The 119,265-nt window shown below is 31.4% G+C and overlaps 4 protein-coding genes across 5 annotated transcripts; all 4 read left to right on the forward strand.

The window, feature by feature from the left end:
* Positions 1-1,202: 1,202 nt before the first annotated feature.
* Positions 1,203-4,014, forward strand: LOC111704531 (uncharacterized). The gene is made up of 6 exons (XM_023476788.1): positions 1,203-1,347; positions 1,449-1,526; positions 1,981-2,072; positions 2,306-2,374; positions 3,028-3,143; positions 3,450-4,014. The coding sequence occupies exons 1-6, from the start codon at positions 1,281-1,283 to the stop codon at positions 3,862-3,864; spliced, it is 837 nt and encodes a 278-aa protein (XP_023332556.1). The 5' UTR covers positions 1,203-1,280; the 3' UTR covers positions 3,865-4,014.
* An 18,570-nt stretch (positions 4,015-22,584) lies between these two features.
* On the forward strand, positions 22,585-48,618 carry LOC111704530 (protein white). The gene is made up of 23 exons (XM_023476787.1): positions 22,585-22,602; positions 23,205-23,268; positions 24,197-24,244; positions 25,928-25,977; positions 26,473-26,546; positions 27,902-28,011; positions 30,475-30,543; positions 31,516-31,587; positions 32,762-32,824; positions 32,895-32,974; positions 33,953-34,091; positions 34,306-34,439; positions 36,053-36,123; positions 36,481-36,566; positions 37,046-37,114; positions 38,907-39,005; positions 39,507-39,561; positions 40,109-40,217; positions 41,068-41,119; positions 42,100-42,244; positions 45,633-45,738; positions 47,375-47,546; positions 48,437-48,618. Exons 2-23 carry the CDS (start codon positions 23,215-23,217, stop codon positions 48,533-48,535), a joined length of 1,956 nt encoding a protein of 651 aa, XP_023332555.1. The 5' UTR covers positions 22,585-22,602; positions 23,205-23,214; the 3' UTR covers positions 48,536-48,618.
* Positions 48,619-57,223: 8,605 nt separating this feature from the next.
* On the forward strand, positions 57,224-63,030 carry LOC111704529 (dihydropyrimidine dehydrogenase [NADP(+)]). 2 transcript variants are annotated; one of them, XM_023476784.1, is made up of 6 exons: positions 57,224-57,253; positions 58,843-58,933; positions 59,519-59,563; positions 60,418-60,510; positions 61,382-61,425; positions 62,859-63,030. In XM_023476784.1, the coding sequence occupies exons 2-6, from the start codon at positions 58,856-58,858 to the stop codon at positions 63,013-63,015; spliced, it is 417 nt and encodes a 138-aa protein (XP_023332552.1). In that variant the 5' UTR covers positions 57,224-57,253; positions 58,843-58,855; the 3' UTR covers positions 63,016-63,030. The 2 variants fall into 2 exon arrangements, with proteins under 2 accessions (XP_023332552.1, XP_023332553.1); XM_023476785.1 differs by having other exon boundaries at positions 58,855-58,933.
* A 515-nt stretch (positions 63,031-63,545) lies between these two features.
* LOC111704528 (dihydropyrimidine dehydrogenase [NADP(+)]) lies at positions 63,546-115,411 on the forward strand. The gene is made up of 35 exons (XM_023476783.1): positions 63,546-63,680; positions 64,029-64,131; positions 67,026-67,110; positions 67,915-67,972; positions 69,482-69,563; positions 70,156-70,247; positions 71,140-71,254; positions 74,494-74,588; positions 75,509-75,601; positions 75,924-76,022; positions 78,547-78,623; positions 82,324-82,450; positions 85,305-85,363; positions 85,787-85,867; positions 86,725-86,782; positions 87,405-87,453; positions 89,223-89,302; positions 89,775-89,842; positions 90,428-90,471; positions 92,349-92,437; positions 93,545-93,630; positions 93,841-93,902; positions 96,682-96,791; positions 97,094-97,145; positions 97,344-97,405; positions 98,720-98,774; positions 101,803-101,846; positions 102,656-102,698; positions 104,015-104,082; positions 104,942-105,046; positions 108,370-108,402; positions 108,922-108,997; positions 110,713-110,785; positions 114,427-114,496; positions 115,319-115,411. The coding sequence occupies exons 1-35, from the start codon at positions 63,654-63,656 to the stop codon at positions 115,409-115,411; spliced, it is 2,613 nt and encodes an 870-aa protein (XP_023332551.1). The 5' UTR covers positions 63,546-63,653.
* Positions 115,412-119,265: the final 3,854 nt, after the last annotated feature.

Below are 119,265 nucleotides of genomic sequence, written 5' to 3' on the forward strand. Positions count from 1 at the left end.
TTTTTGAGGGTTGATGATTGGTGTGTTCTTTGTGTGAAGAGTTAAAAACTAAGCGTAAAGAATCATGGACACTTCACTCGAAGAAAAAAAACCAAGTTCGGACCTTATAAAAGCATTTGACCATTGTCTTATTTCGGAGAAATGTTTGTTTCTGAACTGCTAGTGTTGTACATTATTATTATATGAGTCGTCGTGTTACATGGCTACCCACAAAAGGATGCGACTTTTGTACGGAATTTGTTTAGTCCGTTTTCTTGCATTCATGATTCCTTATAGTCCATATTTCTTCTGTGCCTAATCATTTTTACAGTCCTTTTACACTTTCAATCACATGTTTCATAAATAATGAAAAAAAACGTAATTAGGTCCTTCTATTCTTTCCCTCGACCGATGACGTGAGAAAAAATAGGTGGAAATAATTTTCTTAGAAGTTTCATTTTTATATCTTAGATATCTTTCATTATCTAAAAAGATTACTTTTCCGTANAGAAATATAAAAAACATTCAACCTTAAAAAGTTTAAAAGGGGGGGGGGAGGATGGAATCCTAGAATAGCCTAAAACTTAAAAAAAAATTAGTTGCGAGGATACGTTTCAAAATTTAGATACAACTTTGCAAGAGTGGAATAAAAAAATTTTACAATTACTCAAAAAATTTTATTTTTTCATTATCTTAAACTTCTTACTGTTCACTAATCTTTCTATGAGAGACAATTATTTACTTAATTCGATATCTACATAAAAAGTATAAAACAGTGGGAACCTGAAAATGTAAGCAGTTTCATATAATTTATAGCTGAGAGACCGATATCTTTTATTTTTAAAAACTATCAACTTACGAGAAAATACAAACAACATACGTACATCAAAATATACTTTGAAATACATTTTTTATCAATTGAGATCCGAGTCTAAAATTTTCACATTTGAAAAGTTGTTTGATAGAGTGGATATTTATATAGTTATTTTTCTGAAGATTAAGAACTTGAAATTAAAGTCGGATCGTCAAATGTTTTGTTGTTTTGTTCGTAATTTTCATAACTCCAAGAATGTGCCCTTAAAATGTTATTAATTACAAATTTGTGGCTTAAACCATGGTAAATCTATAGAACATATCTTTCAACGTTCTCTACTTTCTCCGGCAATATCTATCTATCTATCTTACTCGGACATAAAAAGCGCGGAAACTCCGAACGGAGTCAGTATACCCTCTACTCTCAACACTACCGGAGTCGAGCAAAAAAACTTCAACAATTAAGAAAGAAATTCTCAAAAAAAATCATGATCTGCGCAGAAAGTTTCAATGATTTTTCTTCAGGCGAAATTACTTCTAGAAGCATGATGAAAGGTAAATAGCTTGATAAAAATAAAAATGCAATAATTTTTATCAATTCGATAAAAATTCACCCGTGACATGAACGAAAATTAAAAACAAGATTTTTAATTTAGATGTTGGTCGACTTGAATCCGACATATCGGAGTTATCAAGACTGGTTGACGCTGATGAAAACCTAGAAGATATCGAAGGTAAGATAAAAAAAACGAAATATTGAACACTAGCTCGGGAACCACGCTTTTGCCCAGGTTACTTATAGTTACTTCCGCCATTTACCCGCACTTTGTCGATATTTACCGGGAAACTAAATTTTCGCTATAAAAGTCGATCAACTCAATTTAGAATCTCAAAACCCAAGCTACGAACATTCCCGTGGCTCTCCTGATCGAAATTTGAGGCAAAACGGTTTAGGGGTTCCTGAGTTATGATCGGACAAACAAACAGACTGACAGGCAGGCAAACAGAGATTTTAACTTTTTATATATATATCTATTGATATATAGATACTTTTAGTTAAGTAAATCAGTGCTGTTTATTTAAGAAGTTTAGTTTGAAGATTTTTTTTAATCAATGGGAAAACTTTAAGTAGATTCAATCTAAAAGAATATATATTAAAAAACACTATTTGAATAAAATTGTATTTAGGTCTGATAGGAGAGTGCTCCGGACTACTAAGAGCAATAAAAGATACGGACCTAAGATGTGTCAAAGATGCCGTCTTTGAAACACTTAATAAGGTAAAAATTCCTTCATATGTTGATATTGTAATCATGATAAATATAATTTAAAAATTTAAAATCATTTATTGAAAAAAAATCTTTTAATGATCTGATCAAAATTTTATTTAAAAAGATATTTGAAAATGTGTTAATAGTAATAATATATCACAACTATTTGCATAGTAAAATTATATATTTTACAAGTGTATAAAAGTTTGTCATGAACATATTATTGATGACGTCATATTTAGGTTGAGATGGGACTAGACCTAATCCGTCAGAGACTCCTCACATGTGCATACTTTAAACTTTCAGCTCAGGTAAATTTAATCTTTTAGATATGATACCGGCCCCTTTAAATCCCCCCCCCCACACCCACACACACACGTATAACCCTTTAATCGTATTTGATAAGTTGGCAACTGTTGATGTAGTTTTTGACTTTCCCCTTTGACGCATGAAAACAGACACATGTTTATAGTATGTAATGGGTATTTCCTGTTTTTTTTATTTCTGGAAACATAAGACTGACCACTGTTCATAGAATTAGAAAGGTGTATCTTGTGACTATAGGGGTTCTGAAACATCTGAACAACTCTAAAAACTCTCAACATCTTAATTAGGGCCCTGAAACTTTTTAACATCTTTCCCAGGGCACAGAAACCTAAAAAATCTCTCATAGGGCCCTGCAAACTCCTAAATTATTCTTCGTTCGGGCCCTGAAACCTCTAAATTTTTCTTTAGGGTCCTTAAACATTAAACCATCTTCCTTTGGGCCCACGTCACAATGTGTGCTTCAGAATCACGTTCTCATTTTGTGAAAAACATCTAAACATCATTTGTTATTGTTGGAAACCATAAAAATCATGTTTTTCACTAAAATCTAGTTCAAACAGAAAGACAATTTCCTGCATGCATTGTTGATAAAATATACAATGTTTAAATCCATAAATTTTAATAAAATTGTTTTCAGGAGTTGACTGAACTGCGGGATGATAGTGTGCGTCCAGCAGACCCTAGTGTGGAATTTTTTGGACTTGAGTGGAGCAGTGTCTTCTCCAGATGCTACAGCTTGGGAGTTGAACTTAGGTACAGATCACTTATCATTAAAGTATAGTTTGAAAAATAAAAAGTTTTACAATCCGTGACAAATTGAGTTGATGCACAAATATACTTTCTTTCTCTTTACCCTTAATTAAAAACAAATTTAAACTTTTTAAATTCAATTTATTTTTGTTGGTTAGGAATAAATCATACTAATTATAAACCCCTAATCTAATCTTACAATCTAATTTAGAAATCGATGAGCTCTAAGAATTTTCTTTAAAAAAATATGTTAAATTTTTTTTATTATATCCAAAATTTGCACGACTAATAATTATTTTATTTTTACAGGTTGCTAAAGGCTGGAATTAAACAGGACAGATTCAGTACTGTGCGCCTGACCGCGTGTCTCTCCCTGGTAAATCAGCTGATCGCAGAAACTCAAATGCACGCTGCCGCGCTCAACTCTGGACGTCTGAGCTCGAACCATCTTTCCCTCCAGCTACGACAACAGCAAATATATACCAATATTGGGCGGGCTTCAAGCTTCAGGAACATGGACAACAGCGCCTGTGAGAAGGCCGGCATGAACAAGAGGAAGCAGCAGAAGTATACCGGAAGTAAAACTGATTCCGCTCTAGCCACACGCGAACACAGGCAGAAATCTGAGTCTAAGAAGGTTTCTGTAAATGAAAAGCAGAAATGCAGAAAATCTTCAATTCTCAACAGCTTTTCAAACATTTTCAAGGCAGGACTTAAATTGTAAAATTGTGATAGTAATATTGAAAAGCTCAAATATAACAAGTATGTATACATGTTACTATTTAGAAAAATGAAAATATTTTTGTAATTTGTTTAGAATAATTGTGAATTGTACTGATAACATTTTCAAATAAATATGGTTTAATTGTTAAAAGAAATAATCTGATTGTCGAAGATAAATAAATAATGATTTTAATAAATATATGTTAATAACTCATGCATTAGTCAATTGTACACATTGACGGTGAATAAAATGGTTTTAGGTAAAGTAACATTGAAAAACTGATATATATATCTTATTATTAAGTTTTTTTGTTTTATGCCGATTTAGAAGATAGGCTTGCAGATAAAGCTACAATCTAATTTGAATTCTAAAAAAATTGGCGTGAAGTGTTTTTAAAGCCTTTTATTTTGTTATTTCTATCTATTGTACTTTTGCCTCATATTTACCACACAAAGCCTGCATTTATTTTTGTTCATCTAAAAATATACACAATGGTTCACACAATGCTTTAATATCCAGTTTACGTCACACCACCATTTATAGATATATTTATTTTATACATTGGATGGATACAGGAAACTAGAACTAACCAGAGAGAGAGAGATAATAGAAACAAGAGAAAGAGTAATCGAATTACTTGTGACGTCATACAGCTTAATACTTTGTTTGATTAGATGATCGTAAGAAAAGTTTTTTAACATTATTTTTTTAACTTACGCTTTGATTAAATTTTGTTTTATATTTTTCACTCTTCAAAACTATCCCTGTATGGAGTCTAATTCAGTTAGTTATAAAGTTTTCACCAAATCAAATTATAGGAGAGCAAAGCCATTATTTCTTCTTACATGTACAGGGTGGGACACATAGCTAATAAAATACGACTTGAAAATAATCTCTGATTTCCAATAGTTGTAAAATGACAAAAAGTGTAAAAAAAAAGTTTTTGAAAATGTGGTCTGCCTTCTTTTATCTTTAAAATTATTGACGAAGATATGAAACATTTAAAAGATTTTACGTAAGCGGAAAAAAGCAGATATAAAAGTAAAAAAGGAGATATAAAAGTAAAAAAGCAGATATAAAAGTAAAAAAGCAGATATAAAAGTAAAAAAGGGAATAAATCTGAAATGAGGGGGGGGGGCACAGTTTGATATAAGGGGGACAGCCAAGTGAGATTATTCCATAAACCTCTTCTTATGTCAAGTAAGGCCTGGCCGCTTAAAAATTATTTAGAGAGGAGTCTCTAAGTTATTCATGATGTTATGTTTTAGTTAAGAATTTCGACTGCTATTTCAGTCAAAACTCTTAAAATAGGATTTTCCAACAGCTACTCTGACTAAATCAAGGTTTTGGCGTGCTGCCGACGCCCCTAAATCTTTTCTCTATGGATGTTAGAATCTTTTTTTACATTTAGATTGTCCCGAATCTGCTATGCTTTCTTGAATTTTTGCTAAAAATATGTTTTTTTTCCGAAATACCTCGCAGTGACAAAAAGGACATTTAAATATATTGCGGGATTACAGGATCAAATCAAGCATTTTATGATCTGGAAAAGTAATTTTAAATTGAAATCATTATAAAATAAATCAATTGATACAATGTTTTAAATGAAAAGATTATTAGAATATAATCATTTTGTCCATTCTCACTATTAAACACAAGACAAATGCATTTAATGAGGAATATTGTGCCAAAAAACAGTCTCCCCCCGGCCCCATACCCCCTAAAATACTCGGCCATGGGGGGGGGGGGCACAAGGGCTGGTCAGAAAAAAATGCATGATTAATTAGTGTTTTCTTTTAGAAAGCTATTTTCCCCTCCACATAATTTTTTTGGGGGAATTATTTTTTTTTTCATTTAAATTTTTTACCTTAAGAGTTGAAAAAAAATCCGCGACATTTTTTTCCATTATTTAAAAACAGAAAAGTGTAATACATACACTATTTCTATCAACTCAAACCAGAACTGAAATTGCAAATTTACTACAAACAATTTCGCAGATTTTTTCCACTTAAATCTTTAAGGACTAGATAGATATAATTTATTCAATCACTTTTCATAACTTTTGGTTTTGAGATGAAAAAAAACACTGTCTCAAATATTTGAAAAATTCATCTAAATTTTTCTTGAATTAGAAAATGAATAAATACAATAATTAATAACAGCATGAGGATCTATTTAATCCCATCAAATATGTATTAAAATAGTAAAAACTATTTTTATTCCAAACAAATATATTATTTGATCTGTGCACCGAGGGGAGGAAGGCCAACCACAACAATTTCTCGTCGAAGCCACATTCTCCTCATTTTCTCGTCCGAGCCATCTCGCAATCCTCATCCTTTCAATATTTATTTTTTTAAGTGTCTAATCCTTCCAGATAAAACTATTTTTTAAGAATAAAGCCACGTTAGGGCATAAATGAAATATCAAATTTTTGTAAATCGGAAAAAATAGTTTCAATTGAAATAAAGGTTTCAAGTTTAATGTCTTTAAAAATGTTCACCTTTTTTACGCGCATTTTCAGATATTCCTGGTGTAGAATGCCGCAAATAATTCCAAGTTTGTAAAACTTCAATCTTTTTTTGTGAAAACCATAGAATTTTTCCGGGTGGTTCCATGGGGAAAGTTTTAGGCAGAGGTATGCCGAATATTTTGCTATTTATTTTATATCACGAAGGTTAGCCATTACGGAGGCAGAAGAGATTCAAAATTTACCTTAATAAAGTTTCACATCATTCTCATGCGTTTGAAGATTTAAACATGATATAATCATTGCAATATGCAATATGCGACATTTTATACCCTAACGTGGCCAGATTTAAAAAAAATAGTTTTATCTTGAAGAATTGGAAACTTTTTAACACAAAATAATCAAAGGACGAGGATTCCGAGGTGGTTCGGACGAGAAAATGAGGAGAATGTGGCTCGGACAAGAAATTGATGTGGCTGGCCTTCCTCCCCTCGTGCACCTCTCTAACAAATATATTATTTGATCTATGCACCTCTCTAACAAATATATTATTTGATCTATGCACCTCTCTGACAAATATATTATTTGATCTATGCACCTCTCTGACAAATATATTATTTGATCTATGCACCTCTCTAACAAATATATTATTTGATCTATGCACCTCTCTAACAAATGATTTTTTTCTGAAGGGGGGAGAGGGGCCTCCACCAACGCTAAGTTTTCCAACTAAATCTTTTCAGAAGTATTAACAAGAAAATTATTTCTTAAAATGCTTAAATATTTACCCAGAAATAATTGATCAAAATATGAGACTAATTTTTAATCTAATTAGATAATACCTTAATTAAAACTATTATATGGATTAAGATTAATTAATTGATGGTTTCTCTTTGTTTATATTGATTATAATATGGAGAACAGAGGCGGAATTTAAAGAATTTGAGCCGTGGTTTAAATTTAAGCTGCGGCTTAATTATGGTTGGTTTCACTTAAAATTGTATCAAATGTTTCAAGATTTAAGCCCGCGCTTAATTTAAAAAGGGTTTTGACGGATTTTAGCCGCGACTTAAATTCTTTAAATTCGGCCTTTGAAACATCAAGGAGTTCAAAAGGACTGAAAACACAATGTAAAAATGGCCAATATATTCAACAATACCGACCATAGAAATGTTTCTATAAATGGCAATCTATTGCCTTGAATTTAGAGTGTATAGTGTATTTACACTGCTCAGTGTGACTTTGCAAGGATAACGATGGTACCCAATTTTAAGCTAGAAAAATAATGATATCTTCGTCATACTTGATACGACTTAGTGTAAAATTTTGAATTCAATAAATGTAGGGTCAGTTGAAATTACATGTGTAGTCCCTTTCACATGATAAATAATATTGAATTTAAATCTTATCACATTAATAATGAATGAGAATGAAACATTTGGCGGACTGACCCATTATCTATAGCATAGCTTCCTACATTTTAGCAATCTTATGAGCTGATTGAAAATTAACTTTCTTGGTGAAATGGGTCTACGTGTTAACGATGGCAACTTCCCAATAGCTGTACTTCATGTATGTACTGGACTTGAGTCTAACAGTCTTCTTCCTGTGTCATAGTTTGATAAATCTCAATGTATTCAATCTTCTGCAAGATATTGTTTAAAACCATAGATTAATAAAAATACAGATAGAAAACTAGATATGTTGTCTTTTCAAGATTTAAGGGGTTTTCGTTCACATTAACCCTGAGGTACATTAACCCTGAGGTAGAAGCCCAAAGGAGTTCCGTGCAGGCAGCGTTGAATTACAAAACAGAGAGAAGAGAGCATGCGCATTACGCGTAACTCCTTTGGCTTTTCCTGAGGGTTACTGCAAACAAAAACCCCTAAACCTTGAAAAGACGACAGCTAGTGTTCTATCTGTATTGTTAATTAATCTATGTTTAAAACTATGAATGTAGACTCAAAAAGGGAAGTAAAGCATTTGTTATTATTTAATTGCGGCGTATTTGAACTTTATTTATTCAACATGGGAATCCCAAGAAACGTGACAGTAGCAAGACGATATAAAAGTCGTCTTTGATCGCTGTTTTAACATTAAAAATATTCAGACCTAATGAAATTTTTAACTTCCAGCAACAATTTTCCAATTATTTTGTTTTTGTTTTGATGCTTTTTAAATTTTCTAAAATTAAATTAAATTGAACTAATGAAGTATTAAGAACTGTAAATAAAAACTCGGGAAATAAAAATATAAAGATGAAATTTAATATTGCGTGTATCTATTTAATAATATGGAAATCTTGGTTGTTTTCCTAGGTTAAAAATTTAACTAATAATTTGATATTGATTATACCATTATCGTAGGGTAGATTTTTCCTTGTAATACATTCATTCTTTCATTTTTTTCCAATTGGATTCATAGTATTCAAGGGATTCATAGTAAGCGATTACCAAAGTGAAAGTAAAAGTACAAAAAATAATGATAAAATTGATCATTTAATATTCATTTTTAATATGGCTTTAAACCTATTCAGGCGGACGTCTCATTTACCAAAAACATTTTGCTACAAACCTATAAAATATGATTTATTTTTGCAAAAACTCTTCAATAATCTGCAAACAAAAGGAAATTTGGAAAAGTTTAAATTTGAACTGCGAAATCAAGTTGAAATTAACAGTATGTGCAAAAACATAAACAAATTATACACCTATAAGAAACGTTTTGAATGGGGTCGACGGTTTAAAAACAAATTTTGGAGACATTTTACAATATTTTTTTTTGATAATTGTATTAAGAAAAATGTCAATTTGGCAAGCATGCTTAAAATTTATAATCGTTAAAAAGAAATTGCCGTTGAAAAACCTTTTTCATTTTACAATGGAGACGAATTTTCGATCTTAGATAGCTTTCTAATGAAAAAAGTAAATCCTGGTGTTTCAGAAGGCAGAGTACATGAAGATCGTTCACATTTTGACAAAAGCCATGTTTAGTAGGAAATGCATTTTTATCATTAATTTTGTGTTCATACCACATTTTGTACTGTAAAGACCACGACCCTACGGCTTAGTTACATTTGCCATAATGTTTTTGCCATAAATATATTTGCTATAATTACGCTTGCCATAATTACACTTCCCATAAATACTTTTGCTATTAGTATCACTTGTCAAAAGTGACACTTGACATAATTACTTTTGCCATAAATTTCTAACTTTTACAAAGTTATAAATCTATCTATTTTTTCTACTTTAATTTTATAAATTTCCAACTTTAGTTTTCTAACAACGCTAATGGAAGAGATATGAACAAACAGACAGACAATTAAACAGACAAGCAGATTGAAAATAACTGTCACCTTGAGATAAGTGTGGTAAAGAATAATAACTAATCCCCTTTAAAAAAAACGTGAGAGAAAGATTTGATTTTGCACGTTTCCCTCCAGTCTTTTCAAACGTTATTGTTTTTTTTCTAATTATTAGGTTTTCAGTATATTTTAAAGAAAATGCAAAAGGCGTAGTAATACTCTGTAGGGTCGGCTCAGTTTTGTCATAATACTTTTGCCATAAATACATTTGTCATAACTACACTTGCCATAATACGTTTGCCATCAAACACTTGCCATAAGTTACATTTGCCATAATTACAATTGATCATGTTATAATTAACATACATACATTTTTGATTGAACTACAATTTTAATTTTTGTGACTGCAATAAAAAATCTAAATGAGGGACAAGTCAAGAGCTCATAAATTATGGGCGCGAAGCACCCAAAAAGCTTCTAATGATATAAAACCCCCATACATCATTATTTAATTTGGAAAAGCGGGTAGCAATGTTTGTGAAATCACCAAGAAACAATTAAAAAATAAGATCTGAGGATAGATCTTTTGTGTGGAGTATCGTTATTTCTGAGCGCTTGATCTCGATATCCGATATGGACACTTATAAAATTAAGGAAAAATTCTTGTTCTGGCTTTATTTCAGTTTTTATTTATCCTTTAAACCAATGGATAATTTTATTTCAATAATTCAAATGATAGTTTGAAACTGTACAATATTTATTGTTGTGTAGTTTTTATGAATCTAGTATTAAATTTTTAACTTGAGTTCCCAATGTGAGATTTTTTCCCCGGTGCTAATTTCTCCAATGCAAGTTCCCCAGTCCCAACTTCCTAATCAACAATTTCCCATGCAGTAAAATTCTTTAATAAAACGAACTAAAGCAGTTATTAGAAAATATTGAAATAATCTTTAATAAAATCAAATGTAGGGGAAGTTGTGACCGGGGAAATTAAGCGGTTGTGGCAGTTGTTGTTGGAGAAATAAGCAGTCAGGGAAAATTGCTGTTAGGAAAATTGCCTTTGGGAGATTACCTTTCAAAGTTTTCCACATGGATCACTTATAATTCTCAAAGATACTTAATTGAAAGTATTTCACAAGGTTTACATGTGAAAGCTACAGTAACAACCAGAAAACTCTGTAATATGAAGACGACCTACAGACTCCAGTAGAGGAGAGCCAGCAACTGTGCAGTTTGCACAGATCATTTTACAATGTAATTGATTTTAAAATTGCATTAAAACACACTTTAAATATTGATTCGATGTCCTTTCCTACACCGCAGTTTTCTGGTTCTTAATCTTTTATTTTAATTGTTATGTAAATGAATTTAGTCTTGAACGCTATCTCTGATTTTCTTTTCCCTATATTTTTGCAATTCAATGCGTCGTAGGCCCAAGATATTTCAAACTATGAATTATGCTAGATTAAACAATCTAAGTTTGAAGTATCAAAAGTTTACACCATTAGGTTGCAAAGATATCAGGATCAGAAAATTTGAGTTCGTGGCAAAGACTCAATTTCTTTGTCTAAACTAAATAAAACTTTTGAAACAATTGAAATATTATTAAGTTCCTCTCAAGGATACATAGAAAGTTCTCATTTTACAGAAACTGTTTTAAATCCAAGAATGAATTATTTTTATGTTAAAGGATTTGATACTGTTGAAATTACTAAAATCACAAACATGCTATGTAATAAAAACTCACCTATTTTTACATTTTTTTTGGTATTACTTTATATTAAAATATTTTCAAAAACAAATTACACTAATGTATATCTGTGTGTGAAATTAATCTTTAAATCAAATTCATTATTCAACTTTAATTCTGGAGTATAAGATCTTACCGTTACTTCGCCTTATAACTGAAAGAAGGGGGGTTTCTCCCTTTGACCGGAATACATTGATATATAAGTTTCCAATCATAATCATTAGACCATAAAGCAAGAAATCGGATACTTGTCTAAATTGGACAAAACACGTTTCTAAGTACATTTGATTTCATAAGAGCTTAATTATGAAAACCTTGACAATGTTTTTTTACATTTAGAAGAAACACGTTTTTTGTTTATAGATATACATTTCATACAAATATACAGGGTAGCCCACAAAGGATGAGAATGTTGAGAAGACTTGAAACTCATCAAATATGACGATCCTTTAAGTTAAATGTTAAAGTCATCTTAAATGGTGGCATATCAAATAAATTTTCAAAAGAAGAAAGAAGTATATTATAGTTGCAGGAAATCAAGAATATAAGACAAAATCAATTCCGTACAGTCGTCTGTATAGTCTCCTGACGGACTGTATTTATACAGTGTAAGCAAAAAACACGATTTTGTACAAAATTTTTAAATCATGGTTTATTTTGAACTATTGGTTTTAAAACTTTAAAATGTGACAAAGAAATAATTCAAACATATTTTTGGAACATTAAAACAATTCGAGTAATCGATATGTTTAAGAAAATTAAATTTCTTTAAAATTTGATGGGATAAACAGATAGTTAACTGTTTTCAAAAAGTTTATAAAAAATTATAAATAATTAAAAGCGATAGAACAAAAAATCAGCAAAACATGTTAAATTTAAATCTTCAAGGATGACGTCTTTACTGAAAAGCATATTAACATAGCTGCTCAGCTTTCAACAGATCCCCAGAACTTTTTAAAAACAGGTTTTTTAGATTCAATTAAGTGTGCGCAGATTTAGTAGATTGTAGGACAATTATTACTTACAGCAGCAGTAGGCCTATAGAGGCCTAAGCTCGTGCGTCGACAACCTATATCCTTTCCATTACCAAAAAAAGGTTTTATAAATATCCTTCACCTTTTTTTCTCAACATTTTTTTGGGGGCCAAAGTTAAAGGAAAAATCTTCTAAAAATATTTGAATTTTTTCTCCTGGAATTATTCTTCCAAAGAACGTCACCAGCAAATATTTCTTTTCCAGGACAATTTAATTTTACTGCTGAATAATTTTAAAATAGGTTTCAAAGAGGAAAATATTTTTTTGTATAACAAAAAGAGACCAAAATGACGCTTATGACTTTAGAAAAATGGACATGATTTCAATTTTAATTTTTTTACTAGATATAACGCAGTCTCTCACAAATAACTTGACAAAAAGGATGGACAAACAAATAGGTGCTGAAAGGAAAGCGCACTGCCGCAAATCTATTTTAGGAAAGCGCACTGCCGCAAATCTATTTTAGGAAAGCGCACTGCCGCAAATCTATTTTGAAACGTAAATTACGGAAAGGAAGACCCCCCCCTCTCCTCCTTTAGATTGACGTTCTTCAAAATCTTCATATTCTTTATTTGTAGAAAAAAAAGAAACTTAACCTAAAAACTGCGTAGTTCCATGATTACTAATAAGCCTCAGTGTTATGAGAAAAATATCGAACATTCTCTGAATTTTTCCTGAGCCATGTTTACTTACATAAGTTTCTATCTACAGGGTTATCTACAAAAGATGAGAATTCAGAGACGACAGTACGGACTTTATTCTATTTGTTTACGTATATTGACAATTCTCTGCACAACCAGAAACTCGATTATTTTCGAGGCAGAAAACTTAAGTCAACCTTGGGAATGTCATATTTTATAAGAGTTTTAGATTGTTCGTAAAGTCGCATTAATTGTGGGGTAACTACAGTCATAACCAGAAAACTCTAGAATGGGAAGACGACATTAAAGCAATAATGCAGTGCATTTGATGTTGTTACAAAGAAAATATCTTTACTCATAAGTTATTAAATCACTTTTTAAGGGAAACGGGTCTGTTTATAACTCCACAATTGCTATGTCTTATGTTCATTGAACGATATAAAGTCATAATTTGATTTTAAAAGTTATCTTTCCAGAGTTTTACGTATTTGTTTCATCAAAATGCTTGTGTAGTAAATCTTTATCAAAGATATTCATTGTACTTGAATATACATATTGAACCCCCAAAACTAAAATTTTTTTCTCAGTGGTTTTAACCTATATATGAAATGGCGTGGGGTCTATTATCAATGTACGATGGATAATCGGAAGGGGGGGGGGGCTTCCGGCGCCAAACCCCTAGAAAAAGTCAAAATATGAATTGTGTTTTTTGATATATTATTGTTGACGGAAAACAGCAACACGCTAGACAAATCAGGATAATAGGCCGGTTAGGATTCTGGTGGGGGATGTTTATTATCCCCAGACAATTCTTTCCCGATAGGCCGCACAAATACACACACAACAGAGTAACCCCGTCTCAGAAATTCGATAACAAAATCTTTATTATAGGTCATGGTTACTTGTACAATGTTATAATGAATGTTAATAGTAGAAAAAATCTTACGAATTATTTAAGGATGGTCGGGGGTGACTTATTGTTGATCAGTATTGAAATACGTTTTTTAACTTCTGAAAAATTACAGTTGAATATTTAACGAAATTCACTAATGCTTCTTATGAAAATATTTTGCTTAACTTTAATGATTTCACAACAACGAAAATATTTTAAGTTCCGTCGGAGGAGGACAAAGGGAATTGCGGGCTGAAAATTTGGTTTGGCTGTCTCCGACAGGAGATTCAAGTTGAAGACGACATTTTATAGAAGTTTTAAAATTAATGGTTAACAATTATATTTATCATCACAGCTTTTTTTTCAAAAATTTAGACCTCTTACTTTTTGAAAAACTAACAATCTTCTACTCTACCTATGCGCTTTTGCCGGCCTTGAAATGTGCAATTCCGTGCTATTCTGTACGAAATAAGAGAACAGATGCACGCAATTCTGCGCAACAGAATTCTAATTGGAAACACTGATTCTACCCAATTGTTTTTACAAAAAATAATTTTGTTTTGTCTTAAAAGTTTCCAAGTTTTTGAGGGTTTCACAGTGTCTACAATACACATTAAAGCATCAAACATAACAACAAAAATTCCAAAGTAAAATTAGAAATAATTTTTTAAAATATAAAATGTAGAGCACACACTTGGATTCTCCGATCTCATCACTCTTGCAAGCATTTTTTCCGCAGTACAAATGACGTCGCAATTCACAATTATATATTATGTATATTTTATGTCCTATAAAACTTCTTTTTTTAAATTTTAGCAACATCAATATGATCTGACTTTGTATAAAAATTCATTTGGTTGAACAATAAGACGATAAGCTCAATTTAGCAGCACAACAGAAAATACCTATTTTTCGTCTGGACCACACCCCACTTCTCTGTTACTTTCTTATTTTACTCCTAAACTGCAACTTTTAGATGAAAGTCGCTGGGATTTTTAGTTTTAGAATCTACAATTAAAACTTAACATATTTTTGGTCAGGAGCATAGCAAGTGGTTTTCATTTGCTCGAGGTACGTATTATAAAATAAATATTGTTTAAGCCTATTGTATCTAATTATGGGATGTTCTTCTTGTTTTTTAACCATTATAAACAACATGAGTTGGATCAAAATTCAAATAAAATAATGTAAAGTACTTTAAAAAAGAATGTAAACAATGCCGGACAAAAAAAAGTGTGGTCGGACAAAATAATAATGAATTGTGACGTCACTTGTGTCCGGACGAAGAAAATGTGTGGTGTGCCTTCCCGCCCTCATTGAGGTTATGTTTTTTTCACTTCTCCTTCCCCTCAATAAAAAATATCAACAAAGGATGGATTCATGAAATTAAAGGGGAAAAGGGAAGTTGATGGTCTCCTTTTTTTCCAAGAAAAAAATTATGATGGAAAAAATCAGTTGTTTGATTTCTTTAAACAAAAATAATTGAAAAACAAACAAACGAACAAACGCAAAAGAATCAGACTTCAAAGGCTATTTAGAGAATTTATATTTTGTTATATATTCATGATTCTTGTTGTCAGCAAAATACCTCTTTTCTTTCCTTCATTAAATCAAATATTTCAATATTTTTAGGTCGTCTTTACAGTCTCATCCGTTGAGGGTAACTTTTCATTAATTTTATATTTCAATTGGCAAAATACTCCTTGATTTTTGTGTGAAACTATAAATATCATGGTTCGCAGTGAAATAATACGTGTCAAGTAAAACTATTTGCTGTGAAACAACATCATCAAAAAACATGTGAGCATTTCTACAAGCTCGTTTCTGCTTTGTCATTACTGAAATAACCATTCCGTTCATTTTTTTCAATCATTAAAAAGATTTATTTTATTAATTATTTTATTCATTTTCAATCTATGTTGCACATCATCTCACATTCATTAAAATTGTTCGTTCTGTAAAATCGTTCATTGAATACAATAATTTTTTTTCAGAAAAAAAAACTATTGCTATTTCAAAATTTTGTTCGAAAAAACGTAAAAACGTTCGTTCAGTTAAAAAACTTGTGCTTTTAAAAAAGTTTATTTGAAAAAATCGCCAAGAGAGTAAAAACTATAGTTTGTTTAAACAAATCCTACGGAAATTCGTTTGTTCAGTGAAAAAAACTATTTAAATCGTTCTTTTTCATTTCTTTTTAAAACCTATAGTTTTTCAGTTCTCTGAACTATAGTCCATGTGGTCCATTGTTAGTTTTTATCTGAACGACCATATCGCTAATGAAAAAAAGGTTGCAATCTCGAACACAAAAATCAATAAGAATTTTGAAAATTACTTTTTTAAAACTACAGTTCAAGTGATTAATTGATCTGAAATGCACATGTCTAGGCCTACACAAAAGAAAATGATGTAAAAGTAAAGGCTAATTCGTTCAGACACTGCTAAATCGGTCCCGTCTTTAAAATAGATCCAAATTTTCATAGCATTGATTTTGTAAACAATGGACTAATCTGACAGTTTTCAGACACCTTTAAATATTTTGAATATTTTCGTTTGAATTGAAAAAACTGGAGATTTGTGTCATTGCCTAAATATCTTTAATAACATAAATTCTGTTAGATCAAATAATCTAAGTTTGAAATATTAAAGTTTTACGCCATCAGGTTGCTCAGATATAGTTATTAAACAAATTTGAGTTTGTGGCAAAGATTCCATTCTTCTGGAAAATGTTTTCCTATGCTTTAATAAAGTATTTTATTATTGAAATAGAAAGATTGAGAAAGCCAAAGAAGCGAAGACGATTATAAATGTAGTGTGAAAAGATTTTTTTCCCTTGGTCAAATTTCTATCGTACAGGGTGTCCCAAAAAAACATGGGAATTCAGTGACGAAATCGATATCGTCTCTGTTATGAATTAGCATTGTAATTTGTAATACCTAATTTCAAAAGTCATAATATTATTATGTCTGCTTCGAGTTTATTCTATGAAAAGGGTAAAAGACTGATGTGTCTAATGTCTGCGCAAGATGAACAGTGAAGACGGACAAGTTTACTCTGTTTGTATACAGCAATTTTCTTGTTTTACTAAGTACAACCGTTTGCAGTCAAAACATAAACAAAATGTGAACATAGCAGACGAAACTCTTACAGATTACAGCTTTCTCAGTAGGTATCACTATACTAAATCAAAGAATTATTTTAAAAGACGATATCGAATTCGTCACTGAATTCCCATGTTTATATGGACAACCTGTAGTTAATGATTTAAACTTCTTTATTTTCAGTCTCAGAAGTTCAGAAATCAGGCGAATTTAACAGTCAGCTGTTCATATCCCATCAAAATGTGTCCTTTGATATGTTTTCCGACTTTTCTATTTTAGCCAATCGGTGATTTAAATGCGAACATTGCGGCGTTAGTTATTTCAAATTTACTAAACCATTTTCAATTAGATCTCGGTTATTTATTCGACTAGCAAAGAAATCCGGCTTTGCCTGAAAATATATACTTTCACCATACAAACCAATCAATTCGATTTAGATTTTTAAAACCAGGTTCTACAAGGGCTCAATCCAATTTTAAGGCAATTTCGGTTAAGGGGTTTGGGAGTTATGATAGGACATAAAAACACCCTGACGTTTTATGCAGACTGCATTTTAATCTGTAGGCTGTACGGAGTTTAATCAGTAATTTTGATTAATTATAATAGAAATTAACTCCATTGTAAGATCAATTAGAGAAAATTGACCGTTGTCTGTTAACACTGTCGAATCAGCCCATTTCAAATCCCTTTTTTACAAAAATATTACAGTACAGTATACTTTACTGTACTCCTGTAATTCTAAAATCTTTTTATGCTTTTTCATTTAAAAAGAGAAAAGTTGAAAAAATTATGATCAATATAAGGTCAGACGGAAGTTAGGGCTGAGTTTAAGTCAATCAACCATGATAGAAATTTGATCATGGGAAAAAATCTTTTGTGTTTTGTTCTCTGGTAATTTACTTCTATCCCTACATTTAAAATCGTCTTTACTTAAGTAGCTTCCTCTTTCTCTTTTCATTTTTAGAATAAAATAGTTTGATATAAAGTATAGGAAAATAGTCAAAATTTGGAATTGAGTTTGTCACAAACTCTTCTTTTATAATCTTTAAATCTTTGATACCCATTAATGTCGTAGACCTTTGATATTTCAAACTATGAATTCTGTTAGACTAAATAATCTAAGTTTAAAATATCAAAGGTTTACATAATCAGATTGTCAAGATAAAGGGATTAGACAATTTGAGTTTGTGACAACTTTGGAAGAAAAATATTAATTCAAAAAGAAATATATGAATGTGAGTAAATTTTAATTGAAGAACATATGTCATAATCTGATATAGTTAGCTGTCGAATCAGCCCATTTTAACCCCTTTTTATTCTTAACCCCATCACCTTCTAGATATATAATTAGACTCGATAGTTTATGTTGTCTTCACCATATACCGGAGTGTTTCACTGTATATTAAATTTTGTTAAAAAATCGTAGGTTTAAACAGATCATATTCACCAAATAAACAATTAATCTCAAAACAACGATATCCCAGAGGAGCCTAAGAAACTTAGGGTTGCTTCTATTATTATTTGAATTTGATAATTTTTCATTTATAATAAATTGATAATATAATAAATACGTCCGTATCATGAGACCAGTGCTCCCTCCAATGGCAGTTTCATTACCACGTGTCTCTGTCTGAATCATGTGACCAGTATAGTTGCACTGCCATTGGTTGGACGTCTGGTCACGTGATACGGACGTATAAATAATATTATCAATTATATCTTTATGGTCTCGATCAACTTCTAAAATGCTTAGGTTTCAACCTATACCCCCTTTAATTTTTCCTTTACAGTCCATCTAACATAAGTGATTTATTAACAATTGCTTTAATATCGTTATTTTTTGATCATCAAGCAATATGAATTGAACAAAACTCGACAGCACTAGGATTGTTAACATTGCTCCCAAAAATTCAAATTCGGATATAAACTTTTAAAACAAAGCAAATAAATCCTTTTGAATACTTTCATGACACTCCCAAAAATGATCAAATTACAATTGATCTATTTACAAGAATATAAAAAAAACATATTTCTATAAAACCATAAAACAGTAAATTGGTATAAATATAGATTCCTTTTGTCTGAATATCCCATTAGTGACGAGACCATTAACTATTAGTTGTTTTAAGAGGATCTTGTCATAACAATACTTGATTGTGCTCATGAAAAAACGATATTCAATTAAATTTTAAAATTTTTTTTGTACAGGATGACCCGTAAAACATGAAAATTAAAAAATTTTGGTAATTCATAATTATCTAAACTTATCAAAACTTTACTTTTCATGTTTTAGTTATTTAGATCTTTAAAAGAAGTTTCCAAAATGTCTTTAAATTTTTTCTAGCAAAAAAATTGATAATTTTAAAGATTCAAAACCAAATTACAAGGTGTTCTTTTGGTTTTCTTCCGAATTCAAAATCTTATTTTTTTGGGTTTTTTAAAATTGAAAATTTGAAAAAAAAAACAATTTTGAAGTTACGTCAAATATAACATATGTTTTGAAAACAGGGAACCCTAAGGAAAGCTCAGGAGACGAGAGGACGACATTTAGTTTTAGAATAAAGGCACTTAAATAAAAAACCTCGCCCGGTCAAAATTGACCTTCTGGACACTAATGGGATATCTAACAATTTTGGAAAAAAAAATCACAACCGGATCCTTAATATTTTTTATATTGAATTTATCAGCTCCAGGTTTTCAGGGTGCTCCGCACAACGTAGGTTTTACAGATTTTTCCGTTTGCAATTGGTGGATTTATGGGACAAACCGGTTCAGCCGTTTAGATTTCTGTAAAATAAAAATAGAAAATTTATTATCATATAAAGATTTAGTATAAAAAATTAAAGAAATTTATTAATTGTAAAACTTAGTATATTTTATTCTGTGAATGAAGAGAATTAAAAGAAAAAATTTGGATAAAATAAATATTTAAAGTGTTAACAAAGAACTAAATTTTCAACAATAATATTATCATATTTGGTATAAACCATTTAATAACAAGTATTTGCAGTTTTGCATTCATACAAAGTAAGTATAGGCGCAGTTCGCATACTTGATTGTGCATCACTTTAGATTATTTAATCTTGAAATTTATGTAATTTATATTTATCACAATTCAGCGCGCATAATGTGTTTGACCCTGGCAGTAAGGGAGTCAAATAGGGCTAAAGGAAATCAAGACTTTTTTGTTTTGCAACCTGGGGACTATTTTTTGTACTGCAACCTAGGGACTATTTTTTGTACTGCAACCTGGGGACTATTTTTTGTACTGCAACCTGGGGACTATTTTTTGCACTGCAACCTGGGGACTATTTTTTGTTTTGCAACCTGGGGACTATTTTTTTCTGAAACTACATGGCTTTCCGAACCTATTGAGCTATAAACAAATTAAAATAAATTGATCTTTAAAATGTCACCAATATCAACTGAAATTTGTCCAAATTTTACAGATTTCCAAAATAACCAGGGTACCCCTGTACGTTGCGTTGGACAATGTAAATATAAATTTAGCTTGTCTGTCTGGGTGTTTGTTTGTTTGTTTGTTTTATCCAATAAACGTCAAAACGGCTGAACCGATCGGCCCAAATTTTGTGTAGGACCTCACGTGACCCCAGGGAAGAAGGTTTATGAATGATCAAAATTTTCAAAATTTGTATCAAAATTTTTTTTATTTTTTAAAATGTGCAAAAAATATTATGAAATCCGCAAACTTTTTGTTTGTTTTTGTTTTATACTGTATAAGGAGAAGAAGCTTCCAGATAAAGATACAATTAAAAGTTGAAATAGAAGATGGGCGCGAAGCGCCCTAAAAGTCTAGTACTTTCTAAATCGGCTGTTTCATCTTCACAGTCTTTCTCATTTTCTGCCTTTTTAAAAAATGAAATTAAACATTCTTAATACAGAATTCATTTGTGAAAAAAATAGTTAGTTGTTAAGAAATAAAACTCTATCAACACCACCATTAAAAAAACTGATGAAAATATAAAATTATATGGAAATTATTTCCAACCTCGAGTTTTTCTATTTGCAAGATATTTGCCGATATTGAAGATTTACAATGAAAAAAGTTGTCAAAGAAAAGTAGCTCATGCAGAACAAATCGTAAACTTTATTTGATCCAGGGAATAGGATAAAGGGAAAGGAAATGGCGCTGGTCTGGCATGAGAAAGCCAGTCACACTGTTTTGCAGACCAGTACGGTAACATTTACACACACTCTTTTGGTACAGACACACAACATGATTACAGTCAAGGAAATTGCAGAACAATGTTGTCAATTATAATTAAGCTTGAATAACGACTATATTTATTGTAAATTTTAATCAAGTTATATTCTTTGCATGAAAATTTGGCTCATAGAGTTGACTTAAATATGTAAATAATATACTACATGTATATTAAACTTATTTTTAAGGAAACAATTAACAATAAACAAATGTACTCTCCTAGACTGTAAAAATACCGAGATTTGTATGTACTGTATACCTACAGTATACACACCTTCGGTACGGTAAACTTTACACACAATCTTTTAGTACAGACACACACATGACGTTTCCGCCCCTGATTTGATCTTGTACATCCCTGAAAATATCTGTATTCTTTAATCCTCTTGTTGCCCTGTCTCCAGGCAGCCATTATCTCCACTCCTCAGAAAGATGCTTTTTCAATGAAATCCGATCTATGTAGAAAACGAACCAACTTCGATTCTTATAATTATTCGTTTTTATGTGCTATCCATAGACATTTCATGCTTTCTTTTTCATACAAAGTTTTCAAGCATTGTGAATCGGACCGAACCAACACCTTTTTATAGATCGGAGTTATCTTTAATTACGGAGTTGTCTTTAATTACGGAGTTATCTTTAATTACGGAGTTGTCTTTAAGTATTTTTTTGCTTTAAACGCGCATGCCAACAAAATAGTATAAAAGAGAAAAACCAAAAAATTTATGTTTCATAGGTCAAATTTTGTTTAAAAGTCATACATCGTACCGTTAAATCCGCGGGATGGGAGTCTCTCAAAATAGAATCGATAACGAGAAATGATTTTTTTACCAACTCTTATATTTGTTTGTATATTTCAAGACCCATAGGTTGAAAACCCCTAAGATCATTTCTTCTATGACCGGTTAAGATGGTTCCCCAAAGTACAAAACGATCAATCTTTTGTTTTTAAGAGGGTTTAATAGTATATATAAAAACAAAATTGTTTGATTTATTAAATACTAAGGATTCAGAGACGGAGAAATTCCTATAAATTTTACACGAAATATATTCAACCGGGATAAAACGCAGATTCTCGATCTCCCATACAATCCAGGCCGTAAGCCCTGAACCCGCTGCAGGCTAAACCGTGGTTCACATAACCTGCTTTCCTTACGTAAAACATAACCTTACACGCATCTCTGGTTTTAAAAGATCTGAATTCTAAACAGTTCAAGAGAAAAGCCCGTTGAAGACTTATTAAGACGGTTTTAAACATATAAAAACACCGATAAATATCAAAAACCCTCTAGTTGTAAAGGGAAATGTCCAATTTACCATGGTACCTTTAATTTTTTTGTCTGATTGACGATGAATGAGATATCGTTATTTGTCTAGATAAAAGATGATAATTTGCAGCCAATTGTGGTTTCTCTATTAATTTGACTTGCCCAGATATTCTTATGACAATGAAGGATTTTGAGAGAATTTGACACTTGATTTAAATAAACGACTTATTTCTGTGTTAAAGGGAGCTTTAGTAAATCGGAAACGTCAAGCTTAAAATGGAGGGTCAATTAAAATGTTGTCCACACGTCCTTTTAATTATATTAATTATATCATTGAACGTCTCTACTGTTAAAATAAATAAAAATAAGAAACTTAAATTTTCAAATCTCTAAATGTTTGCAATCTGAGGCCGAATTTAAATAATTTGAGCTACGGCTTAAATTTGAGATGCGTAGAGATTTATAAATTTTGATTTGAAAAATAATGTCAACTATTAAACCATAGATATATATTTACTATCTATCTTACAATTTCAAATTTGTTTTTGTTCCCATGATGTGTACTCGAATTGGTGTTTTTGAAATTTAGTTATTTGTAAATATTTAACATTAAATGGAGACAATATTTGAATTTTAAGAAAATTATAATTTTTAGAAGTTTCAAGATGGAGAACCCTGGGTTTCATAACTCAGAAAAAGATATAACAAAAAATGGGATAGTAAGTATTTCTTTTTCCCTTTAAAAGCTTGTATTTCTGCACTATTTGGACGGATAAAATCTTGTATTTCTGTACCATTTGGACGGATAAAATCATGTATATTAAACTTATTTGGACGGATAAAATCATGTATTTCTGTACTATATGGACGGAAAAAATCTTGTATTTCTGTACTATTTGGACGGATAAAATCATGTATTTCTGTACAATATGGACGGATAAAATCATGTATTTCTGTACTATATGGACGGATAAAATCTTGTATTTCTGTACTATTTGGACGGTCAAAACCATGTATGTCTGTACTATTTGGACGGCTAAAAATACTGTATTCCTTCACTACTTGGACGGCCAAAATCATGTATTTATGTACTATTTAGACGGCTAAAAATACTGTATTCCTTTACTACTTGGACGGCCAAAATCATGTATTTATGCACTATATTAGACAGCTAAAAATACTGTATTCCTATTCTACTTGGACGGCCAAAATCATATATTTCTGTACTATTTGGACGGTCAAAACCATGTATTTCTGTACTATTTAGACGGCTAAAAATACTGTATACCTTTACTACTTGGACGGCAAAGATCATGTATTTGTGTATACTATTTGGATGGATAAATTTTGTAAAAAAGCAGTTAGGTTTTCTGGAAATAATTTTGTGAAACAGGTCTGTTAACACTTCATAATTTCTGTGTCTGTATGCTCAATGCTCATTAGACATTTTTAAGATATACCTTTACACTAAAAGTCATTTACCTATTTTAAAGTTTTCTAGTTATCACTGTAACCTGGCAAATTAAAATCATTAACTTTATGTTATGTTTGTTTTGGGAAAGAAGAGAAAAAGATTTATCAAGAAGTTTCTGAACTTGTGATAACTTTAATTCTTGAGAGCTGGTGGCTCATCCATTCTTGTTTTAGTCAAAAATTGGAGATCCGAGTAAAGAGGATCAATCCTGTAAGCTCAAGGTTAGAAGATATAAATAATTTAAAATCAAAGAAGTTGAGTCTTCGCCTCAAACTCTGATAATCTCTGTATCTTTGTAACCCAATGTTGGAGGCGTTACATTTTCCAAACTATGATTATTCAGTTACATCAAATAATCTTAATTTGAAATATTCAAGGTATACTCACCATGTATCATGTCGTAAAGATATAGGGATTAGAAAATTTGAGTTTGTGGCAAAGTCTTAAGTCCAGAAACATTAGTTTTATTAAATAATATAACCAAGGTACGATGTTTTTAGAGTTTGTTATTTGTTAATTTAATACAATTTTCCTTTTTCCCAAGTCAAAATACAATGGGGTTGGCGCTTTTATCTCTTTCTTTAGTAAAGAGAAATTTTTAAACTTTTGATATAAAAACTATAGTAAATTTAGGATTTAAGATGATCTTTTAAAGGGAGTGTTCGCAAAAAATGAAAGGGGGTAAAGGCTTACGGCGAAAAATAAGCTCTTTTGATCGCTACTAATCTTATTTCTATCTGTTGCGGCTATAATGAGAAAATTGTTAAAACTAGTCATACCGAAGAACGTAGAGTCCATACAAATTCAGAAAGTTGCTACAGGGTGTCCCACGAAACATGACAATAGCAAGACGACTTGAAAGTCGTCTTTGGTATTTGAATTTATTTGTAACATTTAGTCTTCTATCTACTTTAACATGTATGATTCTTGAAACAATTATCACATAATTCTCCTAGCCCTGGCATTTCCAAAAAGTGGTCTGCGTTTTTTGTGCTTTCAATATTACCGGAGATATAAAGAGTTTGGTTCAGATTTCAATTTTGTTAAATAAAAGCAAAATTGTCGAAATCTGAACGAAATTCTTCATATCTCGGGCAATATGGAAAGCACAAAAATGGCAGACCACATTTTAGAAATGGCAGGACAAGGGAAATTTTGGGATTATTATCTCTAGAAATTTACTTCTAAGATTAGGTTGACAAATAAACGCAGCAAATTATATCAAAAATCAAGACGACATTCAAGTTGTCCTGCATACTGTCATGTTTCGTGGGACACCCTGTACATTCAACTCGGATTGTAAAAACAAATTATTCATATATTAGAACCAATAATAATCGGTAATTTTTCGACGCATTCGTATTTAGTTGATATTTCATAATATTTTTTATTTTTTACGATCTGATAGTTACATTTTAAATTATTTATTCCTGTTTCGAGGATTTTTGATAATGAGGACGACATTTTCCAGGAATTATCCAAAATCCAGCGCGCGCCAGCAAAATATTATTTAAAAAAACAGAATCAAAACTATTATGAAATATTAACAATATACGAATGGGTGGAAAAATAATCGTTTACCATTGTAATATCTGAATTATTTGATTAGAATTAAATTGATTATTTTACAACCCGAGTTGAATGTGGCAACTTTCTGAATTTGTACGAGTCGTTCTTAAAAAGCTTCTCCTTATAGTCACAACAAATAGAAGTAAGATTAGTGGCAATCAAAAAGCGCTTATTTTTCGCCATAAACGTATACCCCTTTTCATTTTTCGTGAACACTCTGTTTAAAGCCGACATTAGTTATCCTCCATTTTATGAAAAAGAATATCAGAATTTTAACTAGGATTTCGACAAAAATAAACGAAGTTTTGTTTTTATAATTCTAATTCTAATTTAAGGTAGAGGAGGGAATAACATTCTCTTGGAGTAATCTCAGTGTTTCAACAAGGTTGGATTTTTTTATTTTTAAAGTCTTGTTTTTATGTGGTTTTGGCAGTGATGCAAAACTTGTTTTATATCTTTTTAAAGGTAAATGCAAAAGTTATGATTCTGTTGTTGCTTTTTATCAGAAAACTTTAAGTGATAAGGGAGTGATCGCGAAAATTGAAAGGGGTTATAGGTCGGTAATTAAACTTAACTATGATATCTAAACTATTTACAAATTCACCGAATTGAATCCGACATTTATAGCTTGCAATAACTGAATGGTTAGTTTAACATTTAATCTAATTATTTACAGTTTGGGTGAAATATTGCAGCTCCGTGAAGTTATGTGGGTTCTACGCTATTCGATATGAGTCGTTTTAAACCATTTTCTCCTGATTGATAAAACAGATAAATGTGAAATTAGTAGCGATCAAACACAGATTCAATTTAATTCAATTATCACTTAAACTTTCATTCTAACATTTAGTTTTAAAAATTAAAAGATTTTTTGCTGCAGGCCTAGGAAAGGTGGAAGCTGTTTTGGACTTATCAAATCAGATGATATCCCTTCAAAACCTATTCTCAGAGATGGTAAATCCTTTTTCAACTTATTACAATGAGAATTGAACTCTCCTAATCCTAATCCTAATCCTAATCCTAATCCTAATCCTAATCCTAATCCTAATCCTAATCCTAATCCTAATCCTAATCCTAATCCTAATCCTAATCCGAATCCTAATCCTAATCCTAATCCTTATCATAATTCTTACCAAAGAAATTTTTAACCGGGGTTTTCCCGTTTCTATAATGAGTTGAAGGTTTGTCTGATCTAATTGTCTGCCTAAGTTTTGTTTTGTTTGGTAAAAACTAATATTTACTTCATTTTCCTTTCCCCTTCCAATAAAAGACATTTTTCGCTTTAAAAAATAAAGACTTTTAATAGTTTCATTAACGATGTTTAAAAGAAATAAAAACGGTCGTTATTAAAATGAAAAAAAGAATAAGGTAAAGGTTTTAAAAATTACAGACAAAACAATTTTTTTTTAAATGACCGTTTCTTATGTTTATGTCTGGTGAGTGGTATTGTAACTTTAAAGTCCTGTTAAATTATTGGCAACTATCTGAGGCGCTTAGCGTTGCCAGTGGAATTTTAGAAACACTTGAAAAAAAATTAGAAAATTACAAATTTTTAGCTTCATTTTTTCCACAGGGTACTTAACAGTTCCCTCAAAAACTGTCAGCCAGTTATAGGTCCAAATATAAAAATATATATTGCAGCGAAGAGCTTTTTTATGTAGATAATGGGGGGCTATGTAGTGAACAATATATGCCTAATTAGTGGTATTGTACGTCCTGGTGAATTATTGGCTATAATGGGAGCTATAAAGTGTACAGTATATGTCTAGTGAGTGGTATTGTACGTCCTGGTGAATTATTTTAAATTGTACCATTATTTGTGTACGAATAAATAGAATATATATTGACTATAATGAGAGCTATATAGTGTACAATATATGTCTATTGAGTGGTATTGTACGTCCTGGAGAATCATTGACTATAATGGGAGCTATATAGTGTACAATATATGTCTAGTGAGTGGTATTGTACGTCCTGGTGAATTATTGACTATAATGGGAGCTATATAGTGAACAATATATGTCTAGTGAGTGGTATTGTACGTCCTGGTGAATTATTGACTATAATGGAGGTATATAGCGTACAATATATGTCTAGTGAGTAGTATTGTACATCCTGGTGAATTATTGACTATAATGGAGCTATATAGTGTACAATATATGTCTAGTGAGTGGTATTGTACGTCCTGGAGAATCATTGACTATAATGGGAGCTATATAGTGTACAATATATGTCCAGTGAGTGGTATTGTACATCCTGGTGAATTATTGACTATAATGGGAGCTATATAGTGAACAATATATGTCTAGTGAGTGGTATTGTACGTCCTGGTGAATTATTGGCTATAATGGGAGCTAGTGGAGCTGGTAAATCAACTCTACTAAATACACTTCTATTCAGAAATCTAGGAGATCTCAAGGTAATTAAAACTTTTAAGTTCTTTGAATTTGTCCTTGCTAAAGCTTCCAGTAAAAAATAGAGTTTCTTCATAATTCCGATTAAGAGAAAATAAATAGAAAGTTCTTTAGATTTCTTTAGAAATAGGAGTCTTTAAGTTTGGTATCTTTCGTACTTTTTGACCTTACGACGTAAACTAACTCCCAACACACAGTATCATGTAAAGAAAGTATTTAACAAGAGCCTTTATTTTCGGATAGAATTTAGTTTTGAGCAATAATTGCTTTTTAAAAATGATGTTAATTGACTTTCAGTCCTAGATAACCCTAAATTTTGAAGAAAAGAAACATTTATTTAAATCCGATGAAATTTTCTTTAAATTGATGCGCAATGGGTTTTACATTTCATATTTTTCTAATATTTCTCCAGCTTGTTCAAAATTAGATTTTTTTTTGCTGTTTTTAACAATTTTCTCCTTATAGACGCAACAGATAGAAGTAAGATTAGAAGCGATCAAAAACGCTTTTTTATCGCATTAAGCCTATACCCCCTTTTATTTTTCGCGAACACTCCCTTTAATTGTGGTTTTGTTACAAAGTTGACTTCAACATTTCTTCTGCAGAGAAACATCTTCAACATCCTAGATAAAATAAATATTTCAGTGGAACCCTTGTGAATCTTTGCCTTTAGGGTCACTTAAAACTAGGTGTACAGTCCCTTTAAATGGAAGTGTTTACGAAAAAAAATGTATTGGATCACATTAAAATTTCTACCTAATGTTTCGGTGTACACAGCGTCCCATATCATATTAGATTATCTTCAATCTTTAATGCCAAAATAAACCCTTATTACTCGGAAAACTTATCATTTTTACGCAAGAAAATTCTTATCTAAGCCTTATGTTATTTTTCAAGATGATTCATTCTAATGAAATTTTATAATTAGTCCCGAAAATCGTGATTTAGACCCGTTCTCGGTCTAATATGATGTGGGACACCCTGTAGATAAATGGCTATAAATTACATTTTTTGTTTAAAATGTAAGACATAACCGTAATGTCGTAATATTTAATCATTCTCTTGTTTATATAATTTAAACTTGTTTTTCTAGTTTTATTTTGATTTTATGTATATTTTATAACATTATTTCTGGTATTTTTCATATCATATTTTTAAATCCCTATAGCATTAATCCTTTTACCCTCTAAAACACACAAATATGAAATTTGGTGAATTACTACCAAATATTGAATTTGAAAGTAGTACACTATATATTTTGGTAAATTTTAGTAAAACTTAAAGGGACTGTAAAAAATGAAAGGGGGTATAGGTTGAAACCTGAAAATCTCAGGAGTTGAACGATACCTATAAGACATCTATCTGATGTTCTTGTCTCAAGAAATTGACATAAAACTGTTTAAAAATTATACCACAAAACGTATATATGTAAGACATACGTCCGTATCACGTGACCAGAACTTCCTCCAATAGCAGTGCAGTATACTGGTCACGTGATACATACGGAGACACTTGACAATAATACTACACTGCCATTGGTTGGAGTTCTGGTGACATGTTTCGGATGCAAAGATAATATTATCAATTATATCTCTTAAAATTAAATATTATTAAATTCAAATAATAAAAGTAGCAAACTTGAGTTTCTCAGGCTTCTGTGGGATTTCGTTTTTTTTTCAGATTGGTTGCGTATTTGTTGAAGATGATCTGTTTAATACTGCGAATCTTACATATATACGTTTTGGTATATTTTTGACATAGTTTTATACCAATTTCTCAAGACAGGAACATAAGTTCTCACTGTCTCAGGTTTCAGCCCCTTTCATTTTTCCCTTTTCAGTCCTTTTAAATATGACGCGAACTAATGAACAAAACATTATATTTTTATATTCTTTAACTTTTTTACGATATATGCACACTACAGTAGCACTTTACGATATATGCATATGTTTTTAGGATTTCTTATGTCAAGCTTTGTAAAATATGTTTAAGTTCCAATATTTTGTCAGGGGGTAAAAATTGAAAAAAATGGAGAAATATGTGTAAAGTTACATTGTAATGGGTATTTTTAAGTGTAAACTAGTTTATTTCTAGATATTTTTACTTTCTCTAGTTTGTTTTTGATAAAATGAAAGTATTTTTACATAAAACGTACACAAATGATACCTATTTCAAAGAGATATATAGTTTTACATCGAACGTGTACTATTCCTATTACAATTAAATCTGCAGTTTTATTCAATTTAACTCGACTTGTTTAAGAGCAGGTCGATAAAGTTACTTTATCCCCCCCCCTCAGTGAAATATTAGTCGTGAAATTTGAAATTACAATTAAATGGCGTTACATAATTGCCCTACAGCAAGAAATAAAAGCTGGGATAAATTCCTCAAAATTGAATACTCTATTTTTATAAAATTACCAAATGAACACATAATATTTAATTTTATTTAAATATATTTTGATATTATTAGGATATGTTCAACAGGATGATTTATTCTTTGGAACTTTAACAGTTCAAGAACATCTTACTTTCCAGGTTAATTCTTTTTGCCAAAATAGTCAATTTTAGAAAAAAATAACAATTTTATTTTGCATGTACAAATGCAAATTATAATTTACAATACTATCTTTAAACATTGAAGAAATGCAACCAATTTATATCAATGTTTTCAGAATTTGATCTGTTTTAAGCTTCAAAATTTTGAAAACCGAAAAATGTTTTATGTTGTTAGGAGACAAATAATGACATAAGGGAACTAAAATAGTCCCAAATTAACTACTTATAACTTAATTTGGTTTTCAGAGCTATGAAGTTTTTGGACAGACATGTTCTCATTTTCAAGAAGGTTCAAACCTTAACTGATAATATTAAGTCCCAAGCTTTAAATACAGAGCAAATTTCTATCCAAAAACTTTATTACACGTCGTGGCCAAATAAAAGTATTAAAGGTAAGTTTAGGAAACCAGGCTAATAGGGCGCTTCGCATCCATCTTCTATTTCAACTTTTAACTGTTGCTCAATATATCAGCATTTTCTCTTCGATGCAATAATATAATAAAACAAATTGCGGATTTACAATTTAGTTGTTCTTGGATTTACAAAATTTTAGAAAAATCTATTTAAAAATTTTGGAATCAACTTTTTCAAATTATATGCGTCCATAAATCTTCCCTAGGGTCATGGTAGGTCCCACAAGCAAAGTATATGGAGAGATGTTTGTGTTATTTGTTTTAATGTATCTATTGATTGTTTCTAAATATTGAAAGTTTTTTAACAAAGCAGATCCAATGATTTAAAGTTAAGTTATTTTTAATTTTCATTTAAATTGAAAAAAAATATTCTAGAAATATTCTAAATTTTTGGGTTATTAGCAAGGTGATATAATATACAGCTAATTTAACTTTATAGTCCGATGATTTCTTTATAGCATAGTAATAATGAAATTTCCCAGTAATAGAGTATTAATGATAAAGTACACAGTAGTTTCCAAAAATGTGTTTACCGTAGGCAATGGTGAGGATGGACAAGGAGATACCAATGTGGAAAAGAATGGAAAGAGTCGAAGAAGTCATGAAAGAGGTAATGTTAATGTGTATTAATGAGGCTGGGCAGAAATCATAATCTTTGAAGTAATATCGGATAAACCGTTCCGTCCTTATCCCAGAGAACTGTGACTTTCGATCACTATTTGAATTTTTATAAAACATAATTTTTTCGCCTTTTTCATTTGATACTTGAAACGAAAAAGTAAAAACAACAGTAATAGACAACTCAGAAAGTTTTCATCGGAGACTCCCCTGACCAGCTCATTTTAGATATTTTTGATGTAAATATAGGGGTTTCCGATGAAAATCTGGGGGTCTTCGATGAAAATATTAGGGTCTTCAATGAACATCTTAGGGTCTTCGATGAAAATCTTGGGGTCTTCTATTTATCAGAAGACACAAAAAATCTGATTTCGGCCAATATGAGAAATTTCTAAATTTCTAAATTGGACATCTAGCTGAGATAAAATAACTTTTTTCAAGTCTTAGAAAGAAACTTATCCCTTTGATTTCAATAAGATGTGAAATTTCAATAAATTTAAGGTTCAAAAAGAATTAGATTAAACCTGAAGAAATTTAATTAAGGAACTTTTTTCAAATTCAATATTGAAATAATCATTTATTCCTTTTTACAAAGGAATTAAGTCTTCGTCACAGCATCGGATTTTCTAATCCCTATATTTTGCAACCTAATGTCGCAGATCTTATACATTTAAAACGAATATTTCTGTGATTTTAGAATGATAAGGTTGGAAAGATATGATGGTTTTAAAAATTTTAGTTAAAGATGTTTAAATAAAAAAATGGTAGATTGGGGCTGTACAAGTCTAAGAACACTGTGATTGGTATACCTGGTAGAATAAATAAATATATCGTAGGTCGGGTTGTACAAGTCTAAGGACACTGTGATTGGTATATCTGGTAGAATAAATAAATATATTGTAGGTCGGGTTTTACAAGTCTAAGGACACTGTGATTGGTATATCTGATAGAATAAATAAATCGTAGGTCGGGTTGTACAAGTCTAAGGACACTGTATTGGTATACCTGGTAGAATAAATAAATAAATCGTAGGTCGGATTGTGCAAGTCTAAGGACACTGTTATTGGTATACCTGGTAGAATAAATAAATATATCGTAGGTCAGGTTGTACAAGACTAAGGATACTGTGATTGGTATACCTGGTAGAATAAATAGATATATCGTAGGTCGGGTTGTACAAGTCTAAGGACACTGTGATTGGTATACCTGGTAGAATAAATAAATATATCGTAGGTCGGGTTGTACAAGTCTAAGGACACTGTGATTGGTNATTCTGTAATAAACCAACTATATGTTTAGGTTCTAACCAACCCTCCTCTACTATTCTGTAATAAACCAACTATATGTTTAGGTTCTAACCAACCCTCCTCTACTATTCTGTAATAAACCAACTATATGTTTAGGTTCTAACCAACCCTCCTCTACTATTCTGTAATAAACCAACTATATGTTTAGGTTCTAACCAACCCTCCTCTACTATTCTGTAATAAACCAACTATATGTTTAGGTTCTAACCAACCCTCCTCTACTATTCTGTAATAAACCAACTATATGTTTAGGTTCTAACCAACCCTCCTCTACTATTCTGTAATAAACCAACTATATGTTTAGGTTCTAACCAACCCTCCTCTACTATTCTGTAATAAACCAACTATATGTTTAGGTTCTAACCAACCCTCCTCTACTATTCTGTAATAAACCAACTATATGTTTAGGTTCTAACCAACCCTCCTCTACTATTCTGTAATAAACCAACTATATGTTTAGGTTCTAACCAACCCTCCTCTACTATTCTGTAATAAACCAACTATATGTTTAGGTTCTAACCAACCCTCCTCTACTATTCTGTAATAAACCAACTATATGTTTAGGTTCTAACCAACCCTCCTCTACTATTCTGTAATAAACCAACTATATGTTTAGGTTCTAACCAACCCTCCTCTACTATTCTGTAATAAACCAACTATATGTTTAGGTTCTAACCAACCCTCCTCTACTATTCTGTAATAAACCAACTATATGTTTAGGTTCTAACCAACCCTCCTCTACTATTCTGTAATAAACCAACTATATGTTTAGGTTCTAACCAACCCTCCTCTACTATTCTGTAATAAACCAACTATATGTTTAGGTTCTAACCAACCCTCCTCTACTATTCTGTAATAAACCAACTATATGTTCAGGTTCTAACCAACCCTTCTCTACTATTCTGTAATAGACCAACTATATGTTTAGGCTCTAACCAATCCTTCTCTACTATTCTGTAATAAACCAACTATATGTTCAGGTTCTAACCAACCCTCCTCTACTATTCTGTGATAAACCAATTATATGTTCAGGTTCTAACCAACCCTCCTCTACTATTCTGTGATAAACCAACTATATGTTCAGGTTCTAACCAACCCTCCTCTACTATTCTGTGATGAACCAACGAGTGGACTTGACTCATTTATGGCGGCTAGTGTAATGGACATGATGATGAAACTGGCAAAACAGGAATTTAACAAATCCTTCATTTATTGCCATTTTTTTTGTATTTTCTTGTTTTTTTTCAGTTTTTAGTAAGATAAAATTTACAAATGTGAATTCAAATATCAAAAAACTAGTAAACTTTTAATTCAAAATCTTGCTTACATAAATTAACGTTTTCTTAGCTTTTTATATTTCTAAATTTGATAAATTTGGTGGATTTTATCAAATGTTATCTCAGGGTAGAACTGTTATCTGTACAATTCATCAACCAGCTTCACAGCTGTTCAATAAGTTTGATCGTCTTCTTCTCCTGGCTGAGGGTAGAACAGCGTATCTAGGAGATGCTAAGGATGCTTCTAGATTTTTTAACAAGTCCGTGATACATTTCATAGAATTAATCCATTTTAAGTTTTATAAGAGAAACCCTTAATAAAGAATACATCGAAAGAATTTATCAAATGTCGTCTTGACAATTTTTCAATGAGTCTTATACTATATTACGTAAATTTCAGTATTTTCGAAAGTAAATAAAAAGCCGTGAATATGCGGGAACAGTTTTAAAGAATTCCATATAATCATTTAATTAAAAAACTAAATATCTGCAACATTACATTATCAGAAAGTAAAGAATACGACATTTGATGAATTCTTTCGATGTATTCGTTATTAAGGGTTTCACTGTAAGAGAACATTTTTTCATTTTATTTACTTGAGACTTTACAATACATTCACCAAAAATATCCAGGAATTCACATTTGAATTGTTATAATGTTTTGAAGTCTGTTTAAATGTGAAATCATTGGTATAAATAATATATATGTATTTTCTAGTTTACCTCAGCATTTTAAGAGTTAAATTCTATCTAAATGTTAAATAGTTTGTGTGTACAGAGTGAAATGTAGTTGCATTGTACCTCTTTAAACTTTCAAGTTGCTAAACCCATCACTGCCCCCTTGATAGAGTGAATGTCACAACATCCAATATTGGAATCTTGTCCAATATTTTAACCTTTACCAGATCTTTGAAAATACCGTTAATCTTACAAAAAAATCTGTATTCTTCTAAACAATTTAAATTGCTTTAAACTCATTTTGATTCTATTTTACAGTACTGTTATATGCTTGAAATTGTACAGAGCTGTATTTCATTTCTATTTTACAGTACTGTACATCTTGAAATTGTACAGATCTGAATTTTATTTCTATTTGACAGTACTGTTACATACTTGAAATTGTACCAAATTGAATTTTATTTCTATTTTACAGTACTCTACAACTTTAAATTGTACAGAACTGAATTTTATTTCTATTCTACAGTAGTGTACATACTTGAAATTGTACAGAACTGAATTTTATTTCTATTCTACAGTAGGGTACATACTTGAAATTGTACAGAACTGAATTTTATTTCTATTTTACAGAACTGTACATCTTGAAAGTGTACAGAGCTGAATTTCATTTCTATTTTACAGTACTGTACATCTTGAAAGTGTACAGAACTGAATTTTATTTCTATTTTACAGTACTGTACATCTTGAAATTGTACAGAACTAAATTCTATTTTTTTATCATTGCCTGAATGAATTAGTCCTTAATATAGTTAGTTTAAAGCGTAAGTATAATTTCAAGTGACCCTCTATGTAAAGAGGTCAATGCCCTCTATGTAAAGAGGTCAATGCCCGATTTACAACGTTGTCCTTAAAACCTTTATGTGTCCGTCGAGTATATAGATATGTGTGTGTAAACTTATCGAACACTGCTTAAGTATTCAGCTTCAATGTCCATTGTGCAACACCACAAATGCATCACATTACACACTAAAACTTGCAGCTGAATACAAGCAGGTTTTAATAGGTTTTAATAAATTTACACACACATATCTCAGTAGTAAACGTACACAAAGGAACCGTTTTTAAAGCGAGCATTGACCTTTATCCATGGAGGGTTGCTTAGAGTGCATTTAATGTGAAATAAATATTTGCTTAGTTGCAACTTTCCGTGTCCATTGACCTACAATCCTGCAGATCATTTTATAGAAGTTCTCGCTATTCAGCCAGGTAATTCTTGGTACTCCATACTTGTAGAATCAGGGATATCATTTCAAGGCATTTGAGACTTAGCCACAAACTCTAACCTTATAATCACAATATCTTTACAACCCGATATCGTGTACCTAAGATATTTTAAACTATGAATTCTGTTGATGAAATAATCTTAGGTTCACATGCACTTTCAGCTTTTGAAGGTAAAGGGATTAGACAATTTGAGTTTGTCGCAAAGACTCAATTCCTTTGTCCCGATTAATCTTGCCAAAAATATTTTCCAATAGAGGAACTCTGAACACTTGCCAAAAACTTATATAACTAAAATAACTAAAATAATGAATTCACTGTCGGAAACATGTATTATTAAAGGGCATGAGATTGCATGCAGGGAGACTGTTGCAAACATTTGTCATGCATTTGATCAGTCTGAAGAGGGAAAACAGCTGATGCTTGAGGTACTAATTTATGGTTAATAATAAAAAAATTAGGAATAAAAAATTATGTTTTTTTCAACCGTGATTCAGTAGGTCTCTAAATGTCATACTCTTTTCAATATATACCTTTTATTTCAAAATTCACAAAGTATTAAAAATAATGCAACCGGTTCAAATTTATATCATCGATTCAAATCCTTCTGTAATCTTCAACTTTAAATCGGTGGTTCAAAGGAATTTAAGTCTTACCACTAGGCTTGTCACAAATAAATGTTAGACCTATACACTATATAGTACAGTGAGACTCATATCCTGTACAATAGATTATTACATTCAACCAATGTTATGTGTATATTTGATATTGTAAAATGTAAATAATTTTACCAGTAGAGAAGAAAAATCAAGTTATTTAGTGAAACGGGTCCACTGCAATAACTCATGTATCTCTAGTTCCACAGTATTATGGGTTTTACAATTTTTTAAATATTGATTTATTAAAGGTGAATAAGGAGGATCAAGTCGTGAATGACACGGAAAATATGAGAGTAAATGATCGCTCACCGTACAAGGTAAATAGTTTAGGTTTACGTGCTTTAGATGTTTGTCAGTTTTTAATGTATCATTGTAGTTGGTCAGATTATAGAGGGAGTGTAAATGTATTATTGCTGTTGGTCAGAATATAAAGGGACTGTAAATGTATCATTGCTGTTGGTCAGATTAAAGGAACTGTAAATGTATCATTGCTGTTGATCAGATTATAAAGAAACTGTAAATGTATCATTGCTGTTGGTCAGATTAAAGGAACTATAAATGTATTATTGCTGTTGATCAGATTATAAAGGGACTGAAATATATCATTGCTGTTGGTCAGATTAAAGAGACTGTAAATGTATCATTGCTGTTGGTCAGATTAAAGGAACTGTAAATGTATCATTGCTGTTGGTCAGATTATAAAGGGACTGTAAATGTATTATTGCTGTTGGTCAGATTATAAAGGGACTGTAAATGTATCATTGCTGTTGATCAGATTAAAGGAACTGTAAATGTATCATTGCTGTTGGTCAGATTATAAGGAACTATAAATGTATCATAGCTGTTGATCAGATTATAAAGGGACTGTAAATGTATCATTGCTGTTGGTCAGATTATAAAGGGAGTGTAAATGTATCATTGCTGTTGGTCATATTATAAAGGAACTGTAAATGTATCATTGCTGTTGATCAGATTATAAAGGGACTGTAAATGTATCATTGCTGTTGGTCAGCTTATAAAGGGACTGTAAATGTATCATTGCTGTTGGTCAGATTAATGGAACTGTAAATGTATCATTGCTGTTGATCAGATTATAAAGGAACTGTAAATGTATCATTGCTGTTGGTCAGATTAAAGGAACTGTAAATGTATCATTGCTGTTGATCAGATTATAAAGGGACTGTAAATGTATCATTGCTGTTGGTCAGATTAAAGGGACTGTAAATGTATCATTGCTGTTGGTCAGATTATAAAGGGACTGTAAATGTATCATTGCTGTTGGTCAGATTAAAAAGACTGTAAATGTATCATTGCTGTTGATGAGATTATAAAGAGACTGTAAATGTATCATTGCTGTTGGTCAGATTAAAGGAACTGTAAATGTATCATTGCTGTTGGACAGATTATAAAGGGACTGTAAATGTATCATTTCTGTTGGACAGATTATAAAAGGACTGTAAATGTATCATTGCTGTTGATCAGATTATAAAGGGACTGTAAATGTATCATTGCTGTTGGTCAGATTATAAAGGGAGTGTAAATGTTTCATTGCTGTTGGACAGGTTAAAGGGACTGTAAATGTATCATTGCTGTTGATCAGATTATAAAGGGACTGTAAATGTATCATTGCTGTTGGTCAGATTAAAGGAACTGTAAATGTATCATTGCTGTTGGTCAGATTATAAAGGGACTGTAAATGTAGCATTGCTGTTGCTCAGATTAAAGAGACTGTAAATGTATCATTGCTGTTGATCAGATTATAAAGTAACTGTAAATGTATCATTGCTGTTGATCAGATTATAAAGGGACTGTAATTGTATCATTGCTGTTGGTCAGAAAAAAGGAACTGTAAATGTATCATTGCTGTTGGTCAGGTTAAAGACACTGAAAATGTGTCATTGCTGTTGGTCAGATTAAAGAGACTGTAAATGTATCATTGCTGTTGGTCAGATTATAAAGAGACTGTAAATGTATCATTGCTGTTGGACAGGTTAAAGGAACTGTAATTGTCATCCTACATTCGTCACTAGCAACAATCAACAAGATATAAAAGAAAATATTACATTATCAAATGCATTAAAAAGGTTCATTTTAATTTTTATCATTTAGGCATCCTGGACTGCACAGTTCTCTGCTCTTAGCTGGAGAACATACAGGGCACTTATCAAAGAACCTCTTATCATCAAGATTAGAATCACTCAGGCGATTGTAAGTAATTTATCAACAGGAATTAAACTAAATTAAATTAATTTGTTCATGAAAATATATTCTTTAATGTTTATTATACATGAAAGAAAAATTGTATGAGATTTGCTCTGTTAAGAATTTTTCTACGCAATATATTTTACGTGAACCTTCGGGCGGCGGTTCGGGTTCACAGGAATTAAGTCTTTCCAACAATTTTAAAACTTTAAATCCCGAGATCTTTGGCACCTGATACTGTAACCTTTGATAATTTAAGCTTAAATTATTTGATCTGACAGAATTCATAGTTTGTAATATCAAATGTATACCACATTGGGTTGCAAAGATATAAGGATTGAAAAATCTGATTTTATGGCATGGACTAAAGTCCTTTTAATGGGCAGTACAGCGACGCTGTCCAAATTGATTGAATTAGGTTTAGATATGTATCCATGATCTTTTTATGTTTTTACAAATTATGTTCTATATTAATTTGTCAAATTTATAAAACTATTGTTATTTTAGTTCATATCAATCCTCTTGGGAGTTATTTACTACGGACAGGAGCATGACCAATCAGGTTAAATATATTTTATTGATATACTTGAACCCTTATTTCACGTCAAACTAAAGTATATTACATGTAAGATTGGCATCTTAAGTGTGTTTAATCATAACACCTCCTTTTGAAGAGCTATTGAGAAGAAAAAAGTTTTGAATTCTTATTATGTGACTAGATAAAAACTAGATAAAACTAGATAAAACTAGATAAAACTAGATAAAAACTAGATAAAAACTAGATAAAACTAGATAAAACTAGATAAAATTAGATAAAAACTAGATAAAAACTAGATAAAACTAGATAAAAACTAGATAAAACTAGATAAAAACTAGATAAAAACTAGATAAAAACTAGATAAAAACTAGTTAAAAACTAGATAAATTTTTTATCTCATATTTGCGCGTAAAATAAAACTAGAGAAGCTACGAGGTCACAAAGTGGTAGCAGTAATATCTCTTTGAAAATATAAATTTAATATAGTCAATAGTCACAAATATTTTATGAGAAATCAATATAAGAATTATAATTAGTTAAACTTTTAATGCAATTACATTTTCCCCTTCAGGAGTAAAGAATATCACTGGAGCTTTGTTCATTTTGCTAACAAACATGTCTTTTGGAAATATTTTCGCGGTCGTCAATGTCTTCTGCGCAGAGCTGCCAATATTTTTAAGGTAAGTTTAAAACAAGATTTTGCTGGTTTGAATTTTCAAAAAACTACATAAGGAGCAGTCGATCAAATTGACCCACTATATAAAAAATAGCCTAAAGTCCGATTAACAACGATACCCTTTAATTCACTTCAATAAAGTTATTTGAAGTTAACAGAGTTTTTAAATTTTTGGTTTTTAAAACGATTTTTAAAGATTTTCAGTTGTCCATATTACTATAATTGTTCAATGATTTTAATAAAAACATTCATTTAAACATTCAGATAAAAATCTTTACTTTCTGTAAATCCCGAAAGAAAAACTATATTTGTAATGCAACAAATGCAATTGCCATACGTCTTTGTAAGCAATTAAGTTTTTATGTACGGTGGTAAGGCGATAAAACATTATAATGAAGACGACTAGTTTTTTAAGTTTTAATTGTTAACAAGCTTTTTTCTAATTACAAGTTTACTTCAAGTAATTATAGAGAAGCTTTTAAATCGACAGCTTCTCTTTGTTTCCATGTTTTAGTGAATTCATTTTTACAAAAAATCCTTACATTTCTATTCATTAAAAGTTACACAAGTTCACAAAGATAGTGGCAAAAATAACAACAAAATATAGGGCCCCCCCCCCAGCCTGCTTAGGGTTAACATATTTTAAAAGTTATTACAAAACAGCGAGAAAAAAAAGTTAAGGCTTTCATAGTCCTATTTACTAGGTTCTTAGTAAATTATTGATCAAGCATGATATTTATATTACTAGACAGAAAGAAAGAACACAACAAATTACTATTATAAAGTCTCTGAGCGCTTCAGGATCAAATATGCGCAAACCAAAAATTCATTAATTTTTTTTTATAAATTATTAGGGAACATTTCAACGGCATGTATCGGATTGACACATATTTTCTCACGAAACAGGTAAAGCTTAAAAAGATAAAAACATTAAAAAATTCTAATTATCAAATTTAACCCTTTTTGTAAAATTGGGGCAGGGGTATTTCATCCAAATTGACTGCATCCTCACCCACAAATGTTTCAGTGTTGTCCGTGAAAATTGCATCAAATATCTTTTTTCAATGCAAAACTAAATTACTGCGTATAACCGCTTTCGGATTTTAAGAAGAATTGTTTAGTAAATTTTCATTTTTTTATTAAACACTCAGAGAGCTGAAAATAAAATAATAAAATAAAATAAAATATTATCGTGTTTTGATCAACATTTTTCGGAAAAATAGTTTTTTCTTTTATTTTACAAAAATGTACAATGGACAGCTATTAATATATTTAGAGGCGGGGCTGGGAGAAGGGAGAAGAGTAATGCATTAAAGGGACTGTAAGCGTAATTTTAATTATCCCTCACACACTGGACTAACCAGAGTTAGAGGCATTCGGTTTCTTCTATTTGAAATCATACGCGTTTTGGTTCATATTTTGACAATCTATAAACTTACGGATTTGTTTGTTCTATAACTTTTATTCAAGATGTATATGCCGACAAAAAAGTGTTGAAGAAAAAAGGCTAAAAAATAATGTTTATTAGGACAAATTGTGATCGAAAGTAACAGAAAGTGGAATATTGACAGAATATTGCTCGATTTACAAAGGTACCGTTGAAACCTTCATCTGAACACTTTAAAGAAAAAAAACATTGATATTTAATTAATACTTGATTAGGCAAGGCTTTCAAGGGTACCGTTGTAAATCTTCGAACGGAGGGCCACTTGAAATTACACTTACAGTCCCTTTAAACAGGGGTTTACTGAGATATAATGCATATTGATGACATTTTTGAGAAGGGGGCAGGCGTGTTTCAAATAGGAGGGTGGAGAGGGGGGGGGTAATGTAGGATACAAAAAACAGCAAAAGATTGTATCTTCTAAATTCTTATCCTACCATAGTTGGTTGATCTTCCCCTGTTTATTGTTGAACCAACGATATTCCTGACAATCCTCTACTTCATGGTTGGGTTGGAGAGAACTCCTGAGCAGTTCTTTTTTGCACTTGGAATCGTACTTCTTGTTGTTCAAGTTGTTATTTCTCTTGGTGAGTGGATAATTTTACTCACTCTCCACCAAAACCCTCTATTTTGTCGGTCAAATAATGCAAACCGATGCAGTACATACACAGCAAAACAACTTAGTGGAGGGTGAACTGTTTCTATATCTATATTATCTATATGTATAGAGTGATAATTGTTTGTTTGGATATAACAGGTGTTCGAACCTTGACCGATTTGCCTCATATTTTGACTGGGGAATTCGGTGCACCAAGGGAATGTTCTTAGCTTGGGTATAGCATTCTAAGTTGAGTGCAGGTTGACTTTAATGGGAGAAAATCCAGACCAATGTCGGTTCCCATGATAGTATATATTTAATTACTAATAATCTCTGTTTGTTTGTATGTTTGATCATAACTCATGAATCCCTGACCCAATTATCTCAAATTTGTATTGGCAACCTCGGTGGAACCACGGGAATGTTCTTAGCTTAATTGAAAATTTTAAATGGAGTGGGTTGACTTTTATATGGAAATTTTAATTCCAGACATTCCCAAGCTATTTATATCTATCAAGTATAGTAATTTAGTTGTCTGTTTTGCTTTGTGGGTTCCCAAGCTATTTATATCTATCAAGTATAGTAATTTAGTTGTCTATTTACTTTGTGGATTCCCAAGCTATTTATATCTAACAAGTATAGAAATTTAGTTGTCTGTTTCACTTTGTGGATTCCCAAGCTATTTATATCTATCAAGTATAGTAATTTAGTTGTCTATTTACTTTGTGGGTTCCCAAGCTATTTATATCTATTAGTATAGAAATTTAGTTGTTTGTTTTACTTTGTGGGTTCCCAAGCTATTTATATCTATCAAGTATAGTAATTTAGTTGTCTGTTTCACTTTGTGGGTTCCCAAGCTATTTATATCTATCAAGTATAGTAATTTAGTTGTCTGTTTCACTTTGTGGATTCCCAAGCTATTTCAATGTTTTCGAAAAGCACACTTAATGCAAGACTGATTGATAGATTTATTTTCACAATTGAAATAGAAGATGGGCAAGAAGCGGTCTAAAACCATAGAGAATAGAATGTATATTAGAGGGGAATTTACTAGAAAAAAGTGTAAAACGGCCATTGTGTTGTACTGTTTCCATACTGCAGGTTTACTTCACATATTTATGCTATATAACCTTTTGGGCCCTGGAATATCATTTTATAGAAAATCTAAAATTATTGTTAAAAGAAAACCAAATTATGAAATAGACTGGTTTCATAATTGACCAATGATCATTTCACATAGACTCTATGCCTTCCACTTTACAAACGAGGATTTTCCGTTATAACTATAAATCAAGTGATGTTTTTTATTCACCTAATTTATTATAAAGTTTATTTAACAGTTTAAAAAATTCGAAATTGAAATGAATAGTCCAGGGAACATACTGTATTAATGTTCTCTACTGCATAAAATTTGTGAACATTTACGTGATTTGTACACTTTGAATTCCCTTTCAGGCTGAAAGGGACTGAAAAAATTCATACCGAGAGATTCTTTGAATTCCCCTCTAATATATATTCTATTCTCTATGTCTAAAACCCTAGTACGTAATATTTGCATAACATAATGGAAATAAGGATCAGAGGTGTCTTAGATTACAAAGTAATAAATAGTCCTATAGGTATCATGTTATCTGATTACTTTTATAGTAAACACAATAAATATACAAAAAAACATTATTCTTATAAACCCAAACCCGTTCTTGTTTGAAAATTGTTTGCCCGTTGGGAAATGGATTTTTTTTTCTGAAATATTTTTATTAAGTTTTCCGGAAATTAAATTCAATCTTACTCCTAGTACTTTTTCCTACCACAATCTTCTCCGTTTAGAGGGTGAACCTCTCTAAGAAAAATGTAATTGTTTTTAGAAAAAATTTATCTAAAGTAAAAAGTATTTTATGATCAAATTTTCTAATTAGCATTCTTCAGTCTAGACACAAAAAATCTTTTTAGGTTGATAAATAATCTAACAATTTGAATTTTTTTTTAAATTTAGATAATTAGAATAAAGTTTTAATTTGTACGCCAAAAAAAAATTATCGGCATTCGAAAGCATTGACTTGTTCTGTTTTTAATTTAAATTTTGAAGTTTTAATTTCTTTTTTTATACATACTAGCTTTAGAAACCCAGCTTTGTATGGAGTTTTCCTTTAAAAGTCAACCCACTTAATTTGGAATTTTTAAACTTTTTGTGATTCTCCCAAGTTTCCTAATCAAAATTTGAAGGAAATTAGGACAGGGATTCATGAGTTATATATATTTACTATTTAGCTTTAACAACTTTTAAATTCTCAAAACTCTTAATCGCGTATTAATTTGTTGAAACTTTAAATTACTATAAAAACCTGTATTTCAAGAAGTTGAGATTATTTTCTTCAAAATTTGATATTTACAAATGTCAAATTCAAAGTACTTCTGAACCAATTGCCACTATCCACACATTTTTGTGATCTTAAAAAATGTATATACACTGCAGTTACATTTTATAAGTACCTAAACAATGAATAGAGTTTTGCCTAAAAATTGAAAGCGTAATTTCAAGTGACCCTCCATGCAAAGATGGAAATACCCAATTTATACAATTTTGCTAGCTGTTAATATATGTAAATCTATATATATATATTTGGCTTGTCTGTCTGTTTGTTTGTTTGTTTGTCTGTCTGTTTGTATCCAATAAACGTCAAAACGGCTGAACCGATCGGGTCCAAATTTTTTGTGGGACATCTAGGGACCCCAGGGACGGTTTATGAATGATCAAAATTTCAAAAATTTGTCTCCATCAAAATTCGATCTTCATTAAATTTTTGAAAATTTTGAAAATCCACGAAATTTTTTGTGAAAATCCGCGAATTATTTTTGTTTTGTTTTACGATGTACACAAAGAGAACATGTTCACAATTAATTTAGAAGATGGGGGCGAAGCGCCCTCTAAGGCTAGTCTGTAATATATGTAAAACTCAATACAGCTGACGTCATGTGCGTCTTGCGAAATTAGCAATATATTTTATTCCCAAAGTGGGTTTAAAGAATTCGGAAGTAATAAATATTTAGTTTAGAGATTTTTAAAAGTAAATATAGATATTTTGTATGATAATTATAAAGTAGCTCAGAAGCAAAGTGTTTAACATTTACAAATGTTTTTAAATTAATAAGAAAAAGTCCGACATCCTAGAAAAGTCCAAAGTTTAAAGTATACTTTATAGTAAACCCAACCACTGCATGACTGCAGGGTGACTTAAAATAACGACTACAGTCCCTTTAATAAGGATATTATCCAGGTTACTTCTTGTCTTCTGTTGTACAGACCCTTTAATAATGATATTATCCAGGTTACTTCTTGTCTTGTGTTGTACAGTCCCTTTAATAATGATATTATCCAGGTTACTTCTTGTCTTGTGTTGCTCCTAATGTGAATATAGCTCTTGCCATCGGTCCAGTCATAATTATCCCAGTTATGCTCTTCGGAGGATTCTTTCTTGATACAAGGTATGTTTTAATACAGGGCCCGTTCTCTCCATAATAATGTTTAAACAGTGGCCGTGTTGTTCACGTACTTTGGGGGACGATAGTTTGGCCGCTAGATGTCTCTCGTAAGAACTATCTATCTATCAGATAAGAATTTTGCGTGAGACACATAGCGGCCAAACTATCGTCCCCCAAAGTACGTGAACAACACGGCCACTGTTTAAACATTATTATGGAGAGAACGGACTCAGTGGTTGGTCGACGTTTATATCAAAAAATAAAGACGACTTTTCTATTTCAGTTTTGATTTCCAACAAACTTTTTTCAAATGACAAGTTTTAAATTTATGCTTTTCATGTTTGATAAACTGTTTAAGTCATAACTTGGATTAAAAGTCCTCTTTCTCGGTTCTCGAGTTTTTTGGTTCAAACTGTACTATAGCAATTATTTGGAGATTAAAGTATTCGTTGTTTTAGTATTATCCTAACCTACTTTATATCAGAACGTTTACAATTTGAGGAATAATATATACTACGGGGTTAGGCGATTACGTCACTATAACAAAGACGACTTTTGATTTCACTTTTGATTTATTTCAAGCTTCGAAACAGCATGGATTTACAAAAACATGGAAACAAAGAGAATCTGTAAATTTAAAAAGCTTCTCTTAATTGCTTGTAATCTGTAATTCGAAATAAGTGTATTTTCAATTAAAACTTAAATAGAAAATTGTCATCAATATATTGATAAGATAAGATAAGATAACGTTTATTGCTAAAATAAATGTATCTGTATACAGATAGAGTTTACAATCACAAAATTGATGATTATATTAACAGTACAAGTATAAAGCAATTAGGTGGAAAATAGCTCTTGGCTGTTTTGATTATTTTTTCCACCTAATTTTAGTAATAATNGTTTTGATCAACTGACAAGCATAAGTGGTTGTAGTAACTTTCTCCTGTTTAAGTTGCTCCTGAGGTTTTATCAAGCTAGGTTTATTTTTTCCTGCAACCCCTGAGAGTATGAGGTTTCCCTTCATGGAGCGTTGTTGAATCTCATCAAGAAGGTCACCTTGTGCTCTACTCTGCTTCTCTAGATCATTAATTCTATCTTTGTGTTCCCTTAATATATCCTGCTGGTCAACTAAGACGGTGATAGCCTGAACAATGAGAGAAAGAACAGAGTTTAGATCTGTTGGATCTATCTTTGCATCAACAATCCCTCCCTTAACTTTCATCTTTGCTTTTCTATCCTTTCCTTGCACTTTACTCCATTCAGACCCTTCGCTTTCTTTCGAATTCTCCAACTTCTCCAATTTTTTTACTAAATCGCTTATAAGACCCATGTCTATTTTTGTGTCAGTCATTTTGAGTCTAGTAGAAATATTTTTTACTGGAAATAAATGCACTAAACAAGTTATCTGAGTGTTTGTGTTTTCACATAATATGGAGCATGTGAATAAGTTAACCCGGTGTTGGGTTGTCGGTCAGTTTAATCCGGGAGCTCACAAAGACACGTCCGGTCAGCTCGGATAACTACACTACACTATAATCGCACACCACCATAGGATTTGTTTTGATTAATTTTACCATATAGAAAGCTTATTGATTCTATAAATGGAGCAATGTTTGAAAATTACATATTTGTAATTTAGTAATGTTGGTTGGTTGGTCTGGATGAAATATTTATCTTGGTTTAATTACGCCTATTCAACCTTGATAATAAACCAATGGAGTGGAGTAACCAATATCACCTGTGAACTCCCACCTAAACCATGTGGCTTTACTACCGGAGAAGAGATTATCGGTTTCTACGGGTTCGACGAGGTAAAAATATTTATAAATTAAAAATTTGAATGATTTCAAGAATTTCTTTCAAAACTTACGAAATTTAAAGAATTCTAAATTCGAAATAATTAAATAGAATTATGCAAAGTTCATAAAGAGAAATAATTTGTACATTTGAGGGGATATAGGCTATAGAAAGTTGCAATATACGACTCAGATCGTGAAAAAAATCAATTCAATTTCAAACAAATCATTTAGAAATGGTATACTTAACATTGTAATGTTCATTTGTGTATTGTATCTGGTCCCCATTAAACAGATTATTTTAATTATTAGACTAATCACCCCCAGAAAAAGTTTTATTTCACATTGGATCAACTCAAACCAATAATAAACAATAAAAGAAATCTGATGAAAAATCTAATTGAATTATTAACTATGAAACCAGATAAATATAAAGCTTATAAACATAATTTCAAGTTTACCCTTCAAAACTATGTTTATTTGAACATTGATTGTTTTCAAATAGTGGATTCTCTTTTAAAGTGACGTATGCTGACGCATTAACGGAATATATCATTATAATATATTAAGAAAGAGGTTACAAGGGCACCGTTGTGAATCGGACGTGCCATTCTTTCATCTAAAGTCCTATTTTAATAAGGAACAGTGATAACCAGAAAACTCTGAAAAAGGAAAAGGAATTAAGTGTTTTTGATGTTGTTATAAAGCAAGTAGTTTTACTAGACACATATAATTAATCACTGATGAAGTAAAATGGTTGTGTTTACACAACAGAATTGATGTCAATTGCTTGTTTTTTTTTATTGAAGTTCATAACTTGGGTCTAAAAGTCGTCTTTCTATTTCAGAGTTTTCTAGATATCACTGTATAGTGTATACTACATATTTTCATTTATTGTTATTTAGGTAGATACTTTATTCAACATTCTGATGTTAGTTACTCTCTCCGTAGGACTCCGCATCTTAGCTTTTATATCTTTATATATTAGATCAAGGAAGAAGTAAATTCTCTTTGTATCTTGAGTCTATTAAGTTAGGGAAATTGCTCTTGTTACAAAATCAAAAAATAAATAATCAGAAAACAGGAATAGTTTCATTTATCAGTTCTTTTATTGATGAAATCTGACAGAATTCAAGGTTTTGAAATATCTAAGTTCTATGACATTGGGTCGCAAAGATATAGGGATTAGAAAATCAGAGTTTGTAGCAAAACTTAGTTCCTTTTCTAGATCTTAGCTTTTTTACCAATTTACCAAGACGACTTTCTTTCTGCTTTATACTATAGTTATTTCTGCATGATAACAACAAATTTGTAGATTTTGAGAAAGGGAGAATTCATGAATTTAATTATGCAAATCATATGAATCCAAGTAAAGGAATTGAGTCTTTGTCACAAACATTAAATATCTAATTCTAATATCTTTGCAACCTGAGAGTGCAAACCTTTTATATTTAAGACTTAGATTATTTGATCTGACAGAATTCATTAGTTGCAAAGGTTTAAAGATTCGAAAATCTTGTTGCCAAATCCTTGTTTTTTTTCTTCAAATTAAACAAAGACGACTTTTTTTCCGCCTTATACTAGTTATATCTGCATGATACAAATTATAATTTGTAAATTTAGAGATGAAAAGAATTCATAAATTTAATTTATTCAAATTTACCGAATCCTTTTAGATTTTCAATGGAAATTGAAAGATTTCGTTGTAAACCTTCAATCATTAATAAAATTTAAAACTTAATAGTCACAGGGTTAAAAATATCTACCTATATATATATAAAGTAGCAGTCCCTGTTTGTCTGTGTGTCCGTGTGTCTGTTAAAAATATATACCTAAATATATCTAAAGTAGCAGTCCCTGTTTGTCTGTGTGTCCGTGTGATATCTATCTATATATATTTACTTGTTATAGCAAAGTTTAGTAGGTTTACTTGTTATAGTAAAGTTTAGTAGGTTTACTTGTTATAGTAAAGTTTAGTAGGTTTACTTGTTATAGTAAAGTTTAATAGGTTTACTTGTTATAGTAAAGTTTAGTATGTTTACTTGTTATAGTAAAGTTTAGTAGGTTTATTTGTTATAGTAAAGTTTAGTAGGTTTACTTGTTATAGTAAAGTTTAATAGGTTTACTTGTTATAGTAAAGTTTAGTAGGTTTACTTTTTATAGTAAAGTTTAATAGGTTTACTTGTTATAGTAAAGTTTAGTAGGTTAACTTGTTATAGTAAAGTTTAGTAGGTTTACTTGTTATAGTAAAGTTCAGTTTTAAGGCAAATCTGGGTCTCCATGAGCAATCTTTTTATTTCTGGACAATGTTTAATAACACTGTAAATAAGATTTTAATAACTATTATAATAAGCTTTGAAACAAAGCAAAAGTAAAAAAATAAAGTTGATTTCAATTTCATTTTCATTTTCAATTGAAAAAAAATTGGAAATATTCCAAATTTTTTGGAGAAAATCCGGCAGCCAATAAAAACACTATAGCACACGTGCTATAATATACAGCTGATTTAACATTATAACAAGATGATTACTTTATAGCACGGTGTTATAACATACAGCTGATTTAACATTATAGCAAGATGATTACTTCATAGCACGGTGCTATAATATACAGCTGATTTAACATTATAGCAAGATGATTACTTTATAGCACGGTGCTATAATATACAGCTGATTTAACATTATAGCAAGATGATTACTTCATAGCACGGTGCTATAATATACAGCTGATTTAACATTATAGCAAGATGATTACTTCATAGCACGGTGCTATATTATACAGCTTATTTAACATGATGGCATGATGATTACTTTTTATAAATAGCATGTTTATTATGAAATTCACGATGAAGTGAGTAAGAATAGTTTCATAAAAGCTCTAATTAAATTCGTATTTAAACCAACTAATCAAACTTGCAAAATTAGTGGAAATCTCAAAGTTCTTTAGAACCAGAAAGGTTATGAATAAAATTATAAATTTTATAATGTTCACAACAAAACTACGTTATGCTCTTCCAAACTTTCAGAAGAAAACTTTCTGTAATCATTGAGGTGCCATGTAAAAACTGAACACAAAACATCGCCCCTTTTATTTATTAATATTAACCCTATGTTTCCTCTCCTGTGGTTTTTTTCTAAATAACTTATAAATGCTTACATTAGAACGCTTAAACTTTTTTAATTTTTGAACATCATAGTTGTGCAGAACAATTTTTCCAAGAAAGCAAACATTTTTCTTATGCATGTAAAAAATACAATGAGCTACAAAACAAGATGCATTGTGATTAGATTAACTACGTTTATATCTAATTATGTTAATCCTTTAAATATGTACATTCAAGTTAAACTATGCTGTAAACATGTGTGGAGATAGCTTAACTATGTTATATCTATCCTTGCTAATCTTATGAATACGTACATTAAACTTAAACTACGCTGTATATATATATATATANCGTGTTTGATAGCTACGCTTGTGTCCCTGTGTGATATTTAGAGCCAATGAGATTGTGCTTTGAAATTTGGCATTGATCGTCTAAGAGCGTGTTTGATAGCTACGCTTGTGTCCCTGTGTGATATTTAGAGCCGATGAGATTGTGCTTTGAGATTTGGCATTGATTGTCTAAGAGCATGTTTGATAGCTATGCTTGTGTCCGTATTGACATTCAGAGCCGGTGAGATTGTGTCCTTTGGTTTGACATTGGTTGCTGAATAGTTTGTGTCATAGTTGACATTTATAGCTGATGGGTTGTACCTGGACTGATACAGTTCTAGACAAAATTTTAAGATTAATTACTGAATTTAGTACAGTCAAAAGTTGGGTCGGTGTTTCCAAAAAAATCAGAAATGCTAAATAATATTTATATCGATTAGGCTACAAGGCTAAAATTCATATATTTGAAAAGTCCATGAAAATATGGATTTAATAACATGAGTCTCTTGTTAATATTTGTCAGAATTTAAAATAATTATTTTAAAACATTTTTCCATTGTACTTCTTGAACTTTTTTAAAATTCTCCCTTGCACTCTTACCATTCAAGTTAGAGGTCTAATTTTTATCTTTTTTACATTTTTAATGACCAGGCATTCAGTTGGTCTTAGGACATATATTACACCTCCCTATCTCAACTCTATAGGACAAAATCATGGGGGGGGGGGGGTTGCCTACTAGGCAAAAATAGCCAAGCAGGGCTAGGGTTAAAACAACCTCAACCCTGAAACTGCTGATCTATACATAATAAATATTAATGCCTAAACTTTGGGAAAAGTTTAAAGAAAAATAAAGCAAACTTTGAACTAGAGAAAACAGACAACTCATTTTTTGTTTCTCCTGTTTGATCTTATCTAATTTTATTATTGGGAAGATGAAATATAGTTATTTGAAATTCCAAAGACCTACTTTTTGTACTTTTAGAAAGGTATTTTACTAAAGGCAATGTCCCAAACGGCAATATCCAAATCGTGCAATTTTCCAAGAAGCAACTTCCAAATCTTTATTATCCAAAATGGTATTTTTTATTAACCCTATTACCCCCTCCCCCCCCCCTGTTGGTTTTCTTTACATAACTCAAAGAGTGTCGGACTGAATTTTCCTAAATACCCATAGCCCTTTAGGCCTAAAACTAACTAAATGCCTGAGTTCTCAGGCACAGTGCCTGAATGACTACTTTTTCCTGGTGGTACAAACTAAGTCTTAATGTTTGACCTACTTTCAGTTGTCAGATTTTGATAACTTTTAGCTTTTTGGAAAGTGTATGACTTCAGAGAACGGATTGTACAAGTTTTGCGCAGAAATTTTTGCTAATTATTTGCATACAACCCGTTTTGTACTTGATGCTTCTCTACATTAGAATGATCAGTGGTTAATTGATATTAACATGTTTCCCATGGGTTGTAGGTTGAGGTTTTCCATAGCAAGCCTAGACCCAGAGAGGTAAAAAACCTCTGTTCTCCAGGTCAATATACAGCGTTGATAGACGAATGCATGCATTCCTTGTTGATTATCTTTTTTTCCTCTTCAATGTTTTTTTCATACCTTAAGTTTCTTACGTTTAACTTGGATTTGATATTTTTCTCTGTCTCCCTGTACTCCTGATAACCGTTAGAAGCGCCTCTGCAAAGACATAGGAAACCTAGAGTTGAATTGACTTTTTGCATATTTAAAATGGCATGGTCAAGGTCTTTTTAAAAATGTATATCATATCATTTTTTGGACATTTATTTTGCAAACATTTTTAATTTATAACTGGATTTGGAACTTTTTAGCAGATTCTAAAAGTAGAGCATAAGAGCTTTCCAATATTGTATTATTTTTCATATTAAATTTGGACATCAAACATGGGATTTAACCCTCAGCGTATCCCTGGTTTTCAAGTACCCCAGCAGGGATAGGGTTGATACACAACTTTTAAATTTACATTTAGTCATATTTTTTCATTGGTCCACACTTTCTATACATTATAGATGGTTACAATGTTATCCACATCAAATTCACAACATCAGGTTTAAAAGAAGAAACAAACCAGAGATGGAATTTAAAGAATTTGAGCCGCAGTTTAAATCCGCCAAAACCCGGTTTAAATTAAGCGCCGGCATTAATCTTGAAACATTTGATACAATTTTTAAGTGGAACTAACCATATTTAAACCGCGGCTTAAATTTAAACCGCCGCTCAAATTCTTTAAATTCGGCCACAGGATAATTTTACTTGGTTTAAATGTGGTCAGCAGATGTATGGATTTGAACAGTTAAGATTTGTTTCATTCTCTACTGCAGTTTTACGGCAAAATATGCAATATGCATACAAACCTGTTTCTGCAGGAACAAAATTTCAACAAGCAAAGAAAATAAATCTAAAATTTATTGATTTGTAACAAAGCAAATGGATCATTTAAATCCAAACGATTTACTCCGATTTAGAATTGAAAAAAAAAACACTGAATGACTGGACTGGTCCATATGCATTAGACTTTTAATAAATAGTGAACACGTTGACGTGTGATTGCCATAGATAAAGATAGATTGCGCATAAGACGACATTTTTCATCTTGAAAGATATAAGTGTACAGAGATGTTTTAAAGATATTCCTATTACATAGATTACCTAGGTCGGTTGTTAACATTGGCTGTTCTTATGTCATTGAGTACTTGAGGTGTACATGAGTTCTGTAGAGAGAAATTTAAGTTAGTATAGTCCTTTTCATGTCCTTCTTCAGTTCTCGTCAATATGATATATTGCTCAGTGAAATATTGTTGTTCAAATAGTTCCATTCCCGGAGTTATTTATGAAATCCATTAAAACACCAATTCACCCCGCTTATCATTGAAGTACACTTTGACTCCTAGAAGTATGAGTTCGCGGACTGTACAATTCTTGGTGATTTTGCGCACATAAGCTATCTATGTTTTTTATATTTATCTATGGTGATTGCACTTCACTAATGTTTAGACCTCAATGGATCAGATGTTTATTATTCTTCTTAAATGGACAGACCGGATATATAAGGTAGTTAAACTGAATATGCAGTGTTGTGGACAAATTCTTTAGGAATCATTTGAGACATTTAAACCTTTTTAAAGATCTGTAAATTCTGAGTTTGAGCGCAAAGTCGACGGTCAAAATCGTACTTTTTCGAAAATAAGTAATCATATTCAATTATTGATTCTGAAAACTTAACCACCCATATTAATAATTTTGAACGTCGACTTCGCGCTCAAACTCAGTAATTATACATCGTGGAAAGGTTTTATGTCTCAAATGAATCCTAAAGAATTTGTCCACAATACTGCATACTCAGTTTAAATACCTTACATACAGAGCCGGTCTGTCCCTTTAACAACATTTGCACAGTCTTGTATTTAAATTATATTAGTTAGAGAGACAGCCTATATTAGACAAAAATAGCCCAAAAGGGATCGATAGGGTTAATTATTAAATTGTGTGTTTTGAGAAAAACTCTCAGAGAGTAAATGACATTCCTTTGTAAAAAATAACAAATTATTTTTATTATTTATTATTATTTTTAAAAGGGGCGGGATTAAATGAAAATTGATGCATACCAAAAAACCAGCTTTTTATAAAGGAATAGTAATTTTTTTAATCATAGAAATTTTCTAATTGATTACATTTATTGTTTCGTTATTATAATTAATCTCTATATATATTTTATAACTAATCTCTATATATATTTTATATGTAAATCAAACTTATTTTTAAGTAACCAATTAACAATAAACAAATGTACTCTCCCAGACTGTTCAAATACAGAGATCCGTATGTACTGAGCTGGGAACTTTTGAATTGTCGATATCGGGATTAAGGTTTGATCCACTCTTTAAATATTAAAGAATGCTTGTTCTCCTCTTGTTAATAACCTCCAGATTAATTAAGCGATCGGGATTAAGGATATCCCATTCTTTGGTTCGTTATTACTTACACATACTCTTTTGGTACAGACACACATACATGGCGTTTCCGCCCTCTGAATTTGGCAGGTTGTCCATTTAAACAAATAAAAAATATTACGTAGTTTCTAGATTCCCTTAATACATGTTGTACACAATAGATTCAGCGTCAACCCTCCCCCTCCCCCCCCTGTATCTCACCCATTCTGTCCTATCTTCTTCTTAAATACAGGTTTTCAGAACCAGATCTGAGCTGCACTTTGCAGCCTTGTTTAATAACACATTCGATATTCTTCACAATATTTATCTTAATTTAATCTCAAAACATATTAAAGCAAATTCTAAATTTGAATTTAGCGCTAATCTCAGAATAAGAGACAGAGGTGTTAAAGTGTAAAGAATATTAAATATATACATTACATATATCGCAGTTACATATTGTATACGCTTCGGGTGAGTCCTCCTTAAAATAGAGCTTTAAATATTTTAAATTTTTTAATACGGTTAAATATTGCAAAATATGTTGGTAAAACTTGTATATTAATAATATTGTTGTTTTCCCGTTTCATCCAACTGGTGTGTAAAAAAGCGCTGCTATTGGGATTTAAAGCGATTTACGCCTTTACAACTGTTAAAAGGAAAATAGTTTCGTTCCCCTATTCGAAGTAAACATTTGCGATTAGAAATTACGGTACATTACAAACTAAATCTAGATTCAGGGGAGTGGGCTTCAGCTGGGGTTCCTTCTTAACCAACTAAATATTTGGTTTATGGAGTTTTCAGGTCCCGACGGGTGCTGAGCCCCGATTTTATGATGTCCCAGGAAAAAAAGTTTCTGGAAAAAAATAAACAAAAAAGCTTTGGGAACAAGTCCCAATTTTTTAAAGTCTTACGACAAAATGTAACTAAAAATAAAGTCCTTTGTTTTAGCTAGATTCCATGGGACTTTTTCCACAGGACTTTTTTAGTGCTACTTTTTGGCGGTTACCCTGAGCCCCCCCCCCCTCCTCTGAAAAGAAACAAAAGTTAAGCTCCCCCCACCCTGACAAATTCTTGAATTAGCCCATTACTAAATTTAAAAAATTGAAGTAAATTGTTAATTTTTGACTGAAATGTAATCAGAGCTGAAAACTTTAGAATGGTGGATATCGAGATTAATGCTCTTGATATTCTCTTTTCCTTAATCTCCAGATTAAATAATGCTTGTTCTCCCTTTGTTATTAATCTCCAGATTAATTAACTAATCGGGATTAAGGATATCCCATTCTAAAGTTTTCAGCTCAGAATAATTATTCAAACGTACGGCAAAGAAATCCTGGTAGAAAATGTGTACAAAATAAAAAAAGTATTTTTTGCTGAAGAATCTGTAAAATAGCTATTTGATTAAAAGGTTGGGGTTAGTTGGCTCTGACAGGTCAATTATTTTTAATTTTTATTCTGGTTTCGGCCTTGGATCTCAGCTTAAATAATGGTACAGGAACTTATGAGCTTTCAAAAAAATAACACGTTTAGAATACAGAAAGCTAAAAATGTTGACAATATGAAATGGGATAGTTTCTTATAAAATGTGCCATTCAAACACCCGCCACCTCCTTTAGAAAGATTAAAAAATATTAATCCTAACCAAAGCATTTTCGAATTTTTTAAGAACCGCGTTGGAGAATATTCGGCGTTTTTTAAGATACGGTGGTAGGCGATTATATCAATAATATTTACAAGCTTTATTCGTTCAACAAGTTTACAAGTAGTTAAAGGGAAGCTTTTCAAATTTACAGCTTCTCTTTTTTTCCATGTTTTTGTCTATCCATGCTGTTAAAAAGCTTGTTATAAATCAAAATTGAAATCGAAAGTCGTCTTCATTATACTGATTAAATCGCCTTATAACTCCGTATAATATACATGAAAGGTTGGGTTGAGTTCATACTGTACACTAGTACAGTGGTATTCTCGTTTTCGGCAATTCAAACACTATTTAAGAGATAAACACCAAGGGTTCGCTGGCCTCGATAATTAGTCAAAGTTTTATAGATTACAATCGTAAATTGAGGGTCACTTGAAATTATGTTTTCGAACAGTCCCTTTCAATTACACCTGTTATTCTTAGTTGTTTGGCAAAAATTCTAGTATTAGTCATAATTATGTTTATCAAAAGGTTGAGGAGTTTAAAAAGATAAAATCAAAATATGTTTTCAAAGATTATCACTGTTAGTGTTTAATCATGCATTTATAAAAAAAACTAAACTTTAAGTAGAAAACTTGATCAAACAATAATTTACGGTTAATTTCAGAGTATTTTGAGAATACCAATTTACGTTAAGGTAAGATGGTTTAATTTTTTTAAAACGTTACATTTTTAATTTTGAACATTTTAAACGTAAACATATCTTAAATTTTAATTGTTTTCCCTATAAAATGTTCAAAAATAAATTAGATGTTTACGTTGAAAGAACGCCAGAAATCTCTTACAAATGATACCATTTTATTTATTAAAACACTTTTGTGTAATTGTATTACTCTTGCGCTGAAAACTTTATTACTCTGCTGGGGTACTTGAAAACCAGGATATGCTGGGGGGGGGGGTCAATTTGACCCCCTCCCTCTAAATCCCATGTTTGATGTCCAAATATGACAAATAATACATTATTGGAAAGTTTTTGTGCTCTACTTTTAGAATCTGCAAAAAAATTTGCAAATTTGCAAAAATTGAATTTTTTATCGCAAAATTCAGTTATATAGTAAAAATGTTTGCAAAAAAAAATTTGTCCAAAAAATGATAAATTATACATTTTTGAAAAGCCCTTGACCATGCCATTTCAAATATCCAAAAATTTTTGCAAAATTTTAAATAACCTTATTTCTAATCAAGAAAAACTAAAAATGTGCAAATTTCCTTTGACAGGTTGTTTGCAAAAAATGTGCAATTTTTTGTTCGCAAAACTTGTGCAATTCGTTTCCTTATGTCAAAGGCTTTCCAAAAAGCTAAATTTTATCAAAATCTGACAAGTGGAAGTGGGTCAAAACAAAGATTTAGTTTGTTACAGGAAAAAGCAGTCATTCAGGCAGTGTGCCTGAGGACTCAGGCATTTAGTATTAAAGCCCGGTTTTAGGCCTAAAGGGAGGGCTTTGGGTATGTAGGAAAAGTCAGAAAATTTCAACAGCCTCAGACCAATACTTTTTGAGTTATGTAAAAAAAACAGGGGGGGTCAAATTGCCCCCCCCCCCAGCAGGAATATGGTTAATCCCGATCGCTTAATCTGAATATCATGTGCACACTGGACAATTTTGATTTTTCTTCATAATCCTCTTTTTTTTTATATCCCTACTGTATAAAAGTTACGTTTGATAACAATTACAGATACGATGCTATATCGATTGGACTAATATCCGATTGAACTAAAGTCAGCTGTTCACAAGCCGACTTTAGGAGCATTTAAACAAATATAAATTAAATCATGTTAATATGAACTTATTAACAACTATCTTAGTTTTATCACATTTGAGGACCAAAAGCAATTTTGAACGTTAGTCTTAATAAACATTAATCCAAAACTTACGTTAGTTCAATCGATCATTAGTTCTATTGATATGACACCATCAACACCAGAAATGTGCAAAAATTAAAAACCGGTTTTTCAAAAGTTAAAGAATGCATCTCTAATAATCTCTAGAAATTAATCTAAAGACTAAATTAATCTTGATATTAGCAAAAGAGAGGATCAAGCATTGATCTCGATAGCAACCATTCTAAAGTTTTCGGACTCTGGTTACTTCTTGGTTTCAATCATAATATTTAACAGTTTTTTATTCTTCTCAATAGCTCTTAAACAAGAGAAGTTATTAATGAAAGCATAATGATTTCAATCTTATGTACAATTTACTTCAGTTTGAAGAAATTATTAAATTCTAGGTTATTATCCAGGATGGCTCCAGTATCTAATGAGGGTATGGTTAGCAGAGAACCACCAGATATTGAAAACCTCCTTCATCTAAACCCAAAGGAACAAAATTCAATTAAAACATAACTTTTAAACATGATGTTGATATTTCAAACCATTAACTCTACTTTATATCAACGTTCAGGTTGCAAAGATTTACGGATTAAGAATCTTCAGTTTGCGGTGGTTAATTCAGAACATTAACCCTACAAAGGCTGGGAGTCTGAATCTATGTATAGCCTTGGGGGGCCTTAGAGAATAGCTAATAGAAAAAAATTAGACTTTAGTAGTTTGGGTGCCAGGGAGGGTTGAATAAAATGTCTAAAAAAGGGTCAACATTTTTTTTTGGTTTAAACAAATATGTAAGTGTGACACATGTTTTTACATGCATTTTTAAAGGGATTTTTAAATATATAGTTTTTAGATCTGTAGCTTTAGTCATAAAAAAAATTATGGGCTATTTTAGATTTTTTTTTCACAAACCAGACTTTTTACGCTGGGACAAACTACAGGGGGGGGGGGGGGGCAAACGCTCCCCAGTCAGCCCGTTTAGGGTTAAGTTAAAACTTGCTATTTTCTTCTCATTGTTTTCCAAATTTCTTGCGCAGAAAAGTCCACATTGTTTTACCATCTATTTTGTTTTAAAAGATTAAACCCTACGCAAACGCTGTTCCTTCTGCAGTAACAAAAAAGGTAAGAATCTATTTTTGATACAGTCGACGTCGTATATATCAATACAATGAAAACGACTTCTATTAAAATTTTGATTTCTACCAAGCTTTTCAAACAGCACTAGAAACTCATTGACATGTAAACAAAGAGAAGTTGCAAATCAACAGCTTCTTCTGGTTTACTTTTAAACTTAAAATTAACAAATAATTGTTATTTGGAATCAAAGCATTAATAAAAGTCGTCCTCATTGTATTGATATAATCGCCGACCATTATAAAAAGAACTTATCACCTACTTCAAACTTTAACTTATAACTCCTATATCTTTGCAAACTGATAGTTTTTTTTTTATATTCAAGACTTTGACTGGAAGCTTTATGAGAAGTTCAAAGTTTGAAATATCGAATGTATTTAAGATCAAATTGAAAATTTTACGGACTTAATAAAATTGACGAGTTCTTCAGTTTCTTTATCAAACAACTATTTATTCAACTTATTACAATCATTATCATTTCTCCACTCTCGAATTACAGAAGGTAAATAAAAAATATTAACACCAATTATTACTTTTTTAGCCATGGTTGACACAAGGTAATAGAAAAAAAATTATATCAGCAAAAAATACATCCATTCAGATTAACCATTTTTTTATAAATACATAATCATATAAATAATAATTTATCTAAAAACATACAAATAAATAAAAATATAAATTTAAATTGATGCATCATACAGATATACAGTTTATCAATACTGTTCCCTTTTTGACTTGGTCAAGACAAGTGTATTTTTGAAATGAATGATCTCGTTTCTCTTTTTCTTATATTTGCTGACATATTTTTACCTTTGCTCAAAAGGAAAAAAATCTTTATCCAGGCTAAGAAGCACTGGAAGCGTAATGAGGATAAAGCAGAAAACTTGTCTTGTTCGTCGTGTGACCCTCTTTACAAAAACTTTGAAGATATCAAGGTAGATATTCATTATTTGGTTTACGAAAGACCCATAAAACTCTAGAATTTAACTGGTTCAATGAAAACGACACAAAGCAATTGTGCATTTTACACAGGATATAGATCAATTTTACACAGGATACAGATCAATTTTACACAGGATACACATCAATTTTACACAGGATACAGATCAATTTTACACAGGATACAGATCAATTTTACACAGGATACAGATCAATTTTACACAGAATACAGATAAATTTTACACAGGATACACATCAATTTTACACAGGATACACATCAATTTTACACAGGATACAGATCAATTTTACACAGGATACAGATCAATTTTACTAAAGAGTTGATTTTTAAGCTACTGATACAACTATTTGATTGTTAAAACATCGATCAAATACATAAAAGATTGATCAAATGTCGTCTTCTTTTTCAAGCCGAGTTTCATGGGTAACCTTGTACAATCTTAATAAATTTTTAATTTCATAGGTAACACCAAGGTTATAATGCAAGGAAAGTATAAATGCAGTTGCGTATACTCTGCGTACATATTGAAACCAGTTCTGTAATTTGTAAACAAGAATAGATGCATCAGCGTTCGTTTAGTATCCGAGGAGGTTAAAAGCATCAAATTTTGATAATTTTGATAATTTACATAATAGTTTCCTATGACCAGAATATGTCATTGCTTTTTTATGTGAAAGATTAATCCCATGTCATTCTTCGACATCCGTCTTGTGTTTATTATCGCCCAGAGACAGTACACTGCAGTATAAAAGATGCGTACACCTCTGAGATAACTTTCCCTGCATTATATTCTTGGGTTACACTTTACAAATACAAGTTGAAATATAAAAAATAAAAAATATTTTTAGCACACTACTCTAAGCGAGAGAGGAGCACTGAGGGAGGCGGCCAGGTAAAACCAGGAATACAATTTTATAAGTACTTGAGTTAAACATTTTAGTGGGGATTTTTATGCCTTTATTTTCTCACAGGGTGAATAATTTTCATGGAGTAAGAAAAGCATTTTATTTCAAATTGTTTAGTTTAAGCATTTTCATTTATTACACTATGCCAAATTTTGATCCTGAAATGTGCAAATATATGCAAAAACACCAACCAAAAACGACCTAAAATGAACCGAAAACGAACTTAAAACGAACCAAAAACGAACCAAAAACGAACCGAAAACGAACCATAAACGAACCAAAAACGAACTAAAAACGAACAAAAAACGAACAAAAAACGAACCAAAAACAAACCAAAAACGAACAAAAAACGAACAAAAACCCAACCAAAACCGATCCAAAAACGATCTAAAAACAGAAACTGTCAATGTCATAATGATTGTTTTTTTCCTTTTTTAGGATTGGCATATTGCAAAGATTAAAATTTAGCAAACTTTTACAGAATGCAGTTTTGAAATCTAGAAAGTTTAATCAAATTTTAAAAAACGAAACAAAACTAAAAAAAGAGTATGTATAGTGAGATAGGAAAATTGAAAAGTTTAGAGAAAACAATTTGAAATTAACTCCTTTTCTTATACTATGCAAAATGTTCACCCTGCGAGAAAATAAAAGCTGAAAAAGACCAAAAACAAACCAACTAAATTGCTTAGCTTGTAGCAGGCTCTACATGTGCTTTGTACTAACAAAAGTTGGTCTTAAATTCAGTTGTACAGAAATTTAATGTTTTTAAACAATTTTTACCGACAACCATTATTTATTATTCAGCCTTCCAGCTATTTTGTAAAGTCGTGTTATTGTTGTTTTTGTCTCTAAATTTTGTCTGGTTCAGAAAGAATGTTTTGCATACACAATAATATTATCTTCAGCAGTTATATCAGGATTTTTTATTTCTATTTTCATTACTATGTATATGTACTTTTTATTAGAATATCCCAGATAGATTATACAAGTACAATAGTGTGAAACACAACAAAGAAATGGACCAATTATACATGACGAAGACAACATTTTCTTCCATTAGTTGGCATGTTTTCTTAGATTAAATAAAAAGTGTAAGATCAGAAAATAAAGGATTAAGATTTCCACCCCTATGCATGGTTTTTAAATTAATCAAAAAATCAATCGTTTAGTTTTGTTTAGTTTTAAAAACGATGAAAAAATAACGAAATAATCGTTATGAAAACTATCGTTTAAAAAAAACGAAAAACGATAGAATTTCTAAAGACGGCCATTTTTAAATGTCAATATTTAAAAAAAATATCGTTTTTAAAAACGATTATTTAGTTTTTCGTTTTTTTTTCTATGTCGTTTCTAAAACGAAGACCTCATTTATCAAAAAAGTGGAAACGATCCATCCCTTTGTAACCGGATTTACACCTAGGTGCTTGAAGTGCGCGGATGCCCCGTGTCAGAAGAGCTGTCCAACCCAGCTTGATGTAAAGAGCTTTATTGGTTCTATTGCAACCAAAAACTATTATGGAGCGGCTAAGGTAAAAGTATTCATCAATATCAAATCAGAAATCGAATTTTCTGGCTGAACTGTCTACCACCGGTGGTTCAAATTTGAACCTCCAACGGTTCGGATCCTTCCCTAAAAATCAAACCAACATTAGGTGTTTCAGCGACTCAGTTCAAATTCTTTAAATTCGGTCTCAAGGACATTGGATTTAGATATGCCATTGCACAGACGAATCAAACTGAGAAGATTATTCTCCCCTCTGGATTTCCCGGGAATATTTAGTCCATTTTCAAGATTTAAGCCGGCGGTCAATTAAAACCGGACCAGCGCGGTGGGTGCAATGATTTCGAATAAATGAGACACTGGTAGAAGATATAGATCGAAAGCAGAGAGCAGAGGAAAGATATTTGCAATGAGGAAATTTAGAAAAAATGGGTTAAGGAAATGGGAAGTGATTGAAAAGTGAAAGTAAAATAGAAAATAAACAACTTGTAAACGGTGATAATGGCCAATATTTCAATATCAATGGAAAAATGTTGTGTTCAAGTTTTTTGTAACAGTCATTAAATGTAGTTGGATAATGGGCAACTTATAAATTGACGAACTAAATGTATCATTATATGGGGTTGTTTAGACTTGTGTGTGGGAGGTTGCAACCTTGCAGCTGCAGAGGAGGGTGCAATTAATATTGGAGGATTGCAACACTTTGCTGTTGATATGTTCAAGCAAATGAAAATTTCCCAGGTAAAACATATTTTGCCTTGAAATAAAATACAAAAATCAATCTTCTATCTATCTATCTGTCTATCTATTTATCTATCTATCTATCTATCTATCTATCTATCTATCTATCTATCTATCTATCTATCTATCTATCTATATATCTATCTATCTATCGATCTATCTATCTATCTATCTATCTATCTATCTATCTATTTATCTATCTACCTATCTATATAATCTTCCAATTAGAGGTGAATCCTGAAATCAGTGCATAAACAGTAAAGAGTACAGGGAAATTTGTACCTCTACTCAAGCAATGATAAAGTAAAACCTGAAATCTGAAGTCTGATATATTTTGTTTTATTGTAGGTTCTGCCTCCTGATGTTCCTGCCGATGTTGGTGAAAGCTACCGCTGTAAGATTGCTCTACTTGGCTGTGGACCTGCTTCAATATCTGCAGCAACTTTTCTAGGTAAAGCCTTTCACTATGCCATTGGTCGGCCCTCGTACTGTACCCACCTTCTTGGATTAATTCTGTACCGGCCTGAAATTTCTAAAATTGGTAGATTGGTACACTGAAGCAATATTTGAGTAACATTTTTTTAAAGACTTAAAACAAATTAATCCATTTAAATTTTCAAAACTGGATAAACTCCAGGGCTTGGTCACATTTTTTCCAATCCATAGTTCATAGTTATTCAGCCAATCCACTCATAAAAAAATTAATACATATTTTGTTTATATTAGCTTTACAACCCAGTTTTCCCTGGAAACAGAATTTTCTAGAACAAACCCGTTGTTCTAAAGAGTTTCCCATTTAAATCTGAGGTGAATCTACAGGATCATAAATGATGATCAGTCATACGAACAATCACCAAAACAGAGATTATAACTTATATATATATATATTTTAGCATTTCAGAATAGACATATATAGATAAAGAGCATACCTATATACAAGGTTAAGAACTCCTCACTACTAGATTGCAGATTTTAAACTTTCTTGTTCCCGCATTTCTTCTTTCTGTGGAAGACAAAATTTGGTCACCACCCACAATATATAATATATACGTTTGGATTATATCTCTGCATCCAAAAAACGTCGAAACTGATGAAACGATCAGGCCCAAAGGCATTTTTACTGCTATTACCTTTAAACATTCAGAGAATTGTAAGATTCTCTCAAGGATTGTTGGAAACTATTCTAGCATAACAGAAGCATACTCTCTCCATTTCAAAAGCAATTCCTTTTTAGCGGGTTTGAGGAAAAATATCTTTGAATAAAAATGTCTGACAGGTTTTCCATTCTCTAAATTCAATTTATCTTAATATGATCTACAAACTTTTAAAACCAAATTGAAATATAAGATAGGGTTCTATTTAAACTGTATGTTTATGTTCATAAATCATGATATATATTTGTTTAGTTTTTTAAATCCTGAGGCATTAAACTTCAAAATGGTTTAACTACACTCTAATTACTTCCATGTTCCTTTCGAAGATTTAGTTTTCTAAACATTTCTGATCATTTGTTATTAAAACAATAATAAAATGAAATGTTGAAGGTTTCCATCATCACATTTCAAAGATATTGGATTAGAAAATTTAGATATTGTGCAGGCTAATATGTATTTTATTAATTAACGTTTTAGAACGTGTTTGAATATTTCACTGCACAAAGTGTTCTTAGCCCAGATTTAACGAACTACCTACAGCTGCGCCAGTTCAAATTTGAATCACTGATTCAAATCCTTTCTTAATTATTAACTCTAAATCGGCGGTTCAAATAGACCCGGCAGTAGATAACTCTAATTCACTTAATTCAATTCTAGCCACCCAACCAGAGGCCGAATTTAAAGAATTTAAGCCGCGGTTTAAATTTAAGCCGCCGCTCAAATATGGTTGGTTCCACTTAAATTTGTATTAAATTTTTCAAGATTTAAGCCGGCGGTCAATTAAAACCGCATTTTTGGGGGAGTTAAGACGTGGCTTAAATTCATTAAATTCGGACACAGGATTAAACTACTTTTAATACAGAGAAAAATCAATCAATGACACTTAATTTTAATATTTGGCCTTTTTATAGTTTTTTTTTATGTTTTACTTGATTTTTAAATGATTTTTGTAATTCCGATTCTTATCCAGTCTGCCAATGTTAAGGATTTAACACTGAGGTTTAAAACTCTAATAATCGAAGAACATTTTATCATTTTCCGCCAAATAATTTTGTACTCAGATAGATTTTCCTCCCAGTTTAAATTTTCAGAATTTCAAATATTGCATTTTACAAATTTTATTATTATTTTCATAATTGTAATTATATTAAACTTATTATGATTTTTAACTATCTAAACTTAAAATCGTTGAGGAAATTTTATTTTAAGGATGCTTTTAACTACAATTAAATTCTTATATAAGACACCGACAGAATTTATATAAATTGAATTTGAAGCTGTCTTGTATTTACGCTCTCAGTTCAGAGGGATATGTGTAATTAACATAAACATAATCAATATTTCGGTGTTGAAACGTTTTGGTCGGTAATGAAAAATCTTTAAATTTATTTTTTGTCGGATCGAGGAAATGACTAGCCCTGAAAGGCTGAAATACATGAAACAAATATAGCTCTTAACTGTATAATATTTTTAAGACAAGCTTTAAAAAAATAGTAAGTAATTATTTCCTAATTAAATGTTGTATAACTTAATATAATTGCATTTTTTTCAATGTATTGGCTAAGTACTTCTCATTAGAAGCTAACTGCTAATTAATAATTAACTAGTAAATAGGGGGGATGCATTGCGCAATTATCAACCCTAATGGCTGGGGGGTCTGAATCCGGGGGGGGGCGTTTGGCGCTTCCCCCCCTCAAGAAAAAGGCCCTATAGAATAGTTATAGGGTTGAAATGCATGTTCATTGCCCAATTTTTCAAGGCCAGCTCAAAGTAAAAAAAATTGGGTGCTAGGGAGGGTTGAAAAAATGCATAAAAAAGATTAAAAAATGAGAAAAAAAATATTTTTTGTTTTAAACAAATATCAAAATTAAAAATATAGTTTTTAGATCTATATTACAGCTATTTTAGATTTTTTTCCACAGACCGGACCCTACCCTATAAATAAAAAAAAATCCTTTAAATTACTATTCATTAAAAGTCACAAAATTTCTTGGTGATAGTGTCAAAAATAAGAGTACTAGGACAAAAAGAACTACAGGGGGGACGCCAAACGCACCCCTTCCCCAGCCTGTTTAGGGTTAAGTCTGTGTATGATGGATTTGCACGAAAAGCTCACGAAAAAATACAAAATATACTTTTGCTAACTTATTGTAATTTTGTATATTTGTGAATATCAATATGAATGATGTAGGAAGACTGGGATATCAAAATATTACAATATTTGAGAAAGAAGATTATTTCGGAGGACTCAATACATCAGAGCTACCAGCATATAGGTAATATACGGCAAATTCATATTAATTGTTTAATTAATTCTTTTATTCTAGGCTTCTGTTTTTTAACTTTTATTGTGGCTTTATAAGTGTGAATGCATTGTCTTTTCGTACATTATAAAACAATAAAAAATGTCTAGGATTCATTATTTTTTTCGTGGATTTTCAAAACTTTGGCGTTTATTGGATACGGAAACAATTTCAATAAATTAGAAATTTAACCAGATTCTTCAATGGTATCTCTGGCATTTTTGAAAAAAAAAACATTTGAAAAATGGTAGGACCAATTTTGTTATGTTTTAAAAAAGACATTGCTAAACTTAGGTGTTAGGTACTTTCCTAAAGGATTTTTCTTAAGTGGCAACTTCCCAAGTGACAATTTCCCAAATTGCAACTTTCCAAATGAGCTATTTCCCAACCGGTAACTTTCCAAAGGTTAATTAAGGCCCTTTGAGGCGCCGCTGGCTGCAATGGTGGCTGAGCGCTGCGGCTAGGATGAGCTAGGAGGTCAAGCGCCTCGGCCAGAACATGCCGGGGCCGAACGCTTCGGCGAGGACAGACTTGGGAAGTTGCCGCTTGGGAAATTGCACATTTGGGAAGTTACTTCTTAGGAATAATCCTTTGGGAAAGTACCTATAAACATCTAAAATTAGGTTACCTATAATGAATGCCCCAAGATACACTTAATACTTTAAGTATTTCAAATGTTAGAAGATTTTTAACCTTTTATAAAGAAATTAATTGTTCTATCAATAAACTTTTACGCTTTTGATGTAAATCAAATTATCCTGAATAAATATTGTTCAGGCTACCCTACGATGTTGTCAACTTTGAGATAGATTTGATGAAAGATGTCGGAGTCAAGGTGAGCGTGGAATTAAAGATTTTGCATGGTTAGGGGAATAAAGTGAACTTAGGATATAACTAGATTAATTATCAAGATTAATTTGTATCCCTCTCAAAAATTTAATATTTTAGCTAAGCCGGAGTGATTAAGGAGTGGGTGCAGGGACGCCATGAGCCTCGCCAAATCGTCTCCGAGCCTCTGGATTCGCATTTGAATATTTAAAATGACCTGAGGCCAAATTTAACGATTTTGAGTCGCGCGGCTGAAATTTAAGCCGGGGCTCAAATATGGTTGGTTTCACTTAAAATTGTATTAAATTTTTCAAGATTTAAGCCGGCGCTCAATTGAAACCGGTTTATGGGGATTTGAGACGCACTAAAAATAGATATTAGAATAGATATTATAGAATTTATGCATAAATGTTTTAGAAAAAAAAAATGTTTTCTTGGATAATAAAGTTAACACTGCATAACTATTTAGATTAAATATTTTCTTTGAATAATGTTATTTATTGCTTTTATCTATATCTATTCTAACCTTTAGGGTGTAGCGCTTGGTTCTTTAAAATACTAATCTGTGGATACAGAGGCTTGTAGCGGCCCTGCACCCTGATAGCGCCGAATGAAGGATTTATATCTCTAATTGGATAATGAGATAGATAGAATGATATATGTTACCGCCATACTATCTTTATTGGTTCAGAATAGACAACAAACACATGACTGAACCATGCTTGGATCAGGCGCTAATGGACTCGGCATATAGGAGAGCTCCATCGTGTGATGTAATGCTATTCTTCAAATAATGCCAAGTACCTTGGTTCATAAGAATTTAATTTTGATATTTTGATAATAATGCCAAGTACCTTGGTTCATAAGAATCATTTTGATATTTTCAATAACTTGTGTTTAGAACTGTTGGTCCATAAGCCATGTTATTTAATAGTTTTTAAAGGGACTGAAAGCGTAATTTCATGCGACTTTCCATGCAAAGATGACAATGCCCGATTTACAACGATACCCTGAAAAGCTTTGTCATATAAAACATAAATTATAAATTCATGTTTTTGTTTCTTAAAATTTTTCATTTCATTTTCGGTTTCTCTGCATAAGGGATTTGCACATGCATTTCTTGCTTATAAGAAGCAATTAAGTTTAGATTAAGGTTTTAATAGTAATGTTGTGAATCGGACATTGCCATCCTTGCATAAAGGGTCCCTTTAAGTCACGCTTACACTCCCTTAAAGATGAAGATAACGACAGATAACTTCTTTTCGTGAAAAAAGTGGAGACTGTGAATTTGCAGCTTTGAGGAACCAAAATTTCAACTTTTCTATTTATTGAATTGCGTGTATAGAAAAATATTTTCGATAAATTTAAAAAACAAAATCCCATATATAAAACAAAAGAATCTGCAAAATCTTAGATTAATTATTAAACTGTACAAATAAAATTATTGAATCTGTACTTTTTCTTAATCTCTATATTTAAGCATAATACATAAATAATCTTTTTTTCTTGTTTGAAGATTGAGACTGGAAGAATGCTCCATAATTCAGATCTTACTTTGCTTAAACTCAAGAATGACGGATTTGCTGCAGTCTTTATTGGTAACTAAACAAGAAATTGATTATAGTGCTTACATATCTACATAGAATAAATGCATAGTTAGATCTGGGCACGTTTTGCCTTTTTTCTAGTCGTTTGTTGAGGAAGCCGTTCGATTTTTAGCAAATAACGGAACGTTTATTTCGTTAACGGTATTTTCCGTTTTTTTAACGAAAGCTACCGTTTATTAACTGTCTCAATATAATTAACGACGTAAAAGGCAGATATTTCAGAAATCGTTGCCTAAAACTATATGATTCAAAGCATTTGGCACACACCCTGTAACACTCACTGTTCTAGCTGTACATAATTCTATACACTACACTTTTTGTTCTCAAATTCTCTTACTTGTTATGCAATATCCCTCATGTTCTTGGTTAAATTTTGAAATCAAAGTTTTGTTTGACGCCCAATTAACCACTAATATATTATCGATTACCAGAATTTTGTATAGACAGTAGAAACCGTGTTCGTAGACTCTATATGTGTGTTCTTTGTTTTGCACACATGGCTTCGTTCCGTATTACTCTTGCATGTGCTCTTGTAATTGCTTAATTAATTTCAGACATAAGGTATTTGATTATAATGTTCTAGGTATTGGAAACCCTGAACCTAAAACTATTCCTATATTTACTGGTTTAACTGAGAATATGGGATACTATACATCGAAATCCTTCCTGCCTCAGGTATCGTACTAAGGGAGAAAACCATAAAAATAATTTTGAAAACCTAGGAAATCTGAGCAATGTTGAAATATTCTGAGGAATCATGGTTTTCTTCTAAATTAAACAGTTTATGAACCTTTATTATCTATATTATTTAATAATTACTCATTTAAGTTGATATTTTAATCATTCCTATAAGGGTGGTAGGGTGTCAAAAATGTTTAATTCGAAATGAAATTCTTTTCACTTAATGTGCAACTTTTCTTGTCTTTGAACTCATGTCACAGGACGCATTTGGGCATTAATGTTATGTTAATTCAGTAAATAAAAATTAAGATAAAATGATATAAAAAAGTTTTTAAAGTATTCAAAGTCGTTTTTTAAATACCTTGTTGTGCAAAAGGCTTTTTTTACAAGATTGTTTACCAAGAATTTAAAAATGTTGAAACTGAAAAACAATGCTTTATTAAAAACAACAGAACAGAACAACAGAAGGAAATTATATTTTCTTAATCAATTTTGAGAAGCATGTTTTTATCAGAAAATAGGGGGGAAAAGCCAGTAAGTGACTGCTGTTGTTGTTGTTGTATCCATAAAATCATATTAGCGTATATAAACAAGGAAAATAAAGAAGATTTGAATTGGCCACATAATGAATGGATTTGCTCAGTTATTACATCACCCTGGCCGATTTGAGTGTTGGTAGGTGCATGTTATGTCATTCAGCATCCGATAACGACTGTTATTTATACCATCGGACTTAATGCTGGGAGCAAGCAAGGTGTTTATTGCTAAATTGCGATTTTATTAGCAATCTTGGAAGGAGGGTTTGAACCACCGCCCTACATACTGTTATCAAAATGACGCTACTCACTAAGCTACGAAGCTGCTATTTCACTACATTACTGTCTAGGTATCCCGTGCCTCCAAGCCTGGAATGTGTGCCTGTAAGAGCCAGCTGCCTGAAATATGGGGGAATGTTATTGTGCTAGGTGCTGGAGATACTGCATTCGACTGTGCAACTTCGGGTACTGTTGAAGGGACAGTGTATAATTTCAATTGACTCTCCGTGAAGCAAAAATAGCATTGCCCGATTCACAACGTTAGACTTGAACTATAATCTGATAAAAATTGTGGAATATGATGTCGTTTTCCCAACTTGAAAAGTGTTTATTTCTGTGAATTTCCCCATTATAATGCGTAAGCAACTGTACCTATAGAAACGTGAAATGAAATAGACATTTTTAATTTAGCAAAAACATACAAGGGTACATCGGGGATCAGGCATTGCCATTTTTGCATGAAGGGTCACATGAACTTAAGCTTACAGCCCCTTTAATTAAATGGCTCAATTGATTTCACGCATAATATTAGTGACAACGTACTCTTGGCTCTTTTATGGTAATGCTCAGAACCAACGTTTTTTTAAATGTTAATTCTTCGTAGCGACGGTTGTAAAATTACATAAAACATTAGTTTGATATAAATTGCAGACTTTATAAATGATTAGTTTGCCTACAAAACATATTTTATTTGTTTTTAAAAATTACACTATTTCTTCTGTTGCAGTGCAGAAAGTTGCAACATTTAGCATTTGTATTTAGAATGAAATCTAGGGATTCACAATACCAGCTTGCAGGACTAGTGGTTCTTGGGATTCATTATACCAGCTTGCAGGACTAGTGGTTCTTGGGATTCACAATACCAGCTTGCAGGACTAGTGGTTCTTGGGATTCATTATACCAGCTTGCAGGACTAGTGGTTCTTGGGATTCACAATACCAGCTTGCAGGACTAGTGGTTCTAGGGATTCACTATACCGGCTTGCAGGACTAGTGGTGCTAGGGATTCATTATACCGGCTTGCGGGACTAGAGGTTCTAGGGATTCACTATACCAGCTTGCAGGACTAGTGGTTCTAGGGACTCACAATACCGGCTTGCAGGACCAGTGGTTCTAGGGATTCATTATACCAGCTTGCAGGACTAGTGGTTCTAGGGATTCACAATACCGGCTTGCAGGACTAGTGGTTCTTGGGATTCATTATACCAGCTTGCAGGACTAGTGGTTCTAGGGATTCACAATACCGGCTTGCAGGACTAGTGGTTCTAGGGATTCATTATACCAGCTTGCGGGACTAGTGGTTTTAGGGATTCACTATACCAGCTTGCGGGACTAATGGTTCTAGGGATTCACTATATCGGCTTGCAAGACTAGTTGTTCTAGGGATTCACTATATCGGCTTGCAAGACTAGTTGTTCTAGGGATTCACTATACCAGCTTGCAGGACTAGTGGTTCTAGGGATTCATTATACCAGCTTGCAGGACTAGTGGTTCTAGGGATTCACAATACCGGCTTGCAGGACTAGTGGTTCTAGGGATTCACAATACCGGCTTGCAGGACTAGTGGATCTAGGGATTCATTATACCAGCTTGCAGGGCTAGTGGTTCTAGGGATTCATTATTCCAGCTTGCAGGACTAGTGGTTCTAGGGATTCATTATACCAGCTTGCAAGACTAGTGGTTCTAGGGATTCACTATATCGGCTTGCAGGACTAGTGGTTCTAGGGATTCATTATACCAGCTTGCGGGACTAGTGGTTCTAGGGATTCATTATACCAGCTTGCAAGACTAGTGGTTCTAGGGATTTACTATACTGCGACCGGCTTGCGGGACTAGTGGTTCTAGGGATTCACTATACCGGCTTGCAGGACTAGTGGTTCTAGGGAATCATTATACCAGCTTGCAGGATTAGTGGTTCTAGGGATTCACAATACTGGCTTGCAGGACTAGTGGTTCTAGGGATTCATTATACCAGCTTGCGGGACTAGTGGTTCTAGGGATTCACTATACCGGCTTGCAGGACTAGTGGTTCTAGGGATTCATTATACCAGCTTGCTGGACTATGGTTCTAGGTATTCACTATACCGGCTTGCTGGACTATGGTTCTAGGTATTCACTATACTGGCTTGCGTGACTAGTGGTTCTATGGATTCACTATACCGCGACCGGTTTGCGGGACTAGTGGATCTAGAGATTCACTATGCTGGCTTGCAGGACTAGTGGTTCTAGGGATTCATTATACCAGCTTGCGGGACTAGTGGTTTTAGAGATTCACTATACCGGCTTGCGTTACTAATGGTTTTAGGGATTTACTATACCTGCTTGCGGATCCTGTACATGATCCTGTACACGAACCTGTACATGATCCTGTACATGAACCTGTACGTGATCCTGTACATGAACCTGTACATGAACCTGTACATGATCCTGTACACGTACCTTACATGATCCTGTACATGATCCTATACACGAACCTGTACATGATCCTGTACATGATCCTGTACATGAACCTGTACACGAACCTGTACATGATCCTGTACATCATCCTGTACATCATCCTGTACATGAACCTGTACATGAACCTGTCCATGAACCTGTCCATTAACCTGTACATAAACCTGTACATGAACCTGTACATGAACCTGTACATGAACCTGTACATGAACCTCTTCATGAACCTGTACATGAACCTGTACATGAACCTGTACATGAACCTGTACATGAACCTGTACATGAATCTGTACATGAACCTGTACATGAACCTGTACATGAACCAGTACATTAACATGTACATGAACCTGTACATGAACCTGTACATGAACCTGTACATGAACCTGGACATGAACCTGGACATGAACCTGTACTAGAACACTTGTCCCACAAGCCGGTATAGTGAATTCCTAGAACCACTAGTCTTGCAAAGCGAATCCCTAGAACCATTAGTCCCTGTACAGGTTCGTGTAAAGGTCCATGTAAGGTTTAGATTAAAGTTTTTTTAAATTTAGGATTGTATTATCTAGAATACTGAATTATGGAACTAATTTACATACCCTTGTTTTCCAAATCGACCCAAAATACAGACCAATTGCGTGACCTGAAAAATTTCTTTGCCATGACATGTATAATGGTTTAGGGGGTCAGAAATTCGAATCCGATTTTACATAAATCTGAACACACATGGGGGACCCAGAGAAGGCCCCCAAAAATGGCCCAATGGCTCGACCGAATAAGCTGACATTTTTTTAGGTAACCCTTGAGTACCCCGGGGGTTACATAGACTAAAAAAATTGATTTTTCTTTTTCAAAGATCGAAATTTAGATTTTTTTACATCGATTTTTTTCAAAATTTGATTTTTGAAAAATTCTACGGGCAACGCCAGTCAATTCAAATACTTAATAAATTAAGAAAACTTAATTTTTTTTCAGCTCTGAGGTGTGGTGCTAAGAGGGTGTTTGTTGTCTTCAGAAAAGGTTTTATTAATATTAGGGCTGTTCCTGAAGAAGCTGAACTTGCAAAACAGGTTTGTTCAATTCACTGCACTATTTAATGTCATAACTTGAGTCTAAGAGTCGTCTTCCCATTCCAGAGTATTATGGTTCTTACTGAATGCAAGAGCACAACCTTTTTAAACTTTAATCTTTTTCCATTGAAAATGAATAGAAAAAAAGACAACAAAATTCTGATCTTAAAAATTGTTTTTATGGAAACCTTCAATTTTTGAATTTTGATTTTTTTCAATTTTAAGAAAAAACGTTGTTTGATTTTGATATTGAAATTTAAAGCATAAAAGAGCAACTGGAGCAAAACTTTCAAAACGTAATGCCAGTAAGCATAAAAAAATAAAGAAAGTTTAATATATTTAATTTTTTCATATAACTTATTTATAGCTTCACAAAATCTAAAAAAAAACTACAAGTGAATAAAGGTTGTATATTGTTTTCCATTACAGAATGATTCCAATAACCAGAAAGCTGTAGAATACGAAGACGTATTTACAGCAATACTAACGTGCATTTGAAGTTGTTACCAAGCAAATAGCTTTAATATAGCAAGCTCTTAAATCACTTATCATGTGAAATGGGTCTGTTCACACTGCACAATTGATGTGACTTATGTTCATCATGGACTGTTACTTCCTATTCTAGATTTTTCTGGGTATGCATTGTATCAGTGTATATCGTAGCGATGGCCACTGAAACTTTTGATATTTTTAGACTGAAAGGTTTTAAAACCATCGTTTTTGCCTTATATTTTTTCTAGCGTAACAAATTTGCATGTTTGATAAAAGCAAACTTCTGCAGAATGAAAAGTTTTAAAATGTTAGAACCTTCTAATATTGTGGTAAAATCCTTTAAACGTCTAAAAACATTAAAATTTTCTGTAAAATGAATCTGGTGAATGCTTCTTCCCTATGTATATCTAATAATAATTCTTATGTAGGAAAAATGTGAGTTTATCCCATTTCTGTCTCCCCAGAAAGTGATCATGAAGAACGGCAGGGTGGGCGGTATAGAGTTCTACAGAACAGAACAGGTTTAATAATAGTCATTATAGTTTCAGGTTTATGCAATAATATTCTTTAGTTTCAACGCTCATTTTTTCCCATTTAAGTAACGTAAGGTTAAGCCACTATTTAATTAAAATTTCCTTTAAGTATTAAGATATTCATGTTTCTTAAATATTTATATGGTTTTAATATTTATGTACCTTTGAATATTTATGTCTGTATGTCCGATCATACTCAGGAACCCCTTGAACGATTTGCCTCAAATTTTGATTGGGTAACGCGGGAGAGCCACAAGATCTATTGGTTTTAAAATTAATGAGTAACAATTCTGATAAGAATTTATTTAAGGATGATGCGGGTAAGTGGATAGAAGATGAAGAACAGACAACTAGACTTAAATGTGATTTTATCATATCAGCATTTGGTTCTGGATTATATGATCCTCAGGTACGTATCTATAAAATCTCTGTCATAAATATTAGTAATAACCCTATATCTTTGAAACCTGACCCTATAAATATATATATATATATATTATGTTATAATAACCTGACTGTATTATCGGTCAGTTTATTCTTTATCTGTACCTTATACTCAAATATAGTTAGTTGAATATAGACTCTGGTTACGGACGGTTAGAGATACCATTGCTCGGTAGAGAGTATAGAGTTCTATAGCTTTGTGTGTCGATAAATACATCCTTGAGAATACTGAGAGAGTTGTATCATACATACTTAAGAATACAGAGAGATTTGTATCTGGATTGATACATGCTTAAGAATAATACAGAGAGAGTTGTATCTGGATTGATAAATACTTAAGAATACAAAGAGAGTTGTATCTGGATTGATACATACTTAAGAATATTACAGAGAGAGTTGTATCTGGATTGATACATACTTAAGAATAATACAGAGAGTTGTATCTGGTTTGATACATGCTTAAGAATAATATGGAGATAGTTGGATCTGGATTGATACATACTTAAAGAACTATAGGAGTAAGGCATTAGTTACAAGTTTGTCTGTTTATATGTCCGATCATAAATTGCTTCCAGTCAATCCATGTCGTATTTTCAAAATCAGTTCTGCAGTTTAAAAAAATTCTGTAAAAATACGTTGTTGTTGAGTTTTTTAAAAAGGATTTTTTACTTTAAAGACTAATTGAATTATGTCAAAACGGGTTTAATACTTTTGTCGATTATTGGCAATCTAAATTAATTATAGCTGAATAATACACGAAAAACAGGAAAACCGTTCGTACATTTTCGCTTCTTAAATCTGTTTTTTAAGGTACCATGCATGTTGGAGGGANATCTAAAAATGTTGGTCATTAAAGTAAAAAAGGTTTACTTTTGGAGGTGACATTTTCATAAATGTTTAAATGGTTTACACTCCTAAAAAAGCTGCATCAGGGTCGTCAGGGTTAGAGTCAAGGTCTTCCAATTCTTGCCTAGAAAGATAAGGATGAGTGGAACACCTGGAAGAATGCTAGGACACAAGTATGTTAAAATCAAAAGCATATTCAATACATTCAAGAGGGGGGGGGGGGCTCTAAGGCTAGAAAGTCAAAAAAGGTTCAGCTAAAAATACAAAATAAAACCTAGAATCTTGAGATGAAGTGTTTAATTGTGATAATTCCTATTGGTGTTCCATTCGCAAGTCACTTTTGTAAAGAAGCCCCAATTAAAAACGATCAGTTTTCAAAATTAAAAACATTGATATCTAATTCATATTTTATCAGAAAAAGCTTTTAAGGGTACCATTGTGAATCGGGCATTGCTATCTTTGTATGGGATTTGGAGGGTCACTTGAAATTACGCTTACAGTCCCTTTAATTAAATAAATTATAGAAAGATAAAGATTTAAAAATTAAAGTAATAGATAAGTGAAATATATTGAACCTTAGTTTTTTAGCTGGGGTAAGCTGAACATGGTTGGAAGAAAAAAAGTCTAATATTGACTTTTGAGACTGTGTGGACGTGGTGTTACTACTACTAGGGTTGTTTCGTTTCATGTTATCTGAAAATGCAAAGATAAAAATTTTGTCTCAGTTCATGGTCATGATGTCAGTAAATTAAAAGTAAAACATATAAATTTTGATTTTCCATATAGTGTTGACGTTCATATAAAAAAAATATCAAAGATATTTCACATTATAAACTGCCAAACTGGTGACTAGTGAGAGCACTGCATTGAGCGAGCAGTATTTGAATCACAAAGTTTTGGTTTTAATTGCGCATAATTCTGAGTTATGCCGCGTACTCGGAAAAGTACGGATGTATTTAATGGAGGAGGCTGGATAGATATAATATGTAGGAACATGATAATTGATATCATTTCATAAAGTTTATTTTCATTGTCACTTTCAAGTAAACTTTATTATTTATACAGAATAAATAAAAACTATACTTTAAATGAGAAATGATTTGTAAAAATCCAGGGGGGGGTACACCCCCCCCTAATTTCACTCAGGGGGGGGTAATGGACTGCCACCCCCCCCTTGAAACCGCCTATGCTCACACATCTACATAAATTGGTTGAAAGTGTACTTTTACTTTAAAAAATGGTTTTCTATTACTTTTGAATGGGAAGTTTCTTCCATGTTTTACGGAATTAGCAACAGAACACTTAAACATATAATTATAAACATTTAAAAAAATGTTCAAATACAAATTGAACCCTGTTACCAGTATTGGGATTTGTATATTAAATGTCTCTCATCTCAGAGATAAATATTTGCACACTAACTACAGTGGTCGGTGTTTATATCAATACAATGAAGACGACTTTTCTATTTCAGTTTTGGTTACTAACAAGCTTTTTTTTAATTGTAAACATAAAGAAGCTGTTAATTGACAACTTCTCTCTGTTTCCATGTTATTTGTGTATTCAAACAGTTTAAAAGCTTTGTATAAATCAAAATTTGTAAGTCGTCTTCATGTCATGAATATGTACGACTGTATTTTAAGGTGAAAGAAGCTATGGCACCTTTGAAACTGAATAGATGGGGAACCCCAGAGGTCAACACTAATACTATGGAAACAAGGTAGAATGCATATTGCACAATTGCACAATTGCACATTGCACAATTGCACATTGTACAGAACACACGTATGCTTAAAAACGGGGTTTGGTCATTACAAAAATTATTCTGATTACTACGGGCGCTTTTAAGTGACTTGCGCATTTCTACACCAAGAATATATATATTAATTATCTAAAGAAATCGCGTTAAAACGACAATATCTTCCACATTATTTATCAGAGAAATGGTTCAAAGGTAACAATTGTGAATCGGGCATTATCATCTGTTCTTGGAGGTTCACTAGAAATTAAGCTTTAAGTACAAAGTTTTTAGATACACAATGCAAAGGCTAAAATTTATTCATACATTTTGTTGCAAATCTTTTGAATATTTGAAATTTCTTGAATAAAAGCAGGAATAACTTGGATTGGTTGGATTGGTTAACAGTTGATGTTTTATCACCAACATTTATAGAGGCTCTTTCCTACTTTATTATCCTAGTGCACTTCTTTATATACTTCCTATATCAAATATACATTCTGGGAACTTTAAGCATATATTATTCATAATATGTCCTTAATTTCAACATATACAAATGTTGAAGTTTTTTACATGAATATTACATTGGGGTGTATGCATGTCTTTTAAATACTTTGATTATTAATTTATACAAGAATCAGGGGCGTATACAGGAATTTGCCCAGGGGGCTAAAATAATAAAAACTATTCAGGGGGACACAGTTTGGGGCTATATACCCCTTATCAATTGTGTTCACTTGTCTGCACGTTTTTCGCTCGTTTTTGCAATTTTTTGCTCGGTTTTACCCGTTTTTGCACGTTTTCCCCTAGTTTTTGCACGTTTTTCTCTCGTTTTAGCACGTTTTTCTCTCGTTTTAGCACGTTTTTCCTCGTTTTTGCACGTTTTCCTCGTTTTTGCACGTTTTCCTCGTTTTTTCAAGTTTTTGCCCTTTATTTTCTTTCAGAGTTAACATTTTTAATATTCAAAGAGAAGCAAACGTTTTTTAATCTTTGTTCTGAACATTTTTTTTCTTTCAGCATGTCAAATTTGGACCCAGGCCGAAGATATGTGCCAAAAATGGTTTAAAACGATCCAAAAACGTTGCAATTTTCCAATTTTTATAAAAGATATTGCAAAGTTTAATAAAAGCAAACTTAAACAAATGTTGGAAGCAATATTGAATTACTTCTAAAAACGATCCAAAATTAAACCAAAAATATTGCAATAAAAAAAAATCAAAATCGTCCATAGGATTGCGAGTTGACGATTTAATATCGGAGAATTAACCGTAAGGCCGCAAAAAAAAATTAGTTTTTTATTTTCATGTTATACATAATTTTCTTGTAAATTTAATGCTGAATTTAAATCTGAAAAGTGTTTTAAAAAAATTGAAAATTGAGTGAGTTAGAGCTAAAAAATTCATCAAATACATTAACAAGTTAAAAAACCGGAATTTAGTACCCTTATTTGGACATAACATCCTAAGATTTTAACATCTTTACAAATGTTTTCGAATCTGAATTCAGCATGAAATTTCCAAGAAAATGACGTATCACATTTATTTTTTTGAAATATTTTTTTATGCCCTACGGCGATTTCTCCAATATTAAATCGTCAATTCGCAACCCTATGGACGATTTTAAAATATTTATATTACAATATTTTTTTTAAAGTAAAAACGCAGCGACCTCAGGTGGGCGGCTGGCTGATTTCTAAAAAAGTTACAAATCAATCACCCTTACACTCATGATAGTCCGGCCCAGTATGCACCTTTGATAACAATGCATTAATGAAAATCATTTCTACATAGTAACGGACGCCGGAAAATGATGTAAATACTGTAGATTAAAAGCTATCTGACTTTTCTCTAAAAAAGAAACATTTATACTGCCTCCTCTTTATGCACTGTTTATCTTGATAAACATATCTGAAGCCCGCATAAACTCTAATCTAATTAATTTCTCGTATTGCTACCCTAGATAACTTACAAGTTTGTCCCGTCAAATTTCTAGAATTTTTCAAATGTAGAAATTAATTTTTTACTTTAGGGAATCAAAGCTCCATGCTTTTGCATGTAATTACTTTTTGCTTAGTGCCATATTTGGGCAACAGACATAATAAAACAAAAAAGTGTCAAGAAAAAAATAAATCACGAATTCGAACCTTGTACCCAGCCTTTTTGTAATATAATTAAATTTGCAAACAGGACCAATAGATTAACAACTCCTTCCAAAGCACAATATTATAATTTATCATGGAAGATTAATCCTAATATAATTGCAAGAACATTTCTAAACAATGTATGTCAGTAAATCGTCCGGATTAAGAAAAAAAATAAGAAATGAACAAAAACATTTTTTATTCTTTGGTGTTTAAATTGCAATTTTTTTTACTTTTACATTTTATTTATTTATGATGTTTGAAAAGTAAATCTCAAGTTACAGAATGAAATCAAGAATATTTATTACTCTTTTCTATGCAAATATAAATTTGTTTTAAAAAGTAACCTTTTTAGGTGAAAATATGCAGCGGATTGTTTTTAGGACTGGGCCTGAACTGAAATATACATCATTACATAGAAACTAAATTAAAAAGCATTAAGTTGTAATTATACATCCATGTAAATAATACAGATGATTGGGACTAACTGAAGATATTTACTGTGAGAATTCTACAGACAAGTAACATTAGATCAAAACTGAGAACTGTTGTTTCAAGTAGCGCTAATTCACAGCACTTGAGCTCGATATCCACTGTGGAACTTTTTAAATATGAGTTATCTCCTCCGGCCCGTCTGGAACCCGGGATTGACAACACAAAACTTCAAGCTTAGTTTTAAATAACCCTCCATGCAAAGAAGGTCCTATTTTTATCAGTACCAGTTAGAATTTTGATTATTCCTTCAGTACAGTGATCTCTGTGTGTAAATGTATCAAAAACCGATTAAATGCCTTTAAAGCTCGGTATATGTTGTGTACAGTTTTTACTCAACACAACTAATCGTAAATTGTGTCCCTTGAAAATACTGAATATTTTACGCTAATGGGATTTAACAGAATTTGAAAGAAAATATGTATTTTCTACCATATGTCTAGAAAGTGCATATACATTTTTTAATATAAAATAGTTTACCAACAAAGTATTCAACATTTCTAAGTGTTTCTGTAGATTAATGAGGATAAGTAGAAAGTAGATTAATCTGTAGATTAATGAGGATAAGTAGAAAGTAGATTAATCTGTAGATTAATAAGGATAAGTAGAAAGTAGATTAATCTGTAGATTAATGAGGATAAGTAGAAAGTAGATTAATCTGTAGATTAATGAGGATAAGTAGAAAGTAGATTAATCTGTAGATTAATGAGGATAAGTAGAAAGTAGATTAATCTGTAGATTAATGAGGATAAGTCCGACAACGTGATCAGTTAAAGGTTTAAAGAGTGGTTCTAATGGGCAGAAGGTTTTAATCGTTTTTTAAAAACAATCGGTAAAACGATCGTTTTTATTTCTTTTTTGTTTATACTAAAAACGATCGTTTCGTTTTCAGAAAATTAAAAACCCGATCGCGTTTGAAAACGAACTACTTGTTTTAAACTTTCATAAAACGAAAAACGATCGTTTTTTAAAACAATCGTTTTAGTTTCTATCTAATCTGTCTCTTTAACCTTTTCAGTTTCTGTTTGATCTGTTTTGTTTCTTGTTTAGTGAACCCTGGGTATTCTGTGGAGGTGACCTGGCAGGTGTTGCAGAGACTGCTGTAGAAGCTGTAAATGATGGAAAAATTGGAGCTTGGAGTATTCATCGTTATCTTCAGAGTATTCATAATATTCAGGTAACAGAACAAACTTCATTTGAGTCTTTTTTCACAAATTTTTATCATAGCAACATAAAGTCGCAAACCTTTGATACTTCTGAGGTTTAAGAGCATAGGGATAAGAATTTAAGTTGAAAATTGTAATTGAAATTTTAGAATCTTAAAAAATCTCTTTGTGTTCACACGGCAGTTAAAAGTTTTTAATTTTCAGCTGTAAATTTCCCACGTGTAATGGGCGGCAAATATGTTCAATTTTACTGTTATAAAAATTCAAAATTTTGGAATTAAATGATTTTTATTTGGCAATCTTTCACTTTAACCTTAGTGAAATGAAAATTAAAAATTCAAACTTGCCAGAAAACTTTTTCTAATTAGATTTTTATTTCTTCGAAACTTGAGTTTTCCACAAAAATGTTCTAGATTAGATTTAAATTATTCCCTCTTCTCTTCAGTTGTCGGGTTCATTTTTCTTTTCCAGAACTTCTTCAGATAAATAAATTTATATAAAGGGATTCAACACTTTCCCGCAGTTCTAGTTTTCTAATCCCAATAATTGATTAAGCAGAATTCATAGTTTGAAATAGCAAAGGTCTTATAGATATAATTTAGGTAAGTTTTTAAGCTGGGTCTATTCATTGGGAGTTGAACAGAAGGGAGATCAAGCCTAAAATCTTAGATTGAAGGATTGATAGTGATTATTATTTATAAGTATCACGCACCTCTGCCCCTTCAGTAAAAGTAAATTCAACCTATATGAAGCATAAAGTCTGACCGCGTCAACCTTGTTGCACTGCACTGGCTAGTCCTGTCCATAGAGCTAGGTACAGTACAAACTGGGACCGGAAAAGTTGACCCGGTTCGGAATTTCAAATGTACTACGGCTGCCCGTGATACTAAACATTATGTCAGTGTAAGTTAGGCTAAAGAAACCTGCATTATACACATTATGCACAAAGTTTTTTATCATTTATTAACCTTAAGTCTCTTTTCTGGACCGAACTTTATCCAACTTTAAATAAAACGTAAATTTTAATGTTGAAAATATATGCATTTATCAAAAGCAAACCAAAATGATAACTAAAATGTTCCTGATTTTCAACTATCTTTAGACATTTTTGTGTTTAATCAATACTTCAGAGTCGGTAATATATGCTCTGTAGGTGGTAAAATATGGGGTAATATATGCTCTGTAGGTGGTAAAATATGGAGTAATATATGCTCTGTAGGAGGTAAAATATGGAGTAATATATGCTCTGTAGGAGGTAAAATATGGGGTAATATATGCTCTGTAGGAGGTAAAATATGGAGTAATATATGCTCTGTAGGTGGTAAAATATGGAGTAATATATGCTCTGTAGGAGGTAAAATATGGAGTAATATATGCTCTGTAGGAGGTAAAATATGGAGTAATATATGCTCTGCAGGTGGTAAAATATGTTGTGTTGTCAGCAAAGTTTCTAGTATTCTAATTATAACTTTTTAAAACTTTAAACTTTCCTCAAAAATTATTCAGAGAGGTAAAATTATTTAGAAGGTGTTTATTTCCGGGCAGTGCTACACCACGATCTTCCAACTGACAAATAAGCAATTTATATCAATATTAAAATACTAAGCTACCTCTATTTTAAATTTTAAACGTTTCTTAATCTTTCTGCATTTTTTCTTCAATAAAACAATAATAGATTTTTTTGCGGATTTACAATTTTTTTCGTTGATTTTCAAAATTTTACGAAAACAAAAATGGTTGGAAACAACTTTTTGAAATTCTGAGCATCTATAAACCTTCCTCGGAATCATGTAATTTCTCATACAAAATGTTGGATATAAACAAACAAACAAACAGACACCCATGGTCAAGCAAAGTAAATATATATAGATATTACTGTATAAATCAACCGTGGCCTGTGTCTGAAAAAGAGTTCCCTCTAAAATGAATAAATATAGATTAAAAAACAAAGTTTTCCATAATATCTTTACATAACAATATTTGTTGACCATAAATCTACCTTCTAATCAGCATCCCATCATAATGTCGTCTTTACCAACCCTACATCTTAGAGAATTCCAAACCAAAGCAATACTCCAGCAATTTCTCTGTACTCCGTTAAAAGGAAAACATCAAAAAGTGAAAGGGATTAACATAAGTGAATCCAAAAATAACTTTGCAATCCATAGTAATTCCACTCAAAACAACCGGGTTTATATTTTCATAAGTATTTCCTAATGTTTTAAACTACTAACATCAAATCCTCTACACCTTAATCACTCCGTAATGATCCTGACACAACTAAATAGTAAGCTATCTAATTAAGCATTCAAAATCATTAATACATCAATATTTATTTTACTTTATCTGTATTTTTTTAAAGATTTGAAAATATCCGGTTAAAAACCAACTAGCCAAAATAACCAACAAACCAACGAACCAACAATCCAACTAGCTAATTAGCTAACTAGCCAACCTAAAACATAGCTATCGACGCCCCGCCTAAGTTTCAAGATGAATGATAAATGTTTATATAAAATTGAGATAAAAAAATTAAATTTCTGACATTTAATTCTGGTCTGTAAAACATTACATGTATTAATCAAATTTAAATGCTTAATGATACTGTGAATTTTATATTATAGATAATGTTTTTTTAGAATAGATTCTATAGAATTCATTTTCAAACAACGTGATGCAACAACGCGCGTCATATATTAGAAATTTTACTTTAGCTTTACTTGCGTAGTTATAACGCAAACACCTCAAAACTCACGCACAAAAAAACAAGCAAAATAAAATTTGAAAGTGTTAAAAGTGAGCAAAGTCAGAAAAGTTTTGATAGTTTTCTTTATTTTAGTTTTTACTGAACTTTGATCCTTTTAGATTCCGGAGAAGCCACAGCTTCCAAAGTTCTATACAGAAATCGACAAAGTTGATATTAGGCAAGTAATGTGGTATTTAAGGTATATAAACTATATATTAGTTAATCTAATATTTGATATGGAAAAAAAATTTCCTTTTTAAAATTCTCTATTTTTTTCTTTGTTTTTCTTTTTAGACATGTTAGGTAAATTTTGGCACAATCTTCATAAGATCAAGAACTATTCGATATTTACCAAAAATGTCTGATATTTTTTTTATAAAAGTTAAAATACCGTATACCGACCAAGGAATTCCTGTAATTTTCATACAAAATTATACCTATATTTTTGGTCTCGAAAAAATCATTGTTTAATGCTGATATTAAAATAAGAAACAAACATTAAACGGAGTTGTGTCTTTCCCACAAATTCCCAATTTCTAATCCCTAAATCTATGCAACCTGAAGGTGTGAACCTAGTAAAATTTAATTCCTTTTCTGTTAGTGTTGAGATGTGCGGGATAAAGTTTATGAATCCATTTGGTTTGGCGTCAGCTCCCCCAGCAACTACCTGTGCAATGATCAGGTAAATGAGATCTAGTAATAACCAACATTAAAGGAACTTTCGCCGCAATCCTATAACCCCTTTCATTTTTCGCGAACACTCCCTTTAATCTCCAAAATGAAGTGCCAACTATGCAAGGTAAATTGAATTTAATCTCCAAAATGGAGGGCAGACAACTATGCAGGGTAAATTGAATTACGTTCGGTTTAAAGGACCACGCCAACCTGTAACGGGGATATTGCCTGTATATATTCTGGGATCCAATTTTAACAATATTCTTAGCAGTTAATAGCAGGGTTCACCGGTAAGAGGTCTAAAATCTCTGGAGTAAGAATAATTTTAAAACGTCTGCCGAACAAAAATAGTCGCTTCGCAGAACCGTTGATTTCGCAATTTTATGTAGGGTTTCCAGCGAAAAACAAGTTTTCGCGAAAATGGTATTTTTTCCTGGTACATTTTGTCTTATGACGGAATGCAAAAAATCCTGATTTTATGAACAAAAATCGCTCACGCAATTAATTCTTCTTTCCTTTTCTTTAATTCTATTTAGTTGTGAAGTCTGCGTGAAAAAAATCTATTTTTGTAGAGAGAAAAAGCTCAAAAAGGAATTAAAGAAAGTTCTGAAATTGTTGAGTAGCAGAGAGAGGGGTTTTCTCGATAACATTAAAACTACTTACACTATACACTATAGAGCGATCAAACTTCTTCATTTTCCAACTTTATGATTAACTCTAAGGGGGAAAAAAAGAGAGGGGGGAGAAGAATCCCACCCATATGACAATCTGTTGTGACAACGTTTATTTCATTATTATTGTGATAGGAATGCCCTGAAAATTTATTTTTTTACTGTATTTTTTTGGTATTATTTCATATTTCAGGCGTGGGTTTGAGGCCGGCTGGGGATTTTGTGTAACAAAAACATTTGCACTGGACAAGGTAAAGATAATCTGAATTATAATTTTAAAGCTCATTGCTCAAAATCATATATATATTGAATGTTGCAATAAAGACACTACGTTCTTCAGCTTAAGTAGTTTTTAACAAATTTCTCCTTACAGATGCAACAGATAGAAGTAAGAATAGAAGCGATCTAGAGCGCTTATTTTTCGCCGTAATCCTATTACCCCTTTAATTTTTCGTGAAGACTCCCTTTAAATTTTTTGAAATTTTTTTTGTTTTTGTAAAATAAATGAGTTCTTGTAACACTCAGAAAACTAAAAGTTTCTAATCCTTTACATAAAGTAATTAAAACTAACTACGTAAAGCCTAAGCTTGAATTTTTAGATGTGTTGTCTTAAGATTTGGTTTATTATACCTTTATGAAAAATAAAATATACAAATTAATATTGAGGAAACAGCAATTGACGTTTAAACTATCTGATAGACGAAATTTGTTTTTTACACAAACTCAGATTTTCTAACCCCCTATATATTTCAAATTATAACTTCTCAAAAATCAACTAACCTATGCTTTGAATATCAAAGGTTTACACTATCTGCTAGCAAAGATATAGGGATTAGAAAATTAGAATTTGTTGCAAAAACTCCTTTATTGCAGGATATTGTTACCAACGTGTCTCCTAGAATAGTACGAGGTACAACTGCAGGTAATACAAATAATCTATTTATAAATAAAATATTACTCTCTGTTTGTCTGACTGTCTGTTTGTTTGTCCGATCATAACTCAGGAACCGGCTTGGACCGATTGGCATTGGATTTTTAATTGGGATAAAAGCTACTACGCGCGTGTATACGGCTAGACAATTCAGCTAGTATTATATAAAGGAATTGAGTCTTTGCCAAAAACTCAAACTTTCTTATACTTGTATCTTTGCTACCTAATGGTGTAATATTTCATACTTACATTATTTTATCCAACAGAATTCATAGTCTGATTATAGTTCAAAATTCGTCCTAACGTTGTTGTATTCCGGATTGTTTGATATTCCGGATTGTTTGATATATGAGTGAACAGTCCCTTGAATCCAACAGGAAGCCAGATGGATCAGTACATCCCGGACCGCTGCAGAGTAGACACAAGTCTCCCTGCACATAGCCGTCCTGGGACCTGTGCTATATACAGTGCACAGAAAGCTTACAGAGAGTATCCTTGTGGACGATCTACATTGAAGAAGATGAACCAGGTTCCTAACATAGTAAGGAACCCTGCCGTTGTTGGAGAGCTGGAACTAGATGGAGATGAAGTTGATCCAGCAGACGTCACCCCCTTCGTGAGCGGGAACGCCCCCATCATCACTGTCCCTGCTTCAGAAGATGAAGAAGCAGATGTAGAGGTTGTGGCAGGTGGAGCTGAAGGAGGACGAGATGAGACGGAGAACATGTACAACTTCCTAGGCGAGATTGTGGAGAAGATACAAGCATTCAACTCCACCATGCAGGGAAGTAGTAACTCTGGTCGGCCACCAGTGGTCCCCGATGATAAACTGTGGGACACAGAGGCGGCCTGGGATAGAGAGTTTAGTCTCTATCCAGATGCAAGCAGGAGTGACATTATCTCTCGCTTGTATAACCAGGTATGGGACCTGCTCCAGAAGATGAAGGAGCGTGTAACCCAGCAAACCTGGAAAAGAGAAGATCAAGATATTGTAGAAGGTTTGATCAACATACTGATCTTATCTGTACGCAATAATATCATCTCTAATAAGATCATAACAGAACAACCTAGGAGACCTTAACATTACCAAGGGACCTAAGGCTTATGTTCAGCTATTATTATTATGTATCTGATTTATATATGCATTTATAAATGTAAGATTAAATGTATCAATAAATATACGTATACATGTGAATGACTTTATTATTAGGGTGTTATTTATGTACGTGCATTTAAACATATAAGGCTATCTCGATATATGGAGATAGCTGAAGTATTGTAATGCCAGGTTACAAAAATATGACAGCGCATGAGGAGTTAGGCCCGCGGAGTAGGACTAACCCGATCTGCAATGTCAACAGGTTACACAAATGATAGATGAAAACAGGTTTAAGTACTTGTACAAATCTCATTAAGTGTAGATTTTTAGATACCAGTTTATTGCACGTTTTTGTGGTTCCCAGATACCACAACGTCTTAACCAAATAATGAATACACAACTTTTCTTTGTGTGTTTTAAAGATCGCGACCAAGTTATAATCTAAAATTCTCAAAAGAAATTGAATCTTGATGGATTTCGTTTGTTAAACCTTGAAAGGAATATACGAAGGAATTGAGTCTTTGCCACAAACTCTGATTTTCTAATCCTTATATCTTTGCTATAGTCTTATATTTTAGTGTGTTAAGACAAAAATTCAATAAATAATGTATATTTAAGAGTCTTCTTGAGATTCCACTTTATTTTAAAAGATCATATTTAGGGCATAGCTATGGGCCCGGTCAAGGTGCTTTTCTGAATATTGAGCTCATTTCGGAGAAAACTGCCGCTTACTGGTGTCAGGTAGAATCAGATTTAAGACATTTTTCAGGGTTTTTCAAATATCTAAATATTGATATTTTCTCTGTAGTTTCAAGTTGTCGGTAAAAATTACAAACAAAGTCATGCCGAGAAATTTATAAATAACTTGTTTTTGTAGGAATAGAATGTCTTATAAAATTATACATGCAAAAGAAGGGACGTTTTTTTTTAAATTTTCTTTAGTTTTTTTCTCATACTTGAAACTTCTTTAGATAAAGTATTCAAAAGATATTCTCCGAAGTATTCAACAAGAAAGTTATGAAAGGATTTTTTTACGATATTATCAATTTTATTAATCCCAAGTCAGGTGTAAAAAGTTGAAACTCTTTCTTCTTCACATCTTATGATAATAAGATTTTTATAGCAGTTTGTTACTTTTCAGTATAACAGCGTCGGCCAGTGAATCCGATTATCCTTTTTAATCTTTTTTTTTGTACTTTCATTTCCTGATCAGGGTGTAACAGAGCTGAAAAAAGATTTTCCTGAACATGTCATAATTTCTAGCATCATGTGCTCTTACAAGTAAGTAAAAGTAGGAATTAAATAAGCAAAAATAATATTAAAAAAATAAGCAAAATGATAAAATTAAAATCAAATTATAATTAGATCTGATGACATTTCCTGAAGTCGGATATACAAAATTTAATTGATTTTTGATTAAATGTTTCTTTTTTATTTTTAGTTTAAATTGTATTGAAAGGAAAGTTACTTTTCAATTACTTTCGTTTTTAAAGTTTTTTCATTCGAAAACTTCTGAACTCTACCAAAAAAAAGAAACGTTTTGTAAGACTTGCAAAAAAAACTTTGTGTGAATTTTTCTCCCAGTTTTAATATAAAAATGATCTGTGCTTTTTCTATTGTTATAGATTTTCAGACATTTTGTAAATCTAAAACACTAAAGGAATTAAGCCTTTGCCACAAACTCTGCTGTTCTAATCTTATATATTTGCAACCCAACGTCGTTTATCCTAGATATTTCAAACTATAAATTCTGTTATATCGAATAATCTAAGTTTAAAATATCAAAGGTTACACCATCAGGTTGCAAAGATACATTAGAACATTTGAGTTTGTTGCAAGCAACTAAATTTCTTTGCTTTTGTGTAGCAAAGCAGACTGGCAAGAATTGGCTATTATGGCAGAAAAGTCAGGTATTAATACTCATAACAGGTATTTACTAAAACTTGGAATTGGAATTTAATCGTAAATTTTATCTCTAAACTTACAGATTGGTTAATTACAGAGCTGAAAACTTTAGAATGCGATATCCTTAATCCCAATCGGTTAATTAATCTGGAGATTAATAACAAGAGGAGATCAAGCAATATTTAATTTCCAGATAAAGAAAAAGATTGGATCAAGCATTAATCCCGATATCCACCATTCAAAAGTTCCCAGCTCTGGTTCTTAAAAAAAAATTAAATTGGAAATTGGAATTTAATTGCGTTTTGGTTTTGGTATTTTAACGATATTTTAACTTAGAGAGTTGCTTTTTTGTACTATTCCATTAACCCTATCCCGATTGGGTAATTTGTTTAATATAGGGGGGGGGGGGGTGTTTTCCACCCTTCCCCTTTATGATTTTGCCCTTAGAGTTGAGATAGGGAGTGTGATACATGTCCCTAGTCCAACTTTTCAAAACCTGCTTATTAATTAGATCTCTAACTTAAATGGTTAGGGTGTAAGGGAGGATTTTTAAAAGTTTAAAAGGAATATTGAAAAATTTTCAAAAATAGTTATTTTTACTTTTAATAAATATTAAATTATGACACATGTTATTATATCCATTTTTCAAGGTTTTTTTTAAAGTCTTAGCAGCTTAGTAAAAAGTTATTAAAGATTTCTGATTGTTTTGAAACACCGACCCACCGTTTAACTGTCCTTAATTTTTTTTGCAACTTTTATGTTGAAAAGGTTAAGAAGTTGTATGGTTCTAATGTAAGCCGTTTTTAAGTTATTCAGAAGAAACCACGGGGGGGGGGTGGAAAACACCCCCCCTTCCCTTCCAATTGTGTTAGGTTGAAAATAAAATTGGAAATTGGAATTTAATCGCTTTTTGGTCTATAATTTAACAATATTTTAATTTACAGGCAGTTTTATTGTACTGTTTCTTTCAACAATTCAAATTTTGAATTGGAATTTGATTGCGTTTTGGTCTGATCATTTAACAATATTTAAACTCACAGGTTGCTGAATTGTACGATTTCTTTAAAAAATTTAACTTGGTCGAAAGTTACAGCTGTTAAATCTACGTGACAAAATCCTATTGATGCAATTCACTTTTTTCTTGTAAATTTTTTAATCACCAATATTGTTCTTTGGAACTTAATTAACGGAAAGAACATCTTTGAACGGTTTACTAAATACAGTTTTTTTCAACATTTATCTTCATTAAATGCCTAAATTATCATATCAATTTACTTAATTAACTTAATTAACAGGGAAAACATCTTTGAACGGTTTACTAAATACAGTTTTTTCAACATTTATCTTCATTAAATGCCTAAATTATCATATCAATTAACTTAATTAACTTAATTAACAGGGAAAACATCTTTGAACGGTTTACTAAATACAGTTTTTTTCAACATTTATCTTCATTAATGCTTAAATTACCATTAACAATATCAACATTTTTAACAATATTTTGAACAATCTTAAATAAGATTTTGGCAGTCTGATAAATTGGTCGACAAATCCTGAAATAGGTTAATAAAAAATCAATCCTGAAATTGTAAAACATTTTTACTTTATCGATCATAAGATCTTTAAAGAAACTGAGTTTTTGCCGCAAACTCTGATTTTCTGTCCCTATATCTTTGCAACACAATGTCGTAAATCTTTGATATTTCAAACTATGAATTCTGTAAGATCAAATAATTTAGGTTTGAAAAATAAAGGTTTACTCCGTCAGATTGAAAAGAGATAGGAATTAGAAAATTCGATTTGTGGCATCAAATTTTTCCAGTTAAGAAAACTGGTTTTTTTTTGCATCAAAACAGAATTTTGCTTTATTAATTTATCCCAGGACCTGAGGCCTTGGAGTTGAACTTGTCTTGTCCTCATGGAATGGGGGAACGGGGAATGGGATTAGCTTGTGGACAGAGCCCTGACATGGTAAATTTAAACTATTCAATATTTTTAAGCTTGTCACAAATTTTAGTTTTCTAATTCTTAGATCTTAGCAGTTTGATGTCATAGATGTGTCCAGTAATGCATTATATGAAATATAGGTTTGATGTCATAGATGTGTCCAGTAATGCATTATATGAAATATAGGTTTGAAATGTCAAAAGGTTAAACAATCAGGTTTCAAATATGTAGGACTTACGAAATTGTGGCAAAGTGTTAAATTTTTCTGTAAATATTATCTTTAAAATATTTGCTTCTGTTTGATTAGTTAATAAGTTGTTTAGAATTTGCTTGTTCTTGGTTAGCTTAATTTGAATGTATATGGTTAATCTTAACTTAGTCTAACTGTTGGGAATATGATGCAAATTAGTTCTTTGTTAAATATTTGAATCCACATCGAAATCCAGGCTCACCCTAACAGGACTGGTTAAATGTGATTTTTTTTTAAATGTCCGATTTACAACGGTACCCTTAAAACCTTTGTCTAATCAAGAATGAATAAGATCTACATTATTATTCAATTATGGGGTTTCTATTTAAGTGACAGGCATAGAAACAATGGAGGACCATGTCAGAATTAAACACTCTTTCAGCTATAGAAACAACGATATAATTCCACATTATTGATCAGACTAAGTTATAAATCGTACAGTTATGAATCGGGTATGGCACTCTTTAAAGGGAGTGTTCGCTAAAAAATAAAATGGGTGCAGGCTTATGTCGAAAAATATTTGATGGGGATCGCTACTAATCTTACTTCAATCTGCTTTCTCCTTAAAGATGCAACAGATAAAAGTAAGATTAGTAGCGATCACCATCGAATATTTTTCGACGTAGGCCTGCACCCTCTTTTATTTTTCACAAACACTCACTTTAATTGAAGGTCAATTAGAGTCCCTTCAATCTTATTAGAAACGTATTCTTAAGAAAATATTTGATTAAATCTGTTGGCAACTTTTTCTTTAAAATTTTATTCATTTTTTTCTGAGATTTCTTTTTTTCTCACCATATTATTAAACAAACTTTTTTATTACAATTGCTATTATTCTTTTCTAGATTTTTTATTATTATTTTAATTTGTAAATTATGAAGGTTCGGGATATCTGTGGATGGGTGAAAGAGGTCACCACTATACCTGTGTTCGCCAAGATGACCCCAAATGTAACAGATATTGTCAAGTAAGATAATAAAAAATATATCTTTTTACTGAACAACCATAACAAATTTTGCACGAGCACTAAAATGTTTTACACAATTTATTTGTACTTACAAGAAATAGTAATTTAAATGATTTTTTTCAACTTTTTTTTTAAAAATGCGGAGTACAGGAGGGTGGAAGGCCGGTCTGATTAAAATTATTTATAAAATTCTATTTCTTGTCTGTATAGGATTGCTAGGGCAGCCCGTGAGGGTGGTGCTGATGGTGTAACTGCTATCAACACTGTTTCAGGTGACATAATACTGTAGTCACAACTCTATCTTTTTTCGGTAATGTTTTATGTTTCTTTCTTGATAGATCAAGCGTAATAAATATGGATCAAGTTGTAAAATCTAGTCATAGACTGTAGAACATGGCTATTTTAAGAACCCTTTTTTAATTGAGATTTAGGGCAGAAAATTAGACGCAGATTTCATTTATTTACTCAAATCTGGTTTAATCTAAATAAATTACAAAAAAGATAAATTTAGTTGAAAATAAATAATAAATAGATTCAGAGTTAGAATTAAGAAAACAAAATTAAACACTTAAACTGCATTAACTCGATGTTCTAAAGCCGAGCCTCCTCCAATTGAACTGAGATTACATCCAGTGGACTTCACTCCTTCTTATTGGACCATATCCAGTGGACTTCGGTCCTCTCCTGGGACCATATACTGGACTCATCTTTGTTCCATGGTTACTTGGAGATTGATGATTGTGTACATTTGGAGGTGTGACATGCTCCAACCGTACACAGTGTATAAGTTCAGTTTCCTGTGTGTGTGGGTGGGGGGGTGTCGAATTCTGTAGATTTTTCCATTTATGTCCGATGTTGGCATAGAAGACTCTTACATGGTTCACATTGGTTTTACACAAGTTAATTTTTCTTAGAAGTGTTTTTCCTTTCTTGAGCAATGAGCAGTACAATTAAAATAAAACCATAATACTCGAAAAACTAGTATTTTCCGCAAGAAAATTCTTGTATTAGCCTTGTTAAATTTTTCAAAATGATAAGTCCCGAAAATCGTAATTTAGACCGATTGACGATCTAATATAATTTGGGACACCCTGTAAATCCCCTTTTGTTATCTTTAATTTCCAATTCCTTGAAATAATCTAAAAATTATAAATTCATATTTTGGAAAATATTTGTTCTAACTTTAAGTGAAAGAGGAGGAAGAAACAAGTTCTTTAAATCCCTCAATATTCTCGCATTGAGAATGATAATCAGTGTTTTTCTAAACGCATTTTTCAATTGATTGAAACAAAAGCAGCATTTTAAATAAACATATTTTTTTTTACATCTTAGAAAATATGTAAGAGAAACTTCAGATTTTGAAGAAAAAGAACGCCTTAAAGCTTTTGTTTACCGGAAACATGATTATGCAATTAAATATTCAGAAATCATGTTTTACAATGTTAATAAAGCCTGAATTTGATGAGACAAACATCATGCACACTTGAAATATTCGAAAATAAAATATATGAATAAAAATCAGAAATTTTGTAGTTATTGCCAAATATGAAATTTTGAGACATTTTAAAATTATATAGGCAATACGCAAAAAGCATTAAAAGGAGTGACCGGCAATGTATGGTATTTGAACTGAGAATGTAGAATTGTGGTGAAATTCTTTTTGGAATCATTTGAGATTGAGACATACGAGACGTTTTCTCGGCGCATATTATTTAAGCAAGAGAAATTCAATCTTTAAAACCTTCTTTGATAATTATTCAATAACGACGACGAAAAATGTAGTTAAAAATTTTACAGTAAACTAATTAGTTGTTTAAAAACAGGTTGAGGAGAATATGAAAATTAAATATTATTATCAAAAATAAGTAATCTTATTCAGTTGTTGGTTTCTATAATTTTGTATTGATTCTAACTTAATTTATTGAGAAAATTTCATTTAAAAAATATGTTCTTAAACATGTATTTAGTTTACTGAAAGAATTTTTTTAACATTTTTGGTTGTCACTATTTGATTATTTAAAAAAATTGATTCTCACCCAGATGGATGATTTTAAAAGTCGACTTTGCGCCCAAACTCACGTTTCACGTTTTATATGTCTCAAATAAAATTTCCACAATACTGCATTCTCAGTTCAACTACCATACATTGGCGGTCACTCCCTTTACTACACATCCAACCAATTTAAGATTAAAATTCAAAAAGGAGAAATTGGTTTCTGTAGATGCACCAATTAGGCCGCTGAAGGTAGAAAGAAACCACAACTAATCTGTAAATCTACAGAACCAAATTGATTAAGTTAATCCCGTGAAAAGCTTTTTTATTAGTTTATCAATAAGTTTTTTTTTATAAATACAGAGTTATATAAAGTAATTTTTAAGATTTATATTAAATTTGTCGACCACCATGTTACACGGGCGGTTACATAAAAAAATATTTTATCCCAAATTCAGGAAGGAAAATATTGAAAACTAAGATAACGAGAAAATATTTGAAAATATTTGAAAATAATTAATTTGATATTTTTTTAAATAATTTTTCTTAATTGCTTTCAGATATATATATATACATATATATACATGTTTATATATATCTATTTCAGATAAATCACACTTACATCTAATATGTTAGATTAAATCTACAATTATTGTAGAAATTAAGACTATAATTTACAATAGTATTAGGATTTATATTTAAGTAACGGGTAAGCGTGATTTCTATTGACCCTCCATGCAAAGATGACAACCCTATTTACAAACATACCCTTGAAAGTCTGGTCGCTGGTCAAGTATGAATTAGATATCAATGTTTTTTTTCTTTCTTTAAACTGTTTATTTTCATTTGCAGTTTCTCTGTGACAGTGACTTGTGCATTCCTTGTTTATTAGAAGCCATGGAAAACTCTTAGAAATACAGTGTTGATAAGATTAAGGTTTTAAGGGTACCGTTGTGAATCGGCATTGCTATCTTTGCATGGAGGGTCACATGACATTACGCAGACAGTCTAATAAACAACATCAATAATATAATTTAAGACTAAACGATCATGTTCAGGATTAATGGGATTGAGTATGAAGGGAGTTGCTTGGCCAGCTGTTGGTTCAGAGAAAAAGACGACCTATGGTGGGGTTAGCGGAAATGCAGTCAAACCAATGGCTCTCAAGGTAAATACTTTTTGTGATTGCTATTTTTTAAAATTAATTTGGGTGCATACAAAATATTTGGAGTATCAAATAATCTTGTTTTTATAAAACAATATCTTTAAACAATAAAAAAAACTCTCTATATTTTCATGTCCTTCAAATGCAGAATTACAAAAGTGAATTTGTTCATGTTGACATTCATTTAAAATTCAAATTTATGGTTCCTGAGCCAACAGAATTATAACATTCAACTAATCACTTTCCAACTTTTTAAACTTTTAGAAGTTTTCAGAGAATTTATGAATTTCAATTAATATTTTCAGGCGGTGTCAGCTATTGCTAAAGCAATGCCAGGCTTTCCTATCCTTGCCACAGGTAACACATTTAGGAGGAGAGATTTTCAAATTTTACAATTAGGAATTATATTATTAAAATATCATTAAATATAGTGTGTTTGAAAAAATCTAGGTAGCAAAGCTAAAACATCAGAAAATTTGAGTTTGTGGAAAGGGCTCAATTCAGTAGCTAATCCATGCTAATTCCATTAAAAACTGTATGTTGTATGTTGTGTAGGTGGAATTGACAGTGCTGATGTGACAATGCAATTTCTTCTAGCTGGGGCTTCAGTTATGCAGGTACATTTGATAAGCATTATACAGTGATAACCAGAAAATTTTAGAATAAGAAGACGACTTTTAGAATCAATTTTTAACTTTTGAAAAGTCCAGTGAGCATGAGACACAGCAATTGTGCACTGTGCAGTGTAGACTGTAGAGTGTAGATAGACCCATCAGTGATTATATAATTGTGTATAGTAAAACTATTTGTTACGTAGCAATATCAAATACATCACTTAGGTATTTATATATTGTAGTCTTCATATTCCTATTTGTGTTTAAATAGCAATACATAAATTACATACTATTTCTGTAAGTTTCTTTATTTTCTATTAGTAAACTTTGATTTTCTTGGCTTGGATATTAACCATTTTTCAAAGTAATATCATTATTCACTAATTTAAAATTTTAAATCTGAAAATGTAGAAATTATTTACCTCGCCACCTTGCGTATACCTTTGTGTAGCCTTGGATATGCACAATTCAAAACTGCAACTTTCTATTTTATAGTTTTATTTTAAAATAAGTTATTGGCAAAATTCTGTTGGATTTTTGCTTGAGAGATTGTTTTTGTTTGGTTTGCGGTATCCGCCATTCTAATCTTTTAAAGCTTTTCAAAAATTTCATTTAAAATACTTTCCCTTTAGTAAATGGCAATGTGTTTATTTATAAAATGAGAGGTGTTGCTGTAGCCCACCATTTTTGATGTCAATCTTTTCCAGAATCGAATGAAAAACTATATAAGAGTTGTTTGATTATTTATATACAATTATTAAAAAATGAAAAACAGTAAAATATTTAAATGTAAGATTATAGAGGACGTGAGTCAGACTCTAATAAAACGCATAAATAACTTCCAGTATATATATTTCTTATAACTTATTACTAGAGGGATCAGAACTAGAGTCAATATCGATATCGCACGTGTAGACTGTAGAGATGATATCAGTACTATACCCCGTATCCGTTCTATCTCATTCTGTTGAATCTTGTGGAACTAGTTTAACGCGGCCAGGCATCGTCTTCCACAAGATTTCAAATAAAAATATAAAATATAAAAAAGCATAAACAAACTTATATAATATGAAAATCACAAAACACTGTGTCTAGCAAAGAAATGAAAAGTAAAACCGGATATTGTAAATCTTGCATATTTCAAGTATTATTCATGTTTTAAATTATAACATGTCTGAAACATCAGGTTGTAAAGATATAAGGGTTAGAAAGTTAGAGTTCGTGGCAAATAATCAGTTCCTTGGTTTAAATTAATAAATAAAGGTGGATGTACTCAGCTAACGAAGTTTATAATATCTAAAGAGATTATTTTTGCAGGTTTCCTCTGCTATTCAGAATCAAGATTTTACAGTAGTTGATGATTATATAACAGGTTGGGCATATTGTTAATTAAATTATTATAGACATGGTTGGATAGATTGTTAATCAATAAGTTAATGAAAATTTTACAAGGAATCAATCAAGGAGAAGATTTTTAAAATTGACAGCTTCTCTTGAAATCGAAAGCAGTCTTCATTGTATTAATTTATGTGACAACTACTGTAAGACAACCTCCTGAAGGACTAAATTCCTTAAAAGAAAATCTATAAAAAGTGAAACTCCGAAATATTCTAAATCTTCAGTTTGGTCCTCAACCGAAGAAAAGAATGCTAATATGAATATGTACAGGGAAATTGTACAGTCCCCTCAAAATTCGACAAAAAGGTCAACATGTACATATAAAGACGAGGGGGGTTTTTGTAGACGTTATTTTGATAATAAATCAAAATTTAGAATAAAAAAATTAAGCCTTTGTCTATGGTCCCTAAAGGAACTGTAGACGTTTAATATTTAGTTCATTGTAATATTAAATAAAATGAGTAAGATATCCATATTTTAAACTTTAAAAGTAAAAGGGACTGGCAAAAATGGAAGTTTACTGATGATCGTATAACTTCTCAATTTGCAGTTTTATACAGCAAATATTTCATGCTATTGTATAGAAATTGTCTTCTGTTCAGGGTGACCAACTCTAAAAAATGAAAAATCCCCTAAAACTTCAAGAAAAATCCTCTTCATCCCTAAAATGAAAATTGAAAATCCCCAAAAATTCCCAAAATTATGAAATAATTTTCAGGTCAATATTTTCAGGTAGAATAAAAAGACAACACTCAATGACCTTTAATCATTCATTTTAATCTGAAAATAAACAAATTAGATAACAAACTTTTAAAAAACTTAAAAAACACTGGTTGTTAAGTATATAAGATAAGATTAGTTATAGTATTAGTTTGGACCAAGATTATTATTTGTTTGTCCAAACGAGGGGTAAATATTTTCTTAAATTCCTAAATCAACTTAAATATGATGGTAAAAATGAGAATTATTTCATTGAGAGGAGGATTGTACAAAAAGAAAATATATACCCCAGTTTTTCATACTCTACAGAGAAGGAACTTAACTAAGAAGATCAGACTCAGTAGAGTCTTGATCATGAAATGATTTAAAATCATACATGGAGGTGTTGAACCTCTCGATCATCTCTTTAGAGATCTTAAAGTTGTTACAACACGTTTTATGTGTCTGCAGGCAAATATTATTACTTTTTAAAAGTTAATTATTAAAAATACAGGGTCAAAAAACGTAATTTAACTGATTCACAAATTTCCCAAAATTTTCCAAATCCCCAAAGACTTTCAAAATCCCCAAATCTGCACTTTTAGAGAATGAAATCCCCAAGGTTGGTCAGCCTGCTTCTGTTTACATACCCCAGATCTGTGTACACAGAATATACACAGATGCCTCAACTCTCATTTATCCGATGTACGGTATGGCACTACATGATACCTATAACACCGATTCCCTTTGGTCCCTGGTCTCTGCCCTTATTACAACGGATTACATCCCTTGTAATTAACAGATCCTTGTCTTAGTCCTTGTCCTTGTCATTATCCCAGTACTCCTAATTTGTCCTATTCGTAAGCTGACGCAGCGTTCTACCCGTTTCAATCACTGCACGCAATTTAGATCTTAGATAGACTTCTTTATTTGATAAATTGTTTTTATAGTTGTTGTTAGGATTCATAATGAAATAATACACTAGATGAATCATTTTGGGACATCCTTCTTTACCCCCCCCCCCACAATCTCTAGCTATTACAAATTTATTCCATGTTTAAACTTGTTCAAAGATACCGCTGGCCTAACTTCCTTCCTGGCATATCCCATCCTGGAATGAATTTCAATATTGTAGAATATATGTGGTCTATCCATCTTGAATTTATCTGGAATCTAGAATTCATCTAGAATTCAAATGTATGTTTAGCAAACTCCTTATTAATTCTAAAATTTTAGATGCAGGATGAATCATCGATTTTAATTTTTATTTATATCAAGCTGTTAAACAGCATGGAGCTGAAAACTTTAGAATGGTGGACATCAAAATTAATGCTTGATCCTCTCTTTTTCCTTTTATCGAGACTAACCTACTTGTTTTAGGAAAAGGGTAAAAATTCAACCATTCAGAATCGCAAATATGAAGCCGATAAATTTAAAATTTTGCGCGCCATTTAAGATTGTATACAGAAACGGGAGGGACTCTCTAATTTTAAAAACAGGCTTTTGATATATTCTCTACTATATCCAAGAAAGAACGGTTTAAGAAGAAAATCATTGGATACTCAGATTAAGTAATCCAGATTAAAGATATCTCGATCTAAAGTTTTCAGCTATGGATACACACAAACATAGAAATCAAGAGATGTTATCAAATAAAAAAAGCTTCTCTTTGATTTACTACTTGTAATTTGAATAAAGCTTGTTAACAAACTTAAATCATAAAGTCATCTTCATTGTATTGATATAATCGCCTAACACATATATACATAATCACGGAAAGAAAACGAAGCTGTCATAGTTAACAGGTTCTCTTTGTTTATCATAGTTAACAGGTTCTCTTTGTTTATCATAGTTAACAGGTTCTTTTTGTTTATCATAGTTAACAGGTTCTCTTTGTTTATCATAGTTAACAGGTTCTCTTTGTTTCATAGTTAACAGGTTCTCTTTGTTTATCATAGTTAACAGGTTCTCTTTGTTTATCATAGTTAACAGGTTCTCTTTGTCATAGTTAACAGGTTCTCTTTGTTTATCATAGTTAACAGGTTCTCTTTGTTTATCATAGTTAACAGGTTCTCTTTGTTTATCTCATAGTCAACAGGTTCTCTTTGTTTATCTTGAATTAAAACAAACTTGTTAGAAATCAATTCAGCTGAAATAGAAGAATCGTCTTCATTGTATTGATATAATGGCAGAACACTGTATGTAATTTGTTTTTGACACAGCATCTGCCTCAGGTATTCAGAGATATCAATTCTAGAGAAACTGATAATATCTGAATATACATAATATTTTATTTATTTTAGGTTTGAAAACCCTTCTATATCTACAAACTCTCGAAGGACTAGAGGAAGGAACCTTTCATTCTAATATTTTTAAACCATTTTTTTGTCGAGGATTTTATGTAGATATGCAAAGCAGGATTTATAATTAGCTACCTAACAAACCTTGATCTAAGAAACGATAATCTTAAAATTAAAACCTGAGCCCCCGATTTAAAAACTTCGGCTCTAGCTGTAATTTTTTAAACCCGACTTTAAGATCCAATCCTCGACCGACCCAACTCTGACGACAGCTTGTGTCACGTGATTGACAGCTGCAAGATCTTCGGCTCGACCTAAGGAGTTAGGCCCAATGAAAATAAAAAACCGACCTTGGTTGGTTTTAGTGGAGAATAAGGCTCAATGTTGAGTCTTATTCTCATCAAAACCCGGAATGCGCCTATTCCTACCATGAAAATCCACCAAATAGAATATCACACCAGTTTTTTGAACTCAACTCTGTTGAAAATAAGATGCAGCTTGATTCCGAAATATCAAGCCGTAAATAAGGCCCAACGACAGCTTAGACTGAATTTTTTAAATCGCGGGCTCTGGTCAAACTTGTCTTTAGGATTAAACTTTTTTAAACTTTATATGTATTTTTTCCACTTGTTTGTTAGACTTTTCGTTTGAATTAAATTTACTTTGATTTGATATAAAATAATATACAAGAAAATCATATATTGGCTTGGCCGATTTTATTTTCAAAACAGCCATAACATACAACGGTATAGTTAAATTCGGCAACGCGTGGATTTCTAAAGCAAAGATACTGAATAAAGGGAAAACTAGAAAAAATATAATAATAATAAATGTTGAATATCCTTGGAATGAACAGGACTGGGACGGACAATCGCCTCCAACACTGAGAACACAGAAGGGTGAGAACACAAATTTTTAAATGCAATATTTGCATCAATTTGTAATTGTAAACTCGTTTTGTACACAGATACATGTATTTTAGCAATAAACGTTATCTATCTATCTATCTATCTATCTATATATGTTCATCTTTATATTTTTAATTAGTATTTAGACCAAGGAATTGATTCTTAGCATCAAACTCTGATTTTCTAATCCCTATATCTGTTGAACCTGATGTCGTAGATCTTAGAAATTATTAATTCTGGGAAACTCTGTAAATCCATGGACATTTCATGTAGCTTGATATAAAAGTTAAAGGGAGTGTTCGCGAAAAATGAAAGGGGGTATAGGCTTAATGCGATAAAAAAGCGCTTTTGATCGCTACTAATCTTACTTCTATCTGTTGCGTCTATATGGAGAAAATTGTTAAAAACGACTCACACCGAAGAACGTAGTGTTCATACAAATTCAGAAAGATGCAACATTCAACTCGGATCGTAAAAAAATCTATTTAATTCCCAACAAATTATCCAGATATTACAAACAAAAGTCATCGATTATTTTTCGACGCATTCGTAAATAGTTGATATTTCATAACATTTTGTATTTTTCATGATTTGAGAGTTACATTTTTTCCTGTTTCGAGGATTTTTGATAATGAAGACGACATTTTCATATTTTCCAGGAATGTTCGAAAATCCAGCGCCAGCGAAAATTAATCTAAAAAAAACAAAATCAAAAATATTATGAAATATTAACTATATATGAATGCGTCGAAAAATAACCGATTACTATTGTTTGTAATATCTGAATGATTTGTTTGGAATTAAATTGATTTGTTTACGATCCGAGTTGAATGTTGCATCTTTCCGAATTTGTATGGGCGCTGCGTTCTTCCGTGTGAGTCGTTTCTAACAATTTTCTCCTTATAGACGCAACAGATAGAAGTAAGATTAGTATCGATCAAAAGCGCTTTTTTATCGCATTAAGCCTATAACCCCTTTCATTTTTCGCGAACACTCCCTTTAAAATTGATTAGATGGACTTTTATACACATAGTTAATTTACCCAAGCTAGAATATAAATTAATTGTATTAAATAATTTTCAAATCTAAAGACTATGTTAAACTGTAAACCTATGCTTATTTTTAATGTTTTATTTAGTTCTTTCTTGTACATTTAAATTATAAATTTTAAGAAATGTATGGCACACTTTTAAGAATTTTTACAATTACAGGTTTGCAAATATGATACAAAATCGTCCTATGGGTTATGTTTTCCCTTTCAAATCATCAATCTTGAACGTTTTGATTTTTGATCTAATTTTGTTTAGGAAAACCTGTTATTAATGTGCAAAGTATCATCGGTAGAAATCTACCTAATTTCGGACCTTACGCAAAGGAAATTCATCTCTTCAGTTGTTTTGCTCAGGCGCGTAGTGGAGGTTTAGCCTAGGGGGTGCACTTTTTTGTGCAACCCCCTAATGGTTGATGTTCATCGCGAAAAAACAATATTGTAAATAAGATTAAGGTACAAGAAAGAATTTGAGAAATAATCATAAGATGGACAAATTGTGACATTGTCGATTGATAAGAAAAGTAAAAAATCTGAATATATATGTAAGTTTACTTTTAAATAAATTAGAGCCTGCCTCTGGCTCTAGGGGGGTGCATGTCTAGGGGGCACAGGGGTACCGCGCCCCCCCCTCCACTACGCGTCTGGTTTTGTTCCCTGCTTATAGCTCTAAACTGTCAAAACGGCCATTTATATTGCTTCTCATAAAACTAATGAACAACATTGTCAAAAATATATTTTTGTAATCTCCCCCCATTTTCGAGTGAATATTTACTTTATCAAGAAACTACAGAGTTGATAACGTTAGAATGAGATATCCTTAATCTCAATTACTTAATCTGAGTATGCAATGGACAAACTTTTTATTTTCTTCTCAAACCGTTCTTTCTTGGATATAGTAGAGAAAGATCAAAAACCGGTTTTTCTAAATTAGAGAGTTCCTCCCATTTCTGTATATTTTAATCTTAAATGGTGCGCAAAATTTCAAATTTATCGGCTTCTCATACGCAACTCTGATTGATTGAATTTCATACACTTCTCAGGATACAAGATTAGATTAGTCTCGATATCATGAAAAAGAGAGGATCATGCATTAATCTCGATATCCATCATTCTAAAGTTTTCAGCTCTTATCAATTATAAAATTGTTGTTAAAATTACAAGTATTGACGAATGATGAATAAAGGAGAAAGCTGCTCTGCTAGCAGAGCATAAGAAGACTGAGGATTTACTTGAGACGACTCTATCTCCAAATCGTCCTCCTGCTAAACAAAGAGTCATGACTCCTAAGGTAAGGATGATAATATATTTTTTGAAAATCCAGTAGTTCAAACAGGAAATACGCAAAAATATTTGTTAGTGGAGTACAATGAAAAAAATAATAGTCCCTTTTCTTCAACCTGAGCTGGGAACTTTAGAATGGTGGATATTAGGATTAATAATTGATCCTTTCTTTTTGCTAATCTCGATATTATGTTAGTCTCGAGATTAAATATTTAGATCAACAAATTTGATTCTAGGAACGCTAGATTTGTTGGTTTTCTTGACTGGATGGGCCTTCATTTAATTTCTCACCCATTTATTTATTAATACATTAATTATAATTGGTTAAAAAAGAATCTCCAACGTATTATTAATTATTTTGCTTCACCTATAAATTTACAAAATGGCCGACAACAAATTCTTTATTTGTTAGAAATTGTGGATTTCTCTCATGGGATAGAATTTATTTTTAAGGCTGTCATTAGTCAATACAATTTACAATCTATATACCTGGAATCTCATTGGAGAAAACAATGTACGATATACAAAGAGAGAGAAAAAGAGTGGATTAAGGACTAAAATTAAAAGTTTCCACAGTGGATATTCGGATTAAGCAGTCTGGATTAAAGGTTATCCATTCTAAAGTTACCAGCTCAGTTCAGAATGCAATAGTTCTTTTGTAGAAACATCTGATTTAAAGAATAATTTATAAAATATTCTTTAAAACTGAAATAATTGGTGTATGATTTCATGTTATTTGTTGATTATTATTGTATTACTCTCTAATTTGGTATTATATTTCCTAGATAAGGATATCCTGTGAATCCAAATATCTTCATGATACTCTTCAATATTATTAAAGGGACTGTAAGCATAATTACACGTAAGTGACCCTCCATACAAAGATGCAGTACCCGATCTACAAATCAACGATACCCTTGATCTAATCCAAAATATGAAAGATTTTCTGACTCGGAAGGTGTTTATTTCTACGAGGTTTTCCATTACTTCTTTCAAACAAGAAATGCGCAAGCCACCTTCGTCGAGAAACCGCAAATGAAAAAAAAAACAGTTTAACGAAACAAAAACATAGATACCTAATTCATACTTGATCAGACAAAGCTTACAGGGTACCCTTGTAAATTGCGGATTTCAGGGTTACTTCAAATTGCGCGTACAGTCCCTTTAATAAGGGTTTCTTCATGATTTCGATTTGTAACATATTGGGTATATGTAGGAAAAGAAAGATCTTATTAAAGGGTATAACTTTAATACATTGGAAAATTTAAAGGCAGGTCCGATTGACTACAGTAATCGTAAAATTTTTATTAAATCTAAAATGGCGTTCTTTTTGGTAAATTTTATCACTGAAAATTTTTGTTGTTACGAATTACCTTTTTTTCTGGAAAACGACCTTCAACTTGTAGTAACCGATCGGGCCCAAATTTGTTGTTCAACCCGACATGACCCAATGGAAGGTTTCTGGAAGATCAAAATTGAAAAAAAATTGTAATGGCCGACTTACAGAGCAACAGTTGAAAGCTGAATTTATTTACTGTAAAATAATATAGTTATATAATTGAGAATAGAAACTTTTAATGAACGTGCATTAAACACTGTAAAGTAATGTAAAAGTTCATTAAGCAATAGTAAAAGTTTTCGTTTCAGAAACCTACAATACATCCTCAAGTTTACAAAAAACATCAAGGATATTAAATTTTTGACATTTACGAAATAAAGGTCGGAAATTTCATTAATAAGGTTTATAATATCGGAATTATTTTCTCAAAATATTGTTTTATTATATTTATTAATTACAATGTTTTTATTTTTATCCAGGCGAATTTTTTATCACTTGCATTTTTGACACTATCGCCTTGACATTTTTTACTCTCAAAAAATAATTTGTTTAGTGCATAATGTAGATCTTACAGGACGTGACGGTAAAATGGCCTGTCCATACAGAAAAAAAAACTTAAATAGCCCAGAGCGTGTTTGTTATTAAAGCTACAGATCCAAAAACTTCATTGAAAAATGGATATTTAAAAAAATTTGTCACATCTTAATATTTGTCTAGAGCAAAAATGTTTATATTTTACATTTATCTTTCTTTAACCCTTTTCCCACTAACGTCTGTTTTACCCAAAATAGATTGCAGAACAAGTCTGTGGACTCAGGCAGTAGGATGTAAAAAACTAGCTTTTAGTCTAAAGTTAGGGGCATGTATTAGTTAAAAAAGTAGAAAAATTTGAACAACCTCAAACCAATACTTTTTGATTTATCGCAAAAAAAAACGACAGGGGGTCACATTGACCCCCCCCCCCCTTCAGTCGGAATAGGGTTAATAAGCTGGCATTGAAAAATGTAATTCATACATGAATTTATCCTTGCTTTAGTTTTTTTTCTAGTCTGGATTTTTTTACATTACGTGAGTAGAGAAATAAAAGCTTGGACTTTAATTCTAAAAAATTCCTACGAGTTTACATTTCTAAAAGGATATGTTATCCCAAAGGATTTTTAAGAAAAACATTTTTATTTTAAAACTTTGATACATTTTTCACGTGAGTATAATGCAAAAAAGGGCTCAAAGGAATTTAATATTTGCCACAAACTCTTGACTTTATAATCCTTATATCTTTTGTAACCTGATGTGTCGTAGACTTTAAATATTTAAAACTATGAAATATGTTAGATTCAATTATCTAATTTTTAAATATCAAAGGTTTACACCATCAGATTGCAAATATAGTGTTTGGAAAATTTGAGTTTGTGGAAAAAACTCAATTCCAAAAATAGATTGAATATCTATCTTCAATGTCTTTTTCATCTTACTTTCTGATTAGATTCTTATGATTTCAGAAGACAAAAAGTATTGTTTCTTTACATATTACTTGTCATTATTTACTCAGAAAGAAAGTGTATGAACTGCTGTATAATCCTATTCTTTGTATCGTATGGAAGTCTCCCTGTCAGAACACTCGCATTGTATATAGCATCTGAAATAAAAAGAAATGAATTTATTATTATATTTGCTCTTTAAGGTCGCATTTTAGATCTTGATCTTTCGGTGGTAAAAGTAGGAGTGCGCGTTCTTCTTCTGTATTAAGAGCCTCCTTCTGCTGCGCGCTCGTCTATCCGCTTCTCTTTTCGCGCGTCAGTCCGAGCAGATTTAAAGGGACTGTTCCTGAGTATTTAGATTGAACTCATCTATCTAAGTAGCTGTACTAAGAGAATATAGACTTTAATATGGTCCTATAGAGGACATGAGGTCGATCTCTAATGAAACCCATAAAGTAACATAGTCCTATACTTAGAATGCATAATAAGTTCATTAATAGCTGTTTTCTTCAGGTGGCTGAGGTGATTGGTAAAGCACTTGACAAGGTAAATTTGTTACATTTATTATATATAATATATCCAGACTTAATTCTCCCCGCAGTATTTTAAATATTTAATATAACAAGAACATTTGTTGAAATTTTGTTTGAAAACAAAACTGCTAAAATTCGAACCGCACTGGAATTGTCAAAACCATATGATGCATTATTGCAAGAAAATATTAATTTATTTAACCTAGAAATATTTTTTTTCTTATTTTAAAAATAAAATCATTCCATAAGAAAAATGACATATGATAACTATAGTATCTATTTTTGTCTGTCAGTTAGTTTGAACTCATATTCACCTAAAAATTTGTATTGTGGAATTCGGCGTTTTTTGAGTTATATCATATATGTAAACTTTTTAATTTTGTTAAATATTTTCTCTCCAAAACCAGTCAGAAACTGAAGTAAAATTCTATAGAAAAATAAGATATGAAAAATATGCATAAACATTGTATAAATACTTAATTATTGGTTCTATTACAGATATCAAATAATACAAATAATTTTATTAAATTAGATTGGAGCCTACAGTGATCTAGATAACAGAGAACACGTGATTGCACTTATAGATCCGGAGATGTGCATCAATTGTGGTAATTAACCGAGTTTTTGCTGTAGAAAATTTTTTATTTCGTTTGTTCATCGTTTGTGAACAACCAATTCGTTAGTTTTTCTTAATCGATAAAAAATCGTTTTCTTTCATTCTCAAAATTATCGTTCATTTTTCAACTTTATCATTTAACGCTCGTTCAGTAAAATCATTCGTTCAGAGTAAAAAAATCGTTTATAAAAAATTTGTTGAAAAAATCGTCCATTCAGTAAAAAGCGATGCTTTTTCAAGTTTGATTACAAATTTTTTTCGTTTTAAAAAACAGGAATCTTTTCATTTCTCTGAACGATCCATATGTTAGTTTTTTTTTTAACCCTTTTCTACGAAACATTTCGTTCGTTCTCCAACATATTGTTCGTTCAAGAAAACGATGCCCAATTCTAGTCTTTGCCACACACTGAAATTTTCTAATTTTATAGCTTTGTAACCTAATTGTGTAAACCTTTATATTTCAAACTTAGATAATTTTATCTAACAGAATTGAAAGTTTAAAGCATTTAAGTACTACTTCATAAGATCCCAAAGATAAAGGAATTAAAAGCCAGAGTTAGTGGCAAAGTCTTCTGAGCAAGTTTTGTAATACCATGTTTGAAATGCAATTAAAATCTGATTGTCAAGAATTAAAAGCAAATGTATTATGTGATAAAAAATATTCATCAGATAATGCTAAAATACAGGGATATCAACAAAGAATGAGACTTATAAGACTATTGTATAGAATGTATTCACCCTTTTTTACTTTCCAAGATGTGTTTAGTGGCGCACTATTTTTTTCGTTGTAAAAAAATCATGTTTACTCTGCAAGACTTCGACTAAATTAATTTTAAGAAGATTTGAAGTTGTAGGGTTGCATTCATTGTCATCCTTTTTGGAAAAGCAATCTTTAACTTCTTATTAGGTTTAATCTATAGTGTGATAAACAAGTTGTTTTCTCCTTCCTGATTTATACTTTAATTATTTCTCTTAATGATGTCTCTTTTCATTAGTAGAAATACCGGCTTATAAAACTTGTATTAGTTATAATTATTAACAACTACTTTACAAGGAAGATAGGGAGTTTTATTTATCAAGGATAAAATTGGTCGAGTGAACCTGTGGTTAAGTAAAACTTTTAATTTTCGGAAAAAATAGATGTACCTTTTGATATGAAAATGCGCACATTTTACACGAAAACTTTGGAGAACGAGTGGTTATTTTACTTAACTGTCCCAAGGAACATTCAGTAAATTAGCTTCACTAAATTGTACAATTTTTTTTAATGGAACCATGGTGAGTGATACAATGTCTTAATGATCGTTGTTTGGGACACCCTATTGGCTGTATGTAATAGAAGAATTAAAGAAATTAAAGGACTATGGTTTTGGGGTAGGGTTTTCAGCAAAATTTCTAGAAAATTTCAGGGGAAAAAAATTCGAACATTTTGCGAAAAATATACGGAAGAGAAATTGTGAATTACGATGTAATTAAACTTCTTATTCTGAGCTCTCAGAGCACAGAATTCAACAAGTTTTTTTGCTCAAATAATTGTTGCAGTTATAGTTTTCGCGATATTTCGCATTGTTTTCGCATTTTTTCGTTTAATTCATTTTCGCTGGAAACACTATATTGGGGAGATAGTGAGCTAAGAAGCGCAGCTAAAAGAAACCACAGAGCTAGACAGTAGCTCTTATTTTTAGTTTCTGATAGTATTTTTTGCAGGGAAGTGCTACATGACCTGTAATGATACTGGTTACCAGGCAATAGAATTCGACGAGGAGACTCATATTCCAAGGCAAGTAAAACTAAATTTTTTTTTTCTTCTCAAAATTCACCTTGACATGATATTTTAGCCCCTATAAATATCCTCTTTAACTCTTAAACGCTATAAAGGCTGGGAGGTCAGAATCTATTTATAGCCTGGGACGCCCCTGCCCCCCTCGAAAAAGGCCTTAGAGAATAAGTAAAGGGTCGAAATGCATACTCATAGCCCAATTTTTAAAGGCCTGCTCATTAAAAAAAATTAGACCGATAACTTTAATAGTTTTTATGCTAGGGAGAGTTTAAAAAAATGCTAAAAGAAAGGGTCCAAAAAATGTAAAAAATATTTTTTTTAAACAAATATCAAAGTGTGACACACGTTTCTACATCCATTTTTCAGGGGCTTTTTTTAAAAAAAAATATTTTAAATCTGTAGTTTCAGTTACCAAAAAAAGTGACGGGTTTTTTTCGATATTTTCTTTTACACAGACCAGACTTTTAACGCCCAGGTTGTATGTACCCTACCTAATGCATTAAAAAAATAATTTTACAAACTTAACTCTTTCAATTTCACGGTGTGTCAAAAATGAAAGTGCTAGGACAAAAAAACCAGAGGGAAGGGGCGTCCAACGCCCCCCCTCCCCCGCCTGTTTTAGGTTAAAAACTCATCATAAGTTTCATTTTCATTTGGCGTAATATTTGATTGCATATTCAAAAATCTTGTGGTCCACGAAGAATATTAAAAAAATATCACATGAATTCCTTACTCAAGACATTTGAAATGCATGGATAAAATAGCTTTTGGTTCTATTAATTTCAAATGTGTTATTTTATTTATTGAGAACACATATTTCAATCTTTTATCAATTTATAATTCTGCTTTTTCAGCATCAAATTCTGCCTTATTTGAACATGAAAGGAATTTTAAATAATGTATTTCTATTCCACAGTTATGGATTCTATACTCAACATATTGTTTTGCATATATTATATCTAAAATCAGACCGAAGTGTGTTTGTAATTAATCTTCCTAAGTGTATAAGCTGTACAGTGTCTGCCAACTTGGATACCACAAATGGTGGTTGCTGAGCTAAAACTTAAATGTATTCTTTAATAAATACAAAACCCAGTTTCAATAACTTTTTTGTAAAAACTTAAATAATTTCCTTGTAAAAAATTGTATTGCTAATTTCTTTAACAAATCTTAAAAATGTTGGTAATCTAGAAATTACCAGTTGGTCTCGAAAACCTGGTTTTGTACCTTAAGTTTCAGGAGCACGGTGCATTATTTGTGTACAAGGCTTTTTGGGCGCTTCGCGTCATCTTTAAAAAAAATTAACTGTGGCTCTATCTTTAATCTTGGAATAAGAACAAATAAGAACAAAAAGAGCTTTGATTTTATTGTATAGATGACCCATATGAGTCGTTTTGCTTTGCTAAGCAAAAATACGATGTAAATTTTCACCAAAGCTGGTTTCGATCGGTCTCAGGCTCAAGAAAAACTGTTTATAGTGAAATATATAGACTTTGGTGTATTTTTCGTAAAGGTAAATATACTCCTTAACACCCCAAGTTTTTTATGATTTTTAAATAAAAAAAAACATTGCTGTTTTGCCCAAGTTAATGCTTTTTGTATACTTTGTTTCACCTTTGTTTCTTATGGATATCCTTAATCCTGATTTCTTAATCTCTTTTTCCACTGTCGACACTTTTGATTTTATGCTTAATACTCTTTTATGAATTATCTTGCTAGATTACAACCAATGAGAGTTCTCCGATTGATTGCTCGAGCAAAGTTTTCAAAGATCTAGCATGTGATCTCGATATTCACAATTCTAAACCTTTCAGCTCTGTCTATCTATCTGCCTAACTAAGCGGGATATTATATATTTTTGGTCTAAAGTTGAACTTGACTTTATAGAACAAATATTTGATTTAGGAAAAGATGTTCCTCGTGTAATTATTTTTTAATGTTTCAGATACAGAAACTAATGGAACGTGATCAAAATTAATTTCCTTATTGATTACTAGGTCTCCTTTCATGATACATTCGAATTCAAATTATGTAATGGTTTTATTCTTCAAAATGATTTACTCTATTTTTCCATTTTTCTTAAACCTAAACCGACGTTTGGCGTCCCCCCCCCCCGTGAAATTTTGTGAATTTTAATGAAAATAATTCAAAGGATTTTTTGTTAAAAAAATATTTTTTTTTTAATTTAAAGGCGGAAAAAAAGTTTGGTCTGTGAAAAAAATTTAAAATAGCCCATAACTTCTTTGTACTTAATTCTTCTCATAAACTCAAATCTATAATTTCTATATCTTTGCAACCTGATGATGTAAACCTTTGATATTAAAAAACTTTAATCATTTGATCTCACAAAATTTATAGATTGATCTATCGAAGGTTTACGACATTGGGTTTGGTTAAAAATCAGAGTTTGTTGAAAACATTTTTTCATAGACTGAATTTAGAGAATTTAAGCTGCCTCGCTGTACCACCTGCTGCCAGTTCTAATTTGAACCACCGATTGAAAGTTAATGATCAAGGAAGAATTTAAATCAGTGGTTCAAATTCGAACCCGTGGTAAGCAGCTTACCCAGGTTTAGACCTGGCTCAAATTCTTTAAATTGGGTCTCAGGTAACCATCTGAGGTGAGGTATAGTGAACCAAATACTGACATAGATTCTCTAACATTTTAGAAAACTTTTAATATTTTGAGAACACAAACAAACGGGGTTGATTGAATGTCAATAGAGCAAGATTCCCGTAAAAACAAGCCGAGTAGGGGTAGGGGNTACATTTAAACTTCAAAATTCTGTTATCTATGGAGATTATATTACGAAATATTATATAAAGCACTAAGATTAATAGTTGTTAGGATGCATATCACTACGGTAAGTATTTAACAGAGTTAAAGTTAATTTTACCTTTGATTTATAGGATTTAGGACCCTTCGGTTATAAATCTATAATTTTTATTTCTTAAAGTTATTAGTTCATCGTCGAAAAATACTAACAATCCGCCACTAATTTAAATATAGAATACACAATAAATATGTAACTTTCCTTATCCTTTCCTTTCCTTTTCCTTTTATTTCTAGTTTTATATTTTTTTAGAATGGGGGGGAAATATTCCCACAACCTCTACTTTTAGAGGTTTTTAAATATTTTCTCTTGAAACACTTTATTTTGTATGTTTTTGTTACATTTCATAAATAAATAATTTGTTACTTTACTTTACTTCACAAATCAAGCATCAAAGTGTTGCGTAAAAAATGTTGTACTTTGTTTAATAAACCTCTCAACAACAAAACTGAGGACTCGCCGCAAGTTCTAATCCTCGTACCTTTGCAACCGAATGTCGACGTTGTTGAAATTTGATATTTAAAACTATTAACTTAGCGATATCAACAGTTTATATCAAAGTTTTACATCAGTATTTGAAAATCAGAGTTTAAGGCGTTTCATTAGTAAATCAAGCCTCCTGAATGAACAATTCTGGAGGAATTTTAAGCTCGAATTTGTGCACTTACTGAAAAAGTATTCACCGTGTGAACGTCTTATTGGTATCAATTGAATCCTTAAAAATAATATTGCACTCTCAGTTCAACTACCATGTCTAACCGGTCACTCCCTTTAAAAACCCGAATTAATGTGCTAAAATTTATTTAGAGTAAAAGAGGATGCCTGCACTGGGTGTACACTTTGCTATAGTGTCTGCCCTATTATCGAGTGTATTAAGGTAAATATGGTACAGTGTTCAATCACATCGGTTCTTTTTTACCTCTGGATCTTTTATTTATAGTTCATAATGTGTTAAATTCTCGCAATTAACTTGTTTCTGGTGGATATATGCTGCATGGAGACAAAGGCTAACAAATTATGTATAAGGGGTCAAATTGTAATCGAAAGTCACAGCTTTCTGAAATATTGACAGAACCGTTAAATCCACATGATTTAACCACCCCCAAGATATGATCACTCTATATACAAGTGTACAGTGATGGATACGTAAACATATCGTGATGTACACAATCGACCACACTATTAATTAATTAATAGGGGGGTCCTTTGTGTACATCTGAGGTAAGCTTTACCTCTTCGTTTCCTTTCTCTATGGTTTTATACATCAAATTACAAATGTAGCCTTGCAAGATCACAGTGCAATAGTTTGAAGTTTTGAAAGAAAATAATTCTGTTTGGTAATTATTTGAAATTTTTTCTTATCTCTTTCCAATTTGTTCATTTTAATTTCCTCTATAAATATAAGCCATGTGTTCAGCATGATACATTTCGTGATAAACCTTGACAATCTTTTATTTTATAACTTTTATAAAACAATTAGAACTTTAATTATGTAAAAAAAAGAGTAAAGCAAAACTGAAAGTTTAATTTGCATTCTTAGAGCTATGTTTTGAAACTTTTTATTTTCTAACGTTTCTTCTGCAATACTTTCTTTTTTTCTTTTTTTCAAATTATCTCTTCATCTATTTAATTTATATTATGTTGTTTTTAGCTTTATCTCTGTATTAATAATAGTTCACTTTCTATTTGTTCCATTAAGATGGTTCCCAGAGAGAATGAGTATATACCGAAGCGAGGAATAGATCTAGGCCAAGACTGGACTCCCAGATTACCTGATCTACAGCTTAGGTAATCTTATCAAAGATCTAGATTATGAACTGAACTCCTTGATTACTAAATCTACAGCTTAGGTAATATTATCAAAGATCTAGATTATGAACTGGACTCTTGATTACTAGATCTACAGCTTAGGTAATATTATCAAAGATCTAGATTATGAACTGGACTCCTGATTACTAGATCTACAGCTTAGGTAATATTATCAAAGATCTAGATTATGAACTGGACTCCTAGATTACTAGATCTACAGCTTAGGTAATATTATCAAAGATCTGGATAATAGACTGGACTCCTAGATTACTAGATCTACAGCTTAGGTAATATTATCAAAGATCTAGATTATGAACTGGACTCCTAGATTACTAGATCTACAGCTTAGGTAATATTATCAAAGATCTAGATTATAGACTGGACTCCTAGATTACTAGATCTACAGCTTAGGTAATATTATCATAGATCTAGATTATGAACTGGACTCCTAGATTACTAAATCTACAGCTTAGGTAATATTATCAAAGATCTTGTGTTGAATGTTAGCTGTCAAAGGGAAAGGAAGCTGACTAAGCGCTGTAATTACAGATTTAAAGGGAGTGTTCGCGAAAAATGAAAGGGGGTTTAGGCTTAATGCGAAAAAAAAGCGCTTTTGATCGCTTCTAATCTTACTTCTATCTGTTGCGTCTATAAGGAGAAAATTGTTAAAGACGTCTCATACCGAATAACTTAGCGCCCATACAAATTGAGAAAATTGCAACATACGACTTAGACCATAAAAAATCAATTTAATTTTAAACAAAACATTCAGATATTACAACCTATAGTCATCGATTATCTTTCGCCACATTTGTATAAAGTTTATATTTTATAATATTTTATTTTTTTAGAAAACGTTTTAACGGATTTCGAAAAATGTGAGAGGTGCGCGGCATTCTTAGATAGTTGCGTAAGCGACAAGAGAAATAATCAAATTCAAAACATAGTAATTAAAAAATATTATAAAACATAAACTATATACAAATGTGGTGAAAGATAATCGATGACTATAGGTTGTAATATCTGAATGATTTGTTTGAAATTAAATTGATTTTTTTAGGGTCTAAGTAGTATATTTCAATTTTCTCAATTTGTATGGGCGCTAAGTTATTCGGTATGAGACGTCTTTAACAATTTTCTCCTTATAGACGCAACAGATAGAAGAAAGATTAGTAGCGATCAAAAGCGCTTTTTTATCGCAGTAAGCCTATACCCCCTTTCATTTTTCGCGAACACTTCCTTTAAGACGCAACAAAGTTCAATATGATATGACTGGATTAATCTTTATTTTTAACATACATTTTTTCTTTTTCTGATTGTAATATTTATTTTCTCTGCTACATATTTCTATTTTGTTTTCATTACACACAATTTTAAAAATCGTTAAAAAATATTTAAGGGTTTCATTCCTATTTGAATTCTTTCCTCTTTTAACCAACATCCAAGTTCTATAAATAATTTCTTTTTCCAATTTCAGGAAGAATATGGACAAAGCTGTGATCCAATAAATATCCAGCAACAATTCTGAATAAATTAATATCATAAATGAGTTTTAACTATGTAATGTGTTTCCTTGTTTAATTGCTTTTAACTCAAAACAACAATTTTATGATGGTTTTAGAAATATGTTATTTTACCCTTTGCAACTAACACGTAATTCTGTAGTAAATCTAGAAACAATAAAATACACTCAACTTACTGTTTTCGATTTTTTTGAACGATTTTAAAAGTATGGTAATCTTATCTAAATGTAATTTAACGCCTCTTTTAATACTAACATGATCTCATATTCACGAAACAGTTAAATATTCCATTATTTTTAAAATAAGCAGGCCCGTAGCCAGGGGGGGGGGTGCAAAGGTGCAGGTGCACCCCCCTTTCTTCTGAAAGAGGGGTGCAATGACGAATTTTCACCCCCCCCCCCTAGTCCCATATAAAAGAAATTGTTTTTAAAATCTAGTTATAAATTGTATTAAGAATTGATTTCCAAACCAAATTATAACCTATTTGTGCGTTACTCATTAAAAGTGTGACGGAGTTTTTGTGTACTCAACTCATCCCCTGAGTCATGTCTCTCCTGTGACCTATCGCAGGCTAACTAACAGTTGATCAGTACACTCTGTTGATTAAATATAACACAACATCAAAATTTACTGATAGTCATTTAATAGTTGTTTAAGTCTAATTATCTATTAATTATCTATTATCTATTAATTATATGCATAGAGTCCCATGGAAATGAAATGGTAATCTCCTGTACACTTTCAGACTTTTAGCCCCCCCCTCCTTGGCTGGTGTGCTATGTTTTATGAGTCTGTTTTTTTGAGGCATTTCCGTGGTGAGGCGTTTCCCCCTTGACCCTTGAAAAGCTTTTTTTTTAAATGAATAAGAAATAAGATAATATAATTTTCATATTGCAAAGTCAAAGTAATAAATAATTACTTGACTCTGTTAGTTAAGCAGTACTCCCTTAAAAGCTCAAATACACTTGTTAAAAAGGTTAGCCTTTATAGTGTGCATTGACAATGTAATAAAAACAACCATATACCACTGTAAAACCAAACCAAACATTGTTTAAAAAAATCATTAAAAAAACCCTGAAAAAATTTTTCGCCTGCGGTGCGTCAGGTTGCACCCCCCCTGGTCAAATCCTGGCTACGGGCCTGAAAATAAGGTTTCATATTAAAGTACAAAGTGATTGAACGGAAGATCCATTTGAATAATTTGTTTAAACCACGCAACAGAACTTAAGTTTCAGACGTTTGTCTGTTAAGACCAGGAACAATTAATTTGATTTAAAATCTTAACTAGCTTGGGAACACGGCTTTGGCTGAAAACTAAACTTTCTGTATACAAGTAAGTCCATTCAAGTTTGCCAAGAACATAACCGTGGTTCTACGAAGTTACTGGTGAAGTTGTGGTCGGACTATTACTAACTTTAGCAGAAATTACTACTGTAAATATGATTCATAGATACAAGCGCAGGTAGAATCTCAAGCAGGCCACAAAAAAAGTATTTTTTTTCAAAATGTTTATAATTTTTTGCCACAAACTCAAATGATCTAACCTATGTATTTTTGCAACCTGATGCTGTAGACCTTTGATATTTCAAACTTAAACTATTTGATTTTACAGAATAGATTGCTTTAAAAGGTAAAAGGTCTACAACTTTGGGTTTCGAAGATAAAGGGGTTAGAAAAACAAAGTTTGAACCAAGAACTCAGCGCCTTTAAAAATAATAGTCTTGCAAAAAAAAGTCCTACAAATTTAAAATAATAATCTAGACAACACATTTTTTAAGGGCATTTGAAAACTTTATTTATATCAGATTTTGGTTTTTGCAACTTTTATTTTACTTCTACGTGTGCGAATGAAAAGAAGTTAATTTAATTCAAAAATTTTCGGAAAACTATTTTTTTGTAAAACATTTTGTAATGTCAAATTGCACAAGTAGCGCATCAGCTGTGTTGAGGTCAAACTGTTCACAGCGTACACTGCGTTTTAGAATTATTTAAGTGATTTTCAAGATATTTTAAAAAAAGCTTTCTTTACTCGATGAACATTAAAAGGTTTAAAGGGTACCGTTGTAAATTCGGCATTGCCCTGCTTGCATGGTGGGTCACTTGAAATAATCAAAGAGAATAGAATATATACTAGAGAGGAATTTACTAGAAAAAAAGTGTAAAACTGCCATTTTGTTGTACTGTTTCCATACTGCAGGTGTACTTCACATAATTATGCTATATAACCTTTTGGGCCCTGGAATATCATTTTATAGAAAATCTAAAACTAATATTAAAGGAAAACCAAATTATGAAATAGTCTGGTTTCATAATT

Source organism: Eurytemora carolleeae, unplaced genomic scaffold, assembly GCF_000591075.1.
Source record: "Eurytemora carolleeae unplaced genomic scaffold, Eaff_2.0 scaffold613, whole genome shotgun sequence".
NCBI lineage: Eukaryota > Metazoa > Arthropoda > Copepoda > Calanoida > Temoridae > Eurytemora > Eurytemora carolleeae.

Bases quoted from the DNA above. Each gene is read 5' to 3' on its own strand.
- LOC111704531 (XM_023476788.1), top strand. From the start codon at position 1,281: ATGATCTGCGCAGAAAGTTTCAATGATTTTTCTTCAGGCGAAATTACT. The intron at 2,073-2,305 runs GTAAAAATTCCT...CGTCATATTTAG, and splicing joins TCTTTGAAACACTTAATAAG to GTTGAGATGGGACTAGACCT. The intron at 2,375-3,027 runs GTAAATTTAATC...AATTGTTTTCAG, and splicing joins ACTTTAAACTTTCAGCTCAG to GAGTTGACTGAACTGCGGGA.
- LOC111704530 (XM_023476787.1), top strand. From the start codon at position 23,215: ATGGAGAACCCTGGGTTTCATAACTCAGAAAAAGATATAACAAAAAAT. The intron at 23,269-24,196 runs GTAAGTATTTCT...TTCTTGTTTTAG, and splicing joins ATATAACAAAAAATGGGATA to TCAAAAATTGGAGATCCGAG. The intron at 24,245-25,927 runs GTTAGAAGATAT...TTCTAATTTAAG, and splicing joins ATCAATCCTGTAAGCTCAAG to GTAGAGGAGGGAATAACATT.
- LOC111704529 (XM_023476784.1), top strand. From the start codon at position 58,856: ATGGCTCCAGTATCTAATGAGGGTATGGTTAGCAGAGAACCACCAGAT. The intron at 58,934-59,518 runs GAACAAAATTCA...TTGTTTTAAAAG, and splicing joins TCCTTCATCTAAACCCAAAG to ATTAAACCCTACGCAAACGC. The intron at 61,426-62,858 runs GTAAAACCAGGA...ATTTACACCTAG, and splicing joins GCACTGAGGGAGGCGGCCAG to GTGCTTGAAGTGCGCGGATG.
- LOC111704528 (XM_023476783.1), top strand. From the start codon at position 63,654: ATGTTCAAGCAAATGAAAATTTCCCAG. The intron at 63,681-64,028 runs GTAAAACATATT...GTTTTATTGTAG, and splicing joins AGCAAATGAAAATTTCCCAG to GTTCTGCCTCCTGATGTTCC. The intron at 101,847-102,655 runs GAAGGAACCTTT...TGGAATGAACAG, and splicing joins AAACTCTCGAAGGACTAGAG to GACTGGGACGGACAATCGCC.